The sequence below is a fragment of the Aulonocara stuartgranti genome (genome assembly GCF_965226115.1).
Source record: "Aulonocara stuartgranti genome assembly, chromosome: 2".
Classification (NCBI taxonomy): Eukaryota; Metazoa; Chordata; class Actinopteri; order Cichliformes; family Cichlidae; genus Aulonocara; species Aulonocara stuartgranti.
This window is the reverse complement of record NC_138940.1, coordinates 16,144,000-16,273,866: the sequence shown is the minus strand read 5'-3', so window position 1 is coordinate 16,273,866 and position 129,867 is coordinate 16,144,000. Positions and strand designations below refer to the sequence as shown.

The 129,867-nt window shown below is 46.1% G+C and overlaps 1 protein-coding gene across 5 annotated transcripts; it reads right to left on the bottom strand.

Moving 5' to 3' along the window:
• Positions 1-22,195: 22,195 nt before the first annotated feature.
• On the bottom strand, positions 22,196-92,201 carry ppargc1b (peroxisome proliferator-activated receptor gamma, coactivator 1 beta). Of its 5 annotated transcripts, none has more exons than XM_082551156.1 (14): positions 92,113-92,201; positions 91,208-91,316; positions 59,607-59,693; positions 40,273-40,458; positions 35,901-36,095; positions 31,560-31,685; positions 29,332-30,295; positions 29,158-29,203; positions 28,372-28,436; positions 27,673-28,276; positions 27,421-27,478; positions 27,133-27,251; positions 26,701-26,828; positions 22,196-26,505 (listed from the first exon to the last, which is right to left on the bottom strand). In XM_082551156.1, exons 3-14 carry the CDS (start codon positions 59,634-59,636, stop codon positions 26,414-26,416), a joined length of 2,613 nt encoding a protein of 870 aa, XP_082407282.1. In that variant the 5' UTR covers positions 59,637-59,693; positions 91,208-91,316; positions 92,113-92,201; the 3' UTR covers positions 22,196-26,413. The 5 variants fall into 5 exon arrangements, with proteins under 5 accessions (XP_082407282.1, XP_082407281.1, XP_082407283.1 ...); XM_082551155.1 differs by lacking the exon at positions 92,113-92,201 and adding an exon at positions 91,771-92,015 and having other exon boundaries at positions 91,208-91,321; XM_082551157.1 differs by lacking the exons at positions 91,208-91,316; positions 92,113-92,201 and adding an exon at positions 79,594-79,671.
• Positions 92,202-129,867: the final 37,666 nt, after the last annotated feature.

The window sequence follows — 129,867 nt, the reverse complement described above, 5'->3', positions numbered from 1 at the left end:
CATTTTTCCTCACTATTGTAGAGAATCTTTTGGTAAAATGTATTTTACCTGCAAACTCAATTCAGTGTTATTTAAATAGAATCAGAATCAGAAAGGGTTTTATTGCCAAATGTTGAGCAGGTTTACAACATTAGGAAATTGCTGCGGTGCTTCAGTGCGAACATACTGTCATAAATTGCGCTTAAATAGACATGAAAAAATAAAAGTAAGAATAAGAATTAAAAGTGCTACGTAGAAAGATATATGCATGAGATATACATGAGATATATACATGAGAATAAGAATTAAAAGTGCTAAGTAGATAGATATATACATGAGTGCAGGTGGTGATCAGTGCCAAACATGGAATGATGCAGTGAAAACAGCGTAGGGTCATGTGTTAGTGGTGGGAACAGTCATACGGTTATTGTTCATGTGTCCGACCGCAGAGGGGAAGAAACTGTTCTTATGGCGAGAGGTTCTGGTGCGAATGGACCGGAGCCTCCTGCCTGAGGGGAGCAGGTCAAACAGACTGTGTCCAGGGTGAGAAGGGTCAGCTGAGATCCGAGCTGCACGCCGCAGTGTCCTGGAGGTGTATAGGTCCTGCAGAGATGGGAGTCTACAGCCAATCACCTTCTCAGCAGAGCGCACAACACGCTGCAGTCTCTGTTTGTCCCTGATAGTGGCTCCAGCGTACCACACGGTGATGGAGGAGGTGAGGATGGACTCGATGATTGCAGTGTAGAATTGCATCATCGTCCGTGTTGGCAGGTTGAATTTCTTCAGCTGCCTCAGGAAGTACATCCTCTGCTGGGCTTTCTTGATGACGGAGGTGATGGTGGGCTCCCACTTCAGGTCCTGAGTGATGGTGGTACCCAGGAAGCGGAATGAGTCCACAGAGGTGATGGGGGTGTCAGTCAGGATGATGGGGGGGAGTGGGGCTGTGTGCTTCCTGAAGTCCACAATAATCTCCACTGTCTTCTGGGCATTCAGCACCAGGTTGTTGTGGCTGCACCAAGACACCAGACGTTCAACCTCCCTCCTGTAGGCAGACTCATCCCCGTCCGAGATGAGCCCAATAACGGTGGTGTCATCTGCAAACTTGATTAGCTTGACAGACTGGTGGGTGGAGGTGCAGCAGTTGGTGTACAGGGAGAAGAGCAGAGGAGAAAGAACACAGCCCTGAGGGGCTGATGGTCCGAGAGTCCGAGACATTCTTTCCCAGCCTCACATGCTGCTTCCTGTCCGTCAGGAAGTCAGTGATCCACCGGCAGATGGGATCAGGCACATTCATCTGGGAAAGCTTGCCTCGGAGATGGTCTGGAAGGATGGTGTTGATAGCACCACATCACAAAAACAGTCGCCTCAGGATGTTTATATTGTAAAAGTAAAGACCCCCACAGAGGTACAGAGAAACCCAATCATTCAGACAACTCTGTATCTGTGAGCAGCTGGTGATCTTGGAGAGGAAAAACTCCCTTTTAACAGGAAGAAATCTCCAGCAGGACCAGGTTCAGGGAGGGACAGCCATCTGCTGTGACTTGGTGGAGGTATGGCAGACAGGACAGGGACGCGCTGTGTTCTACATCATACCTATCCGTGGATACTACAGCAGCGATGCACTTTCACAGTAATGGCCTCAGCTGCTCTAAAGCTGAGAAATTATTTAACTGTCTGAGGTGTAGGAACATGCTCTCTCTGATTAAGGATTGGATTTCAGATTCACTACAACTAATCAGTGACGTTACAGCTGTGCATGTGAGAACTGTGCAGAGCTCTCAGGCCTCGCATGAGGACGCTCACAGAGAGACTCCTACAAATAGCTGGAAAACCCGAGCTTCACTCACAGCACTCACCATTACAGAGGCAGGAAGTAGCTTCAAAACCAAGAGAAAACGGTTTTAAAATTGAACGTATGTTTGAGTGAACCATGCAATAGGTGAGATGGTAGCAGGTAAAACCGCTATAACCAGTGTTGGGGAGTAACGGAATACATGTACTGGTGTTATGTACTAAAAATACAAAATATAAGTAACTGTATTCCATTACAGTTATCGTTTAAAAAGGTGATAATTAGAATACAGTTACTTTGTTGAAATAAATGGATTACACTGAGCCAGCACAACAGAGCTAGCAGTGCACGGGCAGCAATGCATTTCTTACTTGGAAATTCCCACACCACTTCACATTTAAAGAAGAAAGGGATGGGCCAAATCTGGGTGTGCAATGCAAACTCTTTGACTACGATGACCTGGATGACCGAGAACCTTCACAGACATATTGCCGTACATTTTGGGAGGAACACCCTTCAACTGGTGCGGGAGTATGAAAGGGAATCAAGGAAACTAGCGGATTATAGGAACCATCTCCGTTTCAACCTAAGATGTAGACAAAGCAGAGTTGTTCCTAAGAGGCTGCGCCTTGGATCCACTGTCAGGGGATACAGAGCAGACTTGATTCTACAGAGAGCACAAAATCACCTTTTAAGTGAAAAGATAAGACAGGTCCATTTCACCATAGATGCCCTCCAGATCAAGATCAGCCAGACCCTGCAGGAACTGGAAATCCTTCTACCCTCTCCAATCTTAGAAGAGGTTTACAAGTTTGTGGACAAGGCTCAGCGGGCCCAACACTCTAAAGGAAAAGAAAGACAACGCAGGAAATTTTACACCTTGCTTTCAAAAACACACACTCCTCATCCTGAACCTACACAACCCAGAGAAGAAAACACACCTGAAGTCAGTCAGGAGAAATAGGTTAAGAACTTTTCAGACAGGATTCTCACTGAACCTGAAAAGAGAGTATTAGCCAAAGGACTCAATTTTGCCATTTCTCCACAACAGTTGCCCATAGTGGACCTCATCACAGCCACAGAATCTGCCATACGGATTAATAAATTATCACAGACAGAAGCAGAGCAAATCAGGATGAAAGTCTCAGCCACGCTCTCCAGTGCCAAAGTCCCTCCATCCAACCTCACAATACAGGAAAAGAAGGCCGTCGCTTCCCTGAGCAATGACCACAACATCACTGTTTTACCAGCTGATAAGGGAAGATGCACCGTGGTCCTAAACACTACAGATTACCATACAAAGATCACTACTCTCCTCAGTGACAACAATACCTAAGAAGCCCTAAAGCGAGACCCCACAAGCAGCTACAAAAAGAAAGTTATAGCTTGCCTTCAAGACTTTGAAAAGGACAAAATTATTGACCGCCTTACATATCACCGCCTTTACCCAGGGGATGCCATACCCTGCATCTATGGACTTCCTAAGATCCACAAGGAAGCTGTCCCACTCAGACCCATAGTCAGTAGCATAAATTCAGCCACTTATAACATTGCTAAACACCTTGCTACCATCCTTGCTCCTCTTGTGGGGAACACCCCACACCGCATCAAGAACTCCACCGACTTCACCGACAAGGTCCAGAAACTTACCCTGGATCCAGATGAAACCATGGTGTCCTTTGATGTAGTCTCTCTCTTCACTTGCATACCCACCACGGAGGCCGTGGAGACTGTCAGAAAACGACTACAAGAAGACAGCTCCTTGGAGGACAGGACCAACTTCACACCTGATCAGATTTGCACACTGTTAGACCTCTGCCTCACCACTACATATTTCAAGTACAACGAAGGCTTTTACAGACAAAAACATGGCTGTGCCATGGGCTCCCCCGTGTCACCTATTGTAGCCAACCTTTACATGGAGGAAGTGGAAAGGAAGGCTCTTGGCTCTTTCAAAGGAAGAGTACCCAGCCACTGGTACAGATATGTGGACGACACCTGGGTCAAAATCAAGACACAAGAAGTGGAATCCTTCACTGCGCACATTAACGCTGTGGATAAAAACATCAAGTTCAGCAGGGAAGACACAAAGGACGACTGTTTGCCTTTCCTGGACTGCGCCGTGCACATTGAAGAGAACGGCAAACTCAACATCGAAGTTTACCGGAAGCCCACACACACGGACCAGTACCTCCTCTTTGACTCCCATCACCCTTTGGAACACAAACTTGGAGTAATTAGGACCCTACACCACCGGACAGAACATGTTCCCTCTAAGCCTGAAGGAAAAAAGAAGGAACACACACATGTAAAGGAAGCACTCAAAACGTGCGGCTATCCTAAATGGGCGTTCTTAAAGTCAGCAAAGAGGCACAGAAAAGAAGACCAGACACCAGCGAGGGAGGATAAGAAGGACAGACACAACAACATTGTCATCCCCTATGTAGCCGGTGTATCAGAAAAACTCAGGAGAGTTTTCTCCAAGCACGACATCCCGGTGTATTTCAGACCCAGCAACATACTCAGACAGAAACTGGTTCACCCAAAAGACAAAACGCCAAAACACAAACTTAACAATGCGGTGTATGCTGTACAGTGCAGCGAGGAATGCTCAGACCTCTACATTGGAGAGACCAAACAGCCACTTCACAAGCGCATGGCACAACACAGAAGAGCCACCTCCACAGGACAAGACTCAGCAGTCCATCTGCATCTTAAGGATAAAGGACACTCTTTCGAGGATGCCAATGTTCACATTTTGGACAGAGAGGACAGATGGTTTGAAAGAGGAGTGAAAGAAGCCATCTATGTCCACTGTGAGCGACCATCTTTGAACAGAGGCGGGGGTTTACGACACCACCTCTCTGCCATCTATAATCCAGTTTTGAGATCCCTTCCCAGACGCCTTAACGCCCACTCACATCCTGGGCCATCTGACCTCAGGAATTCGCATGATAAGGTGGGGCCAGGTTTCACAATGAACACACCCGAAACTCTGGCTGATTGGGACCCACACCCAGTTTCACACCTTGGCTCAGGCGATTAGAGGATCATCAGGGGGTCCTTTTGTCCCTCTGTGGGGGGTTACTCCCACTAGGTTTATATCTGGGACTCTCCACCATTTGACCTTAGAACTGAAGAAGCTTCTCGGATGAGAGGTGAAACGTCTTCAAGCAACTTAAAGAACTCCAGACGCTTTTCTTTGCAAGCTCCTTTGACAATGCAAACTCTGTTTGCCAGCAACCAAGTTGTAAGTATGTAAGTAAGTAGAGTTTATTTATATAGCACCTTTCACAGACATGTGTCACAAAGTGCTTTACAAGGTGCTCTCAGCGTCAAGTCTCCAACCTAAAGAAACATCTGGAAGTAAGTTCTTTTTAAAAAAAACTAATGTTAGCTTACAGCAGCTACCTTGTTTTAGTTGTGGTAGCTACCTGGGTTGCCACTTCAGTATCTTCGATGTACTAATGCTGTGTGATTTATTACTATTACTGAAGGCTACTCACCACCAAGCTAACATCTCGTGTTAACATAAGTCTTTGCTCCTCTACAGAGGGGCCGATGGCGCGATATGGCAGCCTCGCTTCTGTCAGTCTGCCCCACTGACTGGTCTGCCCCAGGGCAGCTGTGGCTACAACTTGCCTCCACCAGTGTGTGAATGTGACAGTGAGTGAATAGTGGCATTGTAAAGCGCTTTGGGTGCCTTGAAAAGCGCTATATAAATCCAATCCATTATTATTATTATTATTATTATTATTATTATTATTATTATTATTATTATTATTATTATTATTATTACAGTAAATATACTGCCTATTCAGGGAGATCTGGGCTTAACAGCCAATTGTTAGAAAAGAATAAACACGAATTTGCAGGATGTGATTGCTACATTCATGTAGTTGTAAAAAGCATGACAATACATTAAGTAATCCAATGTATTCAGAATACATTACTCATTGAGTAACTTAACTTATGTTAGACAGAATTGGTCCTAGCACTGAACCCTGTGGAACACCATAATTAACCTCAGCGTGTGAAGAGGACTCTCCATTTACATGAACAAATTGGAGTCAGGACAACTGTCAGAGGCCATAAGAAGATCATTTGTAACCTTCACTAAAGCTGTTTCTGTTCTGTGATGAGCTCTGAAACCTGACTGAAACTCTTCAAATAAGCCATTCCTCTGCAGATGATCTGTTAGCTGTTTGACAACTACTCTTTCAAGGATTTTTGATATGAAAGGAAGGTTGGAGATTGGCCTATAATTAGCTAAGACTGCTGGGTCTAGAGATGGCTTTTTAAGTAAAGGTTTAACTACAGCCAGCTTGAAGGCCTGTGGTACACAGCTGATTATTAGAGATAGGTTGATCATATTTAAGAAGCATTAATTAATGGCAGGACTTCTTTGAGCAGTTTTGTAGGAATGGGGTCTAAAAGACATGTTGATGGTTTGGAGGAAGTAATTATTGAAGTTAACTCAGAAAGATCAATTGGAGTAAAACAGTCAAGTAGTAAGTCAAGTCAAGTATTTATTTATTGTCATTGTCAAAGAACAATGAAATTGCGTTTGGGGCTTCCGTACAACCCGTAAAAAAAACAAACAAATACCCCTTAAAACCCAAGTGTAAATATTTAACCCAGTGTGACTTCAGTGCAATGAGACAATCCTTAGCAACAACATGAGAACAAGACAGGTAATGTTCATAGGACATTCAGACAAAGACCTGAGAAACATGACAAAATGCAACAATGCAACCCGTTCAATATTATTGTACTGTGAGATATGATGGTTGTCTATTTAAGAAAGGGGGGGGGGGGGGTGGGGAAGAGAGAATAAAGATATAATGCACCAATGCAAACCAGTTCAGTGCTATTAAGAAGTTGGATATGGTTATTGTCCGTGAGAGGGGGGCAGAGAGGGGAGGGGGGCAGAATTCAGGAGCCTCACAGCCTGTGGATACAGGCTGTTGGCCAGTCTGGATGTTCTGGCCTGTATAGACCTGTACCTTCTCCCTGAGGGCAGCAGGTGGAAAAGGTGGCGCGCAGGGTGATGTTGGTCCCGCAGGATACTGTGCACCCTCCTCAGACAGCGAGTGGGGAAGATATTACTGATCTCTGGCAGAATTGTTCCAATAATTCTGCCAGCTTCTTTCACCACCCGCTGGAGTGCTTGCTGGTCGGCCTTGGTGCAGCTGGGGAACCACACTAGAAATCCATGCGTCAGGACGCTGCTGATGGCACAGTTATAGAAGTTCAACATCAGAGGTCTGGGAATGTGTGCGCTCCGTAGTCTCCTCAGGTAGTAGAGGCGCTGTTGGGCCTTCCGTGCAACTAAGGTGATATGGTTGCCCCAGGACAGGTCCTCGGTCACAGTTACCCCCAAGAATTTAAAACTGCTCACCCTCTCCACCGCCTCACTGCCAATGAAGAGAGGCAGATGGTTGTTATGACCCTTCCTCCGGAAATCTACAATGATCTCCTTGGTCTTTTTGGTGTTTAAGACCAAGTTATTGTCGTGGCACCATGACTCTAGTTGTTGCACCTCTGTCCTGTAGTTTGTCTCATCGTTGTTGGATATAAGTCCGAGCACTGTGGTGTCATCGGCAAACTTAACAATGAGATTGGACGCGCAGGAGGAAATACAGTCATGGGTGAAGAGAGTGTATAGCAGAGGGCTCAGAACACACCCCTGAGGGGCACCGGTGTTGACCACAAGGGTGGAAGAGGTGTTCTTACCCACTCTGACACTCTGTCTGCGGTTAGTGAGGAAGTCCACAATCCAGTTGCACAGAGAGGAGTTGAGTCCCAGTTGGTGGAGTTTGGGACGGAGTTTATATGGCCGGATGGTATTAAAAGCCGAGCTGTAGTCTACAAAGAGGAGCCGTGCATAGGTGTTCCTGTGTTCCAAGTGCTTCAATAATGTGTGCAGCACTATGGCGATCGCATCCTCAGTTGACCGGTTCTCCCTGTATGCAAACTGGTGCGGGTCCAGAGATGGTGGAAAAGCAGCTCTGATGTGTTTAATGACCAGTCTCTCCAGGCATTTGGCGGGAATGGGGGTGAGTGCCACAGGTCTGAAATCGTTCAGACATGTGACATTTGACTGTTTTGGGATGGGAACGATGGTTGCTGCTTTGAAACAGGATGGTACCAGTGAACAGGACAGCGAGGTGTTATATATAGAGGTGAAGACGTCCACCAGGTCCGCAGCACAGTCTTTTAGCACCCGGCCCAGCACTCCATCCGGCCCGGCCGCCTTCCTGGTGTTAATGCTCCGGAACACACGCCTCAGCTCATGAGTGCTCAGGACCGGAGCAGGGTCGGTTGAGGGGAGAGGGGACAGGACAGGGTCGGTGTTCTCCCTATCAAAGCGGGCATAAAAGAGGTTTAGGTCCTCAGCCAGAGTAGGACTATCGGCTGAGGGTGATGGTGTTCTCCTTTTATAGTCCGTGATAGCCCTGATGCCTTCCCAGACCTGCTTTGGGTTTGTGATGTTCTCAAACCTGGCCTCGATACGCCTCCTGTGCTGCTGCTTGGCAGTCTTGATGCCTCTTCTCAGGTTAGCCCTGGCAGCACTGTATGCCTCCTGGTCCCCGGAGTTGAAAGCGTTGTTCCTCGTTCGAATAAGTTGTTGAACTCTGTGTGTCATCCAGGGTGGATTATTAGGGAACACACGGAGTCGTTTCCAAGTTGTTACATTGTCCACACAGAAACAGATGTAGTCCAAGACAGTGGAGGTGTAACTGTCCAATGCGACACGATTGTCAGTGTCCTGCACCTTGAATACCTCCCAGTCTGTGCAGTGGAAACAGTCCTGAAGCATCGGAATAGCATCCTGCGGCCATGTTCTCACGGTTTTGGTTGTAATCCCAGTGCTCTTGATCTTTTGTGTGTATATTGGGTGTAGCAGAAGGGAGAGATGGTCTGACAGACCCAGGTGGGGATAGGCCTGGGCTCTGTATGCGTTCGCCATGTTGGTGTACACCTGGTCCAAAGTTCTATCTCCTCTGGTAGCACACTTCACATTACGGTGGAAATTGTGAAGTACAGATTTCAGATCCGCGTGATTAAAATCCCCAGCCGCAATAAAGACACTGTCCGGGTGTGCTACCAAGCTGTTATTGATGCTGCTGCTCAGTTGTGCTAACGCTAGCTTAGCATTAGCATCTGGTGGAATGTAAACAGCGCAGATGTAAACGGCAGAAAATTCCCGAGGGAGATAGAATGGACGGCACTTTAACACCAACAGTTCTACCTCTGTACTGCACAGTCTTTCCGTTACCGTGACGTTCGTGCACCAGAAGTTGTTAATATAGATGCACAGCCCCCCGCCGGTCTTCTATCGAGCCGACAGGTCTGCGGACTCGGGTAGAGTCCGCAGACCTGTCGGCTCGATAGGCGGTGCGGCCTGCTAGATCAATAGCCGCATCGGGAATGGCGCTGTCCAGCCAGGTTTCAGTAAAAATCATGCACGAACAGTTGTTGAAAGTCCGTCGAGTGGCGATCTGCAGTCGTATTTCATCCAGTTTGTAACGGATTGAACGGGCATTGGAGAGGAATATGGTCGGGAGTGGTGGTTTAAACGGACTAGCCTTTAGCCGTGCCCACAGGCCTCCCCGCCTGCCTCTCTTCTGCCTCCGCTCGCAGCGTCTCCTCCTGCGGCTTGCTGTTGCGGGTAGCCCCGGGGGTTGCTTGACGATCTCCGGGGGGATGAGATACTCGGATGTTAATTGAAGATCTCCACGGCTTAGTTGTAGTAGATCATCTCTATTATATTGAAGTAACCCCAGACTGTGTGAAATGATACACAGTACCACCAAAAGTGCAAAAGTGTAGGAGCTCCGGGCCGCTGCGTCTGTGCGCGCCGCCATCTTGATCAGATTACCTAAGTCTAAATGAATATCAATGGTACTGAAAGTAGCTGTAGATAATATTACATCTGTGAGATGATTATAAGTCATTTTTTTCTCTAAAGGTTAAAATGTTATTTGTAAAGAAGTTCATGAAATCATTACTAGTTAACGTTAAAGGGATGGTTGGCTCAACAGAGCTCTGACTTTTTGTCAGCCTGGCTACAGTGCTGAAGAGAAACCTGGGGTTGTTCTTATTTACTTCAATCAGTGATGAATAGTAAGATGTTCTGGCTTTGCGGAGGGCTTTCTTATAAAGCAACAAACTATTTCTCCAGGCTAAATGATGATCCTCTAAATTTGTGACACGCCATTTCCTCTCCAGCTTACGAGTTATCTGCTTTAAGATACGTGTTTGAGAATTATACCACGGAGTCAGGTACTTCTGATTTGAGACCTTAGTTTTCACAGGAGCTACAGTATCCAGAGTCGTACGTAGTGAGGAGGTGAAATTATTAACAAGATGATCGACCTCTGTTGGAGTAGCGTTCAGATAGCTGCTCTGCTCTATGTTGGTACAGGGCATTGAAGATGATAACAGTGGGTGGATTATATTCTTAAACTTAGTTACAGCGCTTTCAGAAAGACATCTACTTTGATTACACAGCAGTGGGGAGTAGACTTTATCAATTATTGTAAATTTGAATGTTATCAGGAAATGATCAGACAGGAGAGGGTTTTTGTCAAATGTTCAGTTTCTATGCCATATGTTAAAACAAGACTTAGCATTATGTCAATTAGATGTCCTCACTAAGATATGAATGTGTGTGTGTGTGTGTGTGTGTGTGTGTGTGTGTTGGTGTGTGAGCAGCAGAATGGAAGCTGAGAGCTGCTGGAGCCTCCGTCGGGCGGGGGGGGTGAAGCAGGAGCTGTATTCATCATGCGCCCCTCCCTGCCTTCCTCGCATGCTTGCTGTAGTTTTCTAATAATAGCATCGATGCACAATCTGAAGGATGGCGTCACTTGTGTATGACGTAAGCTGCTGTGACGTAAAGGCATGCTGGGAGCTGGCAGGATTGCCGTATACGGTGATGGTGATCAGCAGAGCGTGCAGCGCTGGGCTGTGACGCAGGCGGAGGGAGGGGCTTAGGGGGCCGTGGTGACTGCAGAGCTGCAGGGAGCCGGCTCTATTTATAGCAGCAGTGTTGCCTGCAGCCTGTGCTGTGATCACAGTGGTTCTCCCTTTGCTGTCACTGTTTTCATTTCCACAGTGGATGCTGGTGATCTCACGCTTCTGTTTATTAATAAGTGCATTTAAATCTGCATCGGTCGCTTCTGTGAGCATATTTCATAGAGAACATCATAGTACACAATAGTGTAATTATAATAATCTTCCAGCAAACTGATGTATTCTCACAAACTTGGAATGAATCTATTAAAATGCGTGTGGGCGCCGGTTTGTGGATGCCACCATGTTCCCCCGCCATCTTGAATTCAATAGCAGAGATTGACGCTACCCGATCCGTACCGGAAACCCGATCGGTACTCCGCATGCGCAAATCATACGTCACTTCCTCTCTTTGCCAACATTGCGACATTCAATATATTTGAATGATACGGTTAGCGCCCAGTTAGCTCCTAGCATTTCTCAACAGCTCTGCCTCCTTTTCGACTACCGGGAAATGTAAACAATGGATAATCCGTATACAAACAAATTCACGCTTTTCTCCTCAACAGAGAGCGTTCCCCGATTGAACAACAGCGCCGTAAAATAAGAAGAATGGCGCCTAATTACAGAGTTAATAACACAGACTTTGTAATATGTCACGTGTAGATTAAGCAGCCAGATGAAGTGTTTACTGACAATTGACAGTGATAGCGCACATCATCATCACTATTCTAATCAATCCTCTCCACACAGACAAGCATAAACACACTCGACTATCACTAAATCAAATTTAACACACGTTTGTAATGACGCTAATTCAGTTTACAATAGGGTTCATTCACTCTGTCAGCAGGTGGCAGTATCCTCGTACACTGGGGAGTAAACTGCCATTAAACGAACAGAAGAAGAAAACCCCTGCACATGCACAGTACGGATCGGGTAGACCCGATTTGTATGGTCCAACTTTGCACATGCGCAGTAAGGATCGGTGAGTCCTGATCCATAACTATCTTTTTATTTTTCGTTTTTGTCTACATTATTTTGAAATGTTTCATTATTGGAAACATTTTAAGAGATACTTATTATTCTTAACATCTTAACAGATACTCTGACCTGTAACTATCGTAAAAAAAAGTAGACACCTTTCGCGCATGTGGGGTACCGATCGGGTTTCCGGTACGGATCGGGTAGTGACAGAGACTGCACTCCACCTAATCGTGGAGGAGTGCAGGAGTAAGTTTAGGGTAGTTACTTGGATAAATCAGAGGGTGTTACTGTTGAGCTGTGCATGCCCTGTTAACAGGCCCCTGTTTATAGTTTGTGCTGCCGCTCAGTGTTTTTTTTAAGTTTAGTCTAATGATAATGAGTTTAATGAGATGTTTATGTGGCAGCTGATGGAATGCGAAGAGTTTGTGTTCTCGTGTGTTCATGCAAAGTAATGCATGACAAAGCATTAGCTGTTAAGCTACACTTTGCTAATACCAGTAGCTTTGACCCAGGAACTGGCCTCGTTTACGTGACTATGTTTTATACGTTTGGTTTTCTTTGTTGTACTTTTAATAATTAAGCAAAGTGGTTACTGTGATTGCTTTGCAAGGGCCAGTAGCAGAGATGTGGTAGTTTACGTCAGGGTGTCTGAATAAACGGCCGTCGCAGCCAAATTGAACACCTCTGTCCGACTCATCTTTCTACTGTGAGCCCAATCCAATACCACCCAGAGTCCGTGGTGTAGGAGGCTCGCGCGCAGGTTGGGTTTTTACATAAGAACCAGTCCGTTTACCAGTCCATCCCAGCAACAATGAGATAATCACAAATCCCCTCTGTCTCACGGTTCATGTGGTAAGCGGCTGCAGATTTAAAGCACTTTGACATCAGATGATTCTTTTTGATTCAAAAACATGTTTTACACAAACAGCAGCAGAAACATGCTGGCGGCTGTGGCCAATTAACAAATGCTTGTCCTGCACAAGAATTTGGAATGACATCAGGAATTAGCAGAGCTCAATCCTTACATTGGGTGAGTGCTGAGTGTTTGTATATGTGTGCATGAGGGTGGGAATGCATGTTTGTGTCTGTGTGTGCCTGTTTGTCTGTGTCTGTGTGTCAGGTCGGGTCTTAGACTCCACCTCTCTGGGAACTCCCAGGCCCTCCAAAGTGTGGAGGCCTATCTCCCCTCACCACACTCCCTGCCGGTGACTGATGCCCTCAGGGGTCGGTGCATTGGTGGTTCTTGGTGTCCGGGGCTGGGCGCACAGGTATGTACCAGCTCACTCTCAGTGGCTACTTGGCGGGGCCTGGCGCCTGTTGCTCGGTCAGGCCTCTTCCGGGGCGCGGGGGGCCCTCGGGCCTCTGGGCCTGCGGCTCGGTTCACTCTGGCACAGCTGGCTGCCGGCGGAGCTGGCGGGCACGCCGGTGCAGCCCCCTTTAGCTTCTGCTCGGTGGCTACTGGGTGACCCCTCGTCTGGGGATCCTCAGCCCTTCCCATGAGGGTGGCACGGATGCCCCTCCGGTGGTCCTCCTTGGGCTCTCGCACTCTGGGGCCTCTGGATGTCTGGGGCCTGGATCTCCTCCATGCCTGCTTCATGCCCTGGGGGACGGGGCTATGGCTCTCTACATCCTCTTGCAGACCATTACGTGGGGAAACCATTTGAATACAAGCGCGCTGATCCACACAGGTATGCACACGGGTGTTCACTGCTCATAGACTTAAATCACACCTTTCTTGGCTGCTACTTCAAAGCACATTGTGCGCTGTCTGTCCTGCGTGCTGCACAACAACATTCAATATTTAGTATTTACTGCTGTTTACACTTAGCTAGATTAATGCGATGGTGTTGTGTTTAGTATGTTGCTTTGTTTTGTTTTTTTTGCTTGTTTTCTATTCTTTTTCTCCCAACAGGTGATCCAGGAGATTTTTTTTCCCTTTCTCACTTTCCCTCTCCCCTTCTGTTTTTCTTTTCCTTCCTCTTTCTTTCTCCCTTTCCTAACCCTCACTCATGTCTGTCCCGTCTGTAACAACTGAAAATAATATAAAATAAATAATGAAAACAAAGGTCGATCAAATGGACCAATACGGCAATGCCATGATGATCCATTTGGCAAAATAAATCCATTGGGTATCCTTGTTGGTCTTCAGACAACAATTCTGACGGCTAAAGAACCAAATGGGACAGGCAAAAAAAAAGAAGAAAAAAAGGAATTAGCAGAGCTTAGATCAAACTTTTAAAATGAAAAAAAATTTGGTTGATTAATAGGCTGGTGTGCCACGCCACCCCCTCAATCTGTGCTTCGAGGATTCTGATCGACTCGGGGGTGTTGATTCATTTAAGCTAACATAATCATCCTGTAACCAGGTTTCTGTAAGGCAGAGTAAATCGATTTGTTGATCAGTTATTAACTCATGTACTAACAGAAGCTTAGAAGAGAGAGACCTAATGTTTAATATTCCACATTTCACCGTTTTACTCTTTGGTGCAGATGTGGATTGTTGGGTTTTTCTCTGTATGTATTATAGTAGGGTCTACCTTACAGTATAAAACACCTTGAGATGACTGTTATTGTGATTTGGTGCTGTATAAATAAAACTGAATTGAATTGAATTCAAACAGGAAGGAGACTCGTCCCACCTCTCTACATAACATCCAACTCAGCGAATTTTCCTGCATCTCTTCATTCATGTTGCACCATGTTACAGTAGTTCTCTGGATATTCTGAGACATCATCCATCCAGCTTCTTCCACTTACCTCATTCAGGGTCGCAGGGGGTGGAGCCTATCACAGCTGACTTCGGGGTAGGATCCAGTCTGCACAGGATTCCAGTCTTTTGTAGGGCCAAGGTTAGAGGACACTGTCCAACATTACTTAAGAACAGAGGATGGATAATTAACTGTAATGAAACCTTCATTTAACCAGGGTAGGGGCCAAGACATCAAAAGAAAGTGTGAAGTGTCGAAAGACAAGCATAAAGGCTGTCGGGTCTTTCATAGATGTATTCAGACTTCTATGGTTTATATTTATATCACCTATTTGACATGAGGTCCAGTCAGTGGTTTCTATGATCCGCCTACAAGCCACATGAGGCTGGTGTGTCATCACAGTTTGGAAACATGCATGAGCAGCCTGATGGAGTTCCCGTTCCTGCCCACACAAAGGAGTTCTTTCTCCTCCTTTACGTACCAACACATAGCTCTGCTGGGCCCAAATGGATAAACATACCCAGGTGTATCAGCGTGGGAGGCTGTTGGATGGTCCTGAGGTTTGGTTCAGCAGCAGCGTCTCCGTCCTGGTGTCCCCGTTAGAGCGTAGCTGAAGCTCGGGGATGACAGCGTGTGTCTGATAACTGCAGTGCAGAGCTCTGTTTGCTGCAGTCACGACTGCCCCACAGAAACAGCCACAGAGAGGACAGCGTGACAGGAAATGGCTGACAGGATGATTTCCAGTCGCATGCTTTCTCCTCTGGCTTTGGGTTGTGCAATTAATCGCCAACGTTTTAAACAGGCAGATGCTTAACAAACATCTGTATTAACTGTTTAATCACGCATTAATGTATATATCAGCTGTATTTGGACTCTTATACACTGAGGACAAGCTGCTGCTGGATTTAATTGTTGTATTGACAGGTTGATATTTGGCCTCATTAATTATAGAAATACTATTTGTGCTCTAACACTCTGCTGTTAGAGTTTCCCAAGTCACTACATCGGTCTGTGAGCCTGAGCGCAGGGTGACGAAGCTCAGACCTGAGCTCAAGAGAGAGAGGAGCTGGTAACGGTGAGAGAACGGCACAAGGTTCCTCTTCTCGTGGCCAGATCACCGACATTGGGATGATTGCTTGTGTTTGCACCTCGTGTCCGAGGCTCCAGGCTCTAACTTTTAAAAACTGTATTGCTTTTTAGTTGGAAAAGTTGGATTTCTTTATTTCTCACACAGTACGGCCTCAGTGCTAGTGAAGTAATGATGTCATCACCAGTTATAGACCTTCGGATGAATTTGCGTCACACGAGAGAGAGTGCATGCAAACAAATTAATCAATAAAAGCATGCAAAGCTGTGTAACTTAGTTGCTTGGTCAGCCCAAGTGTCTCTGGTAGGTTGTAGAGTATGCAGAGTACGTAGCTTGGAGCCAGAGTTGGGGAGTAACGGAATACATGTACTGTCGTTACGTATTTAAAATACAAAATACGCGAGAAGAGGCTGTTTAAAAATAAAAAAAAATAAAAAATCGTCCTGTTGGTATAGCGTCAGTCAAACAATGGAGCCGGAGCCAGCACAACAGAGTCAGGAATGCGTTTCAGAGTTGGAAGTTCCAACACCATTTTATATTCAAAGAAGAAAGGGGTGGGCGGAATTTCACAGTGCAATGCAAACTCTGCTTGCTAGCAAAGAAGATGCTCTCTGTGTCAAAAGACTCCACCTCCAATCTAACAAAACATCTGAAAGTAAGTTATTTTTAAAAAACTAACATTAACATACTGCAAATATCTTATTTTAGTTGTGGTAGCTACCTAGGCTATATGCCACTTCAGTAGCTTCGATATAATATTGCTGTGATTTTAGCTAACATTGTTAGCTGGCGTTAACGTTAGTTCATAGACTGTTAAACTTGATAGATAGCATTAACGAGCTGTAAATTATCGTGTGCAGTTGTGAAAGCAATCCCAAAATGATTAACAGTAGGGTGGACATTAAGGTTGGGCGAGATTAAAAATTTTTCCAACCGACAATCGTCAGTCAAACGATAACCAACATAATGGTAAATGGTAAATGGCCTGTATTTGTATAGCGCTTTTCTAGTCCCTAAGGATCCAAAAGCGCTTTACACAATCAGTCATCCACCCATTTACACACACACGCAGTCAACCCATTCACACATAATCGCGGAGGTGACTTGTTAATGGGCGGAGCAATGTAATAATGCACGGACTGATTTGCGCATTTAGAACATAAATAGAAAGTTTAGTTTGGGGGGGATATTTTATCTTCTTTTCTTGTTGAAGTTTCTGTATTAACATATCTACTCTTTGGATTATTCATTTATTTATTCGAGTTGCACCAAAGTGCACAAAAAACGTAAATTTACCTCTGATATTTTTTATGGTTGCTGGAAGTGACATTTTGGCTTTTAACTTATTTGTTTTTTGGTCGAGTATCTAAGACATAAACACTGGAACACAGTTAAAGTGGAAAAAGAAGTCAGTTTCTTCTATCCCTCCCCACCATTGTGGTTTGTTTATTTAAATTAAATGTTTTGTTTTTTCTTGAACATAGACTACTGCTTTTCTTTCATTCTGTTATGAGTTTGAGTAAATGAATCGCTGCATTTGTTCATGGCGTTAAAACACCACTATTATATTTTCCATTGACTGCATCTCTTACCTTCAACCAACATTATTATTATAATTACTCATTGGCAAAAAAAAAAAATTCCTCTTGTAAAAACAATCGGTGAAAGGCTCAACTTATTGATAGTCGAGATATTCGTCCAATTGCCCAACTTTTTTGCAGTGATCTTGAATACAAAACTATTTCTTCATCAGTAATATTTTATCTTTTGGTCGGTCTCTCTCTTTTTTTTTTTTTTCAGAGGATGCATCCCAGGGTTATACACAGTTTACCCAAAGCAAATACATCGTATCATGGTGATGAACAAAGTGGCAAAGACACAGCCCCTCCTCCTCTCAAACAAGCTATCCTTAGCACTCCAGCCATCACCCAAAGGAGAGTAAATTCCTTGGTATCTGACTTCATAGTCAATGAAGTGCAGCCCTTTTCTACCGTTGAGAACACCTCATTCCGTAAGATGGTTGAAGGACTAAGTGGGGGCAGGAGTCCTGTTTGCAGAAAAACATTGATGACTCACATTGAGAAAACTTTTCCAAAAATGAAGGAAGCAATAACTGAAATTTTTCTACATACTCAAAATGTGTTGTGGTGGGGCGTGGTCTGCGGTGCCGTGCAGGGAGGGCGGACGCACCTGCACGGCATCCTTAATCACGCCCGCCTAGTTAAAAACACGGGGACTCAGGGGTTTGGGTGTGTTGTGGTGTGACGTGAATTAAATAAAGATGGCTCTGAACGTTGCTCCGTGGTCCCGCCGTGCCTTATTCACGCCACATTGGTGCCGAAACCCAGGAGGCAGCACGGCGGGTCCATATCGGAGCCAGGGAATGGAGGAGCTGGCCAAGAGGGTGGCCGAAATGGCGGCCGCCCAGCGGGAGCAGGCGGCGGAGGTGTGTCGCCAGCAGGAAGAGCTGCAGGACCGGTCCGAGCGCCACCTGGAAAGGATTGGGGAGCTGGCGGCACTGCTCTGGGCCTGGGCGCCATCCCCACAGGTGTGGAGCTCAGAGTACCATGCAATCGAGAAGCTAATGAATCTAGCTGAAAGTCAGCTCAATGAAATCTGTGAACAACTGAAGGTGGCAAAACTGCATCCTCAAGAGACAGTGTTTCTCAAAGAGTAGCAGCCATTCTGAAACCACTTGCCTACTCAGTCAACCTGTTCCAGGGGGAAAAGAACTGCTATTTCGGATATGTGATTCCCACCCTTCTCAGTCTGAAAGCTAAGTTATCTGAAAAGTTGACACAAGTGCAATTTTCAACTCACATCCTCTTAGCGATCATCAAAGCAATTGACACTCGATTTGCAGCTGTATTAGCCTCCCATGAAGCAAGGATGGCAGCATCCACCATCCCAAAATTTCGACTCTGGTGGCTTGCTGATGATGAAAGAGAATCCATGAGAAGAACAATGGTCCAATGGTCTCCTCAACACAGAACCTTCTAATGACACCAGCACCACTGGACATGCCTCAGTGGGAAATGAGCCAGAAGATGATGATGACAGCTTCTTCAGTTTTCAGAGTACACAGGTGACCTGTTCTACAGCGGAGGATGAGGTACAGAGGTATCTTCAAGATTCAGATAAGACACTGACCTCATTAAAGAGATATCCATTGATCAGAGCCCTCTTCTTAAAGTACAATACAACTCTGCCATCAAGTGCTCCTGTCGAGCGTCTCTTTAGCCACGGAGGACTTGTTTTCACCCCACACCGTAACTGCATGACAGACAAACACTTTGAACAGGTGCTCTTGCTGCGTTACAACCGCCTTTACTGGACTGTAGACTAGGCGAAACAGATGTAGGTAGTCTGCTGAAACTATCTTGGTATTGTTCACAGATAGGGCTTGCAACCTCAGTATTTTGTAGTCTTTAGTATTTGTTTTTGGCATGCATTCAAAAAGCAGCACCTCATATGTTTACTGCAATTGTTCGCCAATTATTTGATTTTTGGGGCCAATTAAGGTTTTCAACCAAGCAGTTCAGCACTGACACCTTGGACAGTTCTTTGTTGCATGCCTTTGTTAAATGGCCATAAGGTAATGTTGCTGAGTTGCATAAAACATATATTGTCTTGTTTTAAAAATTATAGGGGTAAGGTTTAAAATGTAATTTCTCATTGTTACATTGAGTTTGAATATCTGAGTTGTATTGAAAAATCTTTTGTAATTTAAAATTATTGGTGGAAGAATAATATTGACAGTAAATGCCAAAATAAGATATTTTTCATTTTTGAGTATAATTTTATATATATCCTTTCTTGTCCTAATAAGAAAACAGTCATTGAAAATGCTGATATTTTTTCTCCTTCTGCAAGGCTACTTTTTATTTGAACTAAGTGATGTTGGTGACCATAACAGTAAATACTTTTCAATGGCATATTTTATGTTTGTCTTCCACTTGTCAGGTTTATATATAAAAAAAATGTTAAGGAAAGACTGTGCTTTTTTATTATCTTTAAGAAGACAAAACAGCTTATACAAACATACCCAAGTCTTTGCTCCTCTACATTACATATATTATCTTAAGTTGGGCTTAACAGTTAATTGGTAAAGAAAAACAAACAAGGATTTGCAGGATGTGATAGCGACATTTGTGTAGTTGTAAAAAGCATGACAATATATTAAGTAATCCAAAGTATTCAGAATATGTTACTCACATTGAGTAACTTAACGGAATACGTTACAAAATACATTTTGAGGCATGCATTCTGTAATCTGTACTGGAATACATTTTAAAAGTAACCTTCCCAACACTGCTTGGAGCGTAAACCTGTGGTCGTGGTTTGTTGGGTAACACTACGTAATTTCCAACTTCAATATTCAATATATTTGATTTGAAATTAGAATGTAATTCTGAACTTTGGCTCACCATAGAGCTCACAGACAGACTGCGATCTCAACCAAGAGGATCGATGACACCTCTGTGGAATTGGACAATCAGAACATCAAACTGAAGATATTCATATCTTTAGTCCTTCCTTTCTTGCCTCCACGCTCCCCACGCTTCAGGATCAGGTTCTGGGATGTTCTTCTGTGTTTTTGCTGGCGTGGGAATCGCAGCAGAGTCAAGAGCACGAGTGCAGCAGTGCTGGTGTAGTGCTGCCTCGTGCACAATCATCAGTGCACTCAGTGACGTGCGAATCACGGCCCAGCCAGCCGGAAACTCGCCAGCGGCCTGTTAATAGTATGCTGTTTAACCAGGGGAAGACTGGAGAGAGGGCATGTCCTCCTCTGTATGAGAGAGCAGGTCAGGCCGTGGCCAGGCACACGCTCATTAAGGTTTTACCGTTTTTCCTGCACTCGCAGGGCTGCAGCACAAACACACCCCCACAGGCAGCTCATCTGCATCGAATCCCACTCAGCATGCACCATCCTGTCTTTATCCTGTCTTCCTTCTCTCACCCCAACCGGTCGCAGCAGATGGCCGCCCCTCCCTGAGCCTGGTTCTGCCGGAGGTTTCTTCCTGTTAAAAGGGAGTTTTTCCTTCCCACTGTCGCCAAAGTGCTTGCTCATAGGGGGTCATATGATTGTTGGGTTTTTCTCTGTATCTATGAAGCGCCTTGAGGCGACTTTTGTTGTGATTTGGCGCTATATAAATAAAATTGAATTGAATTGAATTGAATCCTCCAGATCTGGACCGGTGTGACTCCGCCCCATCCTCAAAATGAAACCAAAGTGACAACAATCCAGTTACAGTGACCTGTCACCATCAGCCTGTCAGTTAAAGAGGACACACGCCCTAAATGTGCAAACTTTAACACGTAATGTGACTTACAGAACCCCCGCCCCCTGCCGTTGTGAAGGGGGAAATTCTCTATAGAGATCAGAACAGGCTGTGTATCAGGCTGGAAACATGTTTATTTTAACATGGGACTCTATGGGAGTGACTCACTACTGCCTCTGCTGGATGCTAGAGGAACTGCAGTGGTTGGTGGTTTAAAGCCAACCTCATTTTTCAGCTCTGAAATTCAAAATCCTGCTCCTCACATAAATAATCAGGCCCCATCTTATCTTAATGACTTTATAGTACCAAATCACTCCATTAGAGCGCTTCACTCTCACACTGCAGGCTTATTTGTTGTTCCTAGAGTATTTAAAAGTAGAATGGGAGGGAGAGCCTTCAGTTTTCAGGCCCCTCTTGTGTGGAACCAGCTTCCAGTTCAGTTCAATCTTCCATTCAGGAGACAGACACCGTGTCTCGTCAGTCAAACAGACGGCACAGTGACTAAAATTTATTTGCGTCAGCGTAGTTTACTGTGACATGCACTCAACATCCCCGTGCACGACGTACCAAGTCACAGAGTTTAGTCTTAAACACTTTTGGCTCCGGAGACGATTTTGGAAATATGAGATGCAGTAATTTTTCAGAAGTGACATTTACTCTCAGGACTGGATCCAGCAACACTGAGTTCTTATTTGATCCTATTTACAGGAAACTGGCCGTCTCTAGCAGTGGAAGTATTGGATGCAGTATTGCAGTTCTCCTTCGTACTTCAACACAACATGAGTATTATTCTGATAATCCGCCTATAAAGAAAGCACTTCCACTCTGCTAACAACGTCCCTGTATCAGAAACCAGCCATTCCCTCCACACTCGCCTCCGGCCTGCACTCGTGACCTGTGGGCAGCTCTTGGCCCTGCAGGTCTGATGAGCAGCTTCGAGGGGTGAATACTGGACAAAGTGCAGAAGTGATGGATTTGTACAGAGCCAGGAGGCCTCCCTTACCCCAGTTTGGTTGGAGATTTCTCCCGGTTAAAAGGGAGTTCTTCATTCCCACCGTCGCCAAACGTTGTTTACAGGGGAGGTCTGATTGTGTAAAGCACCTTTAGACGACTACTGCTGCGATTGGTGCTGTATGACAGGTGGTGACAGCATGAAAACTGAACATACTGTGGGCTGAAGCTGGTGAACCACAGACTGCTGCATTAAAACAGCAGAAAAAGCTTGTTTACGTGGGACAGAGTCAGTGGCTTCAATTTTCGGCCTTGACAAACGGCTGGAGACCTGGGTGGTCTTCCGGTGGCTTCGCCCGTTTGTGCCAAAAAGCAGCACGTGCACTGAAGGTTTGTTCATTAGGATTTTATTTTTGGAGGCAAATCAATGAATATATGTACTTTATACAGTATATGAGGAGCACATCTCTACAGTTTAATAATGTAAACAATCTCTGAAGAGAAATGTATTCAGTTTAAAAGGAAGCCATAATCTTCTGTTTTAAACTATTTACATGAATTAAAATATAATTTATAACATCAGATACTCCGCTTCTATGAAACTAGATTTTAACAATTCAAAAATACTGAAATGCCTTTGTCTCCACATTCTGCAGACATATGAATTCACACAAAACCAAAGACGTCCAAACTAAGTGGCATATAAATAAAAAAGAAGACACGCAAAATAAAACCAACATATGTAAAAATATAAAATCTCACTAGCAGTATTTACCTTTTTGTCTTTTACCAAAAACTAAGTTAAAAAAGAAAAAATAAGAATTTGTGAATCTGATAGTCATTAGATGTAAATAGACAGGAAATCAATAGAAATGAGAAACGATGAAACGAGTATGCCCTTTGTCGAGTTTCCAAACTCACATTTAGCAGATAAAGACGCGTCGATGCTGGGCTCCATTCTCAAACCAAAAACCCGACAAGATGTGAAACGAGGCGTGATCGGACACGCTTTTTTTTTTTTTTTTAAATGGCCACGGCGTCGCCAACGTAGAAAACCCAAGACGTTACGTGTTTTTCCACGAGCTGCGAGCCAAGCTCTTTATTACTGAAGATTTTTTAAAATTTTTTTGGTTAACCTGCCTAACAAATGATTTTCTTGCCATTTCCCATTTTTCTGAAAGGAAGAGTGGAAAGAAAGGTATTGCATTGTGACGAGGGTATTCCCTTTGGAAGGTTTTTTTTTTTAATTATTTGGATTTGCTGCCTGCTGACCTAGGACCTAGACCAGGCAGACAGCACTTTTATATATATATATATATATGTATGTATGCTGAAATGTGTTCTCAAAACACTCAGGAGAATGATCAACATCAAAGTTTTCTATAAGAAATTATATAATCATCTAGATATCTACACAAACACACAAATATATATTCATATATATGTATATATTTTTTATAATATGGCTATTGAAAAAAGTTGTAATTACGTCAGTAATTATTTAATAATAAACCACATTGGATTGGAAAGGAGGTTAAACAGTAATAATAAAAGCTAGTGGTTCCCCCGGCTGGTTTTTAAGGCTTGCCGTTTGGAGACGGGGGTAGCTGATGTCGTTCACCTGGAGGACTGACTGCAGAAACCCCTCTCGGTCTCAGATTTTCAAATTAAAAGCAGGGCGGAAACCTCAGCCAGAAACTCCGCCCACACACCTGTGCCTCTGCGGGGGGAGGGGGGGGGGGGGTGCAGATATTTAACAGGGTCAAACCGGCGACAGCTTCCTTTTGTTTCCCCCCTCTCACATCCCGTGTTCTGGTCGCGGTGTGGATCGGCTGCTGCTGACACACGACAGAAACTCCTTCCCATTGGCTCTTTGATGGGAAACGCCGTTTCACCGTTTGTGACAATTTTGTGCAAGAGTAAATTCAGATGGCCATTCACGACGCACCGCTTTCCTCCCGCTGCGGTCTGCGCACAGAGCATCCGGCAGTACACCTCAGCACCACCCACACACATTATTTCCTCAGGATGTGAGGATGGCTGTAATCAGAAGATTATTACGTATTGCATCTTAAATTGCTTTTTCAGAAAACTGAAAACAAAACGAATCGTTTCATAAACAGCAAAGAAATGGGACGTGCTAGTGTGACGGACTAAAGGGAACTACAGTGTTGGATTTCCTCCCCGACCCAAACCAGCACCTCCCGCCTGATTCAGAATCAACAGTGACCCACCACCTTTACAAAAACACACAATACATTTTATGTTTACAATGAGGCATAGTGCTATGTACACATTATATACTCATATATTTCTTTTTAACATGTAAACCAGCACATTCTCTCACTTTTGAGTAGTATACATACTAAGCACAAATACTCATTCAGGGGTTCTTGTTCCTCCATCAGTATGTATACGTTTTGGACATCAGTGAGCCTTGGGGGAGGGGTGCGGCCCCCCCGGGACACTTTGCTTGCTGTTGTTTTAGTTTGAAACACTGAATAAGGCGCCTTTGTACTTAGTGTGCGTTCCTAATAAAGTCAGACAAGAATCAAGTGATGTAAACATTAAATTTTTTGTGTGTTACCAACAAGTCGATTAGATAGAGAAAGGAAGAGGAAGGGGAAAGAAGTGGGAGGAGTCTGGGGAAGGCCCGGAACCCTCAAACCCAAAGAGAGAGAGCGAGAGAGAGAGAGTCGGGCCGGGAGCGAGGATGAGCAGATCAGGATTGGGCGCATTCCCGAGGAAGAACGAGGGAAAGACGGGTAACCTGACCTGCTCCGCCCCCCTGGCCCGGCCCAGGTTAGGGTTAGCATCAGTAGTGTCCAACTTAAACACGAGACGAAGACGAAACACTCAGCTACACGAGGACACGGTCGAGACTCGAAGAAACAGACACGCCGAGGACCGCCGTGAGGCGGCCCCGGACACAGAGAGTAGCCCCCCATCGTGGCTAGTAGTGGTAGGAGTCGCAGTATTAAAAGAAACCCACCCACACTGCCCATCAGCAAAGAAAAGCCCCACACCGAAAACACAGAGCAAAGAAACCAGTGACAGACACTTATAAAAGAGGAGGGGGAGAGCGTACACAGACAAAGGGCGGGGGCGGATGGATGTGAGGTAGAGATGCTCATCTGAAGCAGGCGGGAAACCCCCGCTCTGTTCCTTCCCTTTCGGCCGGCCCCTTGCTCGTCCTCGGGCCATATCATGCCACCTCGCCGTCAGCTGTGGAGGCTCTCTCCCTTTGACAGGGTGCTGCTGCTGCTAGCTGCGCAGGGAATGTAAATCGGCCGCAAGCGGACGACCGCTGAGGCCGGAGCGGCTCACGCAGCCCTGCCAGTGTAGCCTTTTAAAGCACCGGAGAGCTCCACAATCTTTGGGCGAGCAGAAACGGGGAAAACGCCACGATTACATTCAGGTCCTCGAATACATTCCACGAGACCAGCCGATCCTTCTGCGTGCTGTCGAGGGCAAGGCTCGCGCCGCGGCCGGCCCACACACGTGACCCGCGGGCAGCTCTTGGCCCCACAGGGCTGATGAGCAGCTTCAAGGGGTGAATACTGGACAAAGTGCTGGATTTGTACAGAGCGCTCTCCATTTTCCTCACGCTTGCTGCTGTCCAGATGTAAACAGTAACGGTTGCATTGGCGGTTGGGGGGCTCCCATCAGGGAGACAGGGAGGCTCTAAGATCTGGGAAAAGTGTTTCCAACTTTCGTCCTGGTTCTGATGGATGTGGGCAAACTAATCTGTGCCTATGCCTCCATCTCAGGCCACGCCTCCAGGCGTTCAAGTAAACTCACATCTTATTTCAGTGCGTGTGAACGAGTGCGGGAACACTTTTCCCAAATCCCGAAAGCCTTCGTGTGTGAAGCAGCAGCAGCAGCAGCCGTAACGTCAGCATGGCGGAGATCGGAGGGAGGGACAGCAGAAACAGGTGCGTCCTTACAGTGCATAGATCAAATCAAGGAAGCACTACAATTACAAAAAGGAAAAAACATGATTTTTTTTCTTCATATTAGATTTGTAAACTTTCTCAGTCATAAAATAATTACATTAAACGTTTTCTTATATTCTTTGTCCATAACACACACACACAGTAATTTTAAAATTAATAACATCCACAATTTGTCGCTGAACCAAAGCAGGTTCTTTTTTGGGGTTATGCGACTGCACGAGCAAATGCAGCTCGTAGTCGCCTGTCGTGACCTCAGAGGGGCATTTCTCTTTTTTTACAAAACAAACAGAACAACGAACACATGGGGACACACACCACAACAACCAACGCCACGCAGGGATAGCAAGGATCTGCTACTGGGTCTCTCACGCCCGCTTGTCCACAGCGAGGCGACGGCATCCCAGTGCAGACAAGAAAGCAGCACAGAAGCGATCTCTCTGAAGTGACCCTGCGGCGCCTCGTTTATGAGCAGTGTCCTCCGGTGAAAGAACTTAAAAAAACGAGGTCCTCATTGTTTATTCCAACGGTAAAAATGTAAACATTTCGCGAGGTCGTCTTGTGAGGAGGAACCAGGAGTCAGTCTGAGGGCAGAGCCGCGTCGCTGCAGGGCTGATGCTCTTTACTAAGGCTGGCCAGACGGTGGACCTCTACTGTCAGCGGTGCAGGGACTTTTGGGCCTCCTTCAGCAAAGTGTCAAAGTCCATTGCGTCGTACTTGCTCTTGACCGGGCCGGGACTTGCCTCATCTGAAACACACAGAGCAAAGCTTCAGGTCAGGCGTGCTGCTGGGAAACAAACCACAGCTGGGTGCGTGCCCCGCCTCTACAGGCGGGAGGATGCTCTGCGGTAGCTGAAGCGCTCTTCCTCTGCAGCACTAATGACTGACACACCTGTCCAGGTTACTGAGTGCACCTGTGAGTGCTGCTGTGTGCGTTCATTACCGAGGTCTATGTAGCGCTTCCTCGTCAGCCTCCGCGGGCTCACCGGTCCGTTCTGGAAAACACCTTCCCGCTCTCTCCAGTGCTTCTGAACGCCCGATGAGCGGATCTTTATCACCCCGCAACGCTCCCTACAGGCCGGCAGAGGACAGGCGGTGCATTAGCTTACTGGTGCTTTAAGGTGTGATGCAGACACGTGACATCCTGGATACAATGAAGCAGTGACTTCGCCTCTGACCCCAAAACAAAACTATTACATCAACACCACCAAATGTTTGGGTTTGTCTGCAACAACAGGAGCGGGCGCCATCATTAAATTAAAATTTCAAAGTCACATTTAATGAGCCCCTCAGGAAGTGACCCTCTCTGACCTTTAGGGGCTGTGGCCAATCACGGGACAGACTCAATGACACACACACACACACACACACTTACTCGTTGCAGATGATGACTTTGCAGTCCTCTGCTTTGCCGAAAATCTGAAAGCGTTTCCTCAGCATGTTCTGGGTCACGCTGCTCGGCAGGTTGTGGATGTAAAACACCTGGCAGTTGTCCTGGCAACAGGGAAACCATGGCAACAGTCAGGACAAAGGACAATACAGAATACTGAAAGATGTGTGAACTAAAGCGAGGGGAGGCCGAGCGCAGAGCTGCTCTCAGGTACGCAGAGGCACACCTGACTGTGGCTACATCAGCACTCAGGCTCTGGAACGACGAACGTACCTCGTCAGGATTGGCTTTGATCCCCTGCGTGTCGTCAGGACAAATCTCCGAGTTCTCACTGAAAGAGCAGGGGTGGTTGAATGCGAGATTAGGACAAACACGAGGTGAAAATGAAAGACACGAGCAGGTAACAGGTGACTGCGGCAAAGAAAAAAACCTGTGTTCCAGAAATAATGACCTCTGATCTTTGACAATGTAAGACTCACTGGGATTCTGCTTCTACCCCCCCCCCCCCCCAAGTGTCCATCTTACCTGGAGTCTTTCTTGCTGGAGGGGGAGTTAGGGCACAGGTGGGGGATGGGCGAGGGCGAGCGAGACACCGACGAGCCCTCTGCCTCTTCTTCAGAAGCTGGCGGCGTGGCAGCGTCCGACTGGCGGTCTGATGGGGGTGACGATGACGATGTCAGCTGCTCCCGCGGCTCTGCAGCCTCCGGGTGCACCAGCCCGTCTTCGCTCTCCTTCCCTTCCCGCTCCTCCTCGGCCACTCTGGGAGTTGGAGCACCGACTCTCTCGCTCTCTGCTCGTCCCTGTAACATGGCGCCAAAGATGGCAGCGCTACGCTTGCGGCTCTCGCCGAGGCTCAGCAGACAGTAGTCATGGTCACCAAAGCCACGGTGGGCGTCAGTCTCGCTGGCCTGGCCCATGCGCCTCAGCTGAGCGTATAGCTCCGTCTGCTCTGGCAGCTTCCGCTGGTGGTGAGCCCGGCTCGCCCAGGACGAGGTCTTTACGGCAGCACTGCTGTTTGAAGCCAGGTGGGCGGGCTCGCTTCCGCCACCTCCACCCTTTCCTCCGTCTGCCGGCTTGAACAGCTCGTCTTCCACGGGCTTGTGAGGCGGAGTCGTGGGAGGGGTGAGACCTGAGTGGGGACGACAAAGGCTTGAGTACATGAGCGAGAAACAGCATGTGCAGCTATGATGTCATCGCGTGGGGCCCCAGCAGCAAGAGGCTTACCCGCCGTTCCGCACAGGTCCACGCTGAGCGTCTGCTCAAAGGCCTTGGTGCTGTACTGGGACTCTCTGCCGGATCAAAGCAGAGGACACGTTAGAGCCCTGAACACAATCACCATTCAATAATGTTCAAAAAAGTACTCTGTCTGCCCAAATTAAATTCTGAGAAACCAGCCAGGGTCCTGATGAATCTGGGTCTGGCTTAAAAGTTCAGAAATGGCCCCATGGATGGTGCTGAAGCCTTTTATCCTGAAATCTCATCAGACCCACAGGTGAGCAGCCGGAATGTGATGGTTCTTCCTGTTTTGGTTACCTTATGCTAGAACTTCTGATGAACATGAGCGTCTTTTATACTGAAGTAAAAGTGAGCTCAACTGGAGAGAGACCGTTTCACTGCAGGGTAAGTGATGTCCCTGTGTTCCTGCACGGAGCCTTAAATTTAGTGTCAGCCCAAACAGTGCACACACTGACAAACTGCCAACCATTCAAATTTTTATAATTAAGATCATTAAGCAAATACCCAAACAGGAAGAAACGAATGAATGGAGGTTTTTATGGTTTCCAAGTGATTAACAGTCATTTGCATGTTTACAGGCTTTAGATTAGCACAGCTGAAACAATCCTCTCAGCATCATAATCTGAAGTATGTTCAGCGTGGAGCGCCTGCTGAGTCACCTCTGCACTGCTGTCAGCTCAACGTTAGTAAACCTAAAGTGAAGTTTCCGGCCTAAATAACTATGGTGCACCTGCATGATGAAACCTACAGGTACTCTGAGCTGTGAATACTCACCCTGCAGACTTTGTGTTGAGAGGCAGACACAGGCAGGCTGGCTTTTCTGCAACCACAACAAAAATCCTCTCACTGCCATGTACAAACTCATCAGCATGTAGGTCAGTATTGCTGTGACGAGGTCACACTCGCAGGCCCCGCCTTCACGAACGAAGGAGGACGTGCGTGACGTACCGTGGCAGCAGGGGTGACTCAGCTCACTGGACGTTAGCTTTCCCCTCAACGTCTCCGTCGCGCTTTCCCCTCCAGCTTGGGTGGGCGGCAGTTTGAGCCCCACCCGTCCCTCCTTCCTGTCTTCTTCCCTGGCCCGTTCAGGCCGCAGCCTTTTGGCAAAGCGGCTGGGAAACGATGCCAGCCGGCGTGAGCGCCGAACTGAGAAGGAGCCGCTGCAGTCTGCAGTCTTCTCCAGGCTTCGTGGTGGCTCAGAGGAGTGGCTTCTCCTCTCAGGGGTCTCAAGGTCTGGCTTGGGGTTGGCGGAGGTGGGGATTTGGGCCGGGCCTGAGGGAGCGGGTTCTCCCGTTCGGTCGGGGCTGAGAGAGTAGGGTGGGCGGTGCAGTCTGTAGGGCTTGCTCACGTCAAAAGAGCTGCTCTGCTGCAAGAGCGTGCGGAGAAGGGAGTCTGCCTTCATCTCCCTTCGCCGAGCGAAGGGGAGCTTCCTGGTGGCGGTGCTGGCTGACCCAGTCGAGCCCCCGCCGGTCCCGGGACCAGCCACCAGTACCACTCTACTGTGAGAGGTTGTGGCAGGTGAGCGGGGGGCCTCAGGTCGGGCCCGGGACCGCAGCAGGTCACGGTCCTTACGATCCCAGCCCTGTTGCTTGCGCGAGGGCAGGCAGTAGGTGTGCATGTACCTGATCAACTCCACCACAGACTGCAGCTCCTTCTCTGAGCTGAACTGAGGCTTCGGTGCCTCAACGGGGGCAGCGGCCACGCTTGCCGCTCCCTCTGCTTCACTGCTGGAGGACTCCTCCTCCTCTTCTTCCTCCTCAGACTCACTGTCCTCGTCCTCCTCTTCCTCGTCCTCCTCCTCCGTGTCAGGAGCCGCAGTGTCCTCCGTGGTGGTGAGGTGGCGGTGAAGCTCTGTGCACAGACGCCCAGCGGGACGCACCGCCCGGGGCTTCCTCTCCTGAGGGACGTCACTCTGAAGATGGAGACAAACAAGCGGTTAGAACAGGAAGTGCTCTGCATTACAGGATAAAAAACATGGCAGTGGGGGCGTGTCTACCAACAACCTGCAAAAAGCACTGCCCAAATGAGCACCACAGTCTACCAAGAGCATAAACCAGAGGGTGAGAAACAAGGTGAGCATGTAGGAAAAAATAACATGCGAGGGAAATATGATGATGCTCAGCTCTGTGTGTGCACCGCTGAGCAAAAACAGCTCGGCTCACTGTAAAAATGTACTATAACGTAACTTTATTAAGTATCCATGGCAATAGATGTTGTTTCCCTCTGCAGGAGGCAGTATCAGTGCCATAAATGATTTTGAAGCCATACTACCTCACAATGCTACTGAGTAGCTGTAGTCTGTTGTGATTGTTATCACAACAGATGATAAGGATCAGTGTAATTAGACTCAAATTCTACAACAATTCTCAGAATTGCTTTGTGTTTGACGCCAGTGTGCTGGTAGACGGCATGTTCAGGTGGCTCAGAGAATCTGATGGAATTTGGAAGCTGGATTTTAAAGAAAACAAGCCATCGGGATGAAACAAAAACACGATCTGAAGGACAAGAAAGGAAAAGTCAAAAGGCCTTTCTGTGCCTAGATATTTAAAAGCTTGTGGAACAACTTTTTGGTCTGCAGCCCTTGTAGCATCGGTGCTGTGAGCTAACACAGTTCAGGCCTGCTATGCAGTAATGAAGGATGCAACTACAGCAGCCTGTAGTCTTTCACTACATCCTGATGCTTCAGATGAACTGTTTTGTTTCATTCTCCTGTCTGCAGCTGTTCCTGGAAATGAAAAATGAAGCCCCACACAACAAAACATGGAAGCGGTTTCCTGCCCTGCACAGAGGCTCACGTTTAATGTCTGTGCTGCGTGCAGCTGTGGATTATCCACATAACTCACTGCTGCCCTCACACCATCTGCCACAGCACAGCTACGCGGCTCTAAAGCTAAAGCCACAGCTCTGTGAACTCCGTCCAGCATCAACAGCATCCTCTCCTCGGGAAGGTCTCGGCAAGCTTTTATTCTACAGCTTAACAATCTGTAAAAACTGCTTCGTACTGTACCATTTACTGCTGATGTACTACTACCTACGCAGCCACGAGTACTGCGTCGACTCATTGTAAAAATCCAGAGACTGGAGAATTTAATTTTGATAATTCGTTGCTCTGTTGAAAACCTAATTCAACAAGTAGTGAACTTTTAAACAGCACGTACTGACAGGAAGTGTCTCACCTTCAGCAGAGGCCTGACCGGACGAAGGCGCAAGCTTCTGTTGCAGTAGCGATGGCCATTCACGCCCTCTTTGTGCACGTCCATGCCTGCAGGCATGTTGGGAGGCGTCAGCAGCAGCTTCTTCAGCTGAGGAGGAAGAAAATCAAAAGGTTTCAGAAGTGTCTTCATGACGTAGACATAGAGCGCCGCTTTGTGCGCGTGCACGACGGCGAGGCGGATGTACAAATGTAGTAAAAACACAAACACGGGAGAGGGCTCACAGAGAGATGAATGCGCCAGTTTTTAATCTACGTTCTGTCAGCTGTTAACACTTCGCTGATGGATGTTTGTACAAGAGTAACATGCAGGCCGGGTCAACATACTGTACATTTATCACTCGACTAAAGCTGACAGCGACACGGCACGCTCACGTTCCCATTAAAAACTCTCTCTTTCTATAATAACCGAGCACAACTGCTCCTTCATCCCTCCATCACAGTCTTCTTACAGGCATGAAGCCAACCTGTCCTTCATCATCCCCCAGTATTACCCTTCAGCTGAATATTAACACTAGCACCCCCCAAGCCCCGCCCACTGTCCTCGTCGCCCATTCAGTGCAGGTCTGAGCTTCATGTCAGCTCCATCAGCTCCTTTTTCAGTCTCTCTGAATCGCTGGTAGAAACTCACGGATGTTGCCGCTTTATAAAAACTCTGTTTCTGATTGGGGCCGTCACATGTAAGCAACATTATATGAAGACCTACTGCAGGGCGTGCAGAGCGTTTATGATGGCGTGATGCTGCGGCTGACTCTCTGGAGGTCAGCATTAGAAGCTGTGTACCTGTGAGCGACGCTGCACATCATCACCAGCCGTCAGCACTGGCTGCAAGCACACATCGTTAATGGGCCACAGCGGCTCTTTGTGGGCGAGCCAACTTGGCTCTGAGCGCGTGCTGATGCTCCGCTCAGAGTCCCATTGAGGGGCGTGAAAGTGGCAACTGAAGGTTTGTGTCTGTTTGGACCACTGAAAGCATCCGGGGCCCTCAAACACACAGTTTACTCTTCTTCGCTCTACTCTACTCTGGACACCTCCCACAGCTTCAGTGGCCTCATCAATGGAGGCCTTGTTCTACACTGGGACAAATAGTCATGAAGAAAGAGCCAAGGGCCAATCACATGTGAACAAACTGCAAGAGTGTGCACAAGCACCGAAAGAGGGGGACACGGTGCAGAGAAAACACATGTTAAAAGCTTCTGCACGGCTCTTTTAGCTCTGAGGAAACTGAACTTGTCACTGTTTATGCAGCTTTATACGTATATGTCATGTAATTATAATCACGCCACACAGACATGACTTTTAGAAGACTTTGGAACAAAATTTAGGATTCTAGGATTTATCAGTAGAGGCCGCCACCTCATTTAAGCCTGAACACAGTGACAGCAGTCATGTGACAGCACGCAGAGTAAAGAGAATAATGTTGTTAGGAGGCTGCTCTGCCTGCATGGATGTCCGGCTGCTGCACCTGTGAGAACACCTTCACTTTTTAAAATTGTTTCTCAAGTCAAACGCAGCCCTGTGCAGTGTAATAATTTAAAGCTATTTAAAGAGTCTCAGAGTTGCATCTGTCACAATCAAACTGCTCTGGAGTTTTCTACATGTGGACCTTTGGGATCAATATTATCAAAAGTGCACCAAAACTTCAAGAATAAACGACGGCGACAGTCATGAAGTCTGAGCTGGCGTTTCTGTGACCTTCGGGGTCTCGTACTTACAACCTGAGTTCTGGCTGACTGATGACCGCCGAAGCTTCAAGGACAAATGTGTGAGACAGCAGAGACGACGGCATGTCGTGGCGTGACAGCTCACTATCTTTGGCCTGTTTTGCACCAAACAAAAGCTTCATTGCATTTAACCGCCTGCAGCGATGCCCGACTTCCTGCCGGCACACACTCACCGTTAGCGCTCACAGGCTTGACTGCTTCTTTTTTGGCTTCCTCAACAGCCAAACTGTCCTGATTACTGAAACATTTACCGTCACTGCAATTTCCACCAATTTGGAAGGAATGCCCTATTTTCCTGCTAATGCCTCTCAGATCCGTCCCCACTACTGTTAGTACACTAGAGTACTCCAGTCATACAGTAAAACCTCTGTCTTACTACCTTGTATATAAGTATTATTCCTAAACGTGTCGTTGGTGATGTGTTCTGCATGTTGTCAAACTGAACACTCAATCCCAGTGGTGTCACTAAAACAGCTCGCAGTGGGTGCACACACTTTACAGTGTAGCTTTAAATGAACAGGGATAACGATGATGGGGCCCTGGACACTGGACATGATTACACCAACACTGTCAAGGCTCCACCTACGTGTCTGTTAGTGTCTGTGGTTCTGTAGTCTTAGTGTTCAGATATTATTTAGGTGGGGAACAGAACCTCTCATCATTTATATTTGGCGCTCCTTGACCTCTTGGTCCTTTTGTATACATACGTGAGAAGCATGAGGCATAAAAATGCACAGATTCCTTCTTTTATACTGCACCGCACCGACCTCTGACCCCAGCTCCAACCTCTGACCCCAGCACAGATATGAGCAGGTGTCAGTTACATTAAGTTAGTAAAAGCATGAAGTGGAGGTGCTGGGGTGGGGTGGGTTGCAAAGCGGTTTGAAGAGGTAACAGCAGGCAGGCTCCCACCCTGAGCCTGGTTCTGTTGGAGGTTTCTTTTTGTTCAAACAGTTTTTCCTTTCCACTGTTACCAAGTGCTTGCTCCTAGGGGGTTGTCTCATTGTTGGGGTTTTCTCTCTATTACTCCAGTATAAAGTATAAAGCGGCTTGAGGCCAAAGCAGTTACTACAGTGCACCTGTACCAGAGAAGAGCAACGGCTGATATGCTGCCATCGCTCAGTCTGCTTCCTCACGGCTTGAACACACTGCAGCACAGCTGCATTCACTGTAAGGCTCCATCATTCATTTGTTGGTATAATTCTGCGGAGCAGTTCAATCCAAGGAGACTCAATGGTGTCTTCTTTCACTGTAAGAACATATTTTATTGTTCCATAAAGGATATTGACCCGTTCTTATCTCACAGTCTATCACTGCATTCATTTTAGAGCCCAGCAAATGTGGCTCAACAGGGTGGTTTTATAGATGGCCTCATCGTGTCAGTACAAAAAGAAGTCAGAGCATGCTGGTAAACATTTACACTGCAGGTATTCAGACATCCGCCATGACTCACGACTGCCAAACAATAGCATCTTTGTCAGCTGCCGCTAAATCAGAGCACACAAGTAAAGCCTGCGAGCACCGTGCGCTGAGGAAGCGGGTGGATTTGTGTTTGTGACGAGAGCAACAAGACCGCATTGGAGGTAATCGCATGAGCAGTCAAATAACTTCCTGCTTCAATTACCTCCAGGCTGAGCCCAGCAGGGGGGGCTCAACAGGTTTCAGAGTTTTTGGTAAGGAGGCGACGGGCTCAGGTGCACACAAGGGCTGATAACGGGGGGAGGGGCAAGTGGGGAGAGAACAGGATTTGTTCCAGGAAGAGTGATTCAGGGAACAAGGAAGAGGCCCGGGGGGGGGGGGGGGGAGAACAGACACACACACACTTCAGCACAAAGACCAACACAGACCACCTCACTCATGGTCCTGAGACTGTGTAGGTCTGCAGAATCGTCAAATCACTCACACAACTTTGAAAGTTTCCTAAAAGTCTGAAGTCAGCAGCTCGCTGTAAGAAACTGTTGTATCGCCGTTCTCAACACATCTCAGACTTTATTCTTTTTCAGGATTTCATCATTTATGACCAGATCTCATTCTCACACAAACCTCTACAAGGCGCTCTCTCTGAAGCATTTCACCCTATTTGTGTGACTGAAATAATGCCTGGTTCCCAGAAACGGGACCCCCACCCCCACACACACACAGGATGAAAGGTTACTTTGTGCTGCTCTGTTTTCCTGCAGTTAAAGGCAGACTTTGAACCTCGCAGGCCGATGAGGGGATCATGAAGGTTAGTGAACGCGACACAGATGGAGATACGGGGGAGAAAGCTGCAGGGAGAGCATGGGAAAGGAGAGGCTCAGCACGTCGGGGTGACGAGGGCTGGATAGGGTTTGAAGCTCGCATTAAAGGATCTCTGTCTGTTGGGCTGTGAGAGACGTTTGATTTGCAGACCAATGACAAAAGAGAAACAGGAGATGAATACCAAACATAACAGCCCTCTGTTATGTTTGGTATATTCATCTCCTGTTTCTCTTTTGTATACCAAACATAACAGAGGGAGATGTGGAAAATTGAGGTCCAGACCCAGAATAGAGACAAAAGAAACAGTTCTGATGCTGCTTCACGCCGCTCTGTGTTCTTACCAGAGACGGGTCCTCGGTCTCGGACCCCAGAGGCTGGCTGAAGTCCTCGGCGCTGAGAGAAAGACCATCTTCCTCTTCTTGGCTGGGCTCCTCCCCCAGGGCGGGGAACACAGAGAGTCCACCCACCTCGGCATCCACAATCCCATCCAAACTGTCGGTGAGAGCGGCGAGCAGAGCCGCGTTCTCCTCTTCTATCTGCAGGAAGAGAACATGGGCGGGATCAGGAACACCGATACAAACCTCAGAGACCCACTATTAATCCACCACACCAGATCTATCACCATCACCACATTCATATGAATGGATGGATGTTTGGATGGATGCATGGATGTATAGATGTATGTTTGGATGGATGGATGGATGGATGTATACATGGGTGGATGGATGGATGTATAGATGTATGTCTGGATGGATGGATGGATGTATACATGGGTGGATGGATGGATGCTTGGATGTATAGACAGATGTCTTGGTTCTCAGACTGAAGGACTCTTCGGGAGCTGAATCACTCCTCAAACAATGCCCCATACATTCTGATCACTCTTTCTTCTTGTTTGTGTCATTTATCACAATAACATCACAGGTCAGGTGACTCCACTCTGACCTTTGACCTTGTTATCTCCGTCAGTACGACACTGAGTTCTCTGCAATGCTGCATGTGCACTTCTGTAATGTTTCAGCATGAACATTGTCTCGTTTGAAGAAAATAATGTTTATGTGTAATTTCAGTCCAAGCTCAGCTCTCTTTCCACCGCTGGCCCTCCTGTGACATCCACACAGGAGTTGTTTACTGTTGATGAGCTGCCATCTTGCTGAGAGCAGAGTCTGGTGGAGAGGCGATAGCACGGCTGGCCTACGGGAAGCCAGCGAGCTTCATTCATCTGTCTCTCTCTTTTATCATCCAGATCCATCTGTCCCCAGCTGCCAAAACTATTTATTCCTACATTTATTCTCCATCTTCAGGCCAGCTCACGTCTTCTCTGCGGGAATCTACACAGTGCTACATCAGCAGAGGAAAGCCTTTGATTGGCTAAAAGCAATACTTAATTTAACAGTCACAGAAAAACAGATTTACATTTACCTGACAATCAAAATACAGACACTTACTTACTTACACTTTGTTAGGTACATCTGCTAGTACTGAGTTTAACTCTTCATGGCTCAGATTCAACAAGCTGCTCAGAGACTGACATCATTATGACATCATCACACAGCTGATGCAGATGTGTCTCCTGCATCTCAAAGCTGCTCTGCAGGACTGAGATCTGTGTCTGTGGAGGCTGCCTGAGTGCAGTGAACTCACAGTCATGTTCTAGAAACCAGTCTGACATGATCTGAGCTTTGAGACACGGAGCTTTGTTATCCTGCTAAAGACGGTGGAATGAGGTCATAAAGGATAGGCGTGGTCAGCGGCAGCACTCGGCCAGGCTACGGAGTTTAAACGATGCTCAGCTGGTACTGAGAGTCACACCAGCAGCAGCCTGAACACGGACACAGGCAGGATGGATCCATGCTTTAAACTCGTCAGACCAGGAGACGTTTCTCCAGCTTCTGTTGTCCAGGTTTGAGAGTCTGTGTTAGCCATAGACTCAGTTTCCTGTTCTTACTGACAGCAGTGACACTGGTGTGGTCGTCTGCTTCTGGAGCCCATCTGCTTCAAGGTTCAGAGACGCTCTTCTGCAGACTTTGGTCGTGTCCAAATTCATGGGCTGCATCCTCCTGAGGACCCGGCCTTCGCAGTCTACGTGGGCCAGGTCCTCAGAAGGTTGGGTAGGCCGGAAGTAAACGGCCGTGAAATTGGACGGTCTAGCCTTCTGATTAGCGTCACCGCTGTCTCGGTGGAGTTTAATAAACTCAGCCGTCTGCTCCTTGCTATCTAAAATATAACAGGACACTGGCGTAAATTCTCGACTGTCTCATACTTCTGTTTAATCAGGTTTCTGTTTGACGTTTAGTAGCGGCCGCCATTGTTGGAAACTGGAGTTTGGCTGGGCCGCGCTATGAATTCTGGGATATGGTAGGCCACGAAGGACACATCCGACCCATCCTTCAAATTCGGAGAAAAGGAGGACGCATTTGTCGGCTGCATTCGGAGGAGTCTACGAATTTGGACAGCCTTCGGCGCGTCGCTGTGACGTAATCGGTCTACAAATGCGGCCTCAGGAGGATGCAGCCCATGAATTTGGACACGACCTTTGGTTGTAGCGAGTGCTTACTGGAGTTATTGCTGCCTTCCTATCAGCTCTAAGTAGACTGTCCATCCTCCTCTGACCTTAGCGAGTCATTTCCTCCCACAGAGCTGCTGCTGGCTGGTTATTTCCTCTGAGCTCAGAGATGGTTGGAGATCAGTGTGTGAAACACTCAGACCAACAACCATGCCACATTCTTTCTTCATCATTCTGATGCTCGGTCTGAGCTTCAGCAGCTTGTCTTGCCGTGTGATTGGCTGACACACGAACAGCTGAATAGATGTCCACTGAGCATGTGTGGGCTTTTATTGCTAAAATCATAATTCTAAATCAATTTGCTCTTTCCTTTCCTGATCTCTGCACTCTGAGGTTAAATTAAGTCACACAAACACGATCGATAACCTCCAGCTGGGGATGAGATTGCGACACGCGACCGTAAATAAGCACCATATTGACTGATAGCAGAGGGGCAGAGACACTGGGAGGGCTTCATGTGCCTGCTTATCACTCTATTCATTACTCGTATTCATAATCAAACGCGGTCTGACCATCTACACTGCTGTTTTAATCTGATCAATATAGTATTGACTGAAATATAACATATCAGAGGAATGAAGGGGGGTGCTGTGTTTTTCAAAGCTGTACATGTGCAGAGTGAGTTTGCAGAAACAGAAAAATGAGTGAACACAGACCAGAACGCATCAGGAGGAGCAGTTACTGGTGACAAACACAGAAAGGAAAAAGTGCCATGAAGCCATCAAAGAGCTCCCGATACCACAAAGGCCGGGAAGTAAAGCAGCTGCAGTGTTTGATCGAGACAAAGAACCAGAAAAACGGTGAGATTAACGCGCCCGTTTCCTCTTCGTGTATTTTCTTATTAGTCGGCTGCTGTTAGACATGAAGAATCTCACAGCTGTAACTTCTCAGTATGAATACACCTGTGTCCATGATTGTGTCTTTGCGACTGTGTGTGTGATTTTGTCTGTGCTGTATGATTGTGTCTGTAACTGTGTCTGTTGTGTGTCTGTGATTGTGTTTGTGCTGTATGATTGCGTCTGTAACTGTCTGTGTTGTGCGTCTGTGATCTTGTGAAGTTTAGTTTCGTGTCAGCAACAGGAAGTCAAAGAGTCGCTCAGGCGTCAGCTAATGTGGATCGAAGTAAGAATAAAACTGAGGCGCTCAGAGTGCAGACAGGGGCTGTGGGTGTTTATTTACCTGAATTCCCATAATGCTTTGCCTGTCTTCATTTAACCAATACTCTCTGTGGCACATTGCAGCATCAAAGCAATTTCCATCAGCAGACTTGCATTACACAGCAGATGATGTGGACCTAAATGCTACTTTATCTCTCCGTTATTGTCTTTTTATTCTCGAGGTGCTCTCAATTTAGCCTCCATAATGGGACTGCAAGACTTTGCAGGGACTGCAAACCTATGGACGATCAATGATCCAGGGCCGGCTCGCAGATAAAGAAAGATTAGAAGGGTATTCCTTGAATTCATCCCGGAAGGGCACCAGACACCGGAGCCTCGGGCTTTCAGCAGCCCAGCAGATGTGCTGCTTGCATCATCGTGTTACACGCAGCATAACTGGGAACTACTTTCTTGGCTGGGCCCACACATGTCCACATCTAAGCACAAGGGTCAAGACAGGGGTTTGGGTTTTACACCCACTTCAGCATAGAAAACTTTGGCTCTCTAACAACATGCTTCTGAGACCCAATTCCACGAAAGGCACGTGTGAGATTCAATTAACAGCTGAATTAATTCATAAAACAACAGCTTTGGTCAAAAGGTCTGAAAAAACAAGAAGGTGCCAAAACAAAAAGCACAGATTCAGCCTCTGTTTGGTGTGAAGTGCTGAGACAAGCCTGCAGCGCGTGGACATGTTTGCCAGCTGATTCCGGCCTAACACCTCGTGCTCGCCTCAGTTCACTAAAATAATATTAGAGCATATATTTTGTACACTGTGCAGCTAAAGGAGTCAGCAGGGAGTATTTGGGAAGTCCTTCACACAACACCAACTTTGTCTCAACACTAAACAACAGACGAAGATTCATTTCCCTCTGACCACCAGCTCTTCCAAGAATAGAAAGATAACGAGCATAGGTATGAGAAAGAAAGACGCCGAAAAAGGAGACGTATTTTCGAGAAGAGGCGCCGGCTTCAGGACAGAAACCTCACCTCGAACAGCTCGTCTGCTGTGCTGTAGTGAATGGAGGCCGGCGACGCGTTGGCCGACTGATCGTTGCACCACTGCAGCTCGCTGAGGCAGTTGACGCTGTCAAAGTCGCTGGTATCCAGCTGGGAGAGGTCAATGTCCGGGAAGTCGGTGTCCAGACGGTCCGAACACACCTCCTCCTCCCCATACTGAGGACGGAAAAAGAGAAGGAGAGGTCACGTTAGTTAAACATTGAGATCAAAGCAGCATTCCCAGGAGCCTGGGTTCTTTCGGGATACAAAAAAATAGCACAAGTCACAAAGATCACAGCTGGGTAAAAGTGTTTTTGTTCTGCTTTGCCTTAAGCAGTGGATGATGCTATCTGTGCTCTCTGAAACACAAACGTGGAGATGGTTCTCCTTCCACGACTCCAATGAGTCTGAATGTTTCTGTGTGGTTGTACTGTCAGAGCTTCAGTTCCAATCAAGCCGCCCTTTCTCAAAGTGAGAGGCACTTTGGATAAAAGTCTGCACTGTAAATCACTGTTCGCTGTCAGCATCACAAGGAGCTCTCATCAACAGCTGCTCATTAGATGTAATAAGGCTTCCACATTAGAGGAGGTTCAACACCAGGATCGCACAGACTGTCTGTCACATGTACAGTCGCCCAGTGTGGACGGTCATCATCTATTAATGCACGTCTCACTGTGGTCACAGTGACACATGTGATGAGTGCTGGTTTTACTGAGCTGCATGTGTATTCTGACCGAGGAGGTGGATGGTTGATATAAAAATTCAAATTCAAATTTTATTTGTCACGTACACAGTCATACACAGTACGATATGTAGTGAAATGCTTGGACAACTGCTCGTGACCTAAAGAAAACAAAAAAGGAAAAGGCTATGAATAAGATAGGAAATAAATATGAAAAATTAAAAAGGGTCAATTTAACTAGGAAGGAATAAAATATAAATTAAGGTTAAAAATGAAATAACTGTACAACACAAATTAGAATGAAGGGTAAATTTAACTGGGAAGAATAAGATAAAGATAAATATATAAATTAAAGTTGAAAATAAAATAACTGTACAACAAAATACACAATACACAATATAGAACTATATAAGAATGTATGAAGAAATCTAAATATAAATAAATATATACACAATAACAGCAGCTGTACAAGTATTAACCGGAAATGAAGAATATAGTGACCAGTGTTGTGCAAAACCAAAGTCCAGAAAGTCCAGTGTGTGTGTAAGAACCATATGTGTGGGTCAGTACTGTGTGGTGGTGTGATTGAGAGACCGTATCGCCTGCGGGAAGAAGCTCCTCCTCAGTCTCTCTGTGTTGGTCTTCAGGGAGCGGAATCGCTTTCCTGACCTCAACAGAGAGAACAGTCTGTTGTTGGGATGGCTGAGGTCCTTCACGATCTTCCTGGCCTTGGTCCAGCACCGCCTGCTGTAGATTGAGTGCAGGTCAGGGAGCTCGGAGCGGATGGTGCGCTCAGCTGACCGCACAACCCTCTGTAGAGCTCGTCTGTCCTGCATGGTGCTGTTCCCGAACCAGGTTAAGATGTTTCCCGCCAGGATGCTCTCTATGGTGCACGAGTAAAAGTTCCTGAGCACCTTGGAGGGCAGTTGGAAGTCTCTCAAGCGTCTGAGGTGGTAGAGACGCTGTCGGGCCTTTTTCACCACGGTGTTGATGTGACAGGACCATGACAGGTCCTGCGTGATGTGAACTCCGAGGTATTTGAAGCTGTCCACTCTCTCCACTGGGCACTCGTTGATGACGGGGGTCTGGTAGTTCCTCTCCTGCTTAGTGCTGAAGTCCACTATCAGCTCCTTTGTCTTACTGACGTTTAGAAGGAGGTTGTTCCTCTGGCACCAGTTCTCCAGATTCCTAATCTCCTTCAGGTAGGCCGTCTCGTTGTTATCAGAGATCAGGCCCACCACGACGGTGTCGTCAGCAAACTTGATGATGGTGGTGGAGCTGGTAGTGGCCACACAGTCATATGTGTACAAAGAGTACAGCAGGGGGCTCAGAACACACCCCTGGGGGGCTCCAGTGCTGAGAGTGCTTATAACTTTGTTTTCTGATGTTCTTTAGTGACAAATATCTCAAAGTTGTTCGAGCTCTGCGCGTCACTCACTGCAAACACCGAAAGAGAAAAAAAAAGGAGACCTAGGCTTAGACACACAGCAGAGGAATGGAGATTATTTCCAGGCAGTAATCAACAACGAGGATCTCCTACGATCACATGAAATCACAGGAACCTCCACATGAACTCTTATGGACATAAAGGACCTCAGCAGGCACCCTCTGACCCCTCGCAACATCTGAGGTAACAAGACCTCAAGAATCATTTCCCATTACCAAATCACTCGACACCTACACGAAGCCTCTGCCTGAAGGAACAAGAGCCTTCACCCTTCATAAAGTCAGGAACTGCCAAACACTTCTCTAAAACCTCAGCGATGGCTTGCCCAACTCTGAAAAACTCACTCCCTGAAAATGTCCGTTGCCCATACAAGACGATTTCAGATCCCGCTTCCTAATCAACAATTCCTGAAATGCTCTCAGGAACATGTGAAAAGGGAAACTGTGCTCAGTTTGTGTTTTACCCTCAAGATCACATCTCTAAATTCTTTACCATGTGGCTCACAGTCACAGCAGGCCGAGCCTCTCACACACACTGAGCCACGTCACTGCGAAGAGCAGGAAGTGTGTGTGCGTGACTCGCCGTGATGGGAAATGACTGCGTGGTCTCTGAAGGGAGGAGGAAACATTCCTTCCTTAACGTCTGCATGAAGACGACACACAGAATCAATGTCCTGTTTTATGAATGAGGAAACGACAACACACACACTGGGTCGACCAGTTAAACGTATTTAACTGATTCAAACAGATCAGCTTTCCTCAAACACAAAGCAGCTCAGCTTGTAGCCGACTCGTCCTCTGCCGTTTGTGTCTGAGCGTGCAGAACACTCTGTCCCAGCAGCAACTGTCACGTTTCTATCAGGTTTCAGCTAGCATAGCTGAGACCACTGATGTGATGATGAAATTAACCAAATTAACACGTTCAACACGAGCAGTGCTCTCTGCTCACACAATGAAAGGAACACTTTTTATTCCGAGTTCAGAGACCCACCATCTCTGAGGAGGCGTATCCTGTCATTAGGTATCAGGGTGAAACCCTTGGACCCACTGTCAGACTATGTTACATGTTTTAATGTTATATTTAACCACATATGGCCTAAAATTGCACTCGTTCAATTTAAATGTTTTATTTGAAGCATCATCTGCACACAGAGGCTTTTTCACCAGTGACAGTACGACTGTCTCTGTGGTCAACACTCGACAAACAAACGATCACAAACAAGAATTAATGAGACTTTACTTGCAAAGGTTCTCTTTTGTGCTTATAACATGGAGATGCTCACATGCAAAGTTTAAAACAGTCTTTGTTTGTTTTGCAGAGGACGACTTTTCAGCTGCTGGAATAAATTCATGGCACTGCAGCAACAGCTTTACGGCATGTTTCAGAAATATTTATATTTATATTTCCACGGCAACTTCTTCTAGAAGATATTTTAACCACCGTATGTGGAAAAACTCGCAATACATCAAGTATATATAGCACACTTGGGGCGACCGTGGCTCAGGGGGTTGGGAAGCGTATCTGTAACCGGAAGGTCGCCGGTTCGATCCCCGGGCTCTCTGTCCTGGCTCTTGGTCGCTTTGTGTCCTTGGGCAAGACACTTTACCCTACTGGTGTTGGCCAGAGGGGCCGATGGCGTGATATGGCAGCCTCGCCTCTGTCAGTCTGCCCCAGGGCAGCTGTGGCTACAACCGTAGCTTGCTTCCACCAGTGTGTGTGAATGAATAGTGGCATTGTAAAGCGCTTTGGGTGCCTTGAAAAGCGCTATATAAATCCAATCCATTATTATTATCCATTATTCTACGTCAGACCCAATGCTGAGCCATTCAGATCAGCTCTGGGAATCTCTGGAACTGTGCAGGAGCTTCTGTTTGTAACACATAACACAGTCCACATCGGCAACTTGTCCAGCTGACAGACCACCACCAGCTACAACAAAGCAGCTCTGAGCCGTCTTCTACTTCACGGTCACCATGAATCAACACATTTTTCATAAAAGCAATTAACAGTATTCGTATATTTCTCCCAATCAGCTGTTCGATCGACAGCCAGAACACAGAAATGATAAAAGCCTCATCGCTCCTCTCCCCATCCCGCTGCCCCATCATTTTAATATTTGGCTGTTTTTGGACTGCGTGTTTTATCCCACTTTTAAATCAAAGCATAGTTACATCACACACACACAAACACACCTTCAGTGATCTCCAACCTCAGCTCACCGCCTCACTGTGCGTCTCGGTTTATGAGTGTTTATTCAGCGTGTTTATTTGGGTCATGGAAGAGATAAGATCAGCTGATAGCGTTTACGGTTTCATAAACGACTCATGAGACATGATCAAAGAGCCAATCAGCAGAGAGCATAGGAACCTGAGCGGTGGACAAGCTGATGAACGGAGCCGGAAACAGAAGACGCGCTGAAGGAGAGAAGAAGAAGAAGGACACAGGAAGGAAGATGTAGGTCAGAATAACGTCAGCGAAGGGAAAAGGGGGGGAGAGCGGTCATGACTTCACTGAGCAGGAGGAGGAGGAGGAGGAGGAGGAGGAGGAAAGGTGGAGTGACAGAGGAGAGGGCGCCCTTGGTAAGACCCTCCCCCCGCTGCTGATGCAGGTGTGTTTCACCTAACTGAGTGTGAACCTCCCTCAGCATGCAGCTCACATCCTCCTCACGTGGCTCTGACTCATCCCCATCCTTTCTTCATTCCTACCATCATGCAGCCTTCCCTCGTTGGCCACTCTGCCCTTTTCTCCACTTACAGTTTCCTCGTATACTCTTTTTACCCTCGTCCATCAGAGGACAGTCTGATTGAATGTTACCACTCCTCCCTCCATCATCCTCCCTTCCCTCCACCACAGCCATCAATCAATAAAACCATCCCTGAACATGACACGCATGCACAGGCACACACATGAGGACATCCCACGTATGTAGAACATGTCCCAGAACATCAGTGCACACGTGACGCTGCAGCAGCGGAAGGCGATACGAGGCTGCGGTGTGCTTGTAGTGCTGCACTGACTCTGAATAGCGACAAAGACTGTAAGCTTCTCGACATGAATCAGACGCCGGGAGGAGGAAGCAGCTCGGCGAGGAGCAATTCTGCTCCTGTTTCCAGGAAGGATTGTGTTAACGTCTCTGCAAAGATACAAACCAAACATAAACACGTGTGCAGCATCCAATCAGGTGAGGGGATTCACTGCAGGTCCAAAAGTCAAACTGCGTCAGAGCATTTACAGGAAGGCTCTCAGAGCCTCCAGACGCCCATTTAAGGCATTGATGCAGTGATTTACTGCTGACCTGCGTGTGATTGAGAGCAGATGTTTGCTCGTGTTTCATTGAAGCCTTTCTGTCGCTCCCCACGTTTATTCCAACTGCTGCGAATGTACACCGGCTCTGACACTCTGACCCCATATCGGGTCGAGTTCAGGTGAGCGCGAGGAGGCGGAGCTTTGACTCCTGCCGATCGAAGTCAGGGCTCAAATTTTTGCAGTCATCAAGCATCAGTTGAGGGAGAAGTGGAAGCGACCAGAAGGTGAGAGCAGCACGTACGTGCCCGCTTTTGCACAAAGCAGGTCCTGACTTGTGCCAAAGAGCCTGAGATGTGACTTTAAATGAGAGGTTTTGCTGAGTGACCGCACGGCGCTCCGTCATCCCCTCTCTGAAAGCAAACGGCAGCAGAGGCGGGTTTATTCCTCCCTGACACCACGGCCCGTCAGCATCACTCAGAGTGTCTCTGAAGCCGTTACTGCTCGAACGGGCAGATTAAACAAATGAGCATGAAATTAATGCAGAATACTCACATCTTTGAAGTTACTGACAGACAAGAGACGAAGGCTCTGCGCTGAGCCTCCGCCTCGTGCTGGAACAGCAGAGGTAATGTGCAAATGAATGAGCCTGACCTCTGAGATCTGCTCACTATCAGCTCCTTCAGAAGGCCCTCACTGTGTAATTCTGCTGTTTTGGGGGGTGGAGGTGTGGTGGGACCCATTTGTGGTTAATGTGTGCCTGAGCGAAAGCAGCGAGACGCTACCAACACGAAGAGTCCGCCGGGACAATCGTGCATTAAACCTGGGCTATTTATAGCACGCCTGCACGTGGGAGAGCTATCTGGGCTAAAAGGAGAGAGTGGATGTGGAAAGGCCAGCGAGGCTCTGCGGTGGAGCTCCAGCATCCTTCGTTTCTATCTTTAAACACTCAGATTCCTCAAAGCTTATCTCTGGGTTGGCTAAGCGCGAGCGCCGCGTCTTTCCACTGGACTCAGAGTTACACAAGCTGAAATCATCTCGTTAGCTGAGGTCACCCTTCAAAGGTGAACGCTTTTTTAACTCTTTAAGAAAAATATGAAGCAAGAAAAATCTCAAAGAACACACAACTATCTGCAGACGGGTCCAGAAAGGACACAAGCCAATCACGAGGAGCAAGGAGGCCACACACAACTGGTACAAACATTAGCTTCTCTGGTGATTCATAACTTGAGTGAAATTAGGCTGTCATGTTTTTGTACATGCATCACACCTCCTCCAAACTTTGTGCCAAAAATCACGACAATAAAAATAGCGGAGCGTTGATAATAACGTGTAACTTTATTGATCCACACGCAGGAATCAAAGCTCGGCTGCTGTCCTGGCAGCTGGACGCAGGCCTGTTGTAATGTTGCGCAAGGTCAGTCACAAGTCCGGTCATGTGAGAGCTGTCCCAACTACACACACACACACACACACACACACACACACACACACACACAAGCAACACCATACAAGGTCAGGCTCTCTAGACTGCACACCGCAGGAGGCTGAGAGCGGAGCACTGGGTGGTGTTTCCAGGTTAGCGAGTTTCAGAGACCGGGCTGCCCTCAGGGCCTGCAGCTCCAGATCAGCTGAGATTACCAAACAGCTGATGTTGCAACAGCACTCACTGCAGAATCACTGAAATAATCCCGGAACACAAAAGGAAGTAATCGATGCTTCGATCGACACCTTTCCCAAACTCCTGATCCTCTGAGCAGCGAATCCACGATTAGTCTGCTCCCCGTGGCTTTAGTGCGATCATGAACATATTTTATCGGGACTTGAAATGACCCAAGCTCAGTAATAAGGAAAAGGAGGCGTGGCACAGACGTGAAGGTGAGGTGACGGACGCTCCCATAGAGCTGAAAAATGGTGATGAGAGGCGGCGGATGAAGAAGGTGTAATCACATCCAAGCTCCGCATAAAGAACTGACATGGAGGAGATAAGGCCTTTAATGCCCACTTTGTTGTAAGTCACTTTGACAGGAAGTGCTTGGTGCAGGAATCTGACGGCCCACAGAACCACAGCAGGAGAACACAAGCTGACGCAGTGATACCTGCAGCTGATCGCAGTCACAGGGTCTGTTTGAAGGTTCACTGCGACACACCTGCGAGCGGTGGAAGGATTTCAACTTCCACGCAGCCGGTAAAGAAAGGATGAGCTTAATCACAGCAGACAAAAAAGTGCCCCTCCCTCCTCCCCCCACAAAGAGCCAATTACCTGCCGTTTGATTATTGAGGCACAAAGTGAGACAGTGAAAGCTCACAGGGGTATATGCCAAGGCTGAGCGTTTAGTCCATTTGTCCCGAGAAGCTTGACTGAGCGCCACAGCGTTTTTCCCTCGCCTCCTCCTGCGACAGCTCACCGTGTAAACTCAACTTTAATCTGCTGATTGACCAATAACATGCAGATGCCACAAACATGCAAACATGGTTCTGTCAGGCTGCTGTAACATAGCTTGGTTGCTGAGATCTCTGATCCATCCATTCTGCTGCATGGGGACTCCCAGAGCAGCTCTGCATGACTCACAGCTCAAAATAATCCTCCTTTCTCTGATACCGAGCCTCCGTGCAGAACTTCAGTTCATTCTTGTTGATTGGCTGCCCTTCACTAACAGCAGGATGGTGGAGCCTGAGCTCAGCAGCAGCAGCAGCAGCAGCAGGAGGGAAACGACCTGCTCTACCACACCGAGCTCTTCACACTCATTCAGACAGAGCCACGGGACGTTTGTCCATCAGAATTTCCAAGGCACTGATGGGACAGGGGTCACAGGTGTGTCTGTGCACAAGAGAAAGCCCCGCCCCCAGATCTCTGTTTCCTTACAAAGACAAACAGCTCAGAGCTGGAACAGGGTCTGGATTCTGGACTTACTCTTTTCTGTCTGAGAGAAGAAAGAAGAAACTTTACACAACGTAAATGTGCTATTACAGTGTGTGTGTGTGTGTGTGTAAACCACACACACTTGTAATAGGTGTATATGTGTGTGTCCTGTCATAGTGTGTTTGTTACTATCTTTAGCTCTTATCCTGGTCTCATGACCAGTTCTTCCACAGAGTGCTGCTGACTCGAGGAGCTGCTGCCAGACAAACAGGAGTGTGTGTCTGTGTGTGTGCGCGTGTGTGTGTATAGTGATGAGTAAAACTGAGGCCAACTGAAGGAGGAAGTGAGATGCTGCTAAACCAGAGTGCTGTGAAGTACTGGCTGTTCCCATCACTGCTGCTGCTTCAGGGTGTGTGTGTGTGTGTGTGTGTGTGTGTGTGTGTGTGTGTGTGTGTGTGTGTGTGTGTAGTGGGGTATAATGACTTGTCCTGCTGAGGTGCCATTTTTATGTTGTATATTTAAAGCAGGACTGAAACAATGTGTGATCACAGATCTGAGAACAGCCCCACCCTCTCCTCCGGCTTCACACAGGTGTCCGTTCTTAAATCTCCCAGTAGGAACCCTGGACCTCCTCCAGCAGTGGGAAACCGTCCTTCAACATGATTTTCATTTCTGGGTGGTGATGAGATGTCATAAAGAGCCACGGCCGGCCAAGACTATGTCTGTGTGTCAGCCTGCACCAAAGGTCATGACCTTCAGTGTGATCAGACCAAAACTCTGGTGGATGCTCTGTGTGAGAGCTCTGCCCAAAGACGTCACAGGTGAAGCATCTTTCACCTGTGAGGTGATTAGGGCTGAACGATATATCGCATTTGCAATAATATCGCGACATGATCAAGTGCAATTTTCTAACCGCAAAGGCTGCGATTATACTCTGGACATGTCCAAATTCATGGGCTGCATCCTCCTGAGGCCGCATTTGTAGACCGATTACGTCACAGCGATGCGCCGAAGGCTGTCCAAATTCGTAGACTCCTCCGAATGTAGCCGACAAATGCGTCCTCCTTTTCCCCGAATTTTAAGGATGGGTCGGGTGTGTCCTTCGTGGCCTACCATATCCCAGAATTCATAGCACGGCCCAGCCAAACTCCAGTTTCCAACAATGGCGGCCGCTACTAAGTTTTAAAATTACTCATACTAATCTTTCTGGGTCACAAAATAAACTTTTAACATTTTTTTTGAGGCGAGAAAGTAGTTGTGTAAACATCAAATATCTGCTCGGTTTATCAAGATATCGCATATTTGCAAAAGTGCTTCGACGTTTTCGGAGGCGTCTGCTACCCACCAGCTCGACAGCTAGCCGGGAGCTCGAGGGTTACTGATGCGGCCGAGAACGGCACAACTCCCGGCACATCATTTTCAGATCACCGCAGACTTTCGCTGCTCGGGTTAAACGTAATATATAAGTCACTTAGACAACCTAAAAATGTTATTGTTGGGCTTTTTTCAGTGTTTTGTTTGTTCGTGAGTAAATCGGTTTGGCTGAGATTAAAGTTATTAGATTAGATAAAATAAAACTTTATTAATCCCCCGGGTGGGTTCCTCCTTGGTTTTCACACAGCTGACTAAACGTCAAACAGAAAACTTATTAAACAGAAGTATGAGACAGTCGAGAATTTACACCAGTGTCTGGTTATATTTTAGATAGCAAGAAGCAGACGGCCGAGTTTATTAAGCTCCACCGAGACAGCGGTGACGCTAATCAGAAGGCTAGACCGTCCAATTTCACGGCCGTTTACTTCCGGCCTACCCGACCTTCTGAGGACCAGTGCGGCCTCTTCAGCTTTGCCTCTGCCACTTGAAGATGTCGTGGAGGCAGAGTTGAATAGTTACCTGTTGACCCCTGTCATTGACGGAGAGGATGATCCCTTAGCCTGGTGGAAGGTGCACAACATTCACTTTCCACGACTGTGCAAGATGGCCCGCAAATATCTGTGTGTGCCAGCCACAAGTGCCCCCTCAGAGCGTCTGTTCAGCACTGGAGGGAATATAGTGACCTGCACTCGCTCATCCTTAAAGCCAGCAAAAGTAGATATGCTGGTCTTCCTAGCAAAAAACCTGTGAGCTAGGATGATTATGGCTAGCTGAGCCATACTCATTGTTTATACAATTGCTATTATGTTTGCACTTTATGTGTAATGTTACTGACTGCAGAGATCAGTAAGATGTGTGCATTTTTTATTTATTAGTTTTATTTATTTAATATTATTTTTTAATTTAATGACTGTCTAGTAGTTCACAGATGTCGAAAAACTGAGTGTGGTAAAGCCACCGATTTTTTTTTATGTATATTTCTGCAATCTGCACATTGCACTGACTTTCATTTTAATGTTTACACCAGGGTTCCTTGTCAGCACTTTATGCTCAGATGTTTGTAAGCTAAAAATAAACTATTGTGTATGTTCAAATATACTGTTGTGATTGAAGAAGTTAAATAAAAATGTCAGTCATCAATTCATGCATCACCTCATGTCATCATAACAGAGGTCTGTCTTCCAGGAAAGAACAGTTTAAAATTAATGTAATATAGTATTGGCCATACTATATGATGTATTGCTTGTCTTTGTTTAATAATACAGAAGACAAAGACCTTAAAAAATAATCGCATATCGCATCGCAATCGCAATATTGGGGCAAAAAAATCGCAATTAGATTATTTTCCATAATCGTTCAGCCCTAGAGGTGATTAATCTCAGTTTAATGATCTAATCCAGCTGCAGAGTTACTGGAGTTCTAACCCAGCTGTAGGAAACTGTCAGGAACACTGATAACTAGTGGTGCAACGGATCAAATATCTCATGGTTCGGATCGGATCAACGGTTTTAAGTCACGGATCGGATTTTCAGATCAGCAAAAAAAGGAAAAAAAAGACCATTTACTTATTTAAGTATTTTTTCCTATTAAAAAACATTCAGCTCAAGACTCATTCCATGCACTTATATAAAAATAAATTAAGGTGCAATATGGACTTTATGGACAATACTGGGCATCCTCTGCACACGGCCATAAACAACCAGAGGAGTCTGTTCAGCGAGAGGTTGCTTCTCCCAAAGTCAAGGATGAGCAGACTTAAAAACTCCTTTGTCCCACACGCTATCAAACTGTTTAACTCCTCGCTGGATGGGAGAGGGAGGGGAAACAGGGGGACAAAGGAGAGGGGGGACAAGTAAGCTGTAGTGCCTTTTCCCTGTGCAATAGTTTTTGTTAACATCCAACGGTGTAATAGACTCACAATACTTGAAATGTGCCGTTACCTTGTATTCTTATTCCTATTTATCCCTTTTGTATACTCTGTATTTATGTATGTGTATATGTGGTATATTTCTGCTCACATTCTGCAACTTCTGTCTGTGCTATGCTACTGGAAACTGAATTTCCCAGAGGAACCCATGGGATTAATAAAGTTTCACCTAATCTAATCTAATCTATAGGGCAGTACAGGGCTTTGTATCTACCACTCCGCTGTGATATAATGAGTGGTCACGGTCATGTGGCTTTCCGTTGCCCTGGAGCTCCACCCATTTGTAGTTAGGGCAACAGAAGATGCCTGGGACAGTTCAGCTGTAACTTTAAACTTTTCCTGCTTATACATGCTTGGAACGATCTTGTCACAGAAGTGGACACTCAGCGTGGCTCAAGCACGTTCATCATAGTTTAACCCCTTGTTATGCACAACGGAGTACGGCCTCACGTCTGCAGCTAAACACCTCAGTAGCTTTTGTAATAGCTTTAGCCCAGTTGGATTGGGCAGCAAAGGGCTGCTTAAATGCCGCAAAGTCCTCTGCTCCTCCACTTGGACCGCTAGCACTGACCATAACTACCGCTTGACAGACTGACCACCATACACATACTTTTCACGTGTGTGCCGAACCGTGGAGTGGGATCGGTTCGGATTACGGATCAACCGTGATCCGTTGCACCACTACTGATAACAGCCTCCTGCTGAGCTGAGTGAGCATCTCACCACCTCACGTCTAACTATCTGTTAGCTGTGGTTCTAAGATTGTTCATGCAGGCTCGGCACCACAAACTCCTGAATCCGCTCTGACGAATTACACTCAGTCCCACTCAGCGTTCATGAAACTGTCATACTTTTATGTCTCTGGTGCGTCTGTGAAGCTCCGCCCTCCCTCGTTACTGCCACAAGCTTCAAATGTGAGCAATGACCCAACCTTAGCAGAGATGAAGTGAGGACCAGACAAATTGTGGTCAAGAGCGCGACGTGGGGAAGTGCTCGACCTCAGGCTGTTCTGTTTTGACATAGCCAAAAGTACGCTTCTAGATTCTGTTTCTTTCTTCTTTTCCTCCCCTTCGTTCCAAATCCTCATTTCATCCCCCTCTTTAAGTCTAAAACCAGAAGCCCAGGCACGAGTCAGCCAATCAGAACATTTTGATTCATTTCAGTTTCAATGTTGAGAAACAAAACTTCTGTTTTTGGTTTTTATGGGAATATTTCTGTGAGCGTCTCTTCTGCTCGCTGAATGAGCCACATGTCAGAGACTTCCTGTCCAGCTTGACAATGCGACAAACATTGTCCGTATGCAGGGTTTGGGTCCATCCGTCCGTCGTGGCTCAGACTCGCAAGGGTTAACAAACAGAGTCCGGGTTTCTTTGGGTTCGTGCGTCGTGGAATCCGGCCCGTCTACCTGTCTCTCTTTCTTCCTGCTGGCAGATCCGTTACACTGATCTCACCTCCAGCCAACCTCTGTCGCTCTGAAACCTAATCTGGCTTCATCCACCCCCCCACACCACCCCGCCTTCACGACTCCTCCACCTCTCAGGCAGGGAGAGCAGCAGAGGCGTGGGGCTAAATCTAGCCTGAGTATAAGAGGCTAATGATGCAAGGATGGAAATACGCACGTTAAGCTGACCAGTCTTTACCAGACTCGACAGGCCGGAGCTGTGCTAACACTCTTCCTGTTGTCCCGTCCTGCCCTCAGGTAAATTATATCCACCTGAGCTGAAGAGCCATCCTTGAGACACAGCCTGGCAGTCGCTGGACTTATTGACTGGGCTTCCTGGGATGTAGGCAGATCCAGTAAGACTTCAGATTAGCAGTAAAGGCTAAATCCGACTATTCTTGGGGCTGATGGGTACAAGTCTGAGACCGGGGGGGGCAGGTGTTTTTTAATTACACCCATAAACAGAAAATCAAAGCCCTGCAACAGTAGAGAACACCTGGACCCAAAGTGTGAACATTCAGACAGTGTGGAGTGACAGCGAGGTGCAGAACGGTGATGGAGCGAGGAAAACGAAGGCGAGCGGCTGGCGGAGTTGGCTCTGCGGGGCTGCTGGGTAATGGGATCTGAGGGGGAGGGCCGATTTAAAGCTCAGGTATAAGAGTGTTGGTGGCAGCTGAGATAGCATGGAGGCCGAGTAGGGCTGCTCAATTAATCGAATTTTAATCACGATTATGATCTGGGCTTTCAACGATCATTAAAAATGACTGAGCCGATTATTAGCCCCTCCCTCATTTATCCGCAACACCTTAAAGGCCGGTCCGTGAAAATATTGTCGGGCATAAACCGTCCGTGGCGCAAAAAAGGTTGGAGACCGCTGATTAAGAGGACCCGAGGGAAGCTCGGAAAGCTAAGCAGAAGTTATTTGGAGAGGAGAGTGACTGCCATTGGTTGAAAAGAGAGGTTAAAAAAAAAAAACTTCAGTGGTGTTGCACACTATTTTATATTATTTTTTAAAGTCATTGAAGCCGGTCAGAGCAGCACGCTCCGTTTTGTGTAACTATTTTTAAATCCCTGTAGAACCTGAACCACGTAAGCTAGCGCAATAATTTGTTTTGCATATGAAACCGGAGGAGTTGTACTTACATCTTATGCCATCAGCTTGTCCTCGGTCACGGTTTCCTTCCACATAAAGCTTTGCAAAAATTGCATAAAAAGCGCTTGCAGGAACAAAAACATAATATCCCAGAAACACGCTTTGCCGATCCGATCAGCTGTTCGTAACACTTCCCACAGTGAAACAGACGTCAGCGCGAACTATCAAATGTCCGCCATTTCCTCCCCGAAACCGGAAGTGACATCATTTTCGCGGAAATGTAGTTTTTTACTTGTAGGCCTTAAAAGCCTATACTGGTCATGTTTGACTTTTCTGAATAGTTTCTGGGATACTTAGAACTTGTATTGCACTGCTGGAAATAGCTTATTTTGATGCACCTGCTGTTTTCTTTGCAAATTTGCATCATAGGATTGTTTTTTCGTTTTTCCTGCAGTGTATATAAAAATTGGTGATGAAAGAGGAGAGTCGGCCACACTGAACTGAACTGGTTTCACTTCCAGTTGAACACACAGAGACGCTCCAATGGACCGTCGGCACAGCTAAACATGGAGAGGAAGGCCTCATCGTGATAAATTAAAGAAACATGAAGTTAAGCTTAGACCGAGTGTCCTCTGTATCCTCCACAGTTTCCCTTTCAGAGACCTGTGCTGATTGAAGTGCCACTGAGCACGCTTTATCCCTCAGTGTCTACGCACTTCTAGTCTCAGGTGTCTGGCCATCCCAGTATCTCATTCCAGAGCGCTGTAGCTCGCCCTTTAGCTGCTCTCCATCCATCAGCCCAACCAGTTTTCAAGATGAAAACTGGAATTCAGTTTTCCAGATGAAATTACTTTATTTAATCTTATACCTCAGGGTTTTACTGTGAAATATACACAACAGCAGCTGTATATTTTACCTGCCCTGTTTCTGAGCCCCGCCCCGGTCTCCTCTCACCTAGTTTCCTACAGCTCATTATTTAACCTCTCACCTGTGAAGCTGTACCTGCACCTGCTTCCATCATGTCTGCGAGGTCTTCAGGGATCAGAGGATCTGACAGGCTCCTCAAAGCTGTGCTAGCCATTAGTGGAGCTGATCCCTGCCATACAAACACACCCGACCCAAGCTCATCCACCTCCCTGTGCTCCTACAGCATTGCCTCCACCCCTCCTCCTCCTCTTACTTCATGCAGTCCACATGCTTGTTTTTGCACTGAGGTGCTTGTTAAAGGAGCAGGAGTACCCATCATGCCTTTCTGCTCCTCCTCTTCATCCTGTGACACGTTCTGAATTTTATTACTGCCCCAAATTATTCCTGTGAACTTCAACCTCACATCGCTCGCACTGATCCCACTAATGTGCATCCAACCACCCTCCAGTAATCCACATCTATCACAGCCCCCCCAGCTCCACCCACCTCCACCTCCACCCTGTTAATCTATATTTTCAGTCAGACACAGTTTGTAATCTCTTAACAGGATTGAGAAAATCAGAGAGAACCTCATCAGGTCAGCAGGGCAGGGGATAATGAGTGCGTGTGTGTGTGTAAAGGAGGATGAAACTAACAAAGAAGGATAAAGGCTTCATCGCCAGCAGGTGGATTCTGTGGGAATCTGATGGTCAGAGGTTTCCTGACCATCAGTGACAAGAAGGAGTCCTGCAGCAGATGGTGAGGTCGCCACAGTGCCCTGACATCATTGAGTCGATCTGGGATTAAATGAGGAAGACTCAGACAGCCTAAACCATCCGAAGGACGGCGGCAGGTTCTCCAAGACAGAAGCAGGAGCGCTGCAGGAGCCTCGCCTTACGTTTGACCAATGCATCGAAACCGTTTTCACCAAATCTCAGACGCCTGCATGGCGCCACACCCGCTCCTTCTGAAACTACAGCACTTCCCCCTGACCTTAATTCAAGTGTGACAGGTCAGCCAATCAGATTACTTCACTTTCATTTAAACTCACGGTCACGCCTTTTTGACCCGTCAGCTGATCAGATTTCATTAATCGAGGCCAACTATATGTGAATCCCAGCTGGTCAAACTTGTTCACAAACTTGTTTCAAATCTAAACTTAAAGATCTCATTTTCAGCCTCCGGACCAAACGGAGTCTGCACCTCCTCAGCCTCGCTGCCGTCCTTCCTGCTTCATAACCACGCCGTCAGCAAAACTGCAGCACGCCGCAGCAGAGCACACGCCTTCAACTTATTGTGACTAAAGAACTGCTGAGGCTCAGGAACACCTCAGACAAACAGAGCAAGGACGCCGGGAGGAAATACGATCCTTTTGCCTCGCAATACGATATGGCGAGTTGCAGCAGCGGCAGCAGCAGCGGCAGCAGCAGCGGCAGCGGTGGGCTTTAATCAATCATCAAGAGTCAAATTAGATAATGGCTCAGCGTGTGGAACCACCTGATTGCACACAAAGCCCCTACAGGTGAACTCAAACTCACAGAGGTGTAAGGCATCACTTCCCTGACCCTAAAACACCACAGACAGGAAGGTGGCGAGCTCACGGAGCGGGCTGAGGGCGGAGAAGGTGAAGTAACGAGCTGGAGGCTTGCAGGCCCTGCTGCCCTCTGCTACCGTGACATCCACGCACTCTGGACTTCTTTATCTGCTTGTCAATCAATCACAACAGCCAATCGATCAGCCTTTACTTCCTGGCACGGTCAATAACAGGAGCGGCCACAGCACATGCATCTGAGTCCAGAACCAAATTCAACCTGCACCCGTCTGTAGTGTGTGTCTGTAGCGCAGCTCAGACGTGTAAACCTCATGAAACCGTGAACACTCAAAGCTAATTACACGCCTAATCACATCCTGTTTGCACTCGTACAAACATAAACAAATCTGTGTGTGTGTGTTTCTGCAGGCTACAGTGTGGAGCTGCATCAGTTCTTGGTCAGTTAACAACACCTACTGTGCGCGCAGCACACACACACACACACACACACACACACACACACACACACACACACACACACACACACACACACACACTCATCAGTGATCCAGAGTTCGTCTGCAGGGCACTCTCACTTCTCTTCTAATGGAACGTGTCGTGTGTAACTAATAGAAAAATCTTATCACTGCTGGACATCGCTCACATACGCACACACACACACACACACACGGCTGCTTTCTCAAGGTCGTTCTGATACTCGTAGGAAGTGTGTGTGTTTGAGTGTGTGATCTTCAGGAGGACAGACAGCAGTGAAAGCTTCAGGAGCATCAGAAACATCATGGCACACAAGCACTGATCATACAGACAACACCTCTGCCTCCCCTTCAATCACACACACACACACACACACAGGTGTGAGTGCAGCCAGCTCATTAAGGGGTCAAACGAATTCAAGCTTTTAAATTCCTCCTTCTGTTTGTGTGTGTGCAGTATGTGTGCGTGCGCATCCTCTCTCTTTCCATCATCCTTTCCCCTCACTCTGTTTCTGTGCTCTTTCACTTCTCCTCAACCACCCACAGATCCCCACCCCTCCATTGCCTCCACCTTGTCTCGCTGTAGCAGAGCAGAAAGGTGAAGCCGAGCATCACGACACACCCCGCCCCTCCCTCTCAGTCGATGCTTCCCTGCATCTACAGAGTCACGACTCCTTAATGGTGCGAGAAGGGCAGCTGAGGCGGAGGAGATGGCAACGTGGAGGAAACAGCTGATGAATCTTTTTTCCTGCTTTCCTGAAAGCACCTGAATGCAACAATGGGACCTTTTTACCCAGGCTGAATCACAATGCGACGGCAAAATTAAGATATGATGGAGTACCTTTCTGTACATTTCACTCTGACACAAACAGACTAACAGCTGCCCATGAGCCAAATACATCCCATCGATCAACAACAAATAATCAATCAGCTTCTTTCCAAGACCGCGGCCACTAGTCACCTTTACCACTCTCAACTCGTTCCAGATGCTGACTAATGAAGCCAGTTTCTGTCTAATATGTGTTGACGCACCTGCTCCTGAGACCCAACGATCCGCTCACATTAAAGAAAGCTTAATCACCCAGTGACCCCCGAGTTTCACCATCAACACAGTAAAACCCACAGAGCTGTGGGTCACCCATAAACATGTTAAGTGGCAGACAGACACGCTGTAAAAGACGATGATTTGAATACTTCATCTAAGATTTTTAAACCTTAGGAGGATCGGGGCACGTGGCTGAAAGGTCAGAGTGCAGCCAAGAGCAAAAAGCGGCATCGTCCCAAACCAGCCATAAGCATCAATTATCAGAGCTCACGTGCAAACATCAGTTCCACAGAGGACCGATTCGCAGGCGCTCATTCCACTGACATCCCTGAAACTACAGATGGATCAGGACCAGCAGCTTTCCCGAGGATGCCTCAGCTCTCCGAGCAGCCCTGAAACCCACGCCGCTCCTGATCTCTCCTCTCCGAGTCTAAATATGGAAGTTATTTTTGCAGCCACGCTCGTCATCCATCTCTCCCCTCTCTCCCCAGGGAGCAGCTCTAATGCAGTGAGAGAGACGCAGGCAGACCTGCAAACATCAGCAGAGCCTCCTGCCTTCTCCATCACAGAAACCCATGCACCCCCATAGACACCCACACACCCATAGACACCCACACACCCATAGACACCCACACACCCATAGACACCTACAGACATAAAACTGAAGGAAGAAAAGGAGGAGGTGAGCAGCTCTTGGGAGAAAAGGTTCAAAGTTCAATGTTCCAGTGTCACTTTATCCTTGGTGTGTGTCTGTTTGTGCGCATGTGTGGGCGTGTGTGAAGTATGGGGCTGTCACTGTATCCTCCACCCCTCCTCGCCAGGGCACCCCACAATTTGTTTTGTAACTCTAGCAGCTTGGACGGGGGGCACTCTGACCTTTATCCTGGACTGTTGGTGTGTGTGTGTGTGTGTGTGTGTGTGTGTGTGTGTGTGTGTGTGTGTTGGGGCGCTGGTGTTGTGGGGTTAAAAAGGGCACAGTGAGAAACAGCTGTGCCAAAGAGCGGCACATACTAGACAGTAAATAAAAACACACAGACAGAAAAAGGCCTGGGGCTGCTCCACACGCCTCCCACTGCCTCTGAGCCCACTCCACGTCTAACAGAAAGGTCGCAGGTTCGATCCCAGCAGCGGACATGCCCTGAGCAAAACAAAAGGCCTTCCAGCCTTTCACACACACCATTTCAAAACAGTGCAGATGTGACACATGCTAAGCTGCACAGCTGCTGATTCTGCAGTGTGCTTCTCACACCGTAAAGATGATCCAGCAGGTTTCACGCACATAGAATAAGTGTGTTATATTTGCACGCATCACGGAAAGCTCAGCGTTCTTCAGCCATCAGCCAGCTGATCCCTCCAATCAGGAACCCTATGTGGAGAAACAGAAACACAGGTTGACAGTGACCTCATCCATGTACCATGTGACCTGATCCCTACTGAAGCTCACCTGACCCCTTCCTCCCCGCACACCTCTACGCGCATCCATATCACGGCATAGAGGGCAACGACGAGCCAGCCCAGTCACACTCGGCCAATTATGGAATTATGTAAAGTTGTAATAAACTTGCAAACAATGGCTACAAAGTCCCGGAAGTAAACATGTCAGACTCTCACTGCAGAGCTGTGTGTGTGTTTGTGTGTGTTATTTCAGCTGATGGCCAAGCAGCATCATGATTAAATGCACAGAAATACCTCAGAGCTGTTTTACATGAAACACCTGAAGCAGTGCAAGGATCAGGAGGCTTCGGCTCAGGGTCACTAGTGCAATGCAAAACAATGGCTAATTGCCTGCAGCTAACACTGTTCTGCAGTCCGACCATCACATGGTGTCATGTGACCTCACACAGAGGAAAGATTTCCTGTGGGTCGGCACTAAGGCAGCTCAGCCAGAAGATGGAAAACAACCCAAACTGTAAAGAGAATAATTTGAGTCTGATCACTGACCCACACTGCTGCAGGTCACATGGAACGCCTGTCTCTGCTCTGATTGGCTGTCTTCAGTGCTTCATTCCTCACACATCCTCCAGATCCATCCTCATCGGCCGTAACACACACGCTGCTGTCAGAGCAGCAGCACATTCTACTGAGAACGGTGTGTTTTCAAGACCTGAGCGAGCGAGCATGCACACTCTGATTGGTTTTGACTCGGCACTCAGAAAACATTAAACTTTCAGTCAAAAACACTTTGATTTTCTATCAGGAAAAAGAGACTAAAGTCCCCACAGAGAGAGAGAGAGTGTGTGTGTGTGTGTGTGTGTGTGTGTGTGTGTGTGTGTGTGTGTGTGTGTGTGTGTGCGTTAGCTGACTCATATCATCTGTATCCTGCTAACTTGGAGACAGACGACCGAGCCATCTGCTCACAAGGCAACAACAAATCAGTGACTTTTCCCAGCAACATTGCTCTCAGCAAGCCGCGTGATTGGCTGGCAGAAGCTGGACCTGAATATCACTGACTCAGACTCTGTTTGGTGGATTCAGACTTTAAATGTTGTAAATGTGGTGCCACCGACCAATCAGGACCAACTCGCACTGCACAAGAGAGGAAATCCAGAGTAATCACGCTGCATCATTAAGACGGTGTCACTTTCTTGGCCTTTACAGCTTCGTCATCTCTCACGTGCTCTCCGTAGTTTTTTCTCTGCCAGCCGGCTTCTGTATCACGTGGTATAAGGCTCCGCCCTTGTCATTTGCTGAGCAGGAAGATTGAGCGCTTGTTTTCATGCAGATTATGTCCCCGATCAAAATGCCGTACAATCGTCATCTTTTTTTCTTTTTTCTTAAAATCGTTGTCATTTGGAAATGAGATCACACAAAAGTAGGAATTGAGATCGCAATTTTCTAACGATTAATTGTGCAGCCCTAATTCTTAGAGCGTCGCAGCTGCAGTGTCAGGGCTCAAACCTCCTCAGAATCTGGGTAATTTATATCTTGGGTTACAGACCAGTGAAGCCAGTGTAATGTAAGGATTCCAGTTCCCTTTCTCAGTCTGCCTCACAAACACCACAAGATCTTCCGCACTCATCATATGACCCACTGAGATCAGGTTTAAACTCAGCCTGGCTTCCAAATCTGATTTAACAAATACGACCAAACTGAGCTAATGGGAGCGATCTGCAGCTATCACCTCTGTGCAGGCCCTGTCCTTTACCGATATCCCAGAATGCATCTACCCGTCAGTACGACAGGATTATACCCAGACCAGACCTTGTTTGGGTGAGGTGAGAGATTTGCAGCTTTAACACCAAAAAAGTGTGTGTGTGTGTGTGTGTGTGTGTGTGTGTGTGTGTGTGTGTTAGAGATGGCACGATACCACTTTTTTATGTCCGATACCGATACCGATATCATAAATTTGGATATTTGCCGATACCGATATGAATCCGATATAGTGTGTTTTTTAATCAACAAAACTGTTTTTTTTTTTTTTTTTAATATCTTGCTGCATTTTGTATAAGTTCATACTCAAGTTTAAAACAACAACTACACTAAAGCTATTCTGTTATACCTGTATGCAAAAAAAAAATATTTCATAGTTCAGCAATACTGATCAATCTAATAAACTTAAACCTGCACCATCCTCCCTATTCTGGTATTTTAAAGAGTACTTAGCATAAATATTAAGCAACCTAACTAATAGGGTTCCAACTCCCAGCAACAACAAAAATAAATAAATAAAAAATAGGGAACCACCCTTCACGCACCACCTCATGATGCTTAATCAACGTAATCAACCTTAATTTGATGCAGTGTGAAAAAAAATGCACAGAAATCAATTATTTTTCAAGAAATATTAAATAGATTCAACATCTTTCTTCAACAAAATTGCAGACTGCACAGATGGTACCTTCCCAAAGGAAAAAGTACTATAGCTTACTAGGGTATATATATTAGACTTAATAGTCACTATATACAGTAATTGACTTCTATTCATTTTACATCAAATTAAAACTTTGGGTGTAAGATTCGGATAATTATTTATTAAAAGCTAGACATTTTAAATGAGAATAAGAAAGAAAAGTATGTCTTTGTGCCCCCTTTTCCCTGTTAATGCCCTATCGGCTCCCCTGGCTAAACTTTGCTAGATCCGCCCCTGCACAGTTACCAGCGTCAGCTACGTAGAAAAAGATCCTGGAGTAGAAAGTAATATTAAATAAATTCTAACAACAGCTGATCAAGCTTAAACGTGCTGCTGTTGTTCAGCCGCTGGTTTCCTCTTTCTGGTGCAAAGTGGGCCAAAAGCAAAGAAGAGAGACGGACTCGAGACAGAAAAGCCGATCAGCTGATCATTAAGCAGTTTCATGATTGAAGTAGCAGCAAGAAGAGGCAGTCGCTCCATATATGGCTTGTTAAGCTTAACGCAGGAATGCTTTACAAACATTCAGAGATGGACTTACACACTTGCTTTACTTCTCTCGGGGATAACTTTGTCGGAGATGAAATGCCGGGTTGCTAGCGAAGCTCCACATGCTATCCAGACCACCGACAGGTCCCGCATGCCACAGCCGCTCTATCACGTGATGCATACTGCTCCGACGTGCTAACGTTCTGAGATGAGTTACGGCGTGTTGCAAGTTTTGTGAGGTGCTTTCGTGATATTTAATGGATCGGATTACATTTTTTATTTTTCTCCGATATCCGATCCAGTAATTTAGGTCAGTATCGGACCGATACCGATACGTAATATCGGATCGGTCCATCTCTAGTGTGTGTGTGTGTGTGTGTGTGTGTGGAGGGGGGGGGTGACTCTAAGTGTGTGGTAACGTAATGTTCACACACACGCACGCACACACACACACAGGGTCAGTCCGCTGAGCTTCATAGTGATGACCTTTCACCTTTCAGGAGCAGACGATCTGTTGCAAACCCAGAGCTGACAACATTCATCATGCACGTCCATCTTTCTGCCACTGTCATGTAAACACACACACACATACACTCACGCTCATAATTACCAAAGCTCCAAATATACGATCCAAAGCCACGGGGCTTCACACACTCCTGCAGTCAGCCAACAACATTATTCTGACAAATAACCTGTAATTCCCACCGCTGGCCGGCCGCCAACACAAAGCTTCATTCAACCCCCCCCCCCACACACACACACACACAGTGACAGCTAAAGCAGAAGTCGGCTGTTTGATGAGTAATTTGCTGCATTTCTCAGGATAAAGCAGGCCGGTTACCTGGAGGCAGCAAAGCTAATGTGTGCTGTTGTGAGTCTGGAGCCTTTTGTGCTTTTGTTTAACCAAAAACACACAAAGATCCAAGAGGGAAAAATTTCTGGAACGCTTCATAAAGAGCAGGAAGGAATCGTCTTTAGGTGAAGCTCAAAGGAAATCCATAAAGTCTGAAACCACGGCCTCAAATCAGATGGCTGGGAAGACACCGTTTGTCTCGGCACATCACAACAAATATAAAGGAAACGATCCTCGATCGTTGCGTTCTGCTAATTATTCTCACCTGTCTAGGTGTATTTATTCAGCACTTGCAGGCTTGAGCCTCTTCATACTGTAGGGGTTAGGGTTAGACCCAGACCCAGCAGTCTTAATAATCATATCACCAGGCAATTGGCGGCATTGGAAAGGAAAAACTCCCTTTTAACAGGAAGAAACATCCAGCTGAAGCAGGCTAAGGGAGGGGCAGCCATGTGCCGCAGCAGCCTCCACCCGAGAATCACTGAGTTCATGTGTGAAGCTGAGCTGAACGAAAGCTGGCGCCATGGTGGTGCAGAGTGGGGCTGCCACGATTAGTCGACTAGTCACGATTATGTCGACTATCAAAATCGTCAACGACTAATTTAATAGTCGACGCGTCATTTGAAGCTTTGTAAGAGCGTAAAAGACGCAGGAATAAGTAGTAGGATTTAAGAGTGTATAACGCACTGAAACAGAAGATGGCAGCACTGCATGTACAAGGATGCCAGCTGCCATTAAACCCCGAAGAAGAAGAAACTGTGTCCCAGAATTCATAGCGCGGCCCTGCTCAGTTTCCAACAATGGCGGCAGTTAGTTAGTTTTAATGTTACTCTTATTATTCTTTCTGGATCGCAAAATAAACGTTTAACATATTTTCAGACGAGAATGTAGCTGTGTAAACTTCAAACATCTGCTCAGTTTATCAGGACACCACATATTTTCAAAAGCGCTCCGACGTTTTCGGAGACGTCTGTTACCCACTAGCTCGATAGCTAGCCGGGGTTACAGGCTCATTAGAGCCGGTGAGAACACCGGACTCCCGGCAAATCGTTTTCAAACCCACCGCCGTCTTTCGCTACTCAGGTTAAACATGATATATAAGTCACTTAGATAACTTAAAATGTTATTGTTTGGCTTTTTTCCGTATTTTATTTGTTCCTGAGTAAATCGGTTTGGCTGAGATTAAAGTTATAGTTTTTACACAGCTGAACAAACGTCAACCAGACAACTGATTATCAGAACTGTGAGATGCTCGAGAATATACTCCGGTGTCCTGTTATATTTTAGATAGCAAGGAGCAGACGGCTGAGTTTATTAAACTCCACCGAAACAATCTGCAAACTTCATTAAAATTTAATAAACTATCATCTTGTCTTTATTTTTAGTTAGTACAGACCTTAAACACTTAAAGCTAAAAGCTAATGATAGTTATATAAGAGCAGATGCTGCTGGTGCAATAAGCTGTACGTTTTACGTCCAATGGATGATGATCTGATTAGTCGACTAATCACAAAAATAATCGGTGACTAGTCGACTATCAAAATAATCGTTTGTGGCAGCCCTAATGCAGAGGCTGGCCCTGTCACCTCACAGGAAAGAGGTCCTGATTTCAAACACATGCTCATTAGGTCAAATGGAGACTTCTAATTGGCTGTGGGAGTCCGTGTGAATCGTGTCTCTATGTGTTAACCTTGTGACAGACCTGCAACCTGTCCAGGTGCCCCGCCTCTCTGCCAATGACAGTTCACAAAGGCTCCAACCAAACCACCCCCTGAAGTGGAAGAGGAAGGATGGGAGGATGGGGTCATTCTCGGCCTGTAACACCATTGTGCTCACTCTGTCCACATACAGTCGAGGACAGAAGGAAGCAAGGACAGGAAGAAGGAAAGGTAAGTAAAAAGGGTGCCAACAGAATGACGGATGAAAGAAAGAGAAGAACAGCAGATAATCAGAGGCGGAATGAAGGAAAACTGGAGAAGCAAAGGTAACATCAACATGAGCTGTGAGCAGGGAAGGAACCAAAGAAGGGAGGAAGGATGAATTAGACGCACCTGGGTCAAACACAGAGCTGCTAGGAAACAAACGAGCAGGTACAGGTACACACACACACACACACACAGAGAGGGGGACGCTTCTTGGGTTTACTACGCCATATTGGCTGCTTCTCTCGCCTTCTGCGTCTCCTTGGAGACGGTCAGTGTTGCAGAGTTGGTCGCCACACACACACACACACAAACACACACGCATAAGCACTATTAATTATCTCCCCTCGCTTTCAAATCTGTGAATCGTCTCCAAGGAAGCGGCCGAAGTGATGAAGACGAACAAAAAACTACTGTGTGTGTGTGTGCGTGTGTGTGTGCACTGAGGCAGACCTTCACTGCTCTCTACAGAATTAAAAGCAGAGTTCCTCTTTCTCTCTGTCTCTCTCCTTCTAACCTTCCTTTCCTCTCCTGTGGCCTTACTTCCTCCCGCTCCTCTCCCCACTCGTTTCAGCTGTGGTGCCCTTTCCCCAGAGTAACCCCCACCTCCACCCCTCAGCTGTCCATTCTGCTGATATGCAGCAGTCATGAAGGTCAGTGAGCTCTTTGCCTGAAGGACATGCTGTCAGTGGATGCAGCGTGTGCTGCTATGCAGTAAAACATGTAAGAGCTTAGCATGGAAACAGTGCAGCTATAAATACAGCATGCAGCCTTCCCCTGCACCACCCGCAGGTGTAGCAGACTTCACTGAGCATGTCAGAGGGCCTGGAGTCAGCTGAAGGCTCTCTGTGCCCGTCTTTTATTTATAGACCGCCATCAACAGCAAAGCAGCTCGTGACCTCACCTGTCCTGACAGCTGGTTTTGAAACGATTTACTTCAGTTTTCAGTTAATACTTCAGCCAATCACAGACCAGACTGAGACAGCGCTACACAGTATTAGAAAGAGCCACACAGTCCCTGTTACTGCAGCCAGACTCACACAGACCAACACAGACTCACACAGACCAACACAGACCCTCACAGATGTGCTTTCCAACATTCACACTCGGATCATGGTCCAGTATCTCTCAGACCTTCTAATTGGACTCCTCGACCTCCTGAGCTAAAGCCACCCACAAAAAAGTAATGGTAATAAAATCTTTTTATCATAATATGTCCAATGACTTCTCTCACCCCAAACTCTCAAATTCTATGCTCAGTTGCGCCAACAAAAAGCTCGGCCTCCTTTTCTGAGTGCCGTTGGGAGAACTCAGCTGACTGGTGCTCAAATCTGTTCCTGTGTAATCTTTACTTGTGTTCTGCATCCTCACATACGTCTGAGCAGCAGGTGTATACGCCTCCCCTTGGGGGAGGGGCTCCAAGCCATCTTGCATGACCGCGCAGCTTTAAAAGTTTGTGAGTCCATGAGCAGGTGATTACAGTTAATTAAAAGAAGATTGCTCCGCCCACAGACAACCCAAACTGTAAGTGCAGAGTGATGGAGGAGCTGTGTTTACAGTCACTGATGTGGATGATGCAGCAGCTCTACGTGTCCTTCTCATGCTGAGCGGTTGTGGGGTTACAGACTGCCAGTCCACTTAACCCTAACCCACTGTACCTTCATGAATGCTTAATTCTACTTTCCACTGCGGAGCTGAAGCCCGTTGAGCTGCTGGCATATTCTCCTTCAAGAGCTCATCTGCACCAAGCAGCCAGGAACAAGCTTCCACTCAGAGATCAGCAACAACATGAATACGTGTATGACGGTCAGCGCTCACTGCGTCCACACTAAAACACTGACTTCAGAAAATTCAGACTGGATTTACACATCAGCCAATCACAGCCTCTGGCTCTGCCTCCAGCTCACACAATCACTGTGCAACGGTGATGCTGTTGTGCAACACAAAAGTGAAAGACCATTTGTCTGGTGCTACTGCTTTACCTTTTTCACCTTTGATCGGGTTTCATAAGATCGCTCTTGCACACACACGCACGTAGGTCAGACAGTGACCTCGCAAGCACGAAAACAACCACCGCTTTTCAGGCACGTCTTTTGTGCATGCCAAGTGCTCCCACACTGAAATAGAACAGAGAGACAATCACACACATGCAAGAGCTCAGCTATAAATAGCCTGTGTGTGTGTGTGTGTGTGTGTGTGTGTGTGTGTGTGTGTGTGTGTAACATAGCAGCAGATGTGGCTCTCCAGCGAGCTCCATCCGTCACTGTCAGGAGCGTGTACATGTAGCATCACGTGCACGGTGAAATGCAAAGAGAGGAAAAATAAAAACAGAGCTAAGCATTAACGTACCGCTGCTTTAATGTTGACTCAGCACACACACACACACACACATAAGGTACAGGGCTTGGACCTTTGACCTTGTTCCTGCCTAACCCTAACCATGGACCCATCAGCCACTGGTGAAGGTTTAACGCTGTTAACGGGCACATCAGTCAGTGTCCATACTAACACTACAGCTTCCCTCCATCCGTAACTTCCGTTATGAACGAGAATCAGAGTGTGTGAGAGAAGCTGGTTTGTGACCTGTGTGTGTGTGGTGTGTTGCACGGTGCACGTGACGGAGGGTCTCATGCAACAGCAGCAGCAGCAGCAAAGCCATATAAGGTAGAAAAGAAAGAGAGAACCAAAGACAGACTTTCTGTGACCTTTGACCTGGTTTATCTCTAAATTCGGCTCTGCAGAGGTGAACCTGCTTCTATGAGGCTGACCCAACAAGTGTGTGTGTGTGTGTGTGTGTGTGTGTGTGTGTGTGTGTGTGTGTGTGTGTGTGCGCGCATGGGTGGGTGTGTGTCACTGCAGCTGTACCAAGCACAGAAAGCAGAAAGTGTTAGTGTGTACATGTGTGCTCATCATCAGGCGTAAAGCTGCAGAGCTTTGAACTTCCCAGCTGTCCCATCAAAAGATCTGCTTCCTCTCTGTGTCTGACACACACACACACACACACACACACACACACACACACACACACACACACACACAGAGAGATCTTTTTTTTTTTCTGCATCTGTTCCTGTCACATCTCCTCTACCGGTTCTGCTGTTATGAAACAAGTATTTTTAATCCTTCGACAGGTAAACTACAGATTCAATTAAAGTAGGAGAGAATAAATATGAAGCTTTAATGATCCCAGCAGGATGCACAACAGCAGCATACACCGAGACATTAAAATGATCATTAGATTTTTTCTTTTCACTGCAGAATTAAATTCATATTTAAATATAATACTCTTCTTCAACAACCTTCTAAACCAGGAGCACCAACCACTGCAGTTCCTCGGGTGTCCAGCAGAGGCAGCAGTGAGTCAGTCCCACAGACTACCACGTTAAAATAAACATGTTTACAGCCGGACACAGAGGGTTTTAGCCTGTATAGATAATTTCCCTATTTATAACGGCTGTATGCGTTTCAAGTATTAGGGGCATGGCCTCTTTGACTGACAGGCGGATGGCGATGCAGGCAGCTGTAGCTGCTAGCTGTCATGCCAGGCTTCACCTGACCTAAAGACTGTGTTCGTGTTATCGGATAACTCTCATTCAAATGTGGTCTCTTAAAAAAGAAACATCATGGTGTCCAAAAAGCTCAAATCAAAGCTGCAAAAGGAGACGTCACAAACCAAAGGGTGATGTCATGGTTACTGACATCACTAATGAGCTGCTTGTGCAACAAACAGAGATTGCATTGTTCATATTCGGGAAAATTATTCATGACTCAAACAGACACTGTGGAAAACAGACTGTCAGTGTCTTCAGACACCCGTCACCTGGCCTTCACACACACACACACACCTGTCCAGCGTGTGTGTGTTGAAGAAGTGTATAATATTTAAATATGAATTTAAATATGAATTTATTTACTGCAGCACTTTCAGAGCTACCTCTGTGTGTGTGTGTGTATGTGTTGTTCATAGTGTCAGAGCGAGCTTCACGGCACCAGCTCACACTATTACTACACTACCCTGATTCCTCTGTTTTATATACACACACACACATAAATCTCACCGTCACCTGCGGAAACGCACACTTTGACCCGGTGGGATGGACTGTGGCTGTGCGGCATGTCACTCTGTGAATTTGCACATTTGTGGGTGTTTGATGTGTGAGTGTGTGTTTGTGTGTCAGTGTGTGAGTGTGTGTAGGATGTTCTTATGCAAGCGTTAGTCATCCCTGCAGTCTCTGTACCAGAGTACGGGAGCAGATCTGCCTCCAGTCAATCATACACAGCAGGAGTACTTACTGCAGTACTGCAGTAGGTACTCCTAGTACTAATGCAGGGATTGATTGACAGCTGGCGAGTTGCTGTGTTACCTCAGAGTTCAGAGAGAACTTCAGGGCCGTGTCGCTAACTTCCCAGAATCTGGAATCATCCGGCAAACCTGCACTTTTCTCTGCAGCTGTTTAAACATCCCACTCCACACTGTGACCCCCTGCAGTCTATCACAGAGTTTTTAACAGAGAAACGACTGAGGTTCCACCTAAGCTACAGCTCAGCGACATCTATGCCACCTGGAGTCATTGCATACCCCCCCAACAGTGCTTCCTCGACCTCAGTCGGACACATCCAGCACTTCACCGGCTCCAACATGGCTGCCAAAGAGAGCATTACATCACCTCAGAGCTCTGTATGCTGCTGCTGTATGCTCTGCATACTAACGTGCAGGCAGCCATGCAGAAACAGACCCTGGATTTGAAAGGACTTCTGCAGGAGACCTTAAATGAAGGCGAGGGCAGTTTCCAAGAAAGCTAAAATCTGTACGAGTGGAGGTTCTGGTGCGCTGGTGGCTACAATCGAGGAGGCACACCGCCAGCGAGCAGGGCGAGCACAGAAAACTCCAGAAGGCTTTTCTCCGATGGTTTCCGAGGAGTTCACACACTGAATAAAGACCCGGACCACGGCCACTGCTTTTTGATTGCACCAGAACACACACAAACACACAGGGTGGAGGCGGTGCGCTACGTTATCACACAGTATGGGAATAACAACATCCAAACACACACACGCCACAAAGAGAGCAGGAAGGCCGGCTCTGACCGCGGTATAAAACAGCAGAGAGCCAGACTGGGCCAGACCAGTACTCCAGCACCCACTCATCGATCCGTGTTAAACAGAAGTGCTGCAGAGCCTGTGGACTAACCAGGTCAAATGATTAAATATGGGACCCGCTCGGCAGCAGGCCTTCCTACAGCTCTGGTGTCCCAGTAACGAGCAGACAGAGCGTGCAATAAATTTGAGTGCTTTTGAGCGCATATAGTCAAGCTAAAGCCCACATTTGATTGACTAAACATCCATCACACACACACACGTATGTGTCATGGTAAGAGAGTGTGTGTGGAAGTGGTATACAGGAAAGAGAGGAAATAATGAAAGGCAGCTCCACCCAGGAGGCCCCGGCCCGCCCTGCTCCACTTGCGCTCCAGAAGTCCAGGTGGTCAGTGTCAGGACGAGCGTTCACTGTGAAGTTGCGTGATGCTTCGTTTCGTTTCTGCTAAACTTCAAATTATTAGTTAGTCAATCAGATCACGTTTATTCACGTGCACCAGCCAATCACCACCGAGAGTCCGATGGGCTGACCCGCCCCATTCGGCATCAGGACGAATGATCACCATCACCCCACACACACACACACACACACACACACACACACTCAGCTTTATGTCCAACTCCCACGGTCACCATGGTGATATATGTATGATTTCATTCAAAACAAGAGGATGAGATTTAGCCCAGTGTGACTGATTTATGTGTTTTTAGATCAGGAGGCTAACGGCGTTCTCACAGGAGTAATAATGTGCATGTTTCAGTTTCTGGCTGCACAAATCCAAAAATAAAATCAGCCTCCAAACTTTGATCACCACTTGATCATAGCCTGGCTCAGGTAAACCCAGCTGAGTAAACTCAGGACACGAAGACACGCACAGCTACTCTCTCACGCGTGTTTCGACACATATTCGGACAAACAGGAATGTGGCCCATTACTCCATTGCTTCATACCAATAACCAGGCTTGTGCCAATAGCACGCCCGCCTGATTGTGCAAGACTCACAAAGGTTTCAGGTACAGACAGCGTTGGCGTGGTGCTGGTTTGTATGTGCCAACTGTAACACTGTAGCAGTAATGATGTCACCACAAACTCTCAATATAAACATGTAACAAAATCACTTACACGTGTTACCGATACTTTATTGATTTTAATCACGATCAGCGACAGCTGTTACTGAGTCAGCTGCTCCTCACTCCTCACTGCAGTGTGTGTGTGTGTAACATAGCACTGGAGCACTGAGCTCTGCGGTCACGCAAGCCTGAGCAGCGTTCAGGAAGTGGGTCAGTGAGAGAGGCAGGGAGGGAGGAGTGGTGAGGAGGTTAGTTAGGAAAGGAGGGAGCATGTTGGGGTACAAATGTGAGCAGAACATGAAGTACGAAGGAGAAGAGACTGGAACGTTTCCCTGTGTTTACTGGGAGCATGTGCTCACACGTTACACACGCATGCTAACGTTGTGTGTGTGTGTGTGTGTGTGTGTGTGTGTCTTTGCATCCCAAAGAACACTGAAGGCCTCACCCTACTCTCTCTCTCCTTGCCGCATGCAGGTAAGAGCCTGCTCACTTACAACCCACACACACACACACACGCGCGCGCGCGCACACACACACACACACACACACACACACACACACCTAAAGTTTCCATCACTGTCCTGAGCCTTTCAGTGAAAGCAGTGGGTGTTTATGACCTATTATGTTACATCACACTATGGTGAGACTGCGTCACAGTTGCATCACATCTGGACTGCCAGAGCGCCGCGTTTCTAGTTCGTGATGAGTTCCTGCATCGGGCGGCTAGCCGGCATCTGTGAGGTCATACTCACAGGAAGTCGAGCTGACGGCTCTGAATGAGGCCGATATCTGTCCTGTGAGGTGACAGCAAGGACACGCATCTGTCGCACCAAACCTATTTATAACACACACACACACACGTACACACACACTCCTCTCTATTACTCTACTTTAAAACCTAGTCCTTTTATAGTTATTTTTAATTGTTGTTTCCTTCTTGGATAAAAGGCACCAAAGTGCGTGTGTGTGTACTGAACCATATCTGTGTGCTGACTGTGATGGCTTGAGTTCCTCAGTAACTGAGCTGATAAACAGTGTGCATGTTCACATCAGCCTGAGCACGCCTTCCCCTGGCACATGGTTACTACGGCTATATGCCATGCAAGCGTGTGTGTGTGTTTGTGTGTGAGCTCTCTCTCCGTGCTTGTTTACACCATGGCATGGAAATTTCCTTTAACCTTTTCTCTCGTTTACACCAGTGCCCTTGAGAGTTGTCACACACACACACACACACACACACACACACACACACACACACAGCCTACGTGGCGATAGAGGGCCCAGCCGTCCTTCTGTTGATACTATAAACTGTGTGTGCTTAGCTCATAAAACCATCAAATCTGCTTATCAGTCAGATGATTATTACTACAAATACTACTACTAGTCACAGTACTATCAGCCTCCTGCTTACAATTACTACAAGCACACAAGTACTCGGCCTCCTGCTGCTGTGTGTCTGACCAAAACAACACAAACCAGTGCTTCACACTTTACAACAGCTACATCAAACAAGTACTTATATTACAATCATGGCTCAAGAGTTGGGAGTTCACCTTGTAATCGGAAGGTTGCCGGTTCGAGCCCCGGCTTGGACAGTGTCGGTCGTTGTGTCTTTTGGCAAGACACTTCACCCGTTGCCTACTGGTGCTGGTCAGAGGGCCCGGTGGTGCCAGTGTCCGGCAGCCTCGCCTCTGTCAGTGCGCCCCAGGGTGGCTGTGGCTACAATGTAGCTTGCCATCACCAGTGTGTGAATGGGTGGATGACTGGATGTGTAAAGCACTTTGGGGTCCTTAGTGACTAGTAAAGCGCTATACAAATACAGGCCATTCACCATTTACTACTACTAGAAAGCAGCTTCTAAAGCTTCTACTACTCAGTGGAGTACTCTTGCTCTTGCTGTTTACTATACTGTTGCCAGTACTTGTTTCAGTTGCCACAACTTGTATCAGTTGTACTTCGTGTGCTGCAGTATAGTATTATATTTATACTATGCCGCTGCAGAACTACTGCAGTATTTTGTAGGTACTTGTTAGCAGCAGTGAGGTGACTTTTATCCCATGAGAAGGTTCAGTAAGGTGGAGTAGCTGCTGGGTGGTGCCGGTGCTACAGCGTGGTTCAGTGAGGAGTGAGCGAGCACTGGATGCAGACACGTGTGATTGAACGGAGCTGAACGCTGCCGTGCGCCCTGAATGTCCTCTGCTACAAGGAGAGCGTATGACAGGCTGCCTCGCACAGGTATGAATACAGGTGTGTACAGGTGAGATTGTGGCATGCCCTGTGGTACGCCTCGGCACAGAATACTTGAAACTTCCCATCATACGCAGCTGCCGCCGGCTGGGAAAAGATGTGCCGAGGCTAGTCCAGAAGTGCCGAAAGTTATTACTGCGAGCACTACGACACGAGTGACGGCGAGGAGGTGCAGCTTTAACTCGGTCCAGACGCTCAGAATTAAAGAAGCGCTGATCATGCTTCCGATGACACGTTGGCTCAGGTATGAATACAGTGTTTGAAGCCCGGGGTTTCACAGAGACGTACTTTTTATCACACAAAGCGGCTCGCCCTCTACTCTTCTTCTCTGATGCTCGCAAGGCCTTCTCGTCCTATAATCGGATGCACATGTGTGTGAAAGTACAAGCGCGGTGATGCTTGAACTAAGGAGAAGACCTGTTGTTGTAATCTCAGCCAGTAATCCTGCTGGATTACAGGACGGCGCGACACTCGGGTACCAGGGTGCAGCTGATGTTTGTGTCCTCCCATCGCAGACATTTTTACAGCTCCATACCTCCGAGTCGACGCCAGCCCAGCCAAAACATTGGCAGCGTGACAACGAGAGAGAGAGAGAGGCGCCCAGGCCTCGCCGATCAGCAGCAGACACATTTCACAGACAGAGCCTCACCCACCACAAGTCTGAGCTCAAACCCAAACCCAAGCATCGTCAAAGCCTCTGCAGTGCTCACGCTGCATGAAGGTCCACTCGGCCCGGCAGCAGAATCTGTTTCCTAAATGTGTCACATGCTTCCTCCTGTACAGACGGCAGGCTTCACACTGTTCTCGTCACCTAACTGCCTTCATTTTAAAAACAGACAGGCCTCGGCCGTGATAAATCAGGTAAGAGACACAGAGAAGTTGAAGGAAGTAGGGCAGGCGGTGAACTCTGCGACCTCCGGTCCTCCATGTTTCCCTCCGCAGCCCTGAGCTGGAGGCTGGATTCCCTCTGCTTCACCTTCCTATCAGCCTGCTACACAAAGCCACAGCAGGAGCAGGTGCACAAAGAAAACCAGCCTCACACTCATGTTGACACTATCAATCCCGACACAGAGTCCGTGAGAAGAATACAAATCACCTGTACAGGTTAGATAAGGACGTTCATGTGGAAGCATCCACGCTCAGGAAAATTTAGGAAAAAACCTCTGATTTTACGAGGAAAGACATACGCACGCCTTACTTTACCACAGGAAACGTCCTGTTCCTGGCATTAAGTAAGGACCACAACACCACAATCAGATCCTCATCAGGCTGATTGTGGACCACACAGCGCACGGCTCACAGAACCAACGAACAGCTGCGGAGCATCTTCTTCCTCTCTGCACGCCGCAGGACCCCCGCCGCCACCACAAGCATACAACTTCACAGCCAAAGACCTGCAAACCTGCCCCGCTCAAACCTCATAATGACACCAGGGTCCTGTGTGCCCATAATTCAGCTCGCCTCATTCACGGTTACACTCAGCATCAGCATCAGCTGACTCTGAAGTGACAGAGTGAAGCCAAAACTGGTTCAAACTAGAAGTCAGAACAAAGCTCCAGTCCCAAAGGACATCCCTGCTTGACCTGCTGCAGTCCCGTGGTTACTGTTTTGATGGCTTGTGATGATTTAAATGGAGTGATGTGAGCTGAAGCTCTGAAGGAGCCAGAAAAACAGAAAAGCTGAGAAAAGTGTGAGCTATGGCACAGCCTGTAAGGCAGATCATCTGCATTAAAGCAACAACCTGGAACCTGGCCCCAATGAACAGATTTACACGCTGAACATGTGCATGTGAGAGAGGATTGCTGACACATTTATTCCACTACGAGATCCTCCGGAGAGCTCAAAGTGACCAAAGCAACCCACAGCACGACCAACGGCTCTCAGCCACAGCTTCAGGAGGAAAACGATGCGCACGAAGACAGCGGACTCAAGTGGTTAAAGAAGAAGCTCTGAGCAGCTGTGAGGTCAGTAAGCCTCTGCTAGCCCCGTTTATGGAAACTGGGCTAAAGGTGACGCTGCCTCAGCTACTCCAGAGCAGAAACACAAAACGGCACATTATGAGGAGGTACGCTCGCCCGGCCTGAATCTGGAGGTCAGTGCTGATTATCTGCAGGAATATGTGACACCACTGAATGACCGTGAGGATCAGAGCACCTGAACACTCAGGTGAGGCTTACGCAGCATTAAAATCACCAAAATCTCATCTGTGATGCTGAATCCTTCATTACAGAGAGACCGCTCACCTGCAGAGCGCGCGCACACACACATGCACACACACACAGTCGTTGAAGGTGGCCAGGCTCTGAGGCGGATTCCTGATGAACCTCGGAGGGATTTGAGAGGAAGAAACCAAATTCCCAACACACACACACACACAACAGGAAACACGATCCACACCACCATCAGCAGGTCTGCTCTCATTGGCTCGGAACCTGCCCACTTACCGCTCATTTCCTGTGCCCTGAACTCGGTCTGGCAGGTGTTCCAATAGCCACACCGAGTTACTGCAGTGTATATTAGCAGCATGGTAAACACACACATCGCTTCTGGACACACGTTGCATCTAAAACTGCCGCTGTGTGTGTGTGTGTGTGTGTGTGTGTGTGTGTGTGTGTGTGTGTGTGTGTGTGTGTGTGTGTGTGAGACAGGTGAGTCACTGCAGGGCTGCAAGCTGAACACACTGCACTGCAGCACTGCACATCACGACTCCCACAGACAGATAAAAGAAGGAGAATGGCCAGGAGAAATGGAGAAAACCTTCAGAGATGTAGATCCTGTCTGCTTCTGGATGTGATGCCTGCATCCATCGCTGCCCTGGAACTTCAAAGCTCACCTCTGTCAGAGTCCACCTGCAGACTGATGTGGTTTATGTCAGGTAGGCCGAGCATCACAGGAGGAACACACCTGCTCTGGTTCTCATGATCTCCACCCTTCATCACTGCTCCTGTCAGCTATTTGTGCACTGACGCCACACACGCACTCAGAGGCATGGTGGCAATGGGCTAAATCTCCATGAAATGAACACGATAAACAGCACAGAGCGATTTTCAGCTTCATCACAGCTCTCATGTGGCTTTGGGCCCAGAGGAGGCCCAGAGTGCTTCACAGAGTGTGTGTGGGGCCTTTTTAAACTCAGCTGTGAGCAGCCACTGATCCTTTTCATGATGTTAACCACACAATTGAAAGCCTTCACACCAAGAATGGTCCAAACTTCAGCTGAGAGACTGTCTGAGCTGCTTCCTGCACAGCACCAGGTCAGCCACGAGTGTGCTGCTGGTTGGAGTGGATACCTGAGAGGACGTCCTGACGCTCCGCGTCCTCGAGCTTCAAATATCTGGAGTCTGAGTGGAGCGTCTCACCCAGCGCAAACACAGCGGTGAGGCTGGTGGGGCACGTCTGCTCCAACCCTAAACTGAGCGCGTTCAGACTTTTCTGCATGCTTCAGGATTTATTTCAGGAGCACAGAACGGTTTTTACGACGCCCACAAACAGGTGCAGCCACTTCAGTGCCCCGTGACCTCAAGACACATGCAGTGAAGACAGGAACGTCTGCCTATGTGTCCCCCCGTTTCCTGACATCAGTCGACACACATGACTCTCTGTGGCTGCAAGGTCACAGTCGCCAAGCCGAGCTAATCGTTGACCAGCTACAGTGAAACAAGGTGAGTGTCCTCGAGCCAGCCCTGCCCAGAGTCCAGCTGCAGCCAGCTGCTCATTTTACACACCTGATCCAGCCGGCAGCCTGATGGCGCTCAGCACCGACTCACCCGCAGCCCCTGCAATTGGGGTTGGCTGGCTGGCCCGGGCGTCCACAGTTCATTTAAGCTCTGAACAAGCTGCTTGTTGCGCTCTCCCAGCACACGTCAGCTGACTCCGTTTGATCGAAAATCACATTTTGCAGTGAACGTTTTTCCAGCTGAGAGCGACCTGTCTGCACGCCGCTCGCTGGGAGGAAACACTGAAGGACGGCATCAGCCTGACCTTTCAAACACTGAGCCGTCTGCTGCTTTGCTCATCAAGAACTCAAAGCAAACTGGGGAAATGCTGTGGAGCAGTCAAAGTTAGTGAAACAGCACACACAGAGGCTGCAGCAGGCAGGGAGCAGGTCTAAGACAGGCGACAGGAAAAGGAAATGACAAGCTTGAGTATGAAAAGAGAAGAAGAGAAGCACGAGGAGGTGGAGGAGGGGAGGAGGCGGTGCTGGCACTCGTCTACGTCACGGTGACGCCCCCTCCCCCCCTCCCTTCCTCCACTACAGCTCACATGACTGCAGCGGGCCTGTTCTGTAACTCCGGTCACGAGGAGAGAGTAGTATTACAATGAGCAGCCGGCAGGGGCGAGAGCCATCCACACACAGTGAGAGAGAGAGCAGCCTGCTCCAATAACCTCAGTGAATATTAACATGTTCATGCACCTCAGAGCACCGGCACCTTATCACTCTGTACAGGACCCACGTAGGGATAGCAACAACCACCCGATTGGTTCGTCTGCTCTTTATCTCCAAGGACTCTGCAGCCCAGCCTCGCAGGACACACGTCCACATCGCTGTCCCCGCCGCTCCACGCCAAGCTTCGACTCCATTTTGTTTCAGAGCAAACTTGTTCATGTTCTGATCGCACGTTTCACTCTCAGTTCAGCCGCACACGCTCAGAAGCACCAGAGACGTGTGGCTGCTCACAACAACACGGCTCAAGACTGCAGAGTGTGTGTACCAGCTGGAGACACACACACGTAAACATGTCATACACACAGCATGGACACTCACACACCAGTACACACATGTGTGGGATTATATTTACTATGATGTGTGTGAGGGTTGCCCCAGGCTGTGTGTTTGTAACGTACTATACTGTGTGTGTGTGTGTAACAGTGTGTGTGTGTGTAACAGTGTGTGTGTGTGTTACAGTGTGTGTAAAAGTACATGTAAGTGTATAAATAGTCCACAGTCTCCCCTGTATACACACACACTCACAGTAACCTGCTTAAGCTGCCAATCAGCTGTGACAAATCCCCCCACCGCCCCAGCCTCAGCCTGATCATCTCCACTCACACACGCGCACGTGCACACGCACAAGGACAGACGGAATAGTTTGCGCGTGTGCCCCGCACGCAGCAGATGGAGATCAGAGCCGATAAGTTCCGGTGTCGCGTGAGAATTTTTCATTTCAGGGGCGTGCACGAGCAGAGTTCCCTCCGCGCACAGCACGAGGCTGCTCGGATACACGCGGGTCCACTCCACGCATCACCATCATCATCCTCACCCCGATTCACCGATGACCTCTCCCCCTCACACACACACACACCGGTTTAACGGGAAAATAAACACCACGTGACCCAAACAAACGTTTTGTAACGCGCGGTTACGCAAAGCCTTACAAAACGCTCTGAGTTCACCTGAGCGGAGCCGCGCGCCCTTCCTCGCTCACAGCACCAGCACCGGATTCGGCACCGGGACCGGCAGACCGGAGCGGGACGCACACAGACAGGTCCCCAAACACGGACACTATCTTGCACACACACACCAGTTTTAATCCCGAATATGACGAACAGTTCACGCGTGAGGACACAACACGTGTCCCGGTCTGCGTGCCGACAAGAAAACTTCCTCCAACACTGCGTCAAAGTCACACACACACACACACCCGGACCCACGCGCATGCAGACTGGGTCGGGATGCCGCCGCTGGCTCCCTTCACGCGCCCCGGTCCGCAGAGCTGCATGTGCATGGACGGTCTCTCACCTGGCTGCGCGAGCTCTCTGTCAGGTAACTGAAGACGAAGGACGACAGCTCCTCATCCAGCAGCGCCGCGCAGTCCGCCATCTTCCACTGAATGAGGAGCCGCGGAGCCGGGCGGAGAGTATAGCGGGAGGAGGAGCAGCGGCGCGGGAGCGCGCCTGCAGGGGGCGCCTCTGCTCACCCGCACACCACACGTGCGTGGACCGCGAGCGTCAGGATCGGCGTACCTGAGCGCCCACACAGGGACAAACATGAGGCCCGGGACCCAGAGGCGGCCCCCGGGGGGCTTAATTTGTGTGGCGTCATTTGCCCGGACCCCGCTGCTCTCTCTCTCTCCCTCACACACACACAAACACACACACAGTAACACTCTCTCTCTCCCTCTCTCTCACACACACCCATACACACACAGTAACACTCTCTCTCTCTCTCTCCCTCTCTCTCACACACACCCATACACACACAGTAACACTCTCTCTCTCTCTCTCTCTCTCTCTCACACACACACCCATACACACACAGTAACACTCTCTCTCTTCTCTCTCTCTCTCTCCTTTTCCCTCACACACACATACACACTCTCTCTCTCACACATACGGTAACACACCTGCTCCTCACTCTGGACTCTTCATAACTTTGTTTTGAAAAGCACAGGTGTGGACAGCATCCTGTGGCGGTTGCCAGGCAACTGTAAAGCCAACTTCTGTCAGTCACTGAGTCAGCCTGCTGCCATTGGCCGAAGGCATTCAGGTGAGGGCCTCGGCGCTGTGCCCTGGTGCCAGTGATGCTGCAGGCTGGTGTTACCGACACTTTTAATAATTCCAGCTTCTGAGCCGCGGCGTCACTTTTACAGGATGAATTACCATCAATTTACAAATCCTGAAAACATCTGAATGAGCAGCAATAACAAAACAGCTTTTAGCATTCCTGAATGTAGACGTGCCTGTTGGGTCAGCTTAGCGGACAGAAACAACATATCGATCCAATACCAATAACTGTATCAGTACTATCGATATTTGGATCAATCCCACCTCCATCTTTGGGTGGAGAAGAGGGGCAGGTTTGCAGGTGCTGTGAAATACTGAAACTTCATGTTTTGTCTGATAAACTGATCAGCAGGGCCGATATCAGCCTGCAGTATTTACTTTAGTCTTTCTTTGTTGTAATTGAGATTATGTTGATTAATTATTCTTAAATGAGTAAATCAGCCAGGTGGGCTCAGCATCGGTCAGTCAGGCCGGGCAGGTGAGCCTGCTTTGCTCCCAGCTCACTGGATACAGCCAGACTTCATGATTCCTGGGAACACGGCGGGTTTGAGCCCGCGCTGGAATGGTAGCGCTGGGCAGGATGACTGCTGTGTTTGCTTCGGATTACTCCTCACCCCCCACCCGACCCTGTAGCTTGTCACGTGTTCCATAATGTTGTGCTGTGGACATTTATGTGCTTTTTTGTGCAGAGGAGTTTTTTTGTTTCCTGTTCTCATGCTGTCCTCCTAGGAGCCAAGCATGAGTAGAGGTCTCTTTTTTTCCTCTTGTACTTTCCAATTGTAGTGTATATTTCAGTGTTTGTTTTCTGTAACGCTACCGATCTCCGACCTGTATCCCCATGTGATGTCGGTGTTGTGCGTGTAAGGTCGGGGGGGAGGTCGGGTCCAATTTCACTGCAGGGCAACCTGCATGTGGCGAATAAAGCCTCGATTGATTGATTGATTGATTGATTGATTGATTGATTTCTCTGTGTGAGATCGAAGCAGCGGATTAAGTGTGAGCTGTACACAGAGCCGGCTGTGTCTGACCTGAGTCATCCCACAGGGTCAGCTCCACGTCAGCACATACTCACTTTACCCCAAGTTATACCAGAAAGATGCTTTAACGTCCCCAACATATACACTCACTGGCTACTTTATTAGGTATACCTGTTCATCTGATTATTACACAAATACCTACTCAGCCAATCACACGGCAAGACGAGCAGCTGAAGTTCAGACTGAGCATCAGAATGATGAAGAAAGAATGTGGCATGGTTGTTGGTCTGAGTATTTCACACACTGATCTCCAACCATCTCTGAGCTCAGAGGAAATAATCAGCCAGCAGCAGCTCTGTGGGAGGAAATGACTCGCTAAGGTCAGAGGAAGATGGACAGACTGCTTAGATAGGAAGGCAGCAATAACTCCAATAACCACTCGCTACAACCAAAGTCTGCAGAAGACCATCTCTGAACCTTGAAGCAGATGGGCTCCAGCAGCAGACGACCACACCAGTGTCACTGCTGTCAGTAAGAACAGGACAATGAGGCTACGGCTAACACAGACTCTCAAACCTGGACAACAGAAGCTGGAGAAACATTTCCTGGTCTGACAGTTTAAAGCATGGATCCATCATGCCTGTGTCCATGTTCAGGCTGCTACTGGTGGGATTTTCAGTAAAAAAAAAAGCAGGTCCAAACTGGTATTAGCAGGTGTACACAAAGTGTCTGGTGAGTGTATCTCGTGCTCCGGTGCAAAGTTTCTAATGATGAGTCAGTATATAAACAGTAACCCTGTGAGGCTGCTTCAAACACTCGTTTATCACAGCGTTTCTCCTCTGGGATCTGTGTGATGTCACAAATTGAGGATCTCACTAACGCAGCACCAGGTGTGAACAGAAACAGCTCGTTTCAGACCGAGGACTGACGGGGGAGGATACAGAAGGCTTATTCTGAATTGTGAATCATGCAAAGCTGCCCTGATAGAGCCCAGGAACAAAGAGTGGAGATGGAAATGAGCAGAATAAATCAACTTTAATGTGACTGCGTGTTTCATGTACTGTAACATTATCAGATTATTGTGAAAATGCATTCCAGGATACGTTGCCCATAATATTACATAACGATCCATTATTGCTGTATGATGCAATCCAAAGCTTCATTGACATGCAGACTGCAGAATGTGCTGTGACTGCTGTGAGTCTGTGTAATGGCAGCTGTTCCAGATAGAAAGCAGCGGGAAAATGGAGACGCACACAGTGATTGTAATGTGATTACTGCAGAGCCAAGTTTTTGCTCTCATTTTGCTGTCGGTCACAGAAACGTGCTCCTCGATCCAAGTCTTATTTTGTAGTTGTGACTGATGATGTTTGGGACAGCAGCACGTCTGTGGGAAGCATCCGCGCCACCTGTTTGAGGGTCTGAATGTTCATGTTTCTCAACAGTTCTGGTCTTTTCTGTGCTTTAATGCATGAACGCGGGGCCGAGTTATGCATTATGTCAGTGAGGAGTGCACAAGCACGAGGCAGAGACCGAGTGTTAGAAGTATGCAAAGTATGCATACAGCGAGTGTCATAAAAGAGAGGAAGTGACTGCAACAAAAAGGGAAACATGTCTGAATAATTCTGCATATCTTATTTATGTGTGTGTCACATGAGCCACTTCAGCCAATACCAGTGAAGATGGATTAAACAGACTGATCCATCCAGGCCTGCAGGTTTCTTTGGTTCTGTGTTTCCAGCAGGTCACTGGTTTAAACACCCCACCATCAGAAACATCAAACTACGGAAAAGAACCCGTCAATTCCCAGTAGAGGGAGATGGTGCTAGGTAGGGCACGCTCTAAGCAAACCGCCAACCAACATCACCAGGTAGGCTCTCAGGTGGAAGGCAAGTGAAAGAGAGGCCACCCAAGAAACACCCGGCAACAAGACCTCGAAGCAGAAGCAAAAACGATGGGCTACACCTGGGCCCAACTGAAAAGAATGGCCCACACCCCGTGAGGGGGGACGGGTAGTAGTACTGGTTTAAACATCTGTCTGATCCACTGAAGAAGAGGCCAATGCCTAAAAAGAATCGTGAGTGATGCTCAGACAATGTTTAAGGAACGTTTCCAAAGTCTGTAGCAGCACCTGAAGCTCCGATTTCATATCCTGCATTTGGTTCTGGTCCAGTCTCCACAGCTTTACAAACACTTGCAGGCTTTACCTGAGTAAAACACCCACAGTTCATAGCGCCGGGTCATGTTTGATGGAGCTGCTCTCTGTGAGGCTACGCCAGCATTTCATTTTCAAAGGTAATGATTACTGAGCAGGCACAGAGCATCTGTTACCAAGGTAATAGACACACCTAACCTGCTCTGGTGCAGACCAATCAGATCTCTGGACGGTAGCGCCACATTTCCTGGAGGATGGGTTGGGGCTGCTCAGAGGGTCACAGGATTGGATTTTGTGTGAGGAGCATCATTAAAAATAGCAAATTTTATAGAAACGTATTTCTGCTCTATTTTTCTGTGATCCTCACTCAGCCCTGAGCCCAAACTCAGACACAACTTTAAAGCCTCCCCAGGCTGCAGGACAGAGTCAGCTCCTGTGCTCTGATGCTGATCACTGTTAAGCTCTGTCTCTGAGTGGGGCACAGCTCAGCTCTCATCTGTTTAACCTCCTCAGATTTTTCTTTCTTCCTCTGTCCATCAGCCGCTCTGCTGCCAGAAGACCTGTGCAGGTTTCTGATTGGCAGACTGAGGGAGGTGACGACCACCTGATGATACTGTTAGGATAAGTGACGCCTGACTAACACAACCCCAGGTGACGAACAGTTTCTGTCCCTGCGTCCTGAACGGCCGGCCTGTTTCCTCCTGCAGGAGTAAAACTATTTTAGTTATTGCACCCGCTGTGCCAACTGGTAAAAATAGTGTTTGCCATAATTTACAGAGCTGCCATGTCTGCACACTGTTTCTGTCGGTGGTGTCCTCAGAAGAATCAGCCAGCGTGACTGAGATACCAACAAACTTTCCAAGCTGCATTCCATTGCTGTCCTCTTCTTATGTTAGTGAATTTTATAATCATATTTCAGGCCTTCAGCCAGCTCAGTGAACAGACCGAGATACATCATAACAGAACAAGAGTGTATGCTCCAAACTACACCATTTTTAAAAGTGCTGATTCTCTGGGGAAATATGTCGCAACCATAAACAGCCCGCAGCTCCTTTCGGATTTTGTTATCCTTGAGTACAAGCAGTGAAGACTGAATAAGACAAAAGGAGCCAGAGAAACAAGGAAGAGCTGTTGAGGGTTAGAAAACAGAAGCCTGTGGAGCCAGGCAACGACTCGGGACGGCAGAGGGGCTGTAAGGGCCCGAATGGGCCCCAGTGAGCTGCACAGGCACTAAGCACAATCCTGTAAGCAGAGACGTGTGCGTGTGTGTGTGCATTCACATTTGAGTATTCCTCATGGAGCGCTCACTGATCCAAAGAAAGGCTGATCTGTAAGGTCAAACTGTCACCAGCGGGTCTGTGCTGTGGCAGGTGACCTCAGGGACAAGTACAGCATGTCACCCGGTGACAGCCTCGGCTATCAGGGAGATGGCTTCACACCGACACCACTTTCATTTACAGATTTTTTATCAGATTAACCGAGAATATAAGGTTTTGTGTTTCTGTAGTTATTCCATAGCCATTCATGTTACAAAGAGTGCAGGTTACTGTGCTGCTGTTCTCAGCAGATCTCTGTGGCTCTCTGCAGAACCATCAGAGACTACAATCATCAGTATGGATTGATCGTGTAGAAGCAGTACATGAACAGTAAGTAAAAACATGCATGCTGGTAACGCTGAGTTACCTGTCACCATTTCTTATTTCTGCTGAGGCCTCACATCAATGCTGCATGTCAGGATCACGCACCGCAGTCACGCTGGCGTGCGGATCCAGCCCAGGCTCGGTGCTCCTTTAAAGGCAGCCCTGAGTCAGACAGGCCTGAGAGCCGAGCGTTACCGAGTGGAAACTTGGTGTCACCTCCGTGGAAAGAAACTCTATGACTGTGTGGCCACTACCAGCTCCACCACCATCATCAAGTTTGCTGACGACACCGTCGTGGTGGGCCTGATCTCTGATAACAACGAGACGGCCTACCTGAAGGAGATTAGGAATCTGGAGAACTGGTGCCAGAGGAACAACCTCCTTCTAAACGTCAGTAAGACAAAGGAGTTGATAGTGGACTTCAGCACTAAGCAGGAGAGGAACTACCAGACCCCCGTCATCAACGAGTGCCCAGTGGAGAGAGTGGACAGCTTCAAATACCTTGGAGTTCACATCACGCAGGACCTGTCATGGTCCTGTCACATCAACACCGTGGTGAAAAAGGCCCGACAGCGTCTCTACCACCTCAGACGCTTGAGAGACTTCCAACTGCCCTCCAAGGTGCTCAGGAACTTTTACTCGTGCACCATAGAGAGCATCCTGGCGGGAAACATCTTAACCTGGTTCGGGAACAGCACCATGCAGGACAGACGAGCTCTACAGAGGGTTGTGCGGTCAGCTGAGCACACCATCCGCTCCGAGCTCCCTGACCTGCACTCAATCTACAGCAGGCGGTGCTGGACCAAGGCCAGGAAGATCGTGAAGGACCTCAGCCATCCCAACAACAGACTGTTCTCTCTGTTGAGGTCAGGAAAGCGATTCCGCTCCCTGAAGACCAACACAGAGAGACTGAGGAGGAGCTTCTTCCCGCAGGCGATACGGTCTCTCAATCACACCACCACACAGTACTGACCCACACATATAGTTCTTACACACACACTGGACTTTCTGGACTTTGTTTTTGCACAACACTGGTCACTATATTCTTCATTTCCAGTTAATACTTGTACAGCTGCTGTTATTGTGTGATTTCTTCATACATTCTTATATAGTTCTATATTGTGTATTTTGTTGTACAGTTATTTTATTTTCAACTTTAATTTATATATTTTATCTTATTCTTCCCAGTTAAATTTACCCTTCATTCTAATTTGTGTTGTACAGTTATTTCATTTTTAACCTTAATTTATATTTTATTCCTTCCTAGTTAAATTTACCCTTTTTAATTTTTCATATTTATTTCCTATCTTATTCATAGCCTTTCCTTTTTTGTTTTCTTTAGGTCACGAGCAGTTGTCCAAGCATTTCACTACATATCGTACTGTGTATGACTGTGTACGTGACAAATAAAATTTGAATTTGAATTTGAATTTGAATTTGAATTTAATGGACTGATGCATCTGCACACCATTAATAATTTTCTGACAACAACCTTCTCACCAGCACTCAAGGAAATGTTATAGCTCAGAGATCACTCTGATTTAAATGTGGATTTGATAATTAAGGAACATTTAAAGAAAAGTTAGGATTGATCCTTTGGCATCATATATCGCTGAGGAAACAAACCTGTCCACAAGTATTCACACACAGCTGCAGATCATTTAAACTCTGTGGGTCTGGTGGAAGAGCGGGCTGTCAACCTGTTGGAAGGTTGGTGGTTCTGCTTCTGCTCTGCAATCACTGCAAACGTCGCACAAACACCCAAAAACAAGTGTGTGAAAAGAATAAATGCAACTTGAGACATTATGTCATGAAAGGTGAAGGATAAAGTGATTGAGACAAGATTTCCACAGCTGTGGATGTTAGTGTCAGTAGATGCTTCCACATGGGCGGGGCCATCACAATGTCATCTCAGTGAGATCATTTTATGCCGAGTTTGTGTCAAACTCGGCAGTGTGCTCTTCCTCCAGAGCACGCTGCTCTGGAGGAAGAGCGGATCAACTACCAGTCAGAAGGCTGATGGTTCAATTCCCCTCTACTCCAAGCTGCAAGTCGAAGTCAGTATAACTTGAGTTGGAACGAGGCTCGTAGCGAGACGCTACCATTTACCAGACAATCACAGGTAGCTCCTCCCGAAACGCTCCTCCGTGGCTCTAACAGGACCATCATCAGACCAGTGAGCAGTGACTTAGAGGTCAGCTGATCAGTAGGCTCAATCAATCAGCCAGTTTAATCAGCCAGAGGAGTCACCCTGGTCTGCCTGCTGGTCACACCTGTGTGTCTAATGTTTTGCCTCCTTATGGTCACTCAACAGCCCTCTTTGACCTTTGACCTTCCAATCCAGCAGCAGTGTGTTCTTTGTCTTTCTATGACTCTCTAAGTCATTCCACAGTCGGCTCAGAGCAGCCCTGCTTTAGCCAACTGTGAGTGCCAGTAAGTCCACGCCAGCAGATTATTAGCAACGGCCAAGGTGACATTCTGTTTTCGGCCCACAGCGTCGCCATGATGTGCTCTGACAAGCAGGTAAAACACAAACAGACGACACGCTGTCAAAGCAATGTTCAGAAACGTGTTTCCACTGAGCGTCCTGCACGAGTGGCTTCAGACAGGAAACCAGCCCACTCGTTCAGTGTGAGATGCTGCATTGTCAAAGGTAAAGACACATACACACCGTTCTGTGGCATCAGGACACATCTGCAGGACGTGAGCGTGCTGCGGCCTTCGAGCGCTGCCATTGATACGACCGGCGAGTGGACACGAGCCCCTCTGCAGTGTTTTTAAAGCACTATATCCCCATGCTGAGAGAAATAACATGGAGTAAAGATGGCGGCCGTGTGAAGATGGGATTTCAGCCAATCAATCAATACCAGGACCTGAGCCATGTTTCCACTGCAGTGGGGTGTTTGAATTCATTCATTCATGTTTTAGTCACTCTGCAAGCTCCACAGGTTAACACCTGAGATGAGCCCAGGTGTGTGTGTGTGTGTGTGTGTGTCAAAACATGTTCCTGGAGACACCTACTGAACAGGAAGCTGCCATTTGAGCAGGGGGCGTGGTCAGTATGCAACAGGGTTACACAAGAGTGAAAGTGGGTCAGGTAGAGAGGCCTTATTACTAAACGCGCTGCTTATAGCTCACTGAGGTTTGCTTTAAATGCCATCACATCCCACCTGTGGGCAAATCACAGGTGTGTGATACCAGAGCATCATCCAAATGGCCACAAAGCAAACACAGGAAGGGCTTCGTGTTTAGGGAAACAACCACAGAGTCATGGATTACATAAGATCATCTCACAGCGAGTCAACAAGCAGAAAACATGAAACCAGGTTGGACTGCAGGGTCAGCTACAAGCCACACAGCACCCACCTGAGTGATCTCCTCACAGCCAACTCCCCTCCACCATCCTGCATTTCAATCACACACCATTCCTCTCATATCATCATATCATAGTCCTTCGATGACACACGCGAGAAAGCAGGAGGGAACCATAGAGAGATAACAAGATGCCTCATGTTCACACTCACAGCAAACCCTCAAAGTGTTTACCACTTTCACAAAGTCAGAAGTCCTCTGAGCTTTCAGCGCAGCAGGCTGAGCTTCAGCTCCACGTAGGACCTCTTTGCCACGCTCGCTTTTTGAAAGGCCGGCAGGTTCTGACACTGTAACAGTGTCTTTTGTGTGTAGTCAGCAGGTATCGTTACATCATCCATAAAACCTGTCTGACCTCGGAGGTCAGGGTTGGATTCAAATGGCCAGGATGGAACGACAAGCAGAAGATAAAGTAGGAAACGTGTCTTTCATTAACTGGTGCACACGTGGCCGCGCCATCACTAAGAGCACGGCTGTGGTCGGTGTTTAGACTCCGCCTTTCCTCTCTCTAGACTCGGCACAGACGTCCGTACAGCAGCAGTGAGCTGCACAGATCTTCCATCCTCGGTCTGCTCTCTCGTCAGATCATCGCACCTGCATGAATGCAGCTAATGGATCGACTAGGTTCAGAAATGAGCCCAGAACCTGAGCAGCGCTTACAAGAACAGAAATAGAAAAGCTTTCTGCTTCAGCACACACGCAGGTCACAATCCGCCCACACCTCTGTGTGTCTGCGCTAACACAAGTTAAATTCCTGCTCTCCTTCATCCCACATTTCTCTCTCTATTCCCACTGGATGTTGTTCCCTCGCTCCACACAAAAGTGATAACAATAAAATTGAATTCACAGCAAAACACACGATATTCCCACAGCAGCAGCAGCGTGTAACTCCAGTCATGAGTTAATGCCGTAATACTCACCTCACATCAGCCAGGAAGATCAGAACCCCCCCATCACTGACCGACTGCCTGAGTCACATCGAGCCCTGGTAAATTTAACAGCTTCGGTACATTTCTGCAGTTCAACAGTATTTCCTTGGCCTCCACCAATAACACACTGCACTGTTAAAGTTCAACAAATATTACAATAAATCATTTTATAAAAAGTAAATGTTAAAGGCAATATACACTTTTGAATCTGTGAATAGCAGATTTGATTAACTACACCATAAACTGCTGAAACTTTAACACTGTAATGTGTGTTGATGCACGCTCAATCTTCCAGGTAAGGAAATCCCAACAAGATGACTCTGTTCATCTTTTCAGTGAAATGTTTCATCATCATCAGGTGACTTCTTCAGTCTCAGCTGACTGCAGGTTTCCAACCTTAAAAACAGTACATTTGCACAATAACTGAAACTAGCACCACTAACAATGGGCTGTGAGGTCAGTTCCTTGATTATTAATATGCAAATTCTCATGACCATTGATCGAAGACAACTGATCAATGGCTATGAGTGCCATTTACATAGAGTTGGGGAATGGCTGCAATCACAGCATTGTAAGAAGGTGACAGATGTACCGTTAGGCCCCCTCCTCGATTCAGAGATGGTCTTTCCCTTTTCACGTAAATGGCCTCCTTGACTCCCCACTCAAACCAGCATTCCTCCCTGTACAGGATGTGTACATCCTTATCACTCGATGAGTGGCCTGACGAGGTAGCTCTTCTGTGGGTTGTTTGGTTTCCCCGATGTATAAATCATCACAATTCTCCTGGCACTTAACAGCATACAGTATATTACTCTGTTTGTGTCGGGAGACCTGATCCTTGGGGTGGACCATTTTTTGGCACAGTGTGTTTTAGGGTTTAAAAGCCACAGAGACCCAGTGTTTAGAAAAAAATGTGTCTCAGCTTTCTGATACTCCTGACACGTATGGGATCACTAACGATCACTCTAAAAATTGTAACATTTACATATACTACACCACTGCCCTGGTTCTCTTATTTTTCAACAGCTGCTTGGTTAACATTCATATTCAAAAACAATGACCATTATAAATTTCTTAGTTATTGCTAAAAAATGAAAAAAGGTTCTCAAACTGCTGAACTCTGAATGAATACGGTGTTGTTCAGTCCTTTGGGACAACTGTAGTGCACAGATCACTCCAAACATTACCAACAAATTGATCGGCAGTTCTTGGGAGACTGCTGATCATCAGACTCGTGGTGAATGAAGAGAGAGAGTGATAAAATTCACAAGATAATTTTATGACAAATCATCTCTCCAATTCACTTTTTAGCAGAAATCTGGTTTACACCAGCTGTAACCCAGAGGATTCTGCTGCTTGTCACTTTATCTTTGTGTTTAAGCATCACCCAGGAACTTCTGGTGTGTAGGAGTTATGTTTGAAAGCTATGTATTATTTTAGTTACAACTCTGTATTCCTGTAGTTGTTTTGAGAACAAACTACACAACGGTAGGTAGAAACTGATGATCTGTGTTGTAGACAGTAATCAGTTCTGAGGCCACAGAACCTGTGACAAACGGAGAGGGAAGGCTGAGATGGTCTGGATATGTGCAGAGGAGGGATAGTGGATATAGTGAACAATAGTGGATGTTGAAGTTTGAGCTGTTAGGTAGGAGGAAAAGAGGAAAGCATAAAAATTAAAAGAAACTGGGCTAATGCTAAAATCTCCACTGGAAGTTCATGATAAATCTCTTTCCACTGTGAAGGTTTTAAATTTGCACCAAAACGTTTGCTGCCTTACCTGTATCAATGAGCCCTCTGTTTGAATAAAGTCATCAGTTGAATAAGACGACTGTAGACCGTGTTGGGCATGCTCTGTTTGAACCACTTCGAAGGGGGGAGCTTTGACCCTACACTGGAGGAAAAAAGTGAAATACAGGAAAACTACTTAGTTCAAAATGAATTGAACTATGATTATGTGATAGCTATGGCTCTTCCATACAGGTGTAAGGCTACTCCAAGTTTCGACCTGCCAGCATCTTTACTATGGTGAGAACAAGAATCTAATTTCAAATCAAAGTGAGTGAAGTGGCGAGCACATTTGGTTTCTGGTAATATTAGACTGATTTCATAAGATGTACAAAACAAGAATCCCAATGTTCGAAGGCCTGCTTGAAACATATCTGAACAAAAATTCGCATGAATTTTTCGGAAGGAAGAGACGAATTCTGTAATACTTTTGTTTTAACTCAGACGTGCAGCAAAACATTCCTCCCAAAAGGATCTGCCGTTTCTCTACATGCAAACCCTAAAGGTTAACTTCTCTTTGCTTTAACCAACTCATATCACTTAACTAACACTTACTCTTTTTCATCAGTTCTGAATCCTTCTTCAACCCCATTCCCATAAATGTGAAAGATTATACTTTATTATAATGTCTGTACACCATGATAAGCATTGTATGAAAAAGGAAAGAAAAATCAAATATGTCAGAATAACAAATTATCTTAATGTGTTTAAATGTGTCTCAGCTACCAAACTCAGCTAACTTAGTGACATGGCTGCTAGCTTATTAACTGCTAGCTAACACAGTGCCCCTGAATGAGAAGTGCTTTGCTGACGTTTCACTACACAAAGAAATCTGAAGGACCGTAGGACGCAAACAGCGCTGGTAACGGTCGCAGTGACGAACATAGAGCCACCTACCGGCTGTGTTTCTGGCTTCTCAATGAGTCCTAAATCCTGCCGCTCCCAGGTCAAAATAAAACAACTGCAGACAAATGTGCGGAGCGCCGTAGTTGACAGGAAATTACCTCACTAGTGAAGTCTTTATTAGAAGAACATAAGATTTAGAAAATAAAATAATAAAAAGGTTGAGTCTTTTTAAGTACTGCACTTGATACAGACTTTTGTAATGCTCAAATAAATTCACTGTAGTAAACTTATTTTAAAGTCTCAAGTTGTTTTTTAAATGTTGATTTAGGCCACCCCCCCCCCACACACACACACACACACTTTCTGCACAATGTAAGTCAGAGAATCTATGAAGACACTAAAGCTGTTGCGCCAGAATGTCTTACTAAAGAGGTTCTTTTAAATACAAGGGCAGAGCGAGCAACAGGAACCCAGGCAGAGATGATGCAGGTATGATCAGAAACAGTTTATTCCCCAAGGCGGACAGCAGGAATAAAACAAACCAAAGAAAACAGTTCACAATAAAATGTTCTCAATATGCTGAAATTCCCACCAAGACTAGATAAAATTATTCTAAAACTGTTAAAAATACAATTCTCTTCATGCACTAAAATCCCACTATCAATCACACACGTTGTCACCTACTGTTGCAGTCCCTGCTGTCGGGACTGGGTCACCACGTCACGCTGAGAGGTCTGTCTCCAGATGAGGCGTCGTACCCCCACCATCAGGCAGTGGGTCCCTCGTTTTCCACCTGGCCTTACTGCATTCCTCTTCATATCTGGGGCCTCTCTCCTCCCAGTGCTCAGCATTTATTCAAACAGAATAAAATCATGCAAATAAAAACTACACTCAAATAAATACTAAAAATCAGAATAAAACCAATATAAAAGATAAATACAAATTTCCACTGTGTGACATGAACAACTGATACAAGATGAGCACGTTTTACTTTTGCTCCACTGTCTTTTCTCAGAATCTAAGCAGCCCAGCTCTTACATCAGACTAAAGACATATCTTTTATGTTTAGGGTCAAATTGAAAACCAAAGCCATGTAACTGAAAGAAACAAGTAAAATCAAATTCTGTTTTATAAGTAGTAGATACCTGATGTGCAAAATAGTTGAAGTTGAATAATAATAAGTTGAACTAACTCAAATGGAAGAAAATGTTACATGAACTTAAGTTAGGACTGTTTTCTTTACTTTATTTAATTACTTTGAGAGTTTGGATTTACAGTGCGTGTAGAAACGTTACATACGCAACACAGTGGTCAGAAGGACCCACGCTGGTCATGAGGTGTCTGCAGAGGTGCCTGCAGCATCTTAGCAGACTTCTCTGTGAGGTCTGAGTCCTGCTTTCATTAAAAATGATTTGAGATGACGCCTCATCATTCAGGAAAGGCTGCATTCACTGTGACACGTTGACTGTGAGTCGATGGCAGCGCTCATGAATCAGGAGCGAAGAACCCCAAAGCAACAAATATTCTGTGTGACGAGGATACAGAGTCACAGATGTGTAAGGTAGATGAGGGATGAGAAACAGCAAATGATGCAGAAATAACAGATGTGCAAAAAGCAGCCGAAAATACAAACAGCCCAAAGAGCTCGTGTTTGGCGTCTACAAGAAGATTCACAGAGTTTGTGTGTTCTTTTAGATCCAGGCTGCACACATGTGGGAATAAACACAGCACAACTAAATTCAGGAGTTTTATTTCATTATCACCAGATTCGTCCAGAACCCAACAGGCCGAGCCTGACTTTGAAGGCTCAGGTGAATGGAGGACATGCTGTGTCTGCCCCCGTCAGTAGAAACACAGTAGAAGCAGCGTGATGGCAGTACATGATGAAGGAATAAATCAACACCGTGGCTCCATTAGCTTCATGCAGATGGATTAACACTTAGCCTGGAGCTGTAAATCAGGCGTCTGTCTGCGGGGACGTAAATGTGGCATTGTCGCCGCTGACTTATAGTTACACCGATGCAAATACATCCAGTGCCGCCGCTGTCTTCCTTTAATGAGCTGTCTCGATCAATAACTAATTATTACATTTGCATCTCCTCCTTCTCCAGCCCAGATTTTGATTTTCTCCACACTGAATTAAAAACAAGTCCTGCATCATTCGGACACCCGCAAACTCACACACACTCTGTATCCGTGCATGTCCAGCTTCCTGTTTCACAGGCAGGATAAAGTTAGGATACACTGAGATATGGATATTTTTACATCAGTTTGAACAATGCTGGGAGATTCAAATAACATAACTAAATAATGAAAGTGAAGAAAAAACTGACACAGGTGTATCTTCAGGTGCACGTGATCAGAACTTTGTTACTCAGCATTGTGAAGGAGGCTTCTCCCGCTTAAACCTGAGGATTTTGGTTGGTGTGATTCTGACGGTTAAAGACGGAGTGAACACAGAGGTGCGATCAAAAGACCTGTCTGAGACCAGATTCAAAAAGATCTCAACAGAATTAGAAATCAGACTTTCCACTGTCCAGACAATAGTCTGCTGTCAGCATGGTCTGATTGTCCACGCACATGACAGCAGAGACTAGAATAAAGTTCTCTGGCAGATAAAAGTGAATTATCTGGACACCAGAACAGACGACATGCTTGGCATGAAACAGATACAGCAGGAAAAGATCCTCACATCAGCTGTGAAGCATGGAGGAAGTGGAAGTGACATGGTTTGGGATGCTTTGGGATGGATCGAATCCACCATGAACTCTACTGCGTATCAGTAGGAGTATTCATTGGGGCTGTGAGTTATGGAAAGCTCCTCTGCAGGAGAAGCAGCCTGAGTGCTGTGTGGCGGACCCAAACACAGGAGAGCCATCTACAACTTTCTGAAAATGCAGAAAGGAAATACGCAACGTCCAAAAGGGGAAACTGAGAAACATAACGATAGAGAACACACTGGCTCAAGTATAGGACTAAAAGAAAAGAAAAAATCCCACTGAGGCAAGAGCTAACGGGAGGACAGCAAGTATTTATACGTAGAAAGTAATCAGGGAAGTGAAAACAGCTGGGAGAAGGAGACACAGGGAAGCGTGCAGACATACAAGCTGAATACACAAGGTTAGACACAAGAGGACAAGCCACACACAGAAGAGTTCACCTCTAAAGCAACCAAGAACAAAACTAAATACACGAAAGCAGAATACATACAGCAAATATGAATATTACACACAAACAGAGACATGCTGGAGCGTGACATAATGTATCTGCTCCATGCCAGCTTATACTGTGTTTAAAGAGACGTTCCTGTGAAGAATAAAATACTTCATCATCTAAAACCAACATTTTCAGAAAGATGGAGAGAAAAATCACAGAGAAGTAAAAGAAAAGCGTCTGAGCTGCAGGACTGCAAGACTCTGACGGGGCTTATGGTGTTTACATTCAGCATAATCATTAGGCTGCACAGCTACATCTGTCACAGCTGGCTGCCGTCACACACACACTCGTACGTTTTATATCTTAGTGAGGACATCTCATTGACATAATGCTTTCCCGAACGGTAACCCTGACACTAAAACCACATTTTGAGCCTTAAAAATGCCTTAAAACTTGTGGGGAAGAAGATTTGGGATGGTTGGTCCCCACAAGTATAGTAAGCGTCAAATTTCTGGTCCTCAAAAAGATGTACACACACACACACACACACACACACACACACACACACACACACACACACACACACACACACACACACACACACACACACACACACAGAGTGTGTACATGTACTGTACAGTGTGTGCTGTCACACATGCTCAGATGATCCAACACAAACACCTGCATTCAGGCGGCTGTCTCTCGCCCTCCCTCTCTCTCTGCTTCCATCTGCTGCATGCTGACACGGGCATAGCATGAGTTGCATTTAACCCAGTCGTCCCGTTGTGTGTGTGTGTGTGTCAGCGCTCCATCCACGACTAATAACCCTGCATGATATTAAAGCAGCAGATGGAAAGAGGAAATCTACAAAGACTGAAGCAGTCTGTAATTATCAGGAGAAATATCTGCTCAGGACATCATCATCATCATCATCATGAGCCAATCAAACATCTTGGACCTGCTGATGGATGCCATCATACGCCGAAACATCCACGTGTAACAGTAAGGAGGCTGCTGTAGGTCTGACACAAACCTCCTGCTGTAAATTTCATTTTAGCTAAAACTCGTGGCTTTGTCCACGGGTCACGCCCCCCACTCTACACATGTGTTTACATGAACACTGGAGCATATCTACCGGCCGATGCCTCCTGTCAGGTGGCGTCCACGTTGTGTTCAGGTGTGTCTACTGCCACACCTTCAGTCCAACTCATTAATGTGTGAGTGCTTTAATGTCGGTGCCGTGCCGGGCCTTCGGGTCAGTACCGGAGCTGCCGGCGTTCACAAAAGTTTTCCTGTTTCCAGACATCCAACATCCTGATGTGTGGATATTTCAGTGACAGTAGTGCAGTGAAGAAGAACACTTATTCTTCCAATTCAAATATTTTTCCCTCTGAGGTGTAACGACAGGATGTGGGAGCTCATCGGGTCACACTGGACTGCATATTTTCAGCTGTTTGCTGCAGATGAGTCACAACAAAGTTTGTTTCCCCTGAGCCGGGCTGACCCTCTGCAGGTCTTTGTGTTTTCACAACATTCACTTTATGAGCTATAGATTCTGAGAGCATCGGACTGCACAGAGATCAGCCGCGAGTGTGTGTGTGTGTGTGTGTGTGTCTAGCTTGCTGTGCTGTCACCTGCTCCTGATGCACCACCTGCTGCTGGAGTCTGAAGTGTCCACTGAACCTGGTCTCTGCAGCTGGATGGTCCAGAGGTGCATGAGGAGCGTGAGGAGGTGACACTGGGTTTGGTGGGCGGAGTCACAGAAGGTTCTGGTCCACTTAATAATAATAAAGTGCTGCAGAAGAACAGAATCAGTGATAAGCAGTCAGAGGTGTTCCTCAGGGTCAGGCTCCTGCTCCGTTTCAGAGCACGTTTATGGATGACGTCCATCAGGCTGTGGCAACTGCAGCAGCCTCTCTGCGGACTGTCAGCTGGTATTTTATTTCTTGTCACTGTAGCATTAAAGCGTCAGTGCGTGTTTTATAATTTTAGTGATTCAGGATCATAATAACAGTTCCTTGAGTCAGTGCTGCAGTTTAATAAGTAAAGGACACGAGGACATGTTGGCTGACACTAACCACACATTAACCTGTGTGATTAACCCCACACAGATGGACTGTTGGTCATAAGTGGATAAATATTTATCTGGTGATAAACCGTTCTGTGTTTATGCATGAGGAGAACCGGAGGACAGAAGGCATGGGGCTGTTGTTGTCCTGCACAGAACCAGCGTCAGTGTGACGGATGGCGGTGGGACTGATCCATATCCTGCTGTGAGCTGAATAGAGCCACTTGTGTTCAGACTGGAGGGAATACTGATGTACCTGTTCACACCAGGTCTCACCTGCACACAGACAAGTTAGATGAGGAAGAAAAATCAGCTTCATTCTTGCTGAACAACACTGGATTCTGCAATTTTATATCTGGAAGCAGAAAAAGCAGCGATTCCACAATTTAAGTGCCTCAAATCTAAATAAAAAAACCTTTGACATTTCATTTGAAAGGGTCTCCTGATTTTTACTCACAAAATTCTCTTTACTTTGAAAAGGCAGACTTTCCTGGTTCAAACCGGCTCTCATTAACTGTTCACGGGCTTTTTAAATCTTATGAAATCCTGGAGTCGTTTTTTAGTAAATGTAGTGCTGCTGTGAGGCCACACCCATTAAAGCAGCTTCATTACAACATCATTTTACTCTGATTACTTTCATTATGTGACGGGAGTAACTCTTTTGACATCTGTGGGAGTTTAAAGCTCAGATGTGTGAAATGTGTCTGCTGCTGAGAAGAATCCACTGAAGTTTGAGGGCAGTTTAGTTGCCTTCACTGAAGTCCCGTCTGCTCCCACTCGTTGCTGGTTTTACTGCTGGCTGTGGAAATCATGCACACTGAGCCGGATCCTTCTTAACTGCGTCCATACATGTGTGAACACCAGAACCGGCTCAGCCTTCACTCTCACAGCGCCTTACAGAGGTCTGTGTTAAGATGCAGTGATGAAGAAAGGCCTACATTCAAAGCTCAGCCTCGGTGTGGGCTCGCTCCTGGAACCTGCTGTGTTCGTTCTGCACATGATCCAGATGTTGTTTCATTTGAGTGACTGCTTCTGATTATAACGTTTAAAGGGGTGCTGAGTGTAGCTCAGCTGTCACAGAGGTTTGAAGCACCTCACAGGTGGGCTAACACCCACCTTTGACCCTCACAAACACATTTAAGAAGCAGGAACGTGTTGGTGACACACACACAGCAGCAGCCGCGTTCAGCTGAGCAGTGAAAGAAGTGAAAGAAGATGCTCTCTGACTGACACTGTGTTGGTGAGAGGACCTTATTGCTGCATATGTTGCAAAACAGTTTCTATGCAAAGAATGCATCACTTTGACTGGAAACATGGTCATTGCACAATAAGAAGACTCCCACAGTGGTCACACAGACAGACTCGGTCACAGCGTTTTCCTCACAACATTTAAAAACTGATCATTTTACATGTGCACAGAGCTGCTGCATTTGTTTTAGCTTTGTAGATATCAGAAAGATATACAGTGGGGCAAAAAAGTATTTAGTCAGCCACCGATTGTGCAAGTTCCCCCACCTAAAATGATGACAGAGGTCAGTAATTTGCACCAGAGGTACACTTCAACTGTGAGAGACAGAATGTGAAAAAAAAATCCATGAATCCACATGGTAGGATTTGTAAAGAATTTATTCGTAAATCAGGGTGGAAAATAAGTATTTGGTCAATAACAAAAATACAACTCAATACTTTGTAACATAACCTTTGTTGGCAATAACAGAGGTCAAACGTTTACTATAGGTCTTTACCAGGTTTGCACACACAGTAGCTGGTATTTTGGCCCATTCCTCCATGCAGATCTTCTCGAGAGCAGTGATGTTTTGGGGCTGTCGCCGAGCAACACGGACTTTCAACTCCCGCCACAGATTTTCTATGGGGTCGAGGTCTGGAGACTGGCTAGGCCACTCCAGGACTTTCAAATGCTTCTTACGGAGCCACTCCTTTGTTGCCCGGGCGGTGTGTTTTGGATCATTGTCATGTTGGAAGACCCAGCCTCGTTTCATCTTCAAAGTTCTCACTGATGGAAGGAGGTTTTGGCTCAAAATCTCACGATACATGGCCCCATTCATTCTGTCCTTAACACGGATCAGTCGTCCTGTCCCCTTGGCAGAAAAACAGCCCCATAGCATGATGTTTCCACCCCCATGCTTCACAGTAGGTATGGTGTTCTTGGGATGCAACTCAGTATTCTTCGTCCTCCAAACACGACGAGTTGAGTTTATACCAAAAAGTTCTACTTTGGTTTCATCTGACCACATGACATTCTCCCAATCCTCTGCTGTATCATCCATGTGCTCTCTGGCAAACTTCAGACGGGCCTGGACATGCACTGGCTTCAGCAGCAGAACACGTCTGGCACTGCGGGATTTGATTCCCTGCCGTTGTAGTGTGTTACTGATGGTGACCTTTGTTACTTTGGTCCCAGCTCTCTGCAGGTCATTCACCAGGTCCCCCCGTGTGGTTCTGGGATCTTTGCTCACCGTTCTCATGATCATTTTGACCCCACGGGATGAGATCTTGCATGGAGCCCCAGATCGAGGGAGATTATCAGTGGTCTTGTATGTCTTCCATTTTCTGATGATTGCTCCCACAGTTGATTTTTTCACACCAAGCTGCTTGCCTATTGTAGATTCACTCTTCCCAGTCTGGTGCAGGTCTACAATACTTTTCCTGGTGTCCTTCGAAAGCTCTTTGGTCTTGGCCATGGCGGAGTTTGGAGTCTGATTGTTTGAGGCTGTGGACAGGTGTCTTTTATACAGATGATGAGTTCAAACAGGTGCCATTCATACAGGTAACGAGTGGGGGACAGAAAAGCTTCTTACAGAAGACGCTACAGGTCTGTGAGAGCCAGAGATTTTCCTTGTTTGAGGTGACCAAATACTTATTTTCCACCCTGATTTACGAATAAATTCTTTACAAATCCTACCATGTGGATTCATGGATTTTTTTTTCACATTCTGTCTCTCACAGTTGAAGTGTACCTCTGGTGCAAATTACGGACCTCTGTCATCATTTTAAGTGGGGGAACTTGCACAATCGGTGGCTGACTAAATACTTTTTTGCCCCACTGTAAATAAGACGCAGATGATATTAATGTCTAAAGACTGTTTTCAGTAATTATCGAGGTCACACACTGGAAGTAAAACCAGACCCACGCTGTCACTGTGAAACTGTCACATGATCAAACATTCCAGAGTTTATTAGTTTCATCATATTTTCAGTGAAAGCTCACAGAAACAGGGAACATCCAGTAAGAGGAAATTCACATTTGCAGATGTTGTTGGAGTGTGTGTGTTTGTGTGTGTGTGCGTCAGCTAAGAATTCCTGACTTTAAAAATCGGTGTGCATGATTATACATCATTTTGAGAACAGAAAATTATCATGTCACTATACTTGTGGGAACCACCAGCGTTTATGGGTTCCAAATGTCCATTCCCAGTTTGAACACATGTTTGAGACTGAAAATGTGCTATAACCTCAGGGTTAGGGGTAACCAGTCATTTTCAGGGTTAGGGGTGAGGGAAAGCATTATGTCAATTTGATGTGCTTGCTGAGATCAAAAGTGTCAAGTCAAGTGTGTGTGTGTGTGTCTGTGTTTGTGTGTGTGTGTCAGATGCTTCTCCCACCCATCCCTCAGTCCTACGGCTGACCCTTGATCCTCTCCACCCAGAGAGATAAAAGGCTGATGGAGGAATGGGGGAGCAATATAAAGACCTTCCCTTGACACGTCCTCCTGATCCTCCCGCCTCACACTGCATCGTTTTCTCTTCTCCCACATCCTCTGCTGTCTCCTCCTGCACCTCCTTTGTCACTAATCATTCTGTCCTGATGGTATTTTCACAAACACCTCCTCATGCCTCAGCAGGTTTAGCTAACTCAGCTAGCTCTGATGTAATGTGAGTGAATGTGAATGAACTTCAGCCTGCTGTACGCTGCATGAGCTGATTACGGAGCTCTGACCACCGTGTACTTTCACTATGAGTTCGTACTGCTCTTTATTAGGCTCGTGCATGTTTATGAGACTCCAGCAAATCTAAATAACTTGACTCGAGCTTTCACTTTGCCTTTGACACTTATATATTTCTCACACTGGGTGGAGTGGCTGTGGCTCATCTGCAGGTTGGAAGGTTGATGGTTCGATCCTTGGCTGCTCCAGTGTACATGCCAAAGTATCTTTGACATGATGCTGAACCCTGCGTTGCTCCTGATGTCTACATCACCGGGGCCTGAGTGTGTGAATGAGACATGAAGCAGAAAAGCCCCATATAAGAATCAGTCCATTAAACAAAGCAGGTTCATTTCTGTTATCATCTGCCTTTGAATGACCTTTGCTCTGCAGCAGTTTGTTGATAATAGACATTAATAACATTTTTTATAGCTTTTTCAGATGCGACCACATCTCCTATGTGTGTCAGTGATGGTTTTACCCATTCCAGACTCACTGGGTCTGTTATAAGGTTACAGACAAGCTCAAGGGATATATAAGTGGCACAGAGAAAGAAAGACACTGAGCAGTGACAACTGAACATGTTTTTGCTGAATGAATGTATAGTAACAATAAATGTAGGTTTAATAAAGTAGAGTAACAGAGTAATAATAACTGCAGTATAAACTGTGCAGTAAAAACTGAAGTGATTCCCACAGCGGTCGTCTGACAGCGTGATTACACCAATCCAACCAGCTGATGTAGCGTCCACGTGGATCCCGTCTGATGGCCGTCACTCTGCTGTTATAGTGTTCGAACTTTTGTTTGATTCAGATATAAAAATCAATGCAAACACACCCCAGCCTAGTGTGTAATCAATATGGCACTCCAACGTGTGCCATTTACAGACTGCACACAGCCCTGTGCCCACAGCCAATAGGAAGCATGCTAAATGCCTTGCTCAAGGGCACTTCTTGAGGTCGTTGTAATTCACCTTCCAGAGGAGACTGATAGCTTATCAGACGCCAAGGTCTTACATGGCAGCTGAAGGTGCTCCTGATAATCCAATCAGCAGGTGTGATGACAAAAACGTCGTTTGCTTAGGTGAAGTGGACTTGTGGCCTTTTCAAGGGCTAAAGCACACACCGAGCTAAATGTCACTACAAGCGCTGTAATTGGAGAGCGAATAGGGCAGAGTGATCTTACCGTCAGGTTTTTACTGGAAAATAAAACCCTGCAGTGTAAAATACTGGACCGATTTCAGCCTTTAAGTCGCTGGAATCACATCAAGTTCTCTCATTTCACCATAAGAATGAGTTAACGGCCACACCTGTGAGCGTTCAGACTGAAAATCACCTCACCTGTTGTAGTTCAGGCTTGTTGCTACAGACTGTAGATGAAGTGATCTAATTCAAACCAAGGAGTTTATCTTTAAAGCTTATCAGATGCTACACAGCAGCTCCATGCAGAATTTTGCAACTCTGAAAGATGAGTCATGTTTTTGTACCTCTCGGTGTTCTATCAGGTGTAAGCTAGAACATAATAATACAAAAGTCACAGTAATTCAGAAAGATGGGTCAAAAGACCGAGACCATGACAAGAGCCTAAAACTGTGAGTGAGCGTCTCACCAAGGCAGCCTGGAGGCTACCACAAAAAAATAGTTTGTAAAAAGTCTGCATGGCCATATTTGAGCTTCAGCCAACCACAAAAAATCTGGAATGTGGAATGTAATTGTGAAAAGCTACCACACTCTGTCATGTGCACTATGAAAAAGCATCCAACCAGCCATCTTCTTCTGTGTATCCAAAATTAGGTTTCGTGGCTAAAATGTAAGTAGGTATTTTCCTGGTGGAGTCCTTATGACTAGGCATTCCCAGACCTTGCAGATGAGTGTCCATGGGACTCAACATGGATCTGGAAATACCTGTGCAGAGAGGGATTGGACTTTATGTGTCTCAGGCTGGGTGGGTTGACTCCAGGCACAACTTCTACTGTGATGTAATTTCTTTATTTGGATGAGGCAGTCTGTCTGCATATGTTCTCAGTCATCCAGGTCATGGTAGTCTCCAGAACTTCAAAAGAACCTCAAAACATGTAGTACTGGACTTTTTAAATTTTAATTAAAAAAATAAAGAGGTCCAGCCACCTTCTTTTCAAGCTCTTAAGGCTTGAATGACACAGTGACTTCATATCCAACTACTGAAAAACCCTGGAAGCCGTGCTGTCTGAGGGGTCTGCAGCCTCCAGCCTGAAACATAGCAGCTGTTGGGTCATTCTGATGAAGAGAGAACTGGTCATGTTGTCAGAGAGATCGTAGTGTTCTTCTTCCTCTCACCAGAACTTGCTTTTAGGCTCTGACAGGTGCAAAGGGCACAGGGGCTGATGGGTGAGGCCAAAGAGGACTGTCAGAGTTCAGATACATCAGCTGCGCTGTATTCACCTCCAGTAAAGCGCATGGCGGTCGTGTTTTTCTTGGACAGTCAGTAGTGTTATGTGCAGTGAGTGCTTCTGCTTCAACACCACCTGCAACAACAGTAGTAAGGTTAAAGGCCAGATGGACCTTACACATTCCACCTTAAATGTCAGTACCATAGTTTTGTTGGGGTGCTGTGGTGATGACCTTTGACCTACTTGTGCTTGGTTACTTGTTATGTTGACTCTAATAGACTCTGGAACTGAATTTTTTTGAACTCCTCTACCCGCATTAGCCTTAGCATTGCGGCTATGTCAGTAGCCTGGATGCAGAGCACCACCGACGAAAAAGGCTCCCCTTCTCTCTGGCAAGATCAGTGTACATTTGGCCAGATGTTTGTCGGAGACCCATAAAATGCTACGTATAGGCAGATAGCACAAGTTTTATAAGAGAGGCTGTCCTTAATGGATGAGCCAGAACAAATCTCCTGAGCCTTACCTGTCAGCTTTAACTGGAGCATCATACCCCAAACATACTGCGCGGCCAATGTAGCACAGTGGCTAAAGTCGGTATCAACATCGGCCTCTGATACAGGATCAAGCAACTGTTCTTACGGAAGTCAAACAGTTACACAGAAACTGGTGCATCAGAAGTTATAGCACCAGAACGTTGATTTGATTTTCACCTCCATCTCCCTAGCTCTCATTAATCAGTTTTTAAAAATGTCATCTATCAGCTGTACACTCGATACAGAACAATGAATGCTGTTTTTTTCTTCTTTTTTTTTCTTTTAACAGTTTTTATTCATTATCAGGGAAAGCATAAAAACATAACAAAGCAGACAAACAAGAGAACCCCCCCCCCCAAATCACTTAAATTAAAGTCATTATATACCTGTGCAAACACACATATGGTGGAAAAAAGAGAAGAAAAAAAACCCAAAAGGAGAAAGAAACAAACAAGAAAGAAAGAAACAAAAAAAGAAGGAAGAAAAAAAGAGAGAAAATAAATAGATTTTGATCCATTTACCCACAGATTTAGAAAAAAAGATAAACTACAAGAGTGAACTGTTGTCCTTTACGCTCACTTCCTATTTACCTGAGGACGTCTTAAAAGCAACCACCCCCCCTCAACAGTTGGACAGATCATTTAACAAATAAAAAAGCAAAGGGAACCAAGCATTGAGAAACAGATCCTCATTTCCTCCAAAACAGCAGCAGTTCTTTCATGAGGAATAACTTTAAATAATTCCCTGTACCACAAAGTCACAGAGGGAGGCTTATCCAGTCAATGAGAATACATTTCCTAGCTAACAGCAATAGTTTATCACATAGTTTGCGCTGCGAGTAATTTAATGCTGACTGGAAGAACGGACTCTTACCCGTTTCAAAGTTCTTTGGTTTCTATTATTAATTTGGGAAAACAAGTTTGAGTATTATTGAATGTTATCAGCACACTGAATGGCCATTATCAGTTCTTATCAGTTCCATAAATACTGCCGTTGATTCTTCTACTAGTAGGCAGTTATTGGTGGTTGTTTCGCAATGCTGAACAGGAACCTTATTTGACTAAATTTAGGCACCAAAGCACTCTAATTTCAAAAAAACTAATGACGACCTTCGTATCTCAGTGTTAAACACGTCACAGGTCTGTGAGATATTTATTTTACTCTCTGTAACACAACCCTATGCTGCATGGATTTCATTGCACTGCATGTGTATATTAGTGCAAGAGGTCCAAGCTGAACCACCCAAAAGCTTTTAGATTTTATGGAAGGTAATTATTTTACTATCAAATTATTGTCTTATTTAATGTTTGATTTTTGCTCTTGCAGGGTTATAAAGCCAGTGATCCAAGTCCTTAGTGTTTTCATGTGACTGATTCGTGTCCTAAACCTGAGATGGCACAACAGAAAAACATTTTAGAGTTTGTAGCACAAACAGCAGCATTGCCCTGCGTTGTTCTACTGTATGAATCACACCTTCCAAGTAAATCTTGAGGTCACCGAATACAAACACTCAGTTCTTTATAACCTTCCTATCTGATACCAGCAGCACCCAGTCAGCAGGTTGCTTGACAAGTCTGACGGCCTTTAGATTAAAACTAAAACCTAAAACTCAAGGGGATTCATTCACAAAGTCTAAAACGTCATGCTACAATTCAAAATGTACTTTAAATGTGTGTATATTTATATATTTAAAAGAAAAGTAGCAGAACAGTGATATTTCTTCAAAATATCTGATGTTTGGCTGCTGCTACACAAACCTTCACTGAGGTACATGAACTTCTGCACAAACGTTTTTGTTAGAGAAAATGATTGAGGTGGGTTATCAGTAATCCAGACTAAGAAGACAGTAACCACCACTGCAGTGTTTACTGTCACGGTCCTGGGTCACTGACCTAGTGTTTTGTGTTATTATTAATCTTTGATTTCATTATGATGTGTCATTGCTAGTCTCTTGGTTTTTGTTTCTGTATTCCTAACTCCCTAAGTTCTTTAGTATCTCCTGATTTCCAGTGTTAGGTTTTGTTTATATGCCTTCCCTGTTTTCAGTGTTATGCCTACTCCGTGCCTTTTTCATGTCTCTATATCTCAGTGTCAGGTCCGCATCTCAGTGTTATGCTTCCTGTTTTACTTTGACAGTCTGTTGTTACACCCCGGCCTAGGCAACCGGCATGCAACACAGAAAAAATAAAAATAAGGGAAAAAAAAACAAAACAAAAAAAACTACTACGGGTCTCCACAAAAAAATCCCAAAACGAAAGCATCGACAACTATTTTATCAAAGCAAAATAAGACATTTATTTACATCAAAACACCAAACTATTTACAACCGGGGGGGGGGAGATCACAAACATGACAAACTGAAACACAGGGCTTAAATACATAGAGGGAGCAATCAGGGAATGGACAACAGGAGGGAAACACAGCTGGGGCAAATCAGAACTGACGAGACAAGGAAGCGTAAACTGAACACACTGAGATAAGACAGACTTTCAAAGTAAAGCAGGAAACACAACCGTCACGCCTAAAACAAAACACTGACAACACCAAATCGTAACAGTTCCCCCCACCCAAAAATCAAACATTTAAAACATGTAACCCCAAAGAAAATGTTTGATTCATGCCCAGCGCATACGGCACCGGCTGCTGTTCTGCAGGCGACGCTGATGGCTGGACGGGCCCCTTGGATCTTCCAGTGAAAACGGAAGGCTGGAGCGGTCCCTCGGACCCTCCAGCAAAGGCGGACGAAGGCTGGAGCGGTCCCTCGGACCCTCCAGCGAAGGCAGGCGAAGGCTGGAGCGGTCCCTCGGACCCTCCAGCGAAGACAAACGAAGGCTGGAGCGGTCCCTCGGATTCTACCTTTGATTTAATCCATTTAATTAGAGAGGAATTACACCTTCAGTTGTGGGCTGTATTATAAAGTGTTACCTGAATTTTTTCTTGTCTGAGCCTTTAATTCTTAGTTTAGGTTGAAACAATGTCAGGGTTGTTAGTTCCCTCCTGTGTTCCCATTCTGTTCCTTCTGACTTGTCGTTGTCTCTTTGTGTCAAGGCCGTTCTTCCTGTTTTATTCAGGTTTCAGGTTTTACTTCCTTTTATTTGCTTGATAAGATTCAGCTGTCCCTACTACGTGATGAGTTTGTCTGAGTCTCTCCTTTCTGGTATTCAGGTTCCTACTCCTGAATTGTTTTGGATCTTTTGTAACCTTGTGAATAATCAGCATTAAAGGGGATTTTAATGTTTTCACCATCTCTCATCTGGGGGTCATGTTATTGACATGGGGGCAGAGAGCTGATGGTTGTGACCGTCCACATACTTTCAGCACATTCACAACTGTTTAGTTACCAAAATAGTTCCCAATCACATGTCACTGCATTATTAATTATTAATACAGACTAGAGATGGCACGATACCACTTTTTTATGTCCGATACCGATACCGATATCATAAATTTGGATATCTGCCGATACCGATATGAATCCGATATAGTGTTTTTTATCAACACAACTGTTTTTTAAATATCTTGCTGCATTTTGTATAAGTTCATACTCAAGTTTAAAACAACAACTACACTAAAGCTATTCTGTTATACCTGTATGCAAAAAAAATATTTCATAGTTCAGCAATACTGATCAATCTAATAAACTTAAACCTGCACCATCCTCCCTATTCTGGTATTTTAAAGAGTACTTAGCAGAAATATTGAGCAACCTAACTAATAGGGTTCCAACTCCCAGCAACAACAAAAATAAATAAATAAAAAATAGGGACCCACCCCTCACGCTCCACCTCATGATGCTTAATCGACGTAATCAACCTTAATTTGATGCAGTGTGAAAAAAAATGCACAGAAATCAATTATTTTTCAAGAAATATTAAATAGATTCAACATCTTTCTTCAACAAAATTGCAGACTGCACAGATGGTACCTTCCCAAAGGAAAAAGTACTATAGCTTACTAGGGTATATATATTAGACTTAATAGTCACTATATACAGTAATGGACTTCTATTCATTTTACATCAGATTAAAACTTTGGGTGTCAGATAATTATTTATTAAAAGCTCGACATTTTAAATGAGAATAAGAAAGAAAAGTATGTCTTTGTGCCCCCTTTTCCCTGTTAATGCCCTATCGGCCCCCCTGGCTAAACTTTGCTAGATCCGCCCCTGCACAGTTACCAGCCGTCAGCTAGAAAAAGATCCTCGAGTAGAAAGTAATATTAAATACATTCTAACAACAGCTTATCAAGCTTAAACGTGCTGCTGTTGTTCAGCCGCTGGTTTCCTCTTTCTGGTGCAAAGTGGGCCAAAAACAAACTAGAGAAACGGACTCGCGACAGAAAAGCCGATCAGCTGATCGTTAAGCAGTTTCATGATTGAAGTAGCAGCAGGAGAGGCAGTCGCTTGTTAAGCTTAACGCAGGAATGCTTTACAAACATTCAGAGATGGACTTACACACTTGCTTTACTTCTCTCGGGGATAACTTTGTCGGAGATGAAATGCCGGGTTGCTAGCGAAGCTCCACATGCTATCCAGACCACCGACAGGTCCCGCATGCCACAGCCGCTCTATACCGTGATGCATACTGCTCCGAGTGCTAACGTTCTGAGGTGAGTTACGGCGTGTTGCAAGTTTTGTGAGGTGCTTTCGTGATATTTAATGGATCGGATTACATTTTTTATTTTTCTCCGATATCCGATCCAGTAATTTAGGTCAGTATCGGACCGATACCGATACGTAATATCGGATCGGTCCATCTCTAATACAGACACAAGTTTGCTTTTTTTTACTGAAGTAACATGATCAATATTTCTTCCTTTGTTCCCACCGTGGTTTGTTTTTCCTGGAGAGATAATGTCCAATTGACTTTGTTAAATATTCATTATGTGCTGAATGGTGACCTTTGACACCCATACAAACAATGAGTTACTGAAGCCAGTAAACCCAAAGTAAAAATGTCGATAAAAAAGTAATAAGTCTCCGTTTGGTTTCTGAATTTCCAGAGAAAAGTATAGTGTGTGCTCTCTCCTCAGTAACTAAGCCCTGTCTAAACACTCTGAGTCAGCTCAGAACACAAGCAGCACAATAAGAGCTGCTGCACCTCTCTGGTTCACACTGTAAATGGAAAAAAACAGAATCACTTCAAGCTGAAAAGAGTTTTTTTTTCTTTGTAAAATCTGTAAATAAACAGTGGAGGGAATCAAACTCTCTCTGCTCACACTTTTAGTGCCTTCTTTTTCACAGGACAGAGTTTCTCATGATTCATAAATGAGACATGAAAGAATAAAATCACTACATGTAATTTGAATTTAAAAAAAGGTGGATTTTAAAACGAGGTTTCATTTTAAATGTACATTGAGGACTTTTCCCAAGCAGGGACAGGCCCCATACACCCCACCCTAAATTAGATAAATTGAAGAAGATGGATGGATGGATGGATGGGTCGTTGGTTGGATGGTTGGATGGAGGGTTAGATGGATGGATGAAAATGTAGTGTGAATCAGTTTCTCCTACAGGCAAAAATAAAGTCGTTGGTTTTATTTTGAAGATCCGAAGGCTTGTTGTTTAGTGTGTTTAGAACACACACACACACACACACACACACACACACACACACACACACATACAGCTTCTATATAATCTGTTCAGATCTGCATGGTAAGGAAAATCCTTCATCTTATCTCTGATTTATTTCTTTTCTGTCATTTCAGTGTCTGCTTTTTTCTCTTTTCCTTTTTTCAGTTTCACTTTCTTCTCTCTTCATCGTCTGATCACGCTTCCACCTCGCTCTGTCTGTAACCCAGTTCCATCAGTCTGTTCCTGTCCGTGTGTGAGAGAGAGCGACATCCTGAGCTCAGGGCTGGCAACATTTTGGATGGATTTGGTGAGGATTTCCCTTCCTCCTCTTATCTGTGTGTGTGTGTGTCTGTGTGTCTGTGTGTGCGCTGGTGCGTGCGTGTGTGGTCTTGTGGGCTCTGAGGTAATTATAGGAGATGATTTTGCCCTCCGTGGAAGGATTCTAATTTTCTCACTTTCACTCTTTCCTAATCTTTTCTGTGCTTCACCTTTCCTTTTTCTCTCAGTCTTCATCATCTTCTCTCCTTCCCTCTCTCCTTCCTCTCCTCCTGTCTTTTCTCCTCTCTGTCCCTTCATGTTGTCCTTGTTATGGAGGTTTTTGTCATTAGATCATATGAATTCATTTGTGTAATCTCAGCTGAGCGTTTTATATGCTCATATACACATAAACTAAACAGTCAATACTAAATCCACTTCACTTCACTACGCATTTACTACCCTATAAACAGTGTCTGGTTCCAGTGTATGTGACTCACGGGCAGTTAGAGGGTTGTGGGCTTGAACCCGGGCAGCTCTGGGTCTTTTGTGTTTTCTATTGAGCTTTCTTCCTCCCAGCCTCTCTGTGCCCAGGAAAGCCTCACCAAAGAGATTCTTAAGCTCTGGAGCTTCACTTTCTGGTTAAATAAAGGTTAATAAATTACACAGCTGGTTAGCAATTTATAAACCTAAATCCAGTTGATGACTATGAATAATCTGGGACAGAGGCCAAACAAGGAGCAGCTCTTAGAGCTTTCCTTTGATTCTTCTGCTTCAGATGAGTTCTTTCTTCCACTTCTGATTCGTTTAGCCTCTGAAACAGAAGGTTTGAAAAGCAGGTAGGTGGAGCCTAATTCCCTCTTGAAAATCCCAGACGGCCTGAGCTTTAGGTTCACAGGGATTAGCACTGACCTCATGTCAGAAACTTTGAGCATGGGACATAAATTATATTTTAATCCTGTAATAATCTGGGGTGATGGCACTGTAACATAAAGAAGGATGCCGGCCGGCAGCAGTGCAGTCTCCCTGCTGAAGACAAACAGCCTTGCATTAACATTCGCATGGCTGCACTGACTCACTCTGAAGTGCATCCACTCTCACTGTGCTACTCTCATCTAACCTCAGCTTCTTTTATAGTCGTACATACAAACACACCCACTCTTTCATTTCAGACACATAACAGGAAACTGCTTCAACACTGAGCTAATAAACGTGTCTGATGGGCTCTGTTTGTGAGTCTGTGGTATCGGCAGCTACACCTGAACATTTATATTTTTCCTCCGGCTGCTGTTTCACCATGAAGATGCTTAAATGTGTAAGCTGTGTCTTTATTCTCTCTTTTTATGTTCTGGCTCTTCAAAGATGACTCATCCCACTGTTTCCCATCACCTCCTCATCTCCTCTTTTCTCACCTCCCTCTCTCCTCCTTGCTTGCAATTCCTCTCTCTTACTCGTTCTCTCCTCCTTCAGTCTTTCCTCCCCCTCTGTCACATTAATCTGATGTTTTGGTGTCTGTCCAACAACAGCTGCTCTATTGGTTAGCAGAGGGTTTGTGTGTGTTCTGGTAACCATGATGTTGTGGGGACAAAGAGTGTTTACACGGTCACATCACAGGGACCTCTGCCAGCACGGACCAAAAAGTCCCCACAAAGGAAACTACTATGTTTTTTAGCATTGGCTCATAGCACACATTGTTTTATCTGTGTGCATTTGTGTGAGGAATGCTCAGTGCTGCCCCCTTATAGTTTCTGAATGGTACCGCACTCAGGGTTCCTCACTGAGACTTGGGATTTTCACATTTACTGTTAAAAGGACAAGAAGAACATCAACAGGACACTGCAGCTAATGAGCTAATCATTTGTGCAGAGGAGCAAACACAGGGTAACATTTTCTTTTGGTGATTTGATTCGGACTAGCGATCATCCCTTACATTAAGAAAAAAGAGCTTAACTGGTTAGCAGGATAGCTAGTTGGTTCTAAATCGCTAAAGAGCCTGTGTAGAACCCTGAAATGCTTCACTAGTGTTTCCAAGTGTTTAGGGGGAGTCCAGTGTGTCTGTGAAACAAAATGATCTCAACAGAGCTGCATGGGTTACAAAGTAATGTTTATACCCACGCTGCAACACGGATAAATTATAGCAGGCCAGGTAAACAGTGTACAGCTAGGTTAGCTTAAAACATTCTTAAGCTAACCTACAATACAATACAACTTTATTTGTATAGCACGTTTAAAAAAAACAGCCGTACACCAAATTCCTTTACAATAAAAACAGGAAAATTAAGACATGATTAAATAAAAGACTATTAACAAATTACCACATGTGTCATCAGGTTGAGGGCACTAATTATACAGCAATAAAAGAGAATAAGGCAAAAGGCACCCCTAGATTTAAGTCTAGATCTAGGCTGAGTCAAGAGTAATTGGGCTGAAGACCTGAGGGCTAGCCCAGGGACATATAGACCAGCTAAATTATTAATAATTTTAAAGGTGAGCAACAATATTTTAAATTCAATGCGATATTTTATGGGTAACCAATGCAAATCAATAAGAACAGGGGTGATAGAGGCATGCTTTCTAGTGCCAGTCAGGAGGCGAGCCGCAGCATTTTGGACAAGCTGGAGTCTATGAAGGAGAGCGGAGTGAAGACCAAAGTAGAGAGAATTACAGTAATCCAATATAGAAGTCACAAAAGCATGAATGAGCTTTTCAAGATCTTTATGAGGGACATAGTGCTTAGCCTTAGCAATAAGGCGCAGTTGGCAAAAGATTTGATTACTGAGGACACTTGTTTGTTAAATTTGAAAGAGCTATCCAGCAGGACCCCTAGGTCACTAACTGAGTCAGAGAGAGATGTGGCAAAGGAACCAAAGGTATATGGTTGCCAAACACCACAATTTCCGTTTTCTTTTCATTCAGGATAAGGGAATTGCCTGAAAGCCATTCTCTGACTTCTCTCATGCACTCGAGGAAGCCGTGCAACGAAGGAGCAATGTCGTCATCATCTAATTGAAAATATATTTATATATCATCGGCATAGAGGTGATAAGAAATGTTATATTTTTCAAAGATTAAGCCTAGGGGGAGCATATATAATGAGAATAACATTGGGCCAAGCACAGAGCCTTGCTGTAATGTTGAGGTTAGAATTAACTGGACATTAGCCTGAGGTCAAGCAGGTTTCTGTTGGCAGTCATGACCTTGATATGTTCATAAAAAATGTCCAAATCCTGCTTTATTTATTTATTTTTTTATAACTGGGTTAAAAAATACGGGGCCCCGCAAGGGACGGGAGAAAAAAAAATGAAAATAAACTTTTGCGAGATCCTGCAAAACTTTTCCGAGATCCCGAGTTTCTTTTGCAAAAGTAACTCAGGAGCGAGATCCCAGCTACGTCCTTCCTCCAAAGACTGAGAAGGCCGGAAGTGCGAGGCTGTGAAATAGGGAACGGTTGAACCTTCAGATTTGCATTAACAGCTGTCTCGGTGGACGTCAATAAACTCAGCCATCTGCTCCTTGCTATCTAAAATATAACAGGACAATGGAGTAAATTCTCTACCATCTCACACTTCTGTTTAATCAGTTTCTGTTTGACATTTATTCAGCTGTGTGAAAACTATAACTTTAATCTCTGTCAAACTGATTTACTCAGGAACAAATAAAACACTGAAAAAAGCCAAACAATAACATTTTTAAGTTGTCTAAGTGACTTATATATCATAATCTGAGTAGTGAAAGATCGCGGGGTGTTTGAAAACGATTTGCTGGGAGTCGGCTGTTCTCGTCAGCTCTGGTGAGCCTTGAACCCCTGGCAAGCTATCGAGCTGGTAGGTAACAGATGTCTCCGAAAACATCGGAGCACTTTTGCAATTATGTGATGTCTTGATAATCGAGCAGACATTTGAATTTTCCACACCTACATTTTCGCCTGAAAGTATCTTAAAAATTTATTTTGTGACCCAGAAAGAGTAATATTAAAACTATGCAGCAGCTGCCATTGTTGGAAACTGGAATTGGCTGGGCTGCGCTGTGAATTCTAGGATAGGTTGGGCCATGAAAGATACTCTCAACCCATCCTTCAAATTTGGGGAAATGAAGGACGCATTTGTCGACCGCATTTGAAGCAGCCTTAGAATTTGGACAGCCTTCATCGCCTGGCTGTGATGTAATCGGCCTTCAAATGCGGCCTGTGAAGGATGCCTCCTAGGAATTGGGACATAGCTCCCGAGTTACTTTTGCGAGATCTCGCAAAAGTTCATCTTCATTTTTTTTCCTCCAATGTCCCTTGCGGTGCTCTGTAAAAACATACTGTACCTCATAACACAAATAAAGAGCCGCCGCACAGTAATAGAAATGTTTAAAATATTTCTTCAACATTAAAATTATCCTGTGATATGATAAATCTGGGTGTGGCTGTAAATCATTCACTAGATTTAAACGTGGTGATATTTTTTATTACTATGAACTCTAAACCTGAGCTGTAACCTGTAATGACACTTTAGTATTACACCATGATTTCCAGTTGATATATTATGATATTTGTGTTTCTCCTTTTTCTAGTGTTTCTCTGTAGGAGATAGAGAGTTGTTTAAATCTCAAATATTTAAGAGTACAGCAGTGAAAGTAGTCATTACTTAATTACTTATTAGTATCACTTTAAATTCAAATAGAATGACAAAGTATTTACAGGTGAGTGAGCAAACAGGTAATGGTATAAATGCAGAGGACTTCATCAGAAGGAGCATAGTGTGAAAACACAGTGAAGCTGTGCTGCTGGAAAAGATGCAGTCTATGCTTTAGCGTTGTCCTGCTCAAATATAAAGGCCTTCCTGAAAAACACATCTGGATGGAGCAGATGTTTCTCTAAAACCTGTTCACACCTTTCAGCACTGATGGAGCCTTTCCAGATGTGCCTGCTTCCAGCTCCAGAAGGATTGATGCCCCCCCAGGCTGATCAGGCTTTGACCTGAGCGCTGATAACGAGCCGGACGCTCCCTCTCCTCTTCACGCGGTCCGTGTTTGCACAGGTCCGACATCAGATCAGTTTTAAAGGAGCACATTTCTCCATTGTGGCCACACGTGGCGTCATCATGATGGAGCTGTAACCTGCATTGTGGAAGTGGAAGTGTTCATGAGCAGTGCACTGATTTATCACACTCGTGTTGTTAATGCAGAGCGCTGCTGAAGGTCACAGTTGCCAGCCTGCGTACAGAGAATCCTCCAGCTTCTCTGAGTATGTTGATAGGTATGATGTTCTGTAGATGATTCACAGTAAGGAACACTATTCTGAAGCTGCTCCACAGGTTTTTTCAGGCTCTGCCTCTCTAAGATGCTGTTTTTATCCCTGATCATGTGACCGACCTGCTGACAGGTCACCTGAGTAGCTGCCAACTCTTTGTTTTTAGTACTTTGCCAGCCTCTTGTTCACCATTTTGCAAACTTTTAGAGACATGTTGCTGACATCAAAGTGAAAATGAGCTCACATCTCTCATGACGTAGTCAAACATCCTAGTTTATAGTAGAGATGGCACGATACCACTTTTTTATGTCCGATACCGATACCGATATCATAAATTTGGATATCTGCTGATACCGATATGAATCCGATATAGTGTGTTTTTTAATCAACAACTGTTTTTTTAAAATATCTTGCTGCATTTTGTATAAGTTCATACTCAAGTTTAAAACAACAACTACACTAAAGCTATTCTGTTATACCTGTATGCAAAAAAAAATATTTCATAGTTCAGCAATACTGATCAATCTAATAAACTTAAACCTACACCATCCTCCCTATTCTGGTATTTTAAAGAGTACTTAGTGTAAATATTAAGCAACCTAACTAATAGGGTTCCAACTCCCAGCAACAACAAAAATAAATAAATAAAAAATAGGGAACCACCCCTCAAGCTCCACCTCATGATGCTTAATCGACGTAATCAACCTTAATTTGATGCAGTGTGAAAAAAATGCACAGAAATCAATTATTTTTCAAGAAATATTAAATAGATTCAACATCTTTCTTCAACAAAATTGCAGACTGCACAGATGGTACCTTCCCAAAGGAAAAAGTACTATAGCTTACTAGGGTATATATATTAGACTTAATAGTCACTATATACAGTAATTGACTTCTATTCATTTTACATCAAATTAAAACTTTGGGTGTCAGATAATTATTTATTAAAAGCTCGACATTTTAAATGAGAATAAGAAAGAAAAGTATGTCTTTGTGCCCCCTTTTCCCTGTTCATGCCCTATCGGCCCCCCTGGCTAAACTTTGCTAGATCCGCCCCTGCACAGTTACCAGCATCAGCTATGTAGAAAAAGATCCTCGAGTAGAAAGTAATATTAAATAAATTCTAACAACAGCTTATCAAGCTTAAACGTGCTGCTGTTGTTCAGCCGCTGGTTTCCTCTTTCTGGTGCAAAGTGGGCCAAAAACAAACTAGAGAGACGGACTCGCGACAGAAAAGCCGATCAGCTGATCATTAACCAGTTTCATGATTGAAGTAGCAGCAAGAAGAGGCAGTCGCTTGTTAAGCTTAACGCAGGAATGCTTTACAAACATTCAGAGATGGACTTACACACTTTTTTTACTTCTCTCGGGGATAACTTTGTCGGAGATGAAATGCCGGGTTGCTAGCGAAGCTCCAAATGCTATCCAGACCACCGACAGGTGCTGCATGCCACAGCCGCTCTATCACGTGATGCATACTGCTCCGACTGCTAATGTTCTGAGGTGAGTTACAGCGTGTTGCAAGTTTTGTGAGGTGCTTTCGTGATATTTAATGGATCGGATTACATTTTTTATTTTTCTCCGCTATCCGATCCAGTAATTTAGGTCAGTATCGGACCGATACCGATACGTAATATCGGATCGGTCCATCTCTAGTTTATAGTAACATATGGATCTGTTTGTTTACAGGTTGTGATGGAGAGTCCAAATAAATGCCTTGAGAGTCCCTACAAGTGATGATTAAAATGTTGGTCCCCACAACAGCTGGAAACCAGTATGTGTATGTGCGTGTTTGTTACCCCCTCCAACTCTCTCTCACTTGTCATCTGCCTCTCTCACCCTCTCAGTTCATTTCTGTGTCACACTGTCTTTGAACACACATGCTGACAATCTCTTTTATATGTGTGTGTGTTAGTGCAGTGATACTCTGCCTCTCTCTCCACGTGACTCTGGGATTATTTCTGTCCACCAAAATGAAGCTGAGAGAGAAATAGAAGTGCTGCAGGAGCACAGAGAGTGAATAACAGGAACAGAATAAGCTTCTGAAATCTTTTATACTTCCCGACAGTTTGATAAACATCTGTGATAATTAGTCAGACATGAACGATGTGTTTGCAGAGCACAGAAACAGTTTGATCATCCTCACTTGCTGGCATGGCTCCATCGCAGCAGGAACACCGTCAGCCCTCAGGCGCTATTTGCTCTGCTGTCATCATGTCCCCATAATCCCTGCTCTGCAAAGGACCCTGCACATGTTCTGGTACAGCTTGAGGAACTGTATCGCTCCTTGATGATTAGGAGCTGAGAGCAGCTTCAGGAATATAAAGTCGGCGTCAGGTCATGTGACCCACAAAATGAGATCGAGCGGTGGAAATCTTCTGAGGGCTCGTGCTGAGTGAGGAGCTGGCTGATCCAGGAGCAGTGCTTCAGCCTCTGAGCAGGACACCTCCTGGACCTGGGTGAGGTGACTCTGGCAGAGGGAGGGACCCTCGCAGATGGACAGACGCCCACTGACCCATGTTTTCCAAACACATGTATTAGGCTGAGCTTGAATATAATAACTAACATATAGGTGGCGTACAATGGTGGACCAGAGAGCATGAAGCTGGTGCCTGAACACATCCTGGTCTGTGATGATGTGAAGCCTGAATCTCTCAGTCATTTACTCTGAAACACGTTCAGTCACTGAATACACTGGAATATTTTACATCTCTACTGTCACTCCCACAGTCACAGCAGAAAGCCAGGGTCCAGAGGAGCCGTCTGACTGGTTGAGAGGAAACATTTTTTCTAAATGTTTCCCTCGTCTGTTTTTGATCAGCTCGGTGTTTAACAGTCTTTAACAGTGTTTGTGGAGATACTTGACCCAAACCCTCCGCCTCGACCTGTCTTTGTTGCCCCTGTTGGGGGAATATTTGCTCTCTGTGCTGCGGCGGTTCACCCATGTATACTGAAGGTGACAAAGAGCTTGGTAAGTCACGTGTGTCTGGATCAAATCCCAGTAAATTCCATGGAGGTGAATGAGGAAGTTAATATTGTAATGATTTACCTTTGATCATGGGCTGGGTCTGCACTCTGAGAAACAAGGCTGGGGTTCAAACTTCACCATGGACACGAATGAGCAAACGCATTTACTGTAAGAAGATGAAGGACAGCAGCGTCATGTGTTCGTCACAGTTGAGATCACAGACAGATGTGGACAGAAGTTCAGTCCCAACATAACAGGACGCTCTGCTTTAGTCGTTGCTCTTTGGTGAATTTTGTTTTGCACAAAAGTGACAAGAATGACTCAGAATGCTCTTCTCTCCCAGACTGAGATCATTTTAGTTTGATTTGAGCCTTTTAGCTCCTTTTAGTCAGCCAAGAGGCAAAACACCAAAGTAAAATAAGACATTTCTGAAAATCTCATAAAAGAAATAAAATGAGGTGATCAGCCTGGGTCCATTCTCAGAGCAGCTCACCTGAGCTCACCTGCATCACAGTAGGCTCAGCCCCAACAGAGAACTGCAGCCTGTGAAAAAAACTTCCTGGAAATAAAATGGACTAAAATAAAATGAACGGACCCCTGCTTACAGCCGTGGTTCTGTCTCCATACAGATCCTGATGTGATGGAGGACCCTCAGCTTTATTTCATGCTGTTTAACTAAAGTATTGCAGTAACTGTTCTGGGATTACGGCCATTGTACACATATGCGAAACATACAATGCTGTCCGTAAACATTTGGACCTGAACACTTTTAAGTGAAGCTGTGAGCTCGCTCTGTTCTCTGGAGTCTGCAGGTCTGCGGTGATCCCGGAGCTGCATCCTGAACCGACTGCAGGAAGCATCTGTGGATTCTTTGCAGGCTGAAACACATTCAGCGAAGGTGTGCTCCCTGTTCACTCTGCTGTGTCACCGTGAGGCCGTTACCTGCACAAAGGCTATGGTTGCACTGTCACACCTGCTCTGACCTTTGTCCTCACACACAGCAAAAGTAAAAGCTTTGCTGCTCTACGAGCACACTCTGAGATTACAGCAGACTCGGGCCGTGATAGGATGGCTGGACTTCACAGGTTATTACAGGCTCCTCCTCAAACATGGAGAGTACAGAAAGGCTGAAAGAGGCGGAGCCTGAATTTTATCCAGCACGCTCATAGCTCATCGCTGCAGCACTCTCGTTTTTACTCTGCCAATATTAGTGTCAGCTGCATTCTGTATTTTTGTGCCATTTAGGAATTGTGGGAAAAAGTCACACCAATGATGTAGAGGTCTCATATACTCACCGATACTCTCAAATACTCACCGATACTCTCAAATACTCACCGATACTCTCATGTACTCACCGATACTCTCATGTACTCACCGATACTCTCAAATACTCACCAATACTCTCATATACTCACCGATACTCTCAAATACTCACCGATACTCTCAAATACTCACTGATACTCGTGTATTAGATGTGATACACTTGGTATTACTTTAAAAGTAGAATGGGAGGCAGAGCCTTCAGTTTCCAGGCCCCTCTTCTGTGGAACCAGCTTCCAGTTTGGATCCAGGAGACAGACACTATCTCTGCTTTTCAGATTAGAGTTCAAACTTTCCTTTTTGCTAAAGCATCTAGTTAGGGCTGTATCTCTCTCACATACATACACTGTGTGAAGACAGTATCTTGTAGGGGCACATACATGTGCAGCTCTGCAGTTTTCACACATGCTCACTCAGAGTCAGAGTCCCTATCATGTGACTCAAGGACGAGTGTCAGTGGCCGAAGGTCAGCCAGCTCCACATGAGCGCCGCATTCCACTTGGTTGTGTGCGTGCGTGCGTGCGTGTGTTCATGTGTGTGTGGTTGTGTGCTCTCCGTGCAACATTTGCATTTTAGTACAGCAGGATCATGACTCACTCAATTTATAGTTGCAGTTAAACTGAAAGTGTATGTTCGTCTTAACCTTTCCACATGTCAGGATTTTTTGTCTATGCGTGTGTGTGTGTGTGTGTGTGTGTGTCAGCTTTGATCCTGCTGTTCCCATTAGTGCTGCTATTGATTAGTGTTGGTAATACACGTGACTGTGTGTGTGTGTGTGTCTGTCTACCTGAGATGGTGTGATTGTGCATTAGCATGTATGCGTGCCTGTGTGTGTGTGTGTGTGTGTGCGTGCGTGCGTGCGTGCGTGTAATAAGCCTCTTTGTAATTGTGCAGTATGAAAGTCATCTCAAGAGCACATCATCTTCCTCCGGAGGATTTTCTTCTGGATCGATGCTCAGAGAGGATGAGGAGGAGGAAGAGTGACGCTGTGATCCCGACCATGGAGGAGAGCTCTGATTGGTGTAATTCATGGATGTTTAGATTATTGGAGCATTCAAAAATAAAGTTACTTTGTAGAAGACAAACTGCTTGTTTGACAGTTAACAGTCGCTCTTCTACCAGCGTGCTGAGTTCACCTCCAGTGATGACACGCCTTGTTTTTGGCCCCTCGTCGTCACATTGCCTCGACCAAAAGCTGCTATGGCCCCAGCATTGTCTTCGTCTTCTCCACATTTGGACGCTACAATCCACGTGGTGTACACAGAACCTGGACCTGCTGAACATAACGTTCAAACGCGTTCAGGTTCCAGTGCACACGTTACCGACACCAGCGCACATGGGCCTGATGTTGAAGGGCAGGTACAGTGCAGGTGTTTGAGGATCAGATGTTAATGCTTACAGAACAATAAAACTGCTGTAAAACTGTTGGCTGTGGAGAATCGGGGCCTTTCTCAATATGCGTACTTGTGCGTACTTGCGTTCTTGTGTACTCGTGATACGTCATCAGTCGGAGACCAAGTACTATTCCAATTCGAAGTACGCATCAAGCCGAGAACACGAAAAAGTCCCGGATGTGTTCTCACTCTGCCCGTTTTATCGAGCATGCATCGGTGGTGACTTGTGTGGACTTGGTACAGCTAAATATCCCAGAATGCATTTTGTCCAAAACTCAAACGCGGCAATGGCGGACGAGCGGGGCTAAAAACTCTTTCTGGGTCATAAAATAAACTTAAAAGTTATTTTCAAGCGAGAATGTAGCTGTGTAAACTTCAAATATCTGCTCGATTTATCAGGATATCATATATTTCCAAACGCGCTCCGACGTTTTCGGAGACATCTGTGACCTGCCAGCTCCATAGCAGACAGCGAGGTCGAGGATTATTAGAGCCAGCGAGAACAGCGGACTCCCGGCACATCGTTTTCACAGGCCTTGACCTCTAATCAGCAGGTCTGAAAGCATGCAGCGTAAGTTACCATAGCGATTTAAACCAGGAAGAAGTGAACCACCTTTGTAGTACAGAAACACCCAGATGTCACCTGGATGAGCCCAAATCCTTCTTCGTGGCACAGGCCTCGGCACAAAGTCCATCCTTTTGTGGGCAGCTGTATTGAGCTGCAGGTTATTGCAGGTGTGGTCGACCTCAGCGTGTTTCAGTTCGTTTGGCTGTGACCATGTAAATCATTACTGCATTTCTTAGATATTTTCAGCTCGCTGGGCTGGACACAGTGACTAAAATGAGAAGCTGAGTGTGTATGAGCTATCTGAGCTCAGGGCTTATTTTGAACCGTAGGTGTTACACAGACGCCGACCTCCCTCCAAACATTATGAAACACCTCCTTTGACCTCTTGGCGACCTTTCATGGCTTGCATCACGCGTAATTCCACTGCTGCGGAGTCTATCATCTGTAATGGGGTCGCTGTGAGGCCACGACCCCCTCAGAGGCTCACTCTGATAACTTAATATGCATATGCGTGTGTGATACGATACTGATGGGCAAATTAATGACTGGCATATTCTACGTGTAACATGGAGGCCACGGGTCCCACTCCCTGGGGCGCTTTGGTTAATTCCTGCTGCATGTGGCAATATTGTCATGACCCTGCAGACAGCCGATGATGATCAGTTGGACTTTGTGAAACAGAAGAAAACGAGTTCAGGATGAATTCAGAGGAAAGAGGTTAAGTACCAGCGTGCTCAGCCACACTCTGGAGCAGCTTGCTTACCCGGAAATGAGAGAAAGCTTCAAACCCACTGATTTTGTTTCATGTCATTTAACATGAACATAAGGAAACAAGTTCCAGTTACATGACGCGCCTTGAGGTGACTTTTGTTGTGATTTGGCGCTATATAAATAAAGTTGAATTGAATTGAATACAGTTCATGTGTTCATTTAGCAAGTCAAGCAGACTACAGTCATGTATTAGCTGCTCGTCACTGACCAACCCAATGCACAATCCTGAACCCAACACACAGATCCAACCAGCAAGGGCCGCCTCCAAAAAAGGAGGATTGTTTGAACAATCGTTCATCGACCTAATTTCAGGCCTTTTTTCCACACAATGAAATCTGAACATGAAAATGATTGTTATTAGTGTGCACTCAGTACTCAGATTACAGCTCCTGATTCACTTTGATGGTAAGAAAGACAAATGAAGACTTGAGGCTTTAACGGTTTTTGCCTAAATAGGGCAGAAGAGCTGACTTTGGTCTTTGTGTGGACGGCTTTAAAAGCAAGCCGTCTCCTTAGACAGATAACCACAGAGCAGTTTATCGGTGGTGTTGAAACAATGAATCAGATACTCTGCTTCTCTTGGACTTTGGCCCATTTGTGAACAGAGTAAACAGTGACTTTCTTAAACTTAGATGGTCAAGGTGCTGATGCATTAAACACACTTCTTCATATGGGCTGCACACGCGTATTCATATTCATACTGTCACGGCTGCCGAGGCGAGCCGTGTGGAGTTGGAGGAAGAAGGACCCAAGATGCAAGCAGTGGATGAAATGCTAGTGAAGTTTATTTACAAAGAGGGGAAGTGGCAAAACAGGCAACGAGGGGGAACAATAAACTAAAGAAACCTGAACTGGGAAAACTAAACAACAAACCTGGGATGATACAAGAAGGAATGAGAGGCAGAGAGATGCAGACGACGACCAGGACACCGTGAAACACAGACTGACTCAGCATAACACAGACAATCCAACAGGCAGGAGAACACACAGGGCTTAAATACACACACCGGTAATCAGGGGATGAGAGACAGGAGGGGAACACACCTGGGAGAAAACACAGCTGACGAGACAGGGGAAACGTAAACTGAGCACACTCACATAAGACACAGACCTTCACAATAAAACAGGAAACTCAGACACAGGGAACCAGACAAGACGCTGAACTGAACAGACAGATTCACAAATAGACGGGGTGACACCATAGACCAGGGGTGCCCAATCCCGGTCCTCGAGAGCTACCGTCCTGCAGCTTTTAGATGCATCCTTGTTCCCACACACCTGAATCAAATGAATGGCTTGTTATCAGGCCTTTGCCAAACATGATGGCATGCTGTAGCGATCAAACCATTTGATTCAGCTGTGTTGGAGTAGGGATGCATCTAAAAGCTGCAGGACGGTAGCTCTCGAGGACCGGGATTGGGCACCCCTGCCATAGACAGACAGAGATACAGACGCAGAGGCAGACCGAAGAGAATTCAAACAACAACAATAATCATCATAATAATAAACTAGAAAATGATAATAATAAACTTAAAGCGCTGGGTCACCGACCCAGGACCATGACACATACTCATCAGAGTAAGCCTTAGAGGGGGCGATGGCCTCACACCGACCCTTGTTACAGACGATAGAATACAAAGATCCCTGCAACGGTTCCAGTGGAATTACACGTGTGCCTCTCGCTGTGTTTTTCTTACATATGTAACAATAATTTGAGGCCATCGTCATGCAGACCCATCGGCTCATATGTACCCATATGAGAAAGCGCTCAGTTTGTGAGTCCTTAAACATAGAAACGCTCTTGTGTTGTTTCAGGAACGCTGGGACGGGTCAGATATGAGCACATGCACACTCACACTCTCTCTCTCTCTCTCTCTCTCTCTCTCTCTCTCTCACACACACACACACACACACACACACACACACACACACACACACACATCAGAAATGATCTTTGTTAATAAAAATGAAGCACACGCTTCCAGAAACAGCCTCTGTGTTATTTGGAGTGTCTTTGCTCACAGCCAGTTTGGTGGACGTCTGCAGCTATTTCAGTCTAGAAATGCTGCTGAATTATTTAATTCTCTTTTTCCAGTGCTTTGAACACTCCAGAGGAAATTCAATCTTCCTTCCTCTCACAGAGGTGGAAACTTCACAGACAAATATCTCATATCCTGAATTGTCCAAACAGCAGCCAGCATGGTTATTATTCTATTACAGCTACATCCACCTGCAACAAGGGCATCTACAGCAGTGATCTGATGTGCTGCTAAGATGCTGTCTGTCCTCAGAGATCACCACATTCACCCACACACATGGTAGCTCCGCCTCCTCCTTTCAGACTGCTCTATTATGACAGTTGGTTTGGAGGAATTCAAAACAAGAACGCCTCCAGTCCTCTCAGTAACAAACACACATGCATGTAAGGGTGATAGTGGTGTGCACACACATGCAGCAGCCCCCACCTCCTGTGTTTTCATAACTTGGGATAAAGGTTGCATCCCGCTCTGCTTGTTTAACATGTACACACTCTCAGGCTTCAGTGCTGAAGACGACAAAAACAAAAAGTCAGAACGCCTACTTTAACCCCGGCAGGATTAAGGAGGGGCTGTGGGTGGATGTATGGGTGAAGGGGGGTGATTGGCCCTCGGGCGAGGGGCATATAGGACCTGGACATAAAGGTTAGAACGTCTGTTCGCTCCTCCACCTCACAGCTGCACCACTGCTCATTCACAGTCAGTCTTTTGTCTTTCTTTAGTGAACATAGTTTTAATTAGCCTCACCCACATGTTTCTCCATTCCACACTATAATATATGTAGAGGTGGAGGAGACCCAGGAGAGGTGGAGGGATGCTCTGGAGAGAAGGATATTGAAAGTCAACAGAAACAAGACAGAATACGTGTGTGAATGAGAGAGAGGCAAGTGGAGGTAGTAAAGGTGGATGAGTTTAAATACCTGAGGTCACCCATCCAAAGAGTGGCGAAAAAGAGAATGCAGGCATGGTGGAGTGGGTGGAGGCCGAGCTGAAGATGTTCCGATGTTCGTCGGAAGTGAGCAGAATGAACAGGATCAGACATGAGTCCATCACAGGGACATCTCAGAGAGGCTGAGGGCGTCTGAGCATGTGCAGAGGAGGAAGGGTGGAGGATGAAGATAGAGCTACAGGCAGGAGGAGAAGAGGAACAGCTCAGAGGAGGTTCATAGATGTAGTGAAGGAAGACATGCAGAGGGGTGGTGTGACAGAAAAGGATGTTGGGATAGGATGGAGGCAGAGGAGCTGCTGTGGGGACCCCTAAAGAAGAGGAAGAAGAGCAATCCACACAGTCATGAGGAAGACTCTACAGTCATGGAGCACAGAACCCAACTGAACCCACAATTTACCCACAAGCTGCAGAAGCAAACAGCAAGAGCACGAAGACGCCAGCTTTAGCTGCTGTTTCTGTAACGAATAAAAATCCAACAGAGCAGAGCCCGATAGGAGGCTGCTCTGTATGCTGCTGACATTTGTTTGTGGTTTAAGCACCACGTGTGTGTGTGTGTGTATTTGTCTGAATAAGTGGAAGCAAATTTCAGTGTCACTGTGTGAGTTATGTGTGTGAAGGTCACTGTGTGTGTGTGTGTGTGTGTGTGTGTGTGTGTGTGTGTGTGTGTGTGTGTGATTGTGCTCATATGATACATTCTGTAAATAGCAGAGGGTCTCAAAACAGAACGGACACCAGCCGCTGCTCCCTGCGGTATGATAGAAATACAACACACACACATGCACACACTGTCGTTACTCCTCAGCTGTGGATGGGGGGGGGGGGGGGGGGTAGAGTAAGAGGTGAAGAATAAAAGAAAAGCGGGGAAGATGGAGGATGATGGAGACTTTGTGTTCCCCCAGGTGGAGCAGGGTGGAGGATGAGAATAGATCTGCTCCTTGAATCATTTATCAGTCATATTAGAGCTCTCTGTCAGTTTACAGCAGGCCTGAAACGCCGCACACTCTCAGCAGCTTGGCGTTACTCTCACAGATATCACCGGTCCTACTGCTGTGAGCCTCCCTGTGACCGCTGCTCTTACCACACATTTAAGTGGATTCTGCCTCAGCTGTGTCAGTCCGCCCGCTGACATTTAAATGAGCTGCTCTGTCACACATCAGCCTGATTAGATGGATGTCGGGAGGATCTCTGAGCTGGCTTTGCACTGCTGGAAACTATCAGGACATTTCTTGGACTACTTTTGGTGTTTTAAGTGTTTTTGACCAACAGGAGACCCCTCAGTGTCCCCCCAGAGGAGCAGTTGGATGGATAGATAGGTGGATGGAAGAACAGATAGACGGATGGCCCTCACTGATCTTCAAGACCTGCAAGTACAACACACACACGCACCCACTGACAGTAAATTCCTGGCCATGTGCCCACGGCTCTGAACTCTTCTTCTCTGGTTTTGTAAAGGTTGTGCCAGTTTTCTGCACAGTCACGGCGTCAGGTTTTACAGGTTCTTCCTCTGAATACAATCCTGCCTTTGTAACAGCAGTAAGAGTTACCTGTTACATAGTGGATGGTAAATTACACCACCTCTCTTTGATGTTTGTCCAATGATGATGTCAGCAAAAACATACAAAATCAGACAGAAGGTGGAGTACGAACCTCGCCCACTTGCTCACCAACATTTCCTTTTAAGGGAACAGTTTTGTATTTTCTTCATATTCATTTTGTTTTCTTTGTTCTTTTTAAAAAGGTAACAACTATAATAAGTCATTCATACAAACTCACATTATATATTAAATATCTTTTGTACCACTAATATATATAATACAGTATGTTTTACCAATAATATCACCTTGTACATGTTTTCCATTCACTTCACTGTGAGTTTGATTTTTTAAATGTTTAGTGATCTGTGAATACCTTCTCAGTATATTATTATTTAATATTCTATTACAGCCTATTTCTAACAGCTCATTCTCTTACTTTAAAGTTATAATACATGTGGCGTAAACTGGAAAGAAAGGCACATGTGACATGTACAGGGAGTGCAGAACTATTAGGCAAATGAGTATTTTGTCCACATCATCCTCTTCATGCATGTTGTCTTACTCCAAGCTGTATAGGCTCGAAAGCCTACTACCAATTAAGCATATTAGGTGATGTGCATCTCTGTAATGAGAAGGGGTGTGGTCTAATGACATCAACACCCTATATCAGGTGTGCATAATTATTAGGCAACGTCCTTTCCTTTGGCAAAATGGGTCAAAAGAAGGACTTGACAGGCTCAGAAAAGTCAAAAATAGTGAGATATCTTGCAGAGGGATGCAGCAGTCTCAAAATTGCAAAGCTTCTGAAGCGTGATCATCGAACAATCAAGCGTTTCATTCAAAATAGTCAACAGGGTCGCAAGAAGCGTGTGGAAAAACCAAGGCGCAAAATAACTGCCCATGAACTGAGAAAAGTCAAGTGTGCAGCTGCCAAGATGCCACTTGCCACCAGTTTGGCCATATTTCAGAGCTGCAACATCACTGGAGTGCCCAAAAGCACAAGGTGTGCAATACTCAGAGACATGGCCAAGGTAAGAAAGGCTGAAAGACGACCACCACTGAACAAGACACACAAGCTGAAACGTCAAGACTGGGCCAAGAAATATCTCAAGACTGATTTTTCTAAGGTTTTATGGACTGATGAAATGAGAGTGAGTCTTGATGGGCCAGATGGATGGGCCCGTGGCTGGATTGGTAAAGGGCAGAGAGCTCCAGTCCGACTCAGACGCCAGCAAGGTGGAGGTGGAGTACTGGTTTGGGCTGGTATCATCAAAGATGAGCTTGTGGGGCCTTTTCGGGTTGAGGATGGAGTCAAGCTCAACTCCCAGTCCTACTGCCAGTTTCTGGAAGACACCTTCTTCAAGCAGTGGTACAGGAAGAAGTCTGCATCCTTCAAGAAAAACATGATTTTCATGCAGGACAATGCTCCATCACACGCGTCCAAGTACTCCACAGCGTGGCTGGCAAGAAAGGGTATAAAAGAAGAAAAACTAATGACATGGCCTCCTTGTTCACCTGATCTGAACCCCATTGAGAACCTGTGGTCCATCATCAAATGTGAGATTTACAAGGAGGGAAAACAGTACACCTCTCTGAACAGTGTCTGGGAGGCTGTGGTTGCTGCTGCACGCAATGTTGACGGTGAACAGATCAAAACACTGACAGAATCCATGGATGGCAGGCTTTTGAGTGTCCTTGCAAAGAAAGGTGGCTATATTGGTCGCTGATTTGTTTTTGTTTTGTTTTTGAATGTCAGAAATGTATATTTGTGAATGTGGAGATGTTATATTGGTTTCACTGGTAAAAATAAATAATTGAAATGGGTATATATTTGTTTTTTGTTAAGTTGCCTAATAATTATGCACAGTAATAGTCACCTGCACACACAGATATCCCCCTAAAATAGCTAAAACTAAAAACAAACTAAAAACTACTTCCAAAAACATTCAGCTTTGATATTAATGAGTTTTTTGGGTTCATTGAGAACATGGTTGTTGTTCAATAATAAAATTATTCCTCAAAAATACAACTTGCCTAATAATTCTGCACTCCCTGTAAAAGTGAGGTCTGAAACATGATATCTTTATTTGGTACCTTGTATGTGCTGACAACACAGCACACCTGTAAGAGTCATAGTTCCTTTTTCCCCCCACCTTGATGACGGGGGAGGACAGAAGCCAAATTTTAAATACTGTTAACATGAGTTCATTCAGAGAGAAGGGTTACATCTCCTGGGTCTAGGTGTGGCTTGCCCCTCTGGGGGCGGGGATACCTGGACCTGGGATATAGAGTATGTTTGGGTAGTGTGTCTGTCTACACGTTGGGTGAGTGCCGAGTATTTGGTTGTGCATATGGGGTGGGAATGCACGTCTGTGTCCGCGTGTGCCTGTTTGTCTGTGTCTATATGTCAGGTTGGGTCTTTGACTCAACCTCTCTGGGTACATCTCAGGCCCTCCTAAGTACGGAGGCCTATCTCCCCTCACCACACTCCCTGCCGGTGGCTGATGCCCTCAGACGTTGGTGTGTTGGTGGTTCTTGTCAACTGGGGCTGGGCGCTCATGTATGTACCGGCTCACTCCTGGTGGCCGATTGGCAGGGCCTAGTGCCTGTGGCCTGGCTGGGCCCCTTCCGGGGGGTGGGGCGCCCTCAGGCCACTGGCCTCTGGGCCTGAAGCTCGGTCCTCTCTGGCACAGCTGGCTGCCGGCAGAGCCCGCGGGCATGCCACTGCAACCCCCTCTGGCCTCTGCTCCGTAGCTGCTGGGTGACCTCTCGTTTGGGGCTCTACTCAGCTCTTCCCAGGAGGGTGGCATGGTTCCCCCCTTTTGGTGGTCCTCCTCGGGTCCTCGTACTCTGGGGCCTCTGGATGTCTGGGGCCTGGATCTCCTCCATACCTGCTTCATGCCCTGGGGGACGGGGCTATGGCTCCCCACACTCCCTAGCAGATCATTACATGGAGAAACCTTTGGAAAACAAGCATGCTGATCCACACAGGTGTACACACAGGTGTTCACAGACGCGGACTACAGCTTTCTTGGCTGCTGCCTCAAAGCACATTGTGCACTGTCTATCTTGCGTGCTGCACAATATCGTTTATTATTTAGTATCTACTGTTATCTACTGCTAGCTAGTTT

Bases quoted from the DNA above. Each gene is read 5' to 3' on its own strand.
- ppargc1b (XM_082551153.1), bottom strand. From the start codon at position 55,432: ATGGCTAGCACAGCTTTGAGGAGCCTGTCAGATCCTCTGATCCCTGAA. The intron at 27,479-27,672 runs GTAAGATGGACA...CTGCTCTTTCAG, and splicing joins TCCAGCAAGAAAGACTCCAG to TGAGAACTCGGAGATTTGTC. The intron at 27,252-27,420 runs GTACGTTCGTCG...CCCTGTTGCCAG, and splicing joins TCAAAGCCAATCCTGACGAG to GACAACTGCCAGGTGTTTTA.